The 142,675-nt window shown below is 37.8% G+C and overlaps 1 protein-coding gene across 5 annotated transcripts; it reads left to right on the top strand.

Annotated features, from left to right (window-relative positions):
• Positions 1–46,150: 46,150 nt before the first annotated feature.
• Positions 46,151–141,285, top strand: LOC127434685 (cyclin-Y-like). Of its 5 annotated transcripts, XR_007896074.1 has the most exons (12): positions 46,151–46,908; positions 99,076–99,150; positions 102,256–102,276; positions 107,183–107,217; positions 107,920–108,023; positions 112,245–112,280; positions 116,799–116,856; positions 117,951–118,070; positions 124,553–124,719; positions 128,788–128,950; positions 134,281–134,754; positions 141,072–141,285. XR_007896074.1 is itself a non-coding variant. In XM_051687596.1 (11 exons), the coding sequence occupies exons 1-11, from the start codon at positions 46,755–46,757 to the stop codon at positions 134,395–134,397; spliced, it is 1,050 nt and encodes a 349-aa protein (XP_051543556.1). In that variant the 5' UTR covers positions 46,151–46,754; the 3' UTR covers positions 134,398–135,890. The 5 variants fall into 5 exon arrangements, 4 of the variants coding, with proteins under 4 accessions (XP_051543556.1, XP_051543557.1, XP_051543559.1 ...); XM_051687596.1 differs by lacking the exon at positions 141,072–141,285 and having other exon boundaries at positions 134,281–135,890; XM_051687599.1 differs by lacking the exons at positions 46,151–46,908; positions 141,072–141,285 and adding an exon at positions 84,705–84,989 and having other exon boundaries at positions 134,281–135,890.
• The last annotated feature ends 1,390 nt before the right edge of the window (positions 141,286–142,675 follow it).

The following is a 142,675-nucleotide window of genomic DNA, read 5'->3' as shown; positions in this document are numbered from 1 at the left end:
ATCATTTAAACAGATTTCTTTTTTTAAATAATTCATTCAAATCAATTAAACATTTTTAAATAGACTGCAGCAATTAATATTTTGTCAGAACCTCTAGTATATTACATGTTATTTTCTTTAGTTGGCATTCAAAATCGTGGGAGAATCATGATCTTTATTTGAAACAAAAACATTGTGATTCTCAGTTTATCCAGAATCTAGTCAGTGTATTCAGTAGGTTACTTCAGAGGCATAAGGTATTGTAAGTATTACATACAACAATGCAACAATAATAAAACAATGCATTGATATAAAAAGGGAAATTTACTTTGATACTTCAAAACTTTTAAAACCAAGTACTTCTGTACTTTTACTTAAGTAAAAATCTGTCTTTACAACTTTCACTTGTAATGGAGTAATATTTGACCAGTAGTATCTGTTCTTTCACTCAAGTAATGGAGTTGTGTACTTTGTCCACCTCTGAGCATCATGTTACATTTGCAACATATTACACATTATATTATAATCAAACACACTCTCTCTCATGTAGCACTTTTCAGTTAATCAGTTATTTCAAACAGTTTGAACTGGCTACAATAAACAAGTTACTTCTATTTAGCATTGTGAACTCCAATTCACTCTAGTGAATCTGTCCGTTTGGATGCTTGAAGTAAATTAATTCATGATTCAAATGATTCACTGATTCACTTGAGCACTGAGCAGCCTTAAAGGAATATTCCGGGTTCAGTATAAGTTAAGCTCAGTTGACAGCATTAGCAGCACAATGTTGATTTCCACAAAATAAATGGACTCATCCCTCCTTTTCTTATAAAAAAAATAAATAAAATAATAAATAAATAAATAAAAAACTAAAATCTGGGTTATAGTGGGGCACTTACAATGAAAATGAATGTGGCCAATTTCTGGAGGGTTTAAAGGCAGAAATGTGAAGCTTATAATTTTATAAAAGCACTTACATTAATTCTTCTGTTAAAACTTGTGTATAATTTGAGCTGTAAAGGTGTTTAAATTGTCATTTTTACAATCATTTTAGGGTTTAAGGGCTTGTTGACATTACATCATCATGGCAACAAAGTTGTAAAATTGGAAATAACTTTACACAGAAAATCATGTTTACATGCATATTGTTTATGTCTTGTGGCTATACTTTTGAAACAGTGAATAGCTTAACGTTTATGGACTGCCTCCATTGAATATATATATATACAGTGCATCTGGAAAGTATTCACAGCGCTTCACTTTTTCCACATTTTGTTATGTTACAGCCTTATTCCAAAATGGATTAAATTCATTATTTTCCTCAAAATTCTACAAACAATACACCATAATGACAACATGAAAGAGGTTTGTTTGAAATCTTTGCAAATCTATTAAAAATAAAAAATGAAAAAAAAAAAAAAAATCACATGTACATAAGTATTCACAGCCTTTGCCATGACACTCAAAATTGAGCTCAGGTGCATCCTGTTTCCATTGATCATCCTTGAGATGTTTCTACAACTTGATTGGAGTCCACCTGTGGTAAATTCAGTTGATTGAACATGATTTGGAAAGGCACACACCTGTCTATATAAGGTCCCACAGTTAACAGTGCATGTCAGAGCACAAATCAAGCCATGAAGTCCAAGGAATTGTCTGTAGACCTCCGAGACAGGATTGTATCGAGGCACAGATCTGGGGAAGGGTACAGAAAAATTTCTGCAGCATTGAAGGTCCCAATGAGCACAGCGGCCTCCATCATCCGTAAATGGAAGAAGTTTGGAACCACCAGGACTCTTCCTAGAGCTGGCCGCCCGGCCAAACTGAGCGATCGGGGGAGAAGGGCCTTAGTCAGGGAGGTGACCAAGAACCCGATGGTCACTCTGACAGAGCTCCAGCGTTTCTTTGTGGAGAGAGGAGAACCTTCCAAAAGAACAACCATCTCTGCAGCACTCCATAAATCAGGCCTGTATGGTAGAGTGGCCAGACGGAAGCCACTCCTCAGTAAAAGGCACATGACAGCCCGCCTGGAGTTTGCCAAAAGGCACCTGAAGGACTCTCAGTCCATGAGAAACAAGGATTGAACTCTTTGGCCTGAATGGCAAGCATCATGTCTGGAGGAAACCAGGCACTGCTGATCACCTGGCCAAAACCATCCCTACAGTGAAGCATGGTGGTGGCAGCATCATGCTGTGGGGATGTATTTCAGTGGCTGGAACTGCGAGACTAGTCAGGACCGAGGGAAAGATGAATGCAGCAATGTACAGAGACATCCTTGATGAAAACCTGCTCCAGAGCGCTCTGGACCTCAGACTGGGGTGAAGGTTCATCTTTCAGCAGGACAACGACCCTAAGCACACAGCCAGTAAAACAAAGGAGTGACTCCGGGACAACTCTGTGAATGTCCTTGAGTGGCCCAGTCAGAGCCCAGACTTTAACCCGATTGAACATTTCTGGAGAGATCTGAAAATGGCTGTGCACCGACGCTCCCCATCCAACCTGATGGAGCTTGAGAGGTCCTGCAAAGAAGAATGGAAGAAACTGCCCAAAAATAGGTGTGCCAAGCTTGTAGCATCATACTCAAAAAGACTTGGGGCTGTAATTGGTGCCAAAGGTGCTTCATCAAAGTATTGAGCAAAGGCTGTGAATACTTATGTACTTTTTTTTTTATTTATAATTTTTTTAATTTTATAAATATGCAAAGATTTCAAACAAACTTCTTTCACATTGTCATTATGGAGTATTGTTTGTAGAATTTTGAGGAAAATAATTTAATCCATTTTGGAATAAGGCTGTAACATAACAAAATGTGGAAAAAGTGAAGCGCTGTGAATACTTTCCGGATGCACTGTATGTATATATATATATATATATATATATATATATATATATATATATATATATATATATATATATTATCAAGGGCGTAGACTTTGGCTTGGGGGGGGGGTGTTACAGTGTGAAGAATTTACATGTTTCCATTGATCATTGTATAAATATTGGGAGGGGGGGTTGTACTTGCTTGTTTTGATTATTGGGGGGGTTACCCCCCCCCCCCCATCCCCACTGGAATCTATGCCCCTATATATTATGAATAGCTTATATTTAGTATGAATTTATATGCTTAATTTAATGTTGTCAACCTAATTGTTTATTGTCACCCTTATTAAATAATATCATCACATTGTTATTTATACACTGTATATTAACTAACTGAACAATAGTTTAAAGTTTTATTCCTTTGTATAGAATATCCTCACTGCACTTTTCCATATAATGACAGTGAATGGGGACTGGGTCAGTCAAGCTCCAAAATGACAAAAAGTCCATATGACTCATACACTGCATATTCTTCTGAAACAATGTAATAGCTTTGTGTGAGGAACAGTGGATATTTAAGTCTTGCACAATTTCTCAAATGGACTACAAAATTGTCGTGTCATTGCCAATCATTGCCAAACAGCACAAATGCCATGTCTCATTGAAGCTGAGAGCTACAGCAGAGGGAAAGGTTTTCAGCTTAAATTTCGGAAGACTTGGAGTAGAGTGTCAGTTTGGTGCTTGTCAGACTCAGTCCCAGCTCACTTTCATTATATGGAAAAGAGTGACTAGGATATTTTTAAAAACAAATCTATCTGTGCTCCTTGGGGGAAAAAGAGAGCCATACAGGTTTGGACATGAGGGTAAATAAATGACAGAATTTTCATTTTTGAGTGAACTATTTCTCTAATATGCAAGACCGAAACAACATGGTAAGAGTGAGCTGCGTGTGTGAGAGAGAAAATGAGGAAACGCAGGAGCGAGGAATGGCATGCATGCGTGGGAAGTTGTTTTGGCTTGGGCAGTAATGATCTCAGCATGCAAAGGACTGAAGGACCCTCGCAGTGCAAAGAGCAGACAAAAACGGCATCTGCCACAAACGTGAAGAAGCAGGGCTCTGTCAGTCCAACCGAAGCCCAAAGGTGCAAAAAAGAAGAAAAAAAGACCCTTCAAGGTATAGTTCACCCAAAAATGATCATTCTATTGTCAAAATAATTTACTCATCTTGTCTCAAACCAGCATGACTTTCTCTCTCCAGTGCAACACAAAAGGAGATGTCAGTCCCCGTTCATTTTCATTGAATGGAAGTCAAATGTCCTTTTCCCATTTGTAAAATTTGAATGATGTGAGGGAAAGTATTTTCATTTTTGAGTGAACTAACCCTTTAATTTTAATGTCATGTTTAATGTCTCAAACTCATGAAGGATTGATATTTATGCAATTTCTACCCAAAAAAATAAAAAAATAAAGTGCTCGCAAATAAAAGCAATCAGCAATCAGTCACTCACTAAGTTTCCTCCAATATTCCTCAAATCAGTGTGTGCATTAGAAGCAGGAAGGAAGCAGGAGAGCATGCTTTTTTGACACCTGGAAATGACATGCACTTGCATTCTGGCATATGAGGTGTTTCATACAGATGCATATTTCATGTAAATTGAAAATGCTTGAGGACACTTTGGTTCAAAGTGCATGACCGCAGCATGTGTGTGAGTGGCCATTTAAACCGCTGTTACCCTGATGTATAGTGAGAGGTGAAAGCGCAGCGCTGTGCTCCTGCGAGCAGCTTGCCAAATGAGAGAATTATGAGGATGAAATTCCACAGGACTATATAAGGATTTAAGTAGTAACTGATGTAACTCTGAGGAAGGGCAGGGCAGGGTGACATACCAGTGCTGTTGGTGTGTGGGTAAGCTGAACCAGCTTTCCAAACTTGCCCTGGTTATGTCTGTGTTTGGGGTTTGGGAGTAAATTATTCCTGTTGTATGTTTTAGAATGCTATAGAACTCAGACAACGAATTTCAATGATCCTCTTAGAAAGCTTAATAGAGAGATTGCACAATACAGTGATTTAACCATGGTTAAGGGATGCTGTCACACTATGTCAATGGCGAATCCTCCGAGTAGGCAAGGGAGGCAGTGTCTCCTCAAAAATTCGGGTGAGCAAAAGAAATGACCGTACATAAATAAAATAGGTAAAAATATTACGAAATGTGAACTCAATGTGTTTAGCAGTCATCTTTCTGCAGTCACTCTGTCAAACAGCGACACCAGTGAATAAAGTTTCAAAGGGAGGCTGCATCTCTCACGCCTCCCTTCAGCTCATTGCAATATCACTGCTCATAAAGCGTGTGGTGAATGGGATGTGGGGTAACTGCTGAAAATAGGCGAAAAGTCACATGAGAGGAGACACTGGCTCCAATTAGCTGTAATCCATTCAGTATGCTGTCAATCAATCAATGTGATAGTGCCCGCCTCTCATGCCCTCGTCCTCACAGCGTGTCTCTGCAGATCGCTATGAATGGGACGAACTGATGTAAGTGGAGAAAATATTTGTACAGTAACTAACTGACAAAGACAACCCCACTTTTGGTCACATCAAATTTAAATTCCTTGAAATCTGAAATGGTATGTGAGTGATACGCTTTTTAGTTAGCATTCGCTCTTAAAGGTACAGATATGTGCCATCACGAACCCTGTGTTGTTTACCAAGGAGTAAGTTAAAGGTATTTCATATGCTTTCCCGTACAGAAATCTGAAATATGGCAATTAACATATATAATGTTCATTTTGTTTGGGCATATATGTACATAGCCTATACAAATCTGATGATGATAATAAACCGATTTAAGGAAAATATGTTACATACAGAACAACACCCATTTTTTGTGTTTTATTATTATGTTGTTGCATTTATAAGCAAAATATGTGACACTTTCTATTATATATTTTTATGCAGGCCTACTTTTTCATATCACATGTTGTGATAAATCAGATTTCAGGTTTGTTTGGGTTTAACCTGAAAGTTATTTAAACATAAACTGAACTGAAATAGGAATTTATCTTGGACTTGGCACTCTTATGTTGGAGATGGCACTCTGCCTCCTCATTTCAAAAGTCAACCACATGCCACTGCACTATGTATATGGCATAATGTAACACAAAACCCTCTTAATTTGTGCCATGCTGTTTGTGCTTAAGACACGCATGACACCTCAAATCATGTTGTTTATTGAGGACAGGTGTGCTATTACTTTTCTTAGTGATTCAATACATGGTTTTCACCAGTGGCGTAACTTGGATCTTGCAGGCCCCATTGCAAAGAAACTGTTGGGGCTCCTTCTTGGGGGGCCTCAGTCATTTTTCATCACCCCTCAGGCCCGCGGTCATTTTTATGGTTTCTTTTGGTCGACCGTTGCGGGCCCCTCTCACCCTGGGCCCTAGGGCAGCAGCCCACCCTGGCCTCCCTCTAGTTACGCCCTTGGTTTTCAACCTGCAGATGAAAAATACTGGCAAAAAAATCCCATAGACTTACATTGAATAGGAGTCTGAGCCATTTAAGGACCAGAATATCATAGAGACTTGGACGTGGGCTCTTTTATATTTAAAAGCTATAATTTTTACATTCAGGCCTAGACTGCAAATTAAATCTATTTCTGATTATCATTTAATAACAACAGAACATTTTCAATCTTTTAACAATCTTTAATTGAAATAAATTTATAACAAATGAACATTGTGACTTAGAGCTGTCTGTGTCTTTTAGCATTTCTGCACGTTCAGATGAGCGGAAGGAGAAACAGATCCAATCATACGCAACTATTTGCTTATAGAGTTCATTTTTGTCACTTTAAATCTTATGACACAGAATAATTTTCATGGTAAATAAATAATAAAATCACTAGTTTATTAAAAAAAAAAAAAAAAAAAAAAAAAAAACGTTAGTACTGATATTTTTATGACCATAAACATCAGTATCGGAAATCAGTCCCACCACTTTCACGGGCACTTTTTCTTGATTATTGCTGCCTAAAATTACTTAATTTGCTGTGGCTTTCTCAGAAAATGGTGGTGCTATTTGCAGCATGTTTTGTGTTGTTTTGCAAGGAATAATCACAGTGTAGTTATGTAATTTGTGTCAATGACTGTATAAGTGTAATTGCCTGTAAATATGTTAATACATAAAAACTAAATATGTAGCAAGCAAGCAAAAAATTATAATTACACACAAAAATACCATTTATTTAAGAGGTGAAACCCTTGATATGGCGAGTTCAATGGAAGACCCTTTATTATTTTTTTATTAATTTTATTCTTTTTGCCTCAGACAACGCAAGTACACTTTAGTAAGGTTAAAATAGTAGACATAAACTAAAACTATAAACTATAAAACAAACCAGGATTCAGTAATTAGGCCTGTCATGATGAGACAACCACCCTCGGGCATCTCAGCTCTAAAATACAGGACAATAGGCATCTCATACAGGACCCCTTCATTTCAATCTAAATTTAGGATGTCTCCACTAATACGGGACCCTATGTGGAGATGAATGCCGGCAGTGCAGTTGGATGTGTCTCGATTGCAGCAAGCTTTTTGAGCATTTTTTTTTTACTGCTGTCAAACATGGAAAAAAGCGATCAGATTGCAGGAATTCTTCAAAATTGCAAGATCACAAAATCCAGAATCCTTTAGGTTCGATGTGCCCATCCGTAGCAAGCACCACTCACATTTTCTTTAGAATCTAGTTAGACAATAATCAAAATTATTTAATTTGGTAATATAGTTGATTAGCCGAACTGGAGGCCCTTTATGTTGCAAAGCAACATCAAAATCAAAGATCATTTGGTGCATAGTGCATTAATATAGAACTGGATATGGCGTCACAGGTGTGCATGTATTTTCTTCACACATGGCACATCCAATCAGATTTTGTTAGTACTATCCACTACAACTACAAAACTACATTTATACAGTGCATTTAAGTTATACATTTCATCAGCAGTTGAACTGGGTGAACTTGAGAATCAAACCCACGATCTTAGTATACCAGCACCATGCTCTACCAGTTGAGCTACTGTACCGGAACTCCACAGAATGTCAGCTTTGTGCATTGCCTTCATCTAGATGCACTACACTGTATTGCAGTAATTGAACTGCATAGAGGTCTGAGAGCGAGAGAGAGATCACTTAAATAGAGGCAGAATGAGCGATAAGCTACTGTCAGACTCCTCAGTGCGAGGCCAACATTGTCATCTCTCCCATCCCAGCCTCATGTGCGCTGATGTGCATGTCGGAATGACAAGATCTTGCTGTCTCTCCCTCCCTCTAGAGTCAGTCTGTATCCGGGAGGCATCAGTCTTGGATCACTACGCTCAATCAAAACCTGGTCAAGGAAGAGCCGCATAATGTGACAGACAGGGCCGTATTAAGGTGCTCCGGGCCCCAGGGCTTAACGTTTCGCTGGGCCTCTGTCAGCCGTCAGAACGGGGGGGGGTGTTGTTCGCACTCAATCACCATGCACTACATGAATGAATTTAACCATTGCGTACCTTCTCTGTGTTTACATCTGCGTCTCCCGCTGAACTTGTTCTCATGCGCGCCCTCCCGAGAACAGGGCCCCCCTAGGAGTTCGGGGCCCCCCCGCTGCCGCGGGCCCCAGGGCTTAAGCCACAGTAAGCCCATGTGTTATTACAGCCCTGGTGACAGAGACAATGTCTTTTTGATGCCGACTCGTCAGCCTTGTGCCAAAAGATCCAGACACTCCCAGTCTAAAGTGATGATTAGAAAGAGAGAGAGAGGTAGATAGACATGCTCTTAACTCAGCTGTATTAAATATAATCCCCGCTTTGACCTGCAGGTTGCCTCTGTTTGATTAATTAACCATTGTTTTAATTAGTGGCCCTTGAAGACCTCCTGAATTGAATAAAGACACTGAACATATTGTAATGAAATAAAACCCTGAAATGGAGGTATTGGAGTCTCTACTGATTTTATCATATCATTTCATTTTGATTGTTTTACCTACAATCCTATCTCATTGGCTCATTGCCCCCCATTATAAAGCAATTGAGGGGAAATCAAAGTGGAGACAAACAGATAAAAAAAAAAAATAATTGTGGTTATGTAATGTCATTTAAAGGCTAATGCAATTTATGATAAACCTGATCATGTCGTAAATTCGCAGATGTGCTCTGGAGATAGTGTCTTAATTTTCCAAGTCTCCATGTTGTATACACAGTGCCCTCTAGTGTGCCTGATAGTAAAGTCGTTGTTGGTCTAGACTTGGCAGCCTAAAGTCTCCCTTTTTTTGTATCAAGGAAGTATCATGTCATACGGGCTCTGAACAACATCATATACATGATGACAGAATTTGCATTTTTTGAAGTCACTTGAAAAAAATCAATACTGTTGTTGGACTCACCAAGTAGCCCATATATTCTGTCATCCACACACATTTCTAAAGATTTCACACATTATTCACTCTATTATATTTCTTTAAAAAGAAACCAAGAAAAAAAAAACATGAGATTTATCACGGTTATTTTAATGTCTTATTTGTCCGCTATGTACAGTATGTTTAACAATGCATCTTTCCATGTACCCTCTGGGGTACACATATATATTCCTGTTTGGGAATCACTGGTGTAGAGCTGTCAGAGTGACATGCATGCCAATGCATCTCCTGAGGATTTGACAGTTAGGGCCGTTTTGTACGTGTCAAATTAAGAACAACATGGAGAAACCACAAACTGCTTTTAGAAATCTTGTTGACACCACAATTACTTGCCTGTACTTTGTGGCCCTTTTAGGATAACAGAGGTCTGATCAATATAGAAGTCAAAATGCTGTAATCATAATCTCTAGACCGGTTTTAGCTGAGAGCCGTTTTGAGGGGACAAGGACTCTGGTAGATAGCTTGTTAATGTTTAACATTTAACATTTGATTTAGACTTATTACTAATTACATAAACAATGTTGATACAGTGGGACCAAAAGTCTGAGACAAGATCCAAATAAGGTTATTAATATTACATTATGATGGTAGTTTTATAGCATATTCAGTAAATACACAAGCAATGTAAATATGTTTTTTTTTTTTTACTATTTTATAATTAGGCTAGATATCAGGAATTATAAAAGATTAATATATTTTATGCTGATAAAAGTATTAGAGTGTCATGGTTATGTAACAGTCTATTAAAAAATATCCAGATTTCTTTGCAGTAATGGTAACAAACCATCTGTGTCCTGTGTGGTCAACTCATTTTACCCAATGAAACCATTGACATTTTGTTTGGAGAAAAGCATATTGTGTCATTTATAAAATTATGTATAGCCTATACAGTAGGCTCTTAAAACCACTTGAAAAATAATCATAATACAAAAAGGAAAGTAGCAATAAATGTAACTCAAGAGCAACGTATTTTCATTTTTCCAAAAAGCAACAAAAAGGTCATACGAGGATACAGTGCATCGGGAAACTCGAAACCACATTTACGTCACAGTAAGTCTTACTTTCCTCTAATGGCTGCAAGTGTGTTCTTTCACTCAAGGAGAAAAAAAAAAGACCACTATTATGTCACAGTCCACTTAGCAACTTTTCCTAACTACAATCACCATGCAAGATTAACAATACAATGCTGCAAAAACATGTTGTTTCAATTGCCAAAACATCTAGAAGTAAAATTTAAACTGTGTTTCAGTTTCAGAGAAGCTATATTATAACTCAGCATAACTCTCTCTTTTTGAAGATTTCAACATTTTCCCTCTGGGTTTGCTGGTTTAATATGTGGCAGACATCCTCTGGCTCAAATTTCATCTTTCTTTAACTCGTGTTTGGCTTCAAACTGAACAGCACAAACACCACAACAGAACTCTGTAACCTCACCGATTTTCACACCTTGGTTTGATTCTCATTAGCAAGTACATGTTATATAACTTGTTATTTATATTAAGTGAAACCGATTGGGTTCAACCAGTTCAGTGAGGTCAAATGCTTACATCTGTGATTTTCTATTCAGTTCCTTGCTGAAAAAAAGGAGACTAAGGAGGTAACCTGGTCTGTTTTGCTGGTTTTAGGGGGTTTTGGGCACTTGTCAGCTGGCCAGGCTGGAAGACCAGCTGAAGACAAGCTTGGCCAGCCTGTGAGATCAGCTAGACCAGCTGAAGACCAGCTTGAGCACCCTGGTAGACCAGCTAGAGCACCCTGGTAGACCAGATGAAGACCAGCTTGAGCAGCCTGGTAGACCAGCTAGACCATTTGTAGACCAGCTAGAGCACCCTGGTAGACCAGATGAAGACCAGCTTGAGCAGCCTGGTAGACCAGCTAGACCATTTGTAGACCAGCTTGAGCTCCCTGGTAGACCAGCTAGACCAGCTGAAGACCAGTTTGGCTTGGCTGGGAGACTAGAAAGACCAGTTAAAGACCAGCATGGCCAGGCTGGGAAATGAGCTAGACCAGCTAAAGACCAGCTTGTCCAGCCTGGGAGACCAACTACACCAGCTGAAGATAAGTTTGAGCACCCTAGTAGACCAGCTAGATCACCCTGGTAGACCAGCTGAAGACCAGCTTGTGCAGCCTTGTAGACCAGCTAGACCAGTTGTAGACCAGCTTGAGCTCCCTGGTAGACCAGCTAGACCAACTGAAGACCAGTTTGGCTTGGCTGGGAGACTAGCAAGACCCGTTAAAGACCAGCATGGCCAGGCTGGGAAATGAGCTAGACCAGCTAAAGACCAGCTTGTCCAGCCTGGGAGACCAACTACACCAGCTGAAGATAAGTTTGAGCACGCTGGTAGACCAGCTAGAGCAGCTAAAGACCCATTTGGCCTTGCTGGTAGACCAGCTAAACCAGCTGTATACCAGCTTGAGCACCCTGCATAACCAACTTGAACAGCTGAAGACCAGTTTGGCCAGCCAGAGAAACCAGTTGGTCTAGTTAGGCTACTTAAAGTCTGCTCTTCTATTTGTTTTGCCCTTCATAAAAGAGTATCAAATGAATTCTCTAAAATGAGGTCAACAACATTAGCATTATCTTACTTTTTGCCCCCAAAAGCAGCTATGTTGCCAACTCACAAAAATTATTGGCCGTTTGTTACATGGTTCAGCCCATTTGAGAGCTCAACCAACAATCATATAGAGAAGCCGGACTTCCAGGTGGGATAAAAATACATTGATTGAAAGCTCACTGTCCATTCAACAATCAGATAATTTCCCTCATGCAAATAGCACTCGTGAAGCTCCCATAGACTCCCAGAAACGCGCGGCATCCGGTTGGAACCCAAAGTGATGTGTTCAGAGCCTCTTGTCCAATGATCATCAATCTTTTGCTCCACTGAACTCAATGGGACTCGCATCTGCCTTAAAACGTATCTGCATAAATGGGGTTCTATATGGGTTGTGCATCCGCTAACTCCGACAGACATAGTCATGTAGATAACATCCACGGAATGAACATCGCTAAGGTGTTGTATGCTATTGCACCATTTTTGTTACCTAAAATATTGAACTGGGACAATAATTATCTGAATTATAGATAGATTACATATTTAATATAATATATATTATATTCGATTAATATGTCATTGCGCAATTTTAATCAAGTTTTATGATAAGATGTGCTTCCTGTGTATTCTTAAAGCAATCACCACTGGAGTTAAAGCTAAAAGCCAGCTTGGCCAGCCTGGTAGACCTACTAGTCCAGCTTGAGAATCCTGGTAGACCAGCTAGACCAGCTGTAGACCAGCTTGAGAACCCAGGCAAACCAACTAGATCAGCTGAAGACCAGTTTGGTCTGGCTGGTAGACCAGCTAGATCAGCTGTAGACCAGCTTGAGAACCCTGGCAAACCAACTAGACCAGCTGAGACCAGTTTGGTCTGGTTGGGAGACCAGCTAGGCCAGCTATAGACCAGATTAAGAACCCTGTGAGCCCAACTAGAACACCAGAAGACCAGTTTGGCCTGGCTGGGTGACCAGCTAGACAAGCTGAATACCAGTTTGACCACCCTGGAAAACCAACTAGACCAGCTGTAGACCAGCTTGAGCACCCTGGGAAACCAACAAGACCAGCTGAAGACCAGTTTGGTCTGGCTGTGAGACCAGTTTGACCAGCTGTAGATCAGCTTGAGCTCCCTGAGAAACCAACTAGACCAGCTGAAGACCTGTTTGGCCTGGCTGGGAGACCAACTAAACCAACTAAGACCAGCAGATCACTTAAGGCTAGTTTAATCTGTTTATTTTATTTTATTTATTTTTTATTTTTTTCAACTGAATGATCTTAGGAAAAAGTAAAATATATGAACATGAGATTCCTCTGAAGGTCATTGCTAACATAATTTTATCTCTGTAAATCCATCTGTATGATCCACTTGGCGTTTTACCATTTGTTTTCTACAACTGATTGATTTTAATTTAGAAATAGAGGGTTACTACATTTAGCTCCATCTGTAAAACAAAAAGGTCACTCGAGTATACTGTGACATGAGGTAAAACCTGAAACGTTTGCCGTTCATTACTGCCACTTTTTTTGTTCCAAAATGGAAAAGACTGTATGAACCACATTTTTTGCATAATCAAGACATAGAATGTTCCAGGCTCCTGTGTTATTGGTTTAAACATAGTTATAAACATGGTTAAACATGGTTATAATCCCCAACTGCCACTATGTTCTTTCTTTTTCTTTATATTGACAAGGAAAACATTAGCAGAACTTGCCACTGGAGTGTAAATGAGATCAAGATGGATTTTGATATAAGCTCTCTTTATGCAGCCTTCAGACCACAAGATTTCCAAGGCAGTGAAAGCCAAGTCCAAGACATGAGGGGCAACGTTAAATGAGATTTCCTGTAGCAAAGCACTGGTTGTGGCTAAAGGCATTAAAGCAGATCAAATCTTATAAACCTCTGCTAGCAGGATTTGATGTGCATTACTGACAGTGAGAAATGGCCTGTTTGAAATATAATATAGCACTTTAGCCATAGAAGAGAGCTGGGTGGTTACTTACAAACTTCATGGTCTTTTCAAGAAGTTGACAGCATTTTAATAGCCAATTGTTGGTGTCGTGAGCTTGTTATTGGCTTTGAGTTCTCAAAAATGGAAGACAAAAGAGTTTGGCTTAAAATCAATTTAGCTTTTCTACAAATGTTGTCTTGAGGGATATTGTGTAATATTGGATCTTGTTGAGAACAAATTTGGTGAGTCGTGTTAAAAAGTGTAGGGGCTGTGGAGCCATTTTCAAGCTCTAGACGGAAGAGGCCTGTACATTTTTGTAATAAAGTCCCAAAATGTTATGTGAAAGCTTTAAGCCTTATCATGTCCCCTTCCAATAGTGTTTTCAAGTGCAAAGTCAGTTCTCTACATCTTTAAACACATTTATAATAAGTCTCTTAAGTAAAAAGTTGAAATTAGCTGCAAGGTCAACTTATACAAAATATTACATTCTTACATGATAAGGATGGCCCTGTGCTTGCCCCTTGCACATTTTCATGATATTGAGTAAAGTAAGGTAATAAAAGGGATAGAAGCCCAGAACCCCTTTTATAATTAACATTTCAGTGGTTTCTATTCATTTGAGGTAACTTTGCTTATCTTCATTCATAATAAAAGAATAATTTATAGTCTTTGAGTGGGTAAATTCTAGGTCCACAGGAATACTCATGTACAGTAAAGATTAAAGGATGAGAAGACGTAGAAGAAAATGGTGTGGTGTAAAATAACATCATTCCAGCTCTTTAAGTCACAATATTTTACTAATAGCATGACTTAGCATGAATTACTTAGCATGAAAGAGTCAGTGGCATAGATCCAACATAAACATAATTATTATTTAAAGCCAAAAGACATGTTACTGATTGATATGGGTTTGTAAACAATATGAAAGTCAACACTTGTGCTCTAATGTGTTGAAACCTTGACAACAAAATTTACCTTATTACACTCATTAACATAAATTAGCCTATTACTTTTCCAATTACATTCTCAGTAGCCTCCACAGTATTTTTGATTGTATTACAGTAGAAAAGTTTCTGTATTACAGTGATCTTTAATTTTTGAATGCGCATAAATTAAAAGCATCACAACAAATACTAGCTACCATGTTGTATAAATATTTAATTCAAATAACAACATTTGTTGAACAATTTGAATTGAGTTGAACAATAAAACAAAAGTTCTGCTTTTTGCTCACAAAAAGTTGAATCACTGCCCCTAGTGGCCAAAGCAGGAAGTGTTGTTGAACATAAGGGAACGTGTGAGCTCCAGTTTGCGGGTGAAATGTCCACAGAGTGGCGCAAAGGCGAGTTGTATTTTTTGTCGTAAATGCTAAATACAGTCAAAAGTAACCCTTACCTCTAACCCAAACCCTAACCCTAAACCAAACTCTCATTAGATTGAAAATTTATTTGTTTAGTGAAAATGCTACCTCCGAATCATGCTCACCATTATTTATGTGAACGCAATTACTTCCTGGTTCCCATGGGTACAGACCCCGTGTCTCGAAGGTTGCTCTCACAACAGACTCTTAGTAGCGCCATTCAAAAGCAGCATCTTGATTTCCTGTGTGACCATGTTGTTCATTATTTTTTTATTTATCATAATGGCAATGGGGATTGGTAGGAAAAACGTCCTTAATTGTCATGATTGCACATCTTAATCTTACGCTGCATTCTTTTTAAAGTTGGATGTGGGATATTCATACTTGATATCTCCGATCTCAGAACATAAAGGCATTCCATTGCCAGATGCTCAGAAGATAGCTAAGCAGGTGTTGGACTGTCACTAGAGATGTCTCCTAGCAACCCAATTGATAAACAATGTTGCAGCGCTAGCACTGGTTCTACAGGTGTACAATTATCAAAGACAGTATAATTTACCATGTTTTGTACACCTGTCTAGCATGCAGTGTATGACTTTGACTCATTGATTGATATTATTAAATAAAAGTGAATTTTTATCACTTACTTTGTACATCTCCTTGGGTGCTGACATTTTGTTTGTTTGACGTCACACACCTGCATCTCTGCAAAATTGGAGTTGAAGATTTCCACACAAGTTTCCAAGTTGGAAGTCAGACTTCAAGTGTTGTTCCATTGCACTTTTCCTAGTAGAAAGATGGAAATTCAGATTTTCAGAGATGAATGGAATGTAGCATTAATGGTCCTAAAAATAGACTTCATTTTCTTTTTTGTGGCGAAATTTGACCCTAATAAGTAGGGATGCACCAATATTACTCAGTAGTACTCATATCGGGCTGATACTGGGGGGTAAATACTCATAATCGATACCGGTGTCATCATTTCTGTTCCGAGTACATTAATATAATGATGTGGTTGCACATGTGTGCATAGTGCTTCTAAGACCAGTTTGAAAACATGAGAAACATTTTAATGTGTTTAAACCATTTAAATCTAGAACATCAGTTTTTTTTTAAATTTTTTTAATCCATCTTTACCTGATATATGGGGATTCTCTCAGGTGCATGCACCTTCTCTCTCCCTCCTGTGTGTGTGGCTTGAGAGCTCGCATTCCCAAGCGCTTGCCATCCAGGATTTTTTAATGGATAATTCCAAATGTCATTTTGACAGACAAAAGACAGCAAAAAAAGAAAGAAATCATTTGAAACTAATGTGTGAGTTTTCATTTCATCCGCCTTCTCTCTCTCTGCACATTTGTGTTTGAGGGAGGAAAAAAAGAGCGCTACGATCAGACTCTTGCCAGAGATCTTCTGTTATATAGATAACAACCTTTGCAGTTCTATCACTGAACAGAACGTAATGGCTAATAATGTTCAAATAGTGTGTTAGGACAGTAAGTCACCATTTACGTATACCGTAAAAATGAATGGGGAGAGCCCTAATCTGACCTTTCATAAAATCTTTGTGACTTCTCTTTATAAATTGCAATTTTATCATAGTAAACTCATAGTTCATACTAAACAGACTATTTAGTGTAAATCATGTTGAAGATTAGCAGACAGGCGGTCAATTCATTAAGTGATGAACTGTTTCCTCACAAAAGCAGTTCATTCAATGTCGTGAAGCATCTTCTCCGTAGATCTCCATTCAAAAAGAATGCCCTCTTGTCTCCTCACCAGTGTACGCCCATAGACCACCGCCTTACGCTGTTCTATGCTAACCTTGTAGGCTCTCCTTTCAGAAGGGCTCTGCTCGCACCAGAGGGCCATTGTTGCCATAAACACAGCAACTCCAAAAATAATTTGTTATGTGTAAAGATGAAGCTGGAAAATTTGATGGGAGTTACTGTCTGTCACTTCAGCCCAATAAAAACACAATGTAAAGCAATCGAACTCAATCAGGCTCAATGCAACAAAACCAGAATCAATCTGTACAAAAGCTGCACTGTCCTCTCTGTGAATGTACAGAACAATATGGAAATAATAACAACGATAAAGCATGAATAACGTGTACGTGTTAGTTGGGATTTTATTAAAGGTAAGCTACACCCTATTAATACCATCCTGAACTGTCATTTTTAATTACTGAAAATGCTAATATTGGCAATATCAAGATATCAAATGCATATAGAGTGGCATACATTTACAAACACAAAACTACTCGTATCGGTACTTGGTGTTGGCCGATACCCAAATCTAGGTACTTGGTACTTGAATCGGCCTTCAAAAATTTGTATCAGTGCACCTCTACTAATATGTTCTGGACAGGTTTTGTGCGATTCATTAGAGTGATTTCAAGGGTTTGTCTATGAGGTTAGTGAGGGACATGACAAATGGGGACAATGTTGCATTTTCATCTTTATGGAGGCCTTAGTTGGCAGGGGGAGTGTAAATGTTACCCATTTACCCTGCCCTTCACAGATGGCTAGTGGACCATGAAGGGAGATTCCCATTACAACCAACACCTTGGTCAAGATCCAACAACCGTTTCAGGAGATGAATGAAGAAAGAGAACCACATGTGGACAGCTGGCCAGTCATATTAGGATATCTGTGGGAAGCAAAAGGTTGAGTCATGTTGATATGATGGATATTCATCTCTATATTCAGAATCTGTGTTTACATACACAGTTTACATGCTGTCAGACATGGATTAGCAATATGGATACTGGAGATAGTCCTGGCAGGTTGGTCATTGGGGGATATCACATACTTCATAATAATTGTTGCTATAGTGATACGTATAAGACTGCAAGAACATTCCAGCTTGACGACCCAAGGCAAAACTATCGCAGGTTATCACATGTTCTTTCTATGAAAATTCACCATTTACATACGTATTCTCCTTCCTTTCCTTTCCCTGACAGCACCAAACAAATGTCATTCACGCGTCGTGCAGGAAATGCACACATAGATATGTGCCACACTTCTCCTATGACCCGAGACATGTAATAAAGAACTATCTGGTAGCAGAAGATAATACCACATGTCCTCATCACTATTTCTGAATAAAAACCCTTAATATTGTTTAACTTTGAGGATAAACCCTGCTAAAATACATCTTAGGCCAGCCTTATGTGGTTTGCTTGTCTTAGCTGGTTTGGTTTGGCTTACCTGGACTCCCTCTGTTGGGAAAAAAAACCTTCTAAACTGGCTGGTTGGAGCTGGTTTAAGCTGGCCACAGCTGGTTTAAGCTGGTCTCCTAGCCTGACCACTTTAAGGGGCCCAAAACCCTTCTAAAAGCACCCAAAGGACCAAATGGGTAACCAGCTAAATCCAGCCAACCATCTTTGTCTGGTTTTAGCAGTTTTTTCACCAGGGAGTCTGGCCAAGATGATCTTCAGCTGGTCTAGCTGGTCTACCAGCTTGCCAATCTGGTATTTAGCTGTTCAGCCCAAAGCCTAATGCCCAAAACCCCTCTAAAACCAGCCTGATCTAGCGAATAACTACCAGCTTTAGGCTGGTTTGAGCTGTTTTTGTCAGCAGGGAAGTGAGATGTGGCTCTGGTGAATTGTTTATTCCAAAAGGCATTTATACCATATAATTTAATTTACATTATATGTACTGTCCTCCAGTCTCGTACATGGATTCAAATTGGATTTTAAAAAAGCTACCTTATCAAACTGACAAACTGAAGACATTAATGGCTTCTGGTGGCGGCTGCATTATTAATGACATGTGGTTAAATTTATCCTGTCTCCTGCTAAATCTTCTGCATATGCCTGAGATAATGACCAGCAGGAACTGCTGAGCCACCCACCGGCTTTCTCTTTCTCACTCTCCCTGTTGGGCCAGGGGTTAATGACATAATTTCCATTCAGTCAGGCTGCCGTAGTCTTCCTGGTAGTCAGGTGATGAGAGGGAAAGCATGAGCATGCCCGTATAACCATAAGCTGAATCAGAAAGAGCTGGCAGCAGTTTTCTGATACTGGAAGAGTCACCAGATACACAGAGAGTGACTCACCAGAGGAGAGAGCAGGATAAAACGATTGGGAGAGGGGCGGGGGCGAGCAGGACGTGTTACTCAAGGGAATAATATGCAAACCTTTGCTTCTGGGAATGTATCCATTTAAGAGCTTATTTGGAGATTCTTTAAGGGGTCACGACCATGGGAACAGGCCATTTAAATACCAATTATGCTCACATGGTTAGTGTGATTCGGAGGTTGCTTTTTCACTCTAAAATTAAATTTTTACTCCACTGATGGTTAGTTTTAGGGTTGGGGAGTAGGGTTAATGAAAATTCATTTACAACTAAAAATAGAACTCGCTTTTGGCGCCACCCTGTGGATATTTCACTTTTGGTCGGTCGATCTGTCCAGGTCAGAGGTGCCCAAACTTTTACCAACAAAGGGCCAAAAATCAAACTTGATTAAGGGCCATGGGCCAAAAGTAAACATTGCATTGTATCAAACTCAGTGGGGAATTCCCCCTTACACAGCTCATATGCTTTACCTTTACAAAGATAATTTTTTTCTAACCTTTTAAAATGACTGTCATTAATTTGTCAGATACATTAATTTAAACTATTAATTCAATTTTAAAATTGCATGTTTTAATAACTACAAAATTGCATGATCTCTACATTGCATATTGTGCATTGTAAGCTACTGAAACAAAACTTTTTTTTCTCATTCACATATTTCAAAATATTTTGGCTATTAAATTAACATAGCATATACTTAGCAACTCCTTCAGGCCAATTGAATAAAACAATGCAAAAATAAATATTTAACAATCAAAAGTAGTCAGAGATACTAAAAGTGGTTAATGTTTTGTAAAATGATATTGTATCGTTAATAACATTTTATTTAACATCAAGGTTATTTAACACATCCAGATATTGTTTTTGTTAGGATTATTATTATCTACATTGTAGCAATTGGTAATTTTGCACGTGAGCACAACACCGAACTGATGCGGACCACGAGAAACAGAATGCCCGTCTGTGAGAAGTTTATGGAGCGAGCATCCGCCACAGACTCTGCAATATCTGCACAATGGATGGCACGAAACAAATCATAATCAGCAAAAATTCAAATAAACATCGAAGCACCACCTTTTATGTTTTATTGAAGAAAGTCATACAGGTTTGTTATCACATGACAGTATAAATGACGATAAAATTAACATTTTGAGGTGAACTATTTCTTTAACAGAAGAGGTTCACCTCCAGCAGACTGATCTCACAGTAAAATCAGAAACAGTAGACTGACTTTTCTTTAGCTAATATCGGTCTGTGTTTACCGAAATGCAAAACACTTCCCCCAATGGTCAAAGCGGTAAGTGTAGTTGGGTGTGTGAGCACGTGTGAGCTCCATTTTCCTGATGTAATGTCCACAGAAGGGTGCCAAAAGCAAGTAGTTTTTTTTTTTTTTTTTTTTTTCAGCTGGACAGGCTGTGAAGAGGAATGTATGTTCTATAAACTGTACCCCCAACCCAAACCCCAAACCTAAACCTAACCATCAGTGGAGTAAAAATACAACTTTCAAATCACACTCATCACTGATTGTGTGAAAGCGATTACTTCCTGGTATCAATGCAAGCTCTGAATCCGGGTCTCTCACGCTGCTGACGCAACACAAAAAGGGAATGTATACATGCTTGAGCTGATGCAAAAATGTCTGATAGGACATGCCGCTTGTTATTGAGTCTGCATAATGTGACCAATCTTAGGGTACCGGAACTCTCGGAAAGAACATGCCAACTTCCTGTGTAATCAAGTTACCTCCAGAGACCCAAAGCAGTGGAAAGGACTGTGTATGATAGGCAAGATGAGGCAGGACTGGCTAGGCATTTGGTGGAGGATTTGCCCATGTGAGACAGTGTGGTTGATTGTGTAAGTTAAGTGACTCACTAGGAGTGTCCTAGTAGGATAAAAATGTTGTAACAGAACCAAGTCCACACCCTGCCGTTTCTCTCACTGGTCACACCTGACAGACATAATGACTCTGAGATCCTAGCACAGTAAATAACTTTTTTGATCTTGGCCAAACCAATTTTAATGACAGGAAATGCTTGCCTTGATGGAAAACTCAAGTAGAAGTTGCTGGCCTCTATAATTTATGTAATTTATTGTATTTGTTCCATTTGCGCTCTGGCTGGAGAGGTTATGTAACTATACTCAGCAACTCTTTAAGAGCTTTCCTCAGGGGCGGTGTTCCATCTGATTGATTTTTATTTAAATTATATGAACCAGGGGACAAACACACGCTGAATGCTGAGGAAATTTACATATCCTGTAAACGTGTGTGTTTTGCAAACTGCTTTTAAATGATTGTTGTTGCCAATATTTATATTGTCCAGTCTGTCTAGATTAGTAGACTATTACACTAGAGTTCCCAGCTTCAGCAAAGGAAAATAAGGGACAAGTAAAAACTAAAAACTAAATAAAAAATATCTCTCGCGCGCAATTTTTTTCCTTTTAATTCTGACATTTTTAACAATGACATTTGAAATCGAAAATGATTCAAATTCAAATACTGAAAGTCTTCTCAGCTGTTTGGGTATAATATGTTAAATTACAGGACAAAATGTGTACCGTATGGATTAAATACAAAACAAAAATCTGTTCTCTTTAATTACAGGACAATTCAATATTTTACAGGACAGTTGGCAACCCTACACACACCTCGGAATTATGATTAATCTAGAAATTTCTAGCATGAATGCACACAATTCCAAAAGTTAAAGAGGACAAAGAGGCCTACATTTACATAATCAATAAATAGGCTGCATGAATAAGCATCTTTCTGGGGTTTATCCTCTATTTGCCATACAAGCAAACGCGTGCATACACACACCGGCTCTGTTCTAAAACCCACTGAGCCTGAGTGCGTAGCACCTGTGGTGCCCTAAAATGCTGCCAAAGTAGGTCTTGTCCCAGACCCAGACTTTCAATATTAAACTATGCAAATCTGTTATAAAAATACAAATAATTATGTTTTAAACTATGATAATCTAAATAAACATAAACTATTTGTATTGTGTGAAAATGATTTCTATACATTTCTGACTGTCCCACAGAACAATTTTTAACACCAAACAATTTTGCCCCTAATTAAGTTTTTTCAAAAGCTAGTACTTGTTAACCAAGTTGTAAAAAAAAAAGTTCCAGTGAAGAGCATTCAAGTGATGTGTGACAAGATTCTTGTACTCTCTCAAGAGGAAGCGGGGGCCAGGTGAACAGTTCTCGTAACCCTTTATTTTTACAATGCTTTTCATCGTAAGTCAAACGGTTTGCTGTTTAGCCCACACAAAAATGCACACACACACAAGTTCAGGCTCGGCTCTCTCTCCCTCCGGCGGTCTGGATTGCCCTTTAAATCCCTCTCCGCTCTCACTGCAAACACAAAACAGCTGTTAGAAGTGATTTCTCAAAGGTGTCAATCCTTACCGTACTCACTCTTTTGGCCTAGCTCTCCACAGATGTCGCTCGGCCATGCCCCCATCACCACATTATGTTTGTGGAAACTGCAAGGTATACTCACTGAGCACTTTATTAGGAACACTATGGTCCTAATAAAGATATATAAATAAAAATATATCAGCAGTTACAGAAATACTCAAACCAGCCCGTCTGGCACCAACAGTCATCCCACGGTCCAAATCACAGAGATCACATTTTTTCCTCATTCTGATGGTTGATGTGAACATTAACTGAAGCTCCTGACCCATATCTGTATGATTTTATATATTACATTGCTGCCACATGATTGACTGATAAGATAATTGCATGAATAAGAAGGTGTACAAGTGTACTTAATAAAGTACTCTGTGAGTGTAAATATCACTTGTGAGCATAGTATTTTTATTGGCCAACATTTACAATCAAGCTGTAATTTTGCAAATTATGCAAAAAGCGTGAAAATATTTAATTGTGTGTATTTAGGATCCATAAAATGTTAGCTATGAAATTAGCCTTAGCAAGACAAAGAGGTGGTAATTGTATTTAAAATGTAAAAAATGTAATTTCCATCATAGATCATAGATTTTTATAGCATTTTATTTTAATATAAACGGCACACTGCATATACTACCAAAAATTGCTGTTAGAAATAAGAATAAACATTTTTAATTCCATGATTTAACAATTTAATCTTGAATATTATTATTTGTTGAGATAACAAAAAGTTACAATCAGGACACTGAGCTTCTGCTGCAGGCCCGGTTCTACGGGGGTGCTTGAGGGTGCAAAGGAACATTAGAGCACCCTCAATTGCAGACCAGGGCAAAATACTGCCCGTGGATCGATTTATCATGAAAGTTTTTTATTAGATCTTTCATTTATCTGGCTTTGGGACCTGTCGTGCATCCACAAGCTTTTAATATGCTCAGGGTTGCCAGATAATACACTATATGGCCAAAAGTTTGTGGACACCCCCTTCTAATAAACAAATTTGGTTACTCCATTAAATCCAGTAAAGAACATTTTTAATGTTTCTTTATGTAATGGCTTGGGCTTTGTGTACTTCCAAATGTGTGGCAACTGTTTGGGGATAGCCCTTTTCTGTTCCAGCATGACAATGCCCCTGTGAACAAAGTGAGGTCCAAAAAGAAATGGTTTACTGTGTCTGGCATGGAAGAAATTGACTGGCCTGCACAAAGCCCAGACCTGAACTCCACTGATCACTTTTGGGGTGAACTGAAACACCAACTGTAAGTCAGGCCTCATCGACCAACATCAGTTCCTGATAGCCTTGTGTCTGAATGAGAGCAAATCCCTGCGGCCATGTTGCTACATACTGTATAGTGGAAAGCCTTCCCAAAAGTGGAAGCTGTTATTACAGCAAAGGGGGAAATTTATGCCTAAGGTTTTGAAATCAAATGTTCATCAAGCATATATGGTGTCCACAAACTTTTGGCCATATAGTGTAGATGCAACACCCCAATCAGAGATTTATCCTTGCACAAATTGGAAATATTTTGCCTTATGTCATACTTAATTTATGCAATCTGGCAACCATGTATGCGAGTGCGCGCTTTCTCTCTCCTCTTCGAACAATATACAATAAAATACTTAGCGCTTAATAGTGCAATATTCTGCTCAAAGAAAAGTGTGATGTAACCACTCCGTGTCCATTCGTGAGGCTGCGTGTGCTGTTAGTGGCAAGTCTGTGAGCAAACCTTTTCAGTGATGAAATTTAGTTAAATCCCAATAGATCTTAGCATCATTCGCACACGGAGGGGACATGCGATCAAAACCAAGTGAGAGAGGAAAAGGACTGTTCTTTGTGTTATTTGTGAAATGCTGAAGTCCCTCACACCTGTATGTTGATGTTACTCTGGCAGTAATCATTTATCAGTGTCATGCAGCCTGTTTTATTCAGTTGTGTGCTAAATTGGATGCCAAACAAACCATTGACAAGACTCACATCATGACCCATGAGCGTGTAAACATGTTGATAATGTTTTCAGAATAAAACAAGTAAATGGTCCACTTTGCGGCCAACATTAAAATAAGCTTTTAGAATCTCTTTCCGGGCCTGTTCTGCTGTCTGACACACAACACTTCTGTTGCTGACTAATTTTGTGACACGAGATTTAGGATCTTCTAGAGACCACATAAGGGCTTCATCTCGCACTTCAGTTAGTGTTGACTGTGGCTTGTCTCTCACAAGCTTACGATGCTCCCTTCTAAAGCCTGCGTCCCCAATCCCCTCAATGAATTGATCTCGGATTGCCAAATTCACATTTGATATTGCATTTGATGACTGCTTCAGGACAGAACTCAGAATTTGAGACAAAGCATGAGAGTAAGCACGAACATCCTCACCTTCCATTGTTTCTGCTCTAGAATGTTTGTAATAACTGACACACACTGTGCTTTTCTCAAAAAGCTTCTCTCAGGTACACAAAGAGGTCACATGGTCACTTTGGTTCATTATCCATCCATAATCTGACCTCTTCTAGGACTGCACCCTTTAAGAGGGAGAGTATGAGGTGTAACTGGTCTTCTGTGATTTCTAGCATGTAGTACCCTGTCTACTTCGTCAATGAACTTATCAATATGTCTCCCATCTTTGCTGAAATCACCACTCAATGGTTGGATTTGACGTTCTTTTTGCACATACATAAGACCTGGTAGGCTCTCAAATTGCTGATAGCTGCCATGGCCTCGTCATGCTTTATGCTGAGTTTTTGAATTTGACCCTGAACATCATGCATACTATTACCTGCGTCATGTTCATCATCAGTGTTTTGGAATACTGCACTATCATTGTCAGATTGTGACATTTTGAAATGTTAAAAGTATCTCAGTTTGACTCAGTAAAAAACTGTGTCAGTTCACTTGTGGGCAAAGAAAAGTCTCTTTATCAGTCCGTAATGTTTTTTTTTTTTTTGTTTGTTTTTTGTTTTTCTTGAGCCAAAGGATATAATGCAGAATGTCTATATAATACTTCTATTTTCTCTTGTAGACAGTCACTGGATAGGTGTCTCATCAAACAGTAACCCCGTGGAATCAGCTGAAACCAGGTGCTCTCTCTCTCTCGTCCAGCAGTCTCGTCACCTCGCCATGTCACCTCTGGCTGATGTCTGTTCACTGGACCACTGCACCACAACAGTAAGACACCCCACTGACTGGTGGGACCAATTGGCTCCCAACAGTCAGATACCCCATAATGCATTTAACACATGCTTAAATCACTCAAAGCATTTTATGCATTTTTAATCAGGCTTTAAGGGCATGTATAATAATTGAAACAATAAAATTATCATTACACATATTTTCACATATAACCCGTATTACACTTATTTACTAAACTGGAAAATACTATTGGCTATAAATCACTAAATAAGATTTTTAAGAAAGAAATTTAAGATCAAATTTTACATACCCAGTCCTCACATGTGCAGCAAATGTGGTCAAACTCCACACATGCAATCCATGTGCATCCTTCAAAAATGAACCATAACAAACACATCTTGAACCTAGATTTTTCAAATTTTCTGACAAACGAATTTTGAGCTGTATTGACTTTTGTGTAGTCTTAAGACTTACTAAATGCCATTTTGCTTCTCTTGTGAATTTATCTTGTTCTAAGAATATATAGATATTTTACTGACAAAACAAGAGAGTGATACTAATTAAGAATTGGATGTTTTGCCGTGTAATGTGTGTTCTTTGCTGATATTTGTGTATGATTAGATATGTAAGTAGTCTGATATGCATGACTGGCCAAGCCGCCAAGGTGTATGGTTTGCCAAAGTCATTTTAGTGGTGACATCCTGAGAAATACCAAAAGGTAAAGTTCAGTGTTAAGGTAGACAGCAAACTTGAATCCACAATGATTGTCTCAACTGGTAAATTAGCAGGACATTTGTACTTCAAATGCCATAAGTGGGTGTCTTCACTGTTGAGGGTATGACAAGAGATCATGCTCTAAAAGTTTCCTCCTGGCAATTTAAATGGTTTGTTCAACTGAAAATAAAAATTCTGTCTATGTTGGTCTCACTCACCATACACTTCCATTGCATCTTTTTTCCCATACAATAAAATTGAATGCAGAAAGGAAGTCATATGGGTTTAAAACATCATGAGGGTGAGTAAATGATCTTCCACGTTATTCTGAATGCGTGCTAAAACTGGAAGTAATATTCCAGCACCACTGTAAGTGACCCATGTGACCCGTCCCCCTTACTGCTGTTGCAGTCATCTGAATACTAAACCTTCCTAATCAAGTTTAAATTATGAACCTTGTGTGTCTGTCAAAACATTAATCGTGGTTTAAAATTCCCAGCCAAGGCCAAGTTAAAATCTTATAGTTATCCTTTAAACAGAAGGTGGTTCTAAATACAGCTGCATAAACGATTCCTTTAATAGGCCGCAGTCACTCAACAAGCGAAGACGTGCTATGAGAACAATGCCTGCTAGACAGTGGCATATGTGCGCTGGAGATTTATGCAGTGATGGCGGAACTTGGCTCACTGCCTCCGGGTTGTCAACTCATTGCCTATGGCCAATGATATAGCGTATGGGAATTGGGAAGCCATTCAGTGAGAATGGAGCAATTTGCATGGGATAGATGTGCTGCCCTGAACAACAAAGTAATACAACACTCTCTCTAAATGCATATCTGTAATGCCTCTGCATTGGCTCTACTAGAGGAAATAAATACATTAAGTTGATGCTGCTTTAATTCAGATATGGTATCAGTGAATGGGAGTGATTTTTTAATTTCAGTTTCAGATTGTGGAACTATGGTTTATTTTTTAGTGTAAACCAAGATGATGCAGCCACTCAAAAACTATTTGGATACTTTGGTCATACTTAAAAATGTATTAATGTCATTGTATAGGCAATTTGAAAACAAATGATGCTAGAGATTTTTTTTAGAATTAATATTTTTTGTGATGTCTTTTAATCAACTGGTGTAAAGGGGATTTTTAGTGGATGTATGGAGTCAGTTTACCCCTCAAGTTTACACAGATGTCTGTGGAAAGTAACCACAGGTGGAGTTCAGCACATTAACTATGGACATGTTCTACTAACGTTAATATTTGTATTGCATAAATAAATATGGAATGAGTAACCAAATTTGTTCACAGATGTTGCCTTTCTTAAAATAAATTGCTGGATAGGAGGCTAACAAAAATGTTATGCCTGTATTGTATTGATTTAAAATTGTTTGTTGATTGGTAGGCCTCTAAGGGAATAAAAGTCCTTCCCTTTACTAAGAGCCAATTAGTCATACCATATATTACGATTTCGCAATCATGTTTGAATTATAAAGAGTTTTCGTGAGACTATGAACTTAGTGCTGCATTCTAAGTGTTCTGAAACTGTGTAATAGCTTTGTGTGAGGAACAGACCAACATTTGCAACTTAGTCTTATAGAATGAACGTTATTAAAACTACATTTTTGCAAACTGAGTTTTACGTGCAGCTTTTTACATTTCACTGATGTTTCCTGTTTAAACTAGAAGTGCTACAACAACTGTGCGTTTTATTCACTTTCACACAAATCACGAGTACAATGGCTGATTATGACTTTATAAACACATTTTTTGCTCTATTACTCACTCACTGCTATGATAAGATATCAAATCAGTTTTCTCTAACACATCATTTGAAAAATGACACATTTTCACACATGTATTGCAGACCCACCAACATTTACACATTTATTCCAACATGGTTAGCTTCTTAGTTAGCTTATCCGATGGACTGGTGTTGGACTTTGGACTTGGAAGACTGCGATTTGAGCCCATTTAAGCACACAAGCTGACACGTGAGACAAAAGCATCATAGAAGTGACAAAATGAGGTTGCTTCAGAAAATTTGCTTTTCACATTTGCTATGAGGAAACTATCGGTTAGGTTTAGGTGTTGGTTAAGGGTAAGGATGTCTGTTTTGTTAACCTCTCATTTGCTTTTAGCGACACTATCGGTTAGGTTTAGGTGTTGGTTTAGGGTAAGGATGTCTGTTTTGTTAACCTCTCATTTGCTTTAAAGACACTATCGGTTAGGTTCAGGTGTTGATTAAGGGTAAGGATGTCTGTTTTGTTCACATCTCTTTTGCTTTTAGGACTCTATCAGTTAGGTTTAGGTGTTGGTTAAGGGTAAGGATGTCTGTTTTGTTCACCTCTCATGTGCTTTTAGTACACTATCGGTTAGGTTTAGGAGTTGGTTTAGGGTAAGGATGTCTGTTTTGTTCACCTCTCATGTGCTTTGAGGACATTATCGGTTAGGTTTAGGGGTTGGTTTAGGGTAAGGATGTCTGTTTTGTTCACCTCTCATTTGCTTTAACAACACTATCGGTTAGGTTTAGGTGTTGGTTTAGGATAAGGATGTCTGTTTTGTTCAACTCTCATTACTTTTTGGACACTGTCAGTTAGGTTAAGTTGTTAGTTTAGGGTAAGGATGTCTGTCTTGTTCACCTCTCATTTGCTTTAACAACACTGTCGGTTAGGTTTAGGTGTTGGTTTAGGATAAGGATGTCTGTTTTGTTCAACTCTCATTACTTTTTGGACACTGTCAGTTAGGTTAAGTTGTTAGTTTAGGGTAAGGATGTCTGTTTTGTTCACCTCTCATTTGCTTTAACAACACTGTCGGTTAGGTTTAGGATAAGGATGTCTGTTTTGTTCAACTCTCATTCCTTTTTGGACACTGTCGGTTAGGTTAAGTTGTTAGTTTAGGGTAAGGATGTCTGTTTTGTTCACCTCTCATGTGCTTTTATGACACTATCAGTTAGGCTTAGGTGTTGGTTTAGGGTAAGGATGTCTGTTTTGTTCACCTCTCATTTGCTTTTAGAAAACTATCGGTTAGGTTTAGGTTAAAGTTTTAGGTTAGGGTGCTATGTTTTACTCACTAAAACCCCCATATAATATTCACGTTAAAAATATTGACTCATACCGACACCATTTCACTCGCTTTTTGGTGCCCCCACTGGACATTTCACTGGGAAACTGTAGCGAAATTATAAATGGAGCACATAATTTCACTTTGAGAAAAGTTTGCAGCGGTCACATAATTTACATGAGATCAGGCTGCAAAATATTTCTCTCTGTCATTGCTTTCAAATGTTTTCAAATGATTTTGAGGGCTAAGCCAAACAGGAAAAGATTTTTGGTTAAAAATGATGAGTTTCTTCTGTTCTGGTCAGACTGTTTCTGTGTGGTACTTTTATTGAACTATTTGTCCTTTTTGGAGATTGACAGCCCCTTCTCACTGGATACTTCTGTTTAATGAAAAAGAGCAGCGTAAACATTCTTCAAAAGATCTCCTTTTGTTTTTACAGAAAAAAGAAAGTTATATGGGTTTGGATTCACATGAGGGTGAGTAAATGCTTTCTTTTTTGGGTGAAAATAAAGGGCATGTACTCTTGCTGCTTCTACAGTGTCCTCTGCTGTGTGTCACAAGATACACGCAGAAAGCAAAGCATTATAATTAGATTAGAATACTGTGTGAAAACACTGGATCAGCCTATTGCTGCATATTGACATTGACAGCTGCCAATACAATGAGAAATGTTACAATCATCTCTGAAATGGGAATATACAGCGCTGTCACATTCTCACTGTGGTAAACTCCTCAAGGCCAGACAGAAATCTTGGGTTTTCATAAACCCACAAATACATACAGACACTCTATGATATTCATGAGACCGCTGTCTCGTGCATTCACGGGTGACATGCAATTAGCATATATAGACCAGTGATTCTCAACTGGTTTCGCATCAGGACCCAGAATTTATATTGGACATCATGTGGTGACCGTGCACTCATTTGACCAACTCATTTGATTTTATTTTTAATTATTTTATAGTACAAAAGAAAAAGAAAATAAGTCTTTTAACAGTTCACCCAAAAATGAAAATTCTGTTATCAATTTTGCCCGCTGTCTGCGACCCCATCACCCATATTTGGGAACCACTGATGTATACTTGTTTTTCCTGAAGATAATGTCATTTTATTGACTGCGCTTTGACCTACAAGAAGGAGCAAAGGCTTGAATTCTGCAGTTTTTCCCCAGAGAAATAGATCAGGGGGCTAGTTTCACATCCCACACCTGTCCATCTGATTGGCTATTAAGCTTTCAGGAGCTGGGTACAGAAAGAGGGCTTAGCCGAATCTCCCAATGGTAGGACCTGAGTGATAGCACGATGGCTTTTTCCAGGTAATGTGTTGAGATTTTCTCTCCCTGGTGAATAACGGGGCTTAAACTTCTGTTTAAAATTCACCGGGGTGCTCAGAGGAGGACAATCAGTGCTTCTTGCTGGCTGATTATATAGAGGTGAGGAGCATTCATATTCATTTATGCAGGCAGGAACGCAAGCTCCTAGTTCTCTTCCCAGCAGCCCTCCTTCAGAGAGAAGACAGCAGTGCTGGAAATCTCATATCTTAAAGTCTATCCATCTTATTTTTCAGTGTAACTAGGGTGCAGCCATTATCAACCTTGAATGTGGTCAGTGGACCTCTTCCGGTATAATCCACCTCCAGCTATTTCAGCGATACAAAATAAGGCCTTCTACATTATGCTGCTTTATATTAGAGGCTGGCAATACATGTTGTCATATTGTTATCATTAATTATTATTTTCATAAACACATTGGTTTGGAGTGCATATAGTTTTACCATTTATCACTTTTTGCTATCGTTTCATCACACACTGTTGACAGTCCCCAGTTGCTCCTTCTGTCACGGCTACCTCAAACTTTACTCAACTAGGAGAGAGAAGGAGAAAGAGAGCAGAAAGCCACTGGGAAAATGCTGCTTCAACTTTTTTAGCACCAAAACTGCATTTTGTTTCATCTTAGCAAAATATTAGACACATTATTCTCTCCGTTCTTGTCTAAAATCATTCTCTCTTTCTTAGCCGTGTATAGTAAACAGACATGCAGATCTCGCATTTAGCTTGGCTTCTGAAATATCATCTTTGGAATTAAATAATAAATAAAGGCTACATTGGAGGTTTCGCAGATAAATATGAATGGAGGTTTGCATGGAGACATGAAAATACTGCATCGTCACACTTTTAATAAAGAAGCAAATTTTATTATATTCTCTTCAATACAACACACAGCAACAAGTGAATGATCTGCTTACTCATTTACTATGAATGCTGATGTTAGAAAATTATCAGACATTGGCATATTATATATATAACAAATTTAAATTTCATACATTTATGTTTTACATTTTAAAGATTATTTTAAATGACAGAAAAAACAATAAAGTTTACTCTTTATCTTAATTATTTATATATATATATATATATATATATATATATATATATATATATATAGATAGATAGATAGATAGATAGATAGATAGATAATATAATATAATATAATATAATATAATATAATATAATAGTGCTTTAAAGTTTTGTCTGAAAATTCCAAGTATTTGGCGTTACCTATCAGTTGATGTTGAAAAAATAGGTTTTGATTTTTTATTTGATCATATAAATTAGATTTTCATATTTTAAAAGTAATAAAAAAAAAAAAAAAAAAAAAAAACAATTATATTAATTTGACATAACATAAAACATACTGACAGTGTGGTTAACTCATTACATTGAATATTTAAATATAAAATAATATAACATAATATAATATTTATTAAATTTTATCCAAAAATCTGTGTGTGGGGTGGATTAAAATAATTAAACTCTGACATTTATGGAAGAATAATGTTATGAAATGCTGACAAATGTTTAAAAGTAAAGTTCACTCAAATCTGAAAGCCATTTTCTCACCCATGTGTATTGACAAGTATAAAGTATGTAAACATTTTTACAGGATAGTGATTTCAGTACAAAATGTAATTTAAAAGACCACACACTTCACATGTTTCTTGGGGAAATGGATGCCTGATTAAAATTACAATAACTCCAATGCAATTTGGAGTAAGACAAACCGAAAATTCAAAGAAGACAATATAATATGTGCTTTGGAGGTCAAAAGTTAATGAAACAGCCAGTCCAGCGAAGCAGTAATTCACGTAATACTCTGCAGCAATCCAAATTGGCCATTAATCATCCTAATTTAATAAATGTGAGAATAATGATGAGACATTCATTGAGGACGTTTACTTAACAGAGCTCATCACATTTTAATAGTTATTGAGTAAAATAGGAAATGTCAAATCTTGTTTGGCAAGAAAGGCATCACTTGTAAAAAAAAAAAAAAAAAAAGTATAGAGCAACATTATAAGGATTCACATTACACTGATCTGAAATTGGATTACAATCCTGTTGGTATAAACCAACCAGTTCTTCTTGCTGGTTAGTATATTGATTGATAGCTATAACAAAGCTGATAGTCTTTCAAATTATTTGAGTATAAAGAAGGGACAATCTGACAAATGATCAGCACACTTCATCCTGTATACATGAAGAATACATAGAGCTACTGTACATATAAATTACACATCCACTATCCAATTTTATAGCTGTATATATGTAATAGTAACTGTCTAATTTGTTTCTGTTTTTATTTGGGATTTTAGGAGAAACATCTGAGACAAAATCGATACTTCAATGAAACATCTGCGAACTTCACTATGTCTTTATTAAGTCAGGTAGTGTTGCTGTTGACCAAAAGTCTAATGGCAGATCTCACAATCACATACTGCCCCACTGTGACTGAGAAGAAGAACTACACTTGAACATTTTCAGGCGCACTTCAAGGTAGACATCCAGGGGCTTTTCCAGTTCACATTATCAGTGACAGACTTGGTAAAGCACTAACCAATCATTTTATTAAGCTGAAGGGTTCATGACCTCTGTCCTAAAACACAAAGACATAAAATATCAGCCAAAAGCAGCGAACAATGAAGCAAGCCATTAGGACAAGCCAACATGACAGAACAGCCAGTGAACCCGATCAGACTCAACATTTCAAATGCCAAGGCAACAGTAGCCATGACCTATCACAACGTGTAACTCTTTATGACATGTCCATGCTATTCAGTGCAATTCACTTAGATATGGAAATGTAAGCCTGTTAATCTGATTTCAATAAATGTCATTCAAGATTGAAATGGGAAGAGAAAAGAGGTATTATGTCCTTTCCATGTAAACTCAAGGAGGACGGATCTGTGTTGCTGATGAGAGAGAGAGATTGGATGGTTGTTGGGAAAGGCCAACATATCACAATGACATGCCACTGTGCTGACATTTTGATGCTGATTGTTAACAAACACTGTTTCTGGGTTTGTTACACCTTCTGTTTTTAACAGCTGATTTGGTGTAATGCAACAGTCCATTTAGATAAACAGATGATTTTGACATTTAAAAAAAAGGAACAGTTCACACTAAAACAAGGCATTCCAAACCTGTGTTCTGTTATATTTTCTGTGAAACAAAAAGGTAGAAAATGCAAAGAATCTATCTATCTGTCTGTCCGTCCATCCGCCCGCCCGTCAGTCGGTCCGTCAACAGACTCAGAACCCATTGATGTAGACAAGTGGTATCTATCTCAATGGGACTTCCCAATACAACTTTAGGAATTAGTGTATTTACAGTTAACCAGGTTTTAAAAGTAATGTGTTGGTATTGCAACCAGATGTAATTTTCTCTTCTCCCACCCCTACAGAACATGACCTGGAAGATTTGAAAGATCCAGAAATTCTGCAGGAAACTCCAGGAGTTAAAAGGGTTCCAGAGGGTGTTGGCCTACTGGGGGATCAAAGGGGAGAGAATATGATTACCGGGGACTTAAAGAACAATAACCCCATCCTGAATCTCCCCCAAAGTTTGGGTATCTACCACCCCATGAGTTGGAAGTATTTTACATTTGTCTAAGTGTTTTATTCTTTCTGAAGACCAAAAACAACTTTTGGAGAAGGGTCTTACATTTGTTTCTACACCCAAAAGGGTTGACTATGCGGAACTCAGAGGAAACTTATACCAATTTAAAAGAAAATTAAAACTTTGTTTTAATAATTAATTTTCTTCCATCCCTTTTATTGAAAAATCTATGTGAGAACCACCAGAGAAAATGTGTCTCCTTTTATTAAGAAAATTATTCAAAGAGATAGAAACTTTATTTTTACACATTTCAGGATTCTATGGATAACTTAACAATGGAGCAACATAGGGCTTTACATATTTTATATCAAACTGGAATATTGTTATAAAACCAGCAGATAAAGGTTCAGCCGTAGTAATTATGCATATCTTTTAGAAGTGAATCGTCAGTTAAGAAATGATAAACATTATATGCCTCTTTCAAATTCATTACATGAAGAGACTCAAAAATGCATGTGCCATGTGCATGTCAAGTCTGTCTTTTACCAAAAATACATAATTATATATATATGTATATTAACACACACACACACACACACACACACATGTGTATATATATATATATATATATATATATATATATATATATATATATTATTATTGAATATTGATGAAGCAACACAATTTATCTGAAAAGAAATAACAACATAAGGTTGTTTTGCATAAAATTAGTTAAAAAAAAGGTGGCGAGGGGGCCTTTTACCCCATACCTGGCCGCTTAGGGCCCCCAAGCCACCAAAGAGCCCCGCAATGCAAGGTTTTTTAAGTAAAACCTGTGAGTAAGACTCAGGCATCTGTTATGGCTCATTTAGATGGTTATAGGCTGCCCCCTTGTGGCTTGAGAGGGAAGGGAGAATATAACTGCAAGGAGATAGTTGGAGCTAGATGTGACAGGCATGTGCATGCTCAAAGGGTTTTTTGTCATCATAAAGTGCACCTACAACAAGAATGTGATTCTTCTGGATTAATCCAGTAATCAAGTAAGGGTTTCGCTTAGGGCCCCTATATGCTCAGAAATGGCTCTGAGTAAAAGGCTCCCTCACTTGGGGTAAAAAGCCCCCGGGGGGGGGGGGGTGGGGGGGGGGCAATAGTGTACATACTGGGACAATAGTTATAGGGCACAGTTTGTCAATTTATGCAAATAATTTTGAGAGAGCAAGATGCTTTTTTGAAAAACAAATTAAGATAATGCTTGTTCAAAATAACCACTTCAGAAAAGGGTGCATAATTTCAATCACATTTTACATTTCATAACATCTCAAGTATTTTATAAACAAATGAATCTCCATTGTGATTGGATCATTCAACGTGTGCCCACTTTGAACACTTTTCATTGCAAATATATTCCCCCCACTTAGTTTTTCTCAATCGCTTTGGCTCAATTCTCGAATGAGAATTATTTTTTTCAAAACAATAAGTTCAAATCTCTGAATAAATATTTTCTTGTTCACACCAGATTTGAATTTCTTATTCATTTAAGCAAATTGCACATGTTTTTGCACATGTGTGTATAAGAGTAAATACAATTGTCTACAGTTTGCACGATAACTAAATGAAATCAATAAGTGTGACACACAATAGCATTCAGCTAGACAAAACTGACATTCTTGTATAGTACAGTAAACAGTCAGTGTCAACAAAACAGTAGAACAAAAATGAAATTTGTACATAACAAACATTTCCAGGGTTGACTGCCATGATGAAAAAACATCTAAACATTTTGACCAGTACGGCACACACGATGAAAAAAAATAAAAATAAATAAATAAATAATCATTTTGGTGGCAGTGGCCAATTTACTGACACAATAACTAGGTTTTAAAGCATGAATTAAATGTTTTGGGTGAGTTACTACATTTTGCAGACATGCAATAGAGTTATGATGTCTCATAAAACAGTTGTGACAATAGCACTTACAGTTTAGAGAATGTTAAGACTGTTTCAAAAAATGAGCCAAAGTGATTGAGAAAACTACAAGAAAAACAATGTTTATGGGGTGCTTTAGCCCCTGCAACAGGGGGGCTTTTTACCCCATATACTATAATTTCACTTATTTCCTTGTTAAAAATGTTATGAAATAATCAACTTGAACAAAATTCAAACTGGCAAATTAGTATTTTGTGATAATGTCCAGAATATTCATTAGCTGCATAAATTTCCATTTTTTTTTTTTACAATTATTACATTGTAGATCAAATTGCCTCAAAATCAAACTTTACACATTACACAAGCTTTAAACAGAATACCAACAAAGTTCTTAAAATTTTAAATAGAATGCCAATAAAGTTTTTGACATGCTTTCATCCATGTTTTCTATTTGATTTCAGACAAAGATAATGTGTTTGGATGTGTGTCAAGATCCAAAAATTTGCACGCACACACACACACACACACACACACACACACACACACACAATATATATATATATATATAATGATAATAATGATATAATGATAATAATGATAATATAATACAAATGTTACCCTAATAGGACAAAGTCAGTTAAGTGATGGCAAACCCCATCATTTTTTTGTGTTGGTACAACAATAGATTTGTATAACTGAAGCAGATAAAATGTTATTTTTGTGGAAGATATGATTTCTGCAAGAACACAACTCAACGGTTCTTCAAATAGCCCCATCCTAAGTTTTTGAAGCACTTAAGTACACATTCTACACAACAAAATATTTGAGACATCTTCCTTTTTTTATAGAAACCACTAATCATATATCCAAATTGTATTTAAACAACTTTCATTCGAGAACTTTTATGACAGTGAATAAAACATCCAACAAATGCAGTGAATTTAATAAATTGCTTGTTAGTATATCATGCAATTTGTAAATTAAAATAAATAAATAAATAAATAAATACATATTAAAATATTAATTTGGCGTGATAATTTATGGTGATACCAGTGGTGTAGTAGTGTCTAATACCGTGGGCATACTGTGAATTTATGAAACACCAAACCCCCTACTTAGAAATATAAATTACAATTATTTGATATCATGAGAAAAAGACACCACCAACAGCAGTCAAAGGCAAGAAAAAAAAAAAAAAGATAATCAAAGACTAGGAGGGGTGCAATAACATGCAGCATTTTCACAAAGTTTAATTGCATAAGTTAAATTTTATTTACAGTGCAAATTATAGTTTTTGGTATTGTGGTGCATGGTATTTACTCCAGGGATGTTTGTGCATCAGCATTAGACACTGGAAATGTCCTGACTCTTACTGAAACAGAAAATATGATTGGTTAGCAAATATCCAGTCGTGTCTGAAATTAACATTCTGATTGCTGGATCAGCTTAGTCGGACTGTCTGTCTTGCCTGTGCCATCAGTTGCGCTCCCGCAGTTCTTTGCGCATTTAAAGAGAATCTCTGTACACTTAAAAAAATAAAAATAAATATATATATATATATATATATATATATATATATATATATATATATATATATATATATATATACAAACACAATTCACTCAACGGTGATGCGGCATCGCGTTAGTAGATTGAAAAAGTTCTGGGTCAAAAGACTACTCGTTGTTCTGGCGGCTATACGTATCGTCACTTATTTCAGGTAGTCATACGCAAAATCCTGAGAAAGATAGGTGGGCATACGGCGTATGCCTGTGTGTGCCCTAGACTACACTACTGGGTGATACTGTAGTGGGGATTCCCTTTCGTAGGAACTCGAGCTGCATAATCGCATTGGGAAATGCACTGAGTGTCACGTGTTCTGAAGCTCTTGTACAATCACGCCAATTTACTGGCTGGTGGCGTTGAAGCAATGCCCCTAGGGAGCTACGTCACAGGCTCCATAAAAGCGCTCGCTTTGGTGACATCAAGTCAGATTTTCTGTTCTTCAGTGCACAATCTCACCTGGCCTGTGTTGTAACAATGACTCATGATGAAGTGATGATCATTATTATTCTCCCTTTTGATTGGCAACACAGAACGGAATTTAAGAAATGCTTACCTCCGTGCACGCGGTTCATCATCGGTGAAGATTCCCACGACATGCGTGTTGCTCTCTGGGGCTTCGCCATACGGAGGCTGTGTTGGAGGGTTCGGATTGACCACAGTGTGATTTAATGGACATCAGGACACTCCGTGAAAGGCTTGCCTCCTTCGAAAATTCGGTCAAGCCGCGTGCTGGTGCAGGCTGTGCATCTGCCAGCGCCATGCAGCCATTTGACTTGTGGAAGGCCAGTGCGGACGCCAAGCAGATGGGAGCAGAGCAGCAGGCTGACGTTTGGTTTTCTCTGTCACTCTCCCCAGATTCGGCTAGACATTCTTCCATGGAGTTTAAATGTAGGCAATTGCATCCTAGCCCTGAGGTCAGCACAGCGGTTTCCTACGGTGCTGAGGATGAGGACATCATGTCTATGGCCGCGTCAGATTCCGAGGATCTCGCCAGCGGCCAGGCCAAAGCCTTGCCTCTTAGCAGTCGGATTTCCAAACCTTAGGTAGCTTATATGGAGTTGCTGGAGGTTATTACACGTGCAGTGGAAAAATAGCACCTGGATCGGCCGGATGAAGTGCAGTTGGAGGATCTTAAATCGATTTTGGACAACTGTTTTTTAGCGGGCCAATGCACAGCTATGCCTCGTAGGCCGCTCCCTTTTACCCCCGAACTCCATCATGAGATTTCAAAGTCCTGGGATCAATCTTACTCAGCCAGGATCACAAATCAATCGGCCTCTGAATTTTCTAATGTGTGTCGAGCTTCCGACTACGGATATACTTCGGTCCTGGTGATGGAAGAGACGCTGGTTGCCCATCTCTCTCCTTCTTCGGCGACCACATGGAAATTGAGGCCTACTGTTCCTTTGAAGCTGTGCAGAGTTACATCATCCTTGTTGAGCAAGGCCTACCAGGATTCGAGCCAGGTGGTTTCGGCTTTGCACACGCTGGCAGTTTTGCAAGCCTACCATGCCCATTTTATGAGGGATTTAGATGAGGGAGCTGGACTGGATGCTGAGGCCATCATGGAATTGCGCCGAGTTTCTGATTTGGCACTAAGATCTACCACACATATTGCTCATGCTGTTGGTCGGAATATGGCGGGCCTTGTGGCGGCGTAACGCCATCTGTGGCTTACGCTCACAGATATTTGTGACAAGGTCAAGGCCTATCTATTTTCTAGTCCCAAAAAAAGATGGTGGCTTGCATCCCATTCAGTATTTGAGACGTTTGAATTCCACTCTGATGAAATGTCAACTCAGAATGCTAACGCAGAAGCAAATAATGTCACAAGTGCAGCCGGGGGACTGGTTTGTGACAATAGATTTGAAGGATACTTATTTCCATATTTAGATTCTGTTTCTAGGGGTGGAGCTGGATTTGTAGGCGATGCAGGTGCGTCTGTCTCCAGTTCGCGTTCTGTCATTCCGACGGTGTCTAGTGATGTTCAGAGTGGGACCTGCGAGAACATTTCACAGGCTTTTGGGGCTCATTATCATGGCTTCCGCTGTCATACCCCTGAACATGTTGCATGCAAGACCTTTTCAGTGCTGGATGAACTCCACAAAGGGACTTCAACCACTGATGCATGCATTCTGCCTCCTCAAAGTGACACGTGGGTGCTACTGAACTCTGTTACCATGGAAATGGAGCTGCCTTTTGATGTTGGGCATTCCGTTGGGACAGGTATACGAGGGTCGTCCAGCCTACGGGGTTTGGATGGGCCAGCGGCAATATTGGCACGTAAACTGCCTGGAGATGTTCACGGTGCTGCTGACATTAAAGATTTTCCTCCCGGAGATTCAGGGCAGCCATGACCTCATCCGGTCAGACAACAGGACGGTGGTCTGTCCAGACAGGGCTTGATGCCTGGAGAGTGGCCATTACATCTTCAGATTATGTAACAAATCTGGAGAAGGTTCGGCAGAGCGGAAGTAGACCTGTTCGCTTCGAGCGAGATGTCACACTGTCCCCTCTGGTTTTCCTTCTCATCCCCGGCACTGCTGGGCATCGATGCATTGGCGAATCAGTGGCCGACAACACATCTTTACGTATTTCCATTGATCAGTCTGCTGCACACAGTTCTGCAGAGAGTTCGGGAGGATCGGGTTCGGCTTCTGTTAGTGCCGCTGTTTTGGCCATCTTAAGTATGGTTTTTGACTCTGGTCTCTCTCCTGGAGGAAATTACTTGGGAGATTCCAGTCAGAACAGACATGTCGTCTCAGGCTTGGGGCAGCATTTGGCACCCCCGGCCAGACTTGAGGAATTTATGGGTATGGCCCCTCAGTGGGGTGGTCTTTTGAACAATGGGTAATCCCCTGCTGTGATTAATACCATTCTGAATGCTAGAGCTCCATCAACTAGGAAGCTTTATACATTCAAGTGGCATATTTGTACTTCTTGGTGTACAGCGCGAGGTGAAAATCCAGTTCACTGCCCTGTCGGTGCAGTGCTGGATTTTTTGCAAGAGCGTTTTGGGGCTGGGGTTGCCCTGGCAATGCTTAAAGTATATGTTGCCGCTATAGTCTCACTCAATAGACATTCTCTTGTCTCATGTTTTATGCGCGGGGTACGCAGGCTTAGATCTATTCGTCCCATCTGAATTCCCTTATGGGATTTAATTGTTGTTTTAGAGGCACTCTCGGGTGCTCCGTTTGAGCCCTTGGCAACAGTCGCTGATAAGTTTCTGACTCTTAAAACAGTCCTGTTAGTAGCATTGGCATTGTTTAACCTTACCAACCGGAGTGTTCAAATTTGGGAACAATTATTCCCATGGTTCCTGTCTCAATATCTTCGCCGTCCAATCACCGATTTTATTTCTGAAAACTGCCAGATACTCATGACAATATAAGCTAAAAGCACATATGATTGGTTAAGGGGTTACTGGCCGTGGATAATAAATGTATCGTCATCCGCGTCATCATCCATTTGCCTGAGCAGAGCCAGAGAGGATATGCCGGGAGATTACCTCAAGTGTTGGACTCACTGCTTCAAATTGAAAACTGAGTTGATCTTTCGAGGTAAGATGAAAGAACACATATTTAACATGTGTTGTCAATATTGTCTATTCAAAGTCAAAACGTTTTAGTTACGAAGCATTTATTTGTAGGAGTAATGCTAGTTATTTCTGGAAAAAATTACATGACAGTCGGTGTTCATCGGACAGGCAGCTAGCCTCTATTTTTAAGCAAATTTCTATGAAACTTGCTAAATAAACATAGCTAGCAATACTATGTAAATTTTTTTAGCTAAATATCAATAACTTTTTTGGCCAATTTTGTCGCTTGTGAAAAATCCGCCTGAAGTAATGTGAGGCAGAGAGCAGATGCTGTTCAGACCTGCCTGGAAACTGGCCTAGCATATAGCCTTACCCATCCATCACACAGACATGATTTTAGGTTGTGTGTAGCTTCCTGTTCACAAGGAAAGTGTGAGAGTGCTGTCTGCTGTTGGACATTCTGGTTAGTCTGCAAGCCTTTGGTGACTATTCAGTGTATGGATTTGTGAAGAACACACTGCTGGCTACCAGGAGGCAGCTGACTGCTGATGAGCTTAGGTTCATAGCAGAGGAGGACATGGCTCATGAGGGCATGAGCACACATGAGGAAGATCTACTGGACCAGGAACTACTGCAAGAAGACCCGGACCATGAGGAGATGAGGATGAGATGGAACCTGATCCCCAGCCATGTTTACTGGTGATGTTGTCCTCCCCCTCCCCTCTTTTCTCCCTCTCTTCTCTCCACAGGTATTGCAGTTGTTGAGTATTTATGAATGTATATATATTCTGTTCCTGCACTCTTTATTAAAAATGTATTTACTGTAGATAGTTCGAAAGTTTGATTTTGTATGTTTTGCTGTGCAATTTGTGTGTAATTCTAATGTTCAAATTAAATAAAGTGTGTGTTTTATTGAACACATAAAATGTATATTTCAGTGTTTGTGTCCTTCAATTTCAGATGCAATCTCAATTTATTATTACTGGTGCTCAAAAGGTATTTGAGGAGCGGTCATGTGAAATATATCTTAACATTCTAAATGTTTGTTTTATTCAATTTTCCCACTAATCACTAGAATGGTCATAACTTTTAAACAATAGATTATATTTCTAATCTGTCTGCTATTCTACATTGCCCACAAAATTATGTATATTTCATGCACTCTAAGTTTCCCTCTAGATTGTAATTCAAATGGTTGAAAATGCAGTTGTCTGATGAAGTATGGTGGCAGGAGAAGATTTTTGTAAAAATTGCTGTGTGAAAGTACTAGCCAGTGGCGTAATTCTGAGCAATTGATTGTGTGCTTTGGTGGCTGCAACGGGGTGTTTCGGTATCCAAGCAAAGACTGTCTTATTGGCTTACTGATGCAATTTCAAGTGCTTATGAAGCGTGCGGTTCACCTTTGCCTTCAGGTATTCGAGCCCATGCTATGAAGAGCATGACATCCTCATTGGCTTATGCTAGAGGTGAGTCCTTGAAGGACATTTGTATGGCGGCAGGGTGGTCCTCTCCGGATACATTTGTTCGATTTTATAATCTGGATGAGGGTTTGACTCCTGCTTCCCAGGTTCTCTCTGTTGGAACAGGAGTAAACTCATAATTTTCTCTGTTTTATTCAGACGCTTTAGCTTGCTAGGGCGTAGACAGTTGCCAGCTACTGTTCGCATGGCACGAATGTACACTACAGTTCCAAAGTTTGGGGTCACCTGCCTGAAAGGTTTCTCATGATTTTAAAAACCTTTTGATCTGAATGCTTAAATGTTTGAAATGAGTTTTGTAGACAAAAATATAATTGTGCCAACATATTAATTTATTTAATTACAAAACTAACATTTTATATATGTATATATATATATATATATATATATATATATATATATAAAACGTTTTCGAAATGGATGACTTGGACCAAATAATTAAGAAAAGCAGCCACTAAGTGCCCAGCATATAGATGGGAACTCCTTCAATACTGTTTAAAAAGCATCCCAGGGTGATACCTCAAGAAGTTGTTTGAGAAAATGTCAAGAGTACATGTCTGCAAATTCTAGGCAAAGGGTGACTACTATGAAGATGCTAAAATATAACAGTTTTGTTTTATTTTGGATTTTGTTTAGTCACAACATAATTCCCATAGTTCCATTTATGTTATTCCATAGTTTTGATGACTTTACTATTATTCTAAAATGTGAAAAAAAGAAAGAAAGAAAGTGACCCTAAACTTTTGAATGGTAGTGTATATCGTTCCCAAAGCGATTATGCAGCTCGAGTTCCTACGAAAGGGAACGTCTCGGTTACGTGAAACGTAACCCTGGTTCCCTGGGTGGGAAAGAGACGTTGCATAAGCTGGCTACACTCTCTAGCAGCTGCATAAACTCATGCCATCCTGCAGGAAATCTGACTCGATGGCGCCAAAGCAAGCGCTTTTATGGAGCCCGTGACGTAGCTCCCTAGGGGTGTTGTTTAAGTGCTACCAGCCAATAAATTGCCGTGATTGTACAAGGGCCACATGAAACTCATGGTGTGTCCCAATGCGATTACACAACATCTCGTTCCCACTAAGGAAACCAGGGTTATGTTTCACGGAACCGAGATGTTTTTGCAACTCAAATGCATTAATGTTCAATAGCGCCTCCCATCATAGAAAACAAGACATTTTGATAAACAAAGTATAGTTTCTCAGTCCAATGCTGCTTTGCATTACATTTTGAGATTGGAGAAGGTTCTGCATAATTTGTAGGCCCTATATATGCAACCGGATGTGACTCTCTGACTCTTTTCCTTATTAGTAAAACATCATGTGTTAGATTCCCTTTAGAATCTTCTATTTATTATTTTGTGATATTCTTTTATATGTCAGCATTTTCATTTCCTATAACAAGTTTCAGGGTTGTCAGCAGGTTTATTCAAATGCATTGCAATCACAGTTAAGCCTATTAATTGCTCGATTTATTTGATTTAACAAGTGCAAAAATCCCTTTGTACCACTAGATGGAGACCCTGCATTACAGTAGCTGAAAATGTGCCTCTATAGTCATCGCCTTCCAAATGACTTTGATAAAGCTGTAATAGGAATGTGTTTATCATTGTTTAATTTAGATCATTTCTTCATTTAAAGTCCAACTTTGTAAACCTCAATAACATGGACTCCCTTAAATCTTTAGATACATTTTAACCTGAAATCTTATTGATAAAAAAAAAAAAAAAAAAAAGGTCTATGGATACATTGTCAAATATAAAAAATGTGAAATACACATAAAGGTGTTACTGCTCATAATCTGTATCAATTTTGTATCTGTATAAATTATAATGATACAAATGATAGTTCTAATGATAATCTTTGAACAAAAATTATTCGCTTCTACAGTATGTTGATCTAACTACACAACCTGTCCATGGTTGAAACTTTCAATAATCCTGTTGCTGTGTCAGATCTAATTCACAGTTCTTCTTCTTTTCATTCTTCTCTCGTAGACCATCTGTTGTGTATTTTTACAATAATCGAATCTCATTAAACTAGTATTTGCTGGACTTTTCAGTTGGAACTTACTGATTTGAATTTGTGATTTGATGACGCATCCATGACGTCAGTGACATTAACTCAAGGGCTCTGATAGCAGAAATAAAATGCTGGCAAGCCAACATGAACCTTTTATTAGGGGCGCCTTCTGTATGAAGTCTATATACTGTGAAGCCTTTTTGTTGTACAGCGTAGCTGATAAATGGAGCAAAACTTGAAATCTTAATTATTACATTTTAGATTACCACTGTTTCGTTAATACAGTTATCTTGAGTGTAAGTAACATTCAATAGCTTTTATAGATCTGCAAGTATATATCACACACACACACACACACACACACACACACACACACACACACACACACACACACACACACACACGAGCATATAAATAGGCCTACATACACACATACAAATATATAGCACATATACAAAATCAGTCAAAAGTTTGAACACACATTCTTTATTACTACAATGGGAATTATGCTAAATGTGACCAAAAATGTTTTCAAAACAATTTTAAAAAAATCTAAACTATTTTACATTTTAGATCCTTCAGCCTATCCACCACCATTTCATTTCCATTCAATAAAAAAATCTAAATAAAATAAAATGTGATGAATAAAAGTCACATTTATAAACTAACATTTACATCTTTATATTCAAAGTTGCATTTATTTATTCAGGATTAATAACTATACATTTTGATTGAAACTTTATACTCGGATTTACAATTATATATTTGGATACAAGTATTGAGGATTTCTCTCTCTCTTTCTCTCTCTCTCTTTCTATCATCTCTCTCTCTATCTTTCTATCATCTCTCTCACTCTTTCTGTCTCTCTATCATCTCTCTCTCTCTCTCTCTCTCTCTCTCTCTCTCTCTCTCTCTATATATAAACTGTGATATGAAATCAGTGTAAACATTTGTGACATATTTCTTACATACTGTATTTAACCCCCCAAATACACAAACAATACCAACTATACAGTATTATCATATATTATAGAGTTGTATATTTACCCAGTGTTAAATGTAGGCTAAAAGTTTTTATTGACAAAAGCAGGAAAGTCTTTATTGGGCTTGCGAGGACGAAAATTACTTTTTAATTACTACATTTAATTTGATTAGCATATTACGTAACATGACTGCATTAACAACACACACAAGACAAGGTTTTCTTGGTTTAAATTATACACACACAACAAATAAGAATGCAAATAATGCAATAATAATTATACAAAATTATATCGCATTTACTATTGCAGAAATATTACAGTGTGGCAAACAGACACATCTGTGTCGTTCTGAGTGACGTCAGGCGCTGAACCGGAAGCTGTTCAGTTGTAATCGCGGCTGCGTGTGAATGTGATAGTGGGTTCGGGCGATGCACTGACAGCTGAACGACACAGGTTACCAGCGACGGGCGGAAATGGAATAATCTATTGATGCATGCACATACACACTTGTACAAACATGATCTAGTTCGGTTTGCGTGGATTATGTGTTGATTTAATGTATCAGACGGGGAGTCGTGATACAAACAGCGCTGATCGGTGGATTTAAATAGGGGTTTATTGCATTTAAATGGCTTTACATGAGCATATCAGTCTGCTCCGCTCACGGGAATGATCTTCTAGCGGATCGCGAAGTCTGTGTTTAATACCGTCATCCGCAGCAGTTACGCCACACCATCATCATCATCATCATCATCATCATCATCATCTGCATCATCTGTCGGTTGGGCTCCGTCGATCAGTGGGTGGATATTTCTCTCCGTTAATATCTCCAGACACCGGGAATCATGGGGAACAGCACCTCATGCTGCGTGTCGTCTAGCCCGAAGCTCCGGAGGAACGCGCACTCGAGGCTGGAGCCATACCGGCCCGAACCGGAGCTGAGTCGAGAGGACACGGGCTGCAACCTCCAGCACATCAGCGACAGAGAGAACATAGACGGTGGGTGTGCTGCAGACACACACACACACACACACACACACACACACACACACACACACACACACACACTTGAAAGAAGATCAGAGCTATTGATTGAGTTCACTGCATTAATGCATTAATAGTGGAAAAGGCACATGATCATACTGAAGGTGGCAAAAGTGCTGTTTTTGGACATGACACACTATTTTTTGAAGCATATTGGAGTACCATGTAAAATACCATGGTACACATTTATCAATATGGTAATCAATCAGTGGTATGTATCAAAAAAATGTATCTTTTTTTTTTTTTTTTTTTTAAATACACATATCCTGTGATAGAACAATTACATTCTTTAAAGTACATTTTAAAATATCATGACACTAGAATATGACCATGGTAATCTTTCAGTACCAAGTGTATATCAAAGCACCATGGAAATGGAAGGTTTTTTTTTTTTTTTTTTTTTTTTGGACATATACCATGGTAATCTTTAAAGAAACTTGAAATTATCATGTAAATATTATGCTACGTGAATATGAATATGGAAGTCATTCAGTGCCATGATGTACTGTATATCAATGCATCATGGTAATACCAAAGTATTTTTTTTTTTTTATTTATTTATTTTTTTTAAGTATCTTGTAACATCTAATTATGCATTAATCAGGACTATGGTGTCAATTGTATGGTTTTATCAATGAAACCACGACTTTTCCATGGTACCACCACAGCACTTTGTAAAATTATCTCATCATTTACTCCTCTCATGCCATCCCAGATGTGTATGACTTTCTTTCTTCTGCAGAACACAAATAAAGATTTTTAGAAGAATATTTCAGCTCTGTAGGTCCATACAATGCAAGTGAATGGTGATTGGAACTTTGTAACCTCAAAAATGACATAAAGACAGCATAAAAGTAATCCATATGACTCCAGTGGTTAAATCAATATCTTCTGAAGCAATATGATAGGTGTGGGTGAGAAACAGATCAATATTTAAGTAATTGTTTACAATAAATCTCCACTTTCACTTCCACATTCTACTTCTTTTGTTTTTGGCGATATTAATTCTTTGTGCATATCGCCACCTACTGGGTAGGGAGGATAATTTAAAGTAAAAAAGGACTTAAATGTTAATCTTTTTTCTCAAACACACCTATCATATCGCTTCTGAAGACATTGATTTAACCACTGGAGATATATGGATAATTTTTATGCTGCCTTTATGTGCATTTTGAAGCTGCAAAGTTCTGGTCACCATTCACTTGCATTGTATGGACATACAGAGCTGAGCAATTCTTCTAAAAAGCTTTGTTTGTGTTTAGCAGAAGAAAGAAAGTCATTCAGATTTGGGATGGCATAGCCCTCCACATACAACATAATTTGCAGAGATTTACTTACTCATCTCACTATGATGGCAATCTTTGATTCCTAGTGTGGATCTAAAGTGTGTGGTTAAATGTGTGAAGTTTAAAGTTTACCGTGTCTGGTTTGGCAGTAGATCTGATCGCTGGTGTGCAGATAATGCAGCCTTTGCATTGGGCATCTGTTAAAGTGAAGCGTAAAACCAGCTATGTGTTGTAAAGGAATTTAACATTGAGAGAGAGAGAGAGAGAGTAGATTTCACTGATTTCTTATCATATACTGTATATATCAACATATTTTTGAAAGTTATTTATTTATTTTTCATATTTAATTTTAACCCATTGAGCCACACAACCACTACAATTTTTGAGTAATTGCCAGTGTGTTGCTGTGCATTTACAAGGTGTTCTGGGTGATTTTTAACATACTGCTATGCATTTGCTGTAGTGTTCTGGGTGCTTGCTAGCACATTGCTCAGTAGTTGCTAGGGTGTTCTAGGTGGTTGCTTACTGACCAAGTCAAAAAAGCCCACCCTCAAGTCTCTGATACTCTATGTCCCTAAATATGGCCCAGATTCTTAATTCATGTAAGTCTATGGCAAAAAGTACATGCATACATATTTGGGCTTAGGTGTTTGCTCATATCCTTAACCCACACTAAATATAAGCAATAATAATAATAATAATAAAGCTTGTCTTAGAAAGCACTACTAATAAAGATATCTTGAGACAGGAAATATTTCATTTAGACTAGAGCTGTGTCCCAAATGATGCTCTATCTTTACACTGTGCACTTACTAAACACTATGCACTTGGCCATCTAGTATATGAATTTTCAGAGTGTAGTATCGTGTCAGATGGAACACTAGCAATTTTTTACACGGAAGCATTCGGCATTTTTTAGCTGTTGGAAATGACGTTTCAATTACGATGTGTCACCGGTAGCTTTAGAATATTAGCCAACTTCAGTCTGACACTTACACTCAACAACCACTTTATTAGGTATACCTATACAACAACTTATTTATGCGATAAGCTTATCAGCCAATCGTGTGACAGCAGTGCAGTGCATAAAATCATGCAGATATGGTTCAGGATCTTCAGTTAATGTTCACATTAGCCATCAGTATGTGGAAAAATGGAATCTCAGTGATTTCGACCGTGGCATGATTGGGGTGGGTGATATGACCAAAATCTTATATCACAATTTCACTAATTTTATTTCACGATAACGATATAAACTTTTCAGCAAACTTAACATGTGTAAATATTTGTATGAACATAAAAAAATTCAACAACTAAGACATAAACTGAACAAGTTTCACAGAAGTTTCATGTGACTAACAGAAATGGAATAATGTGTCCCTGAACAAAGGGGGGGTCAAAATCAAAAGTAACAGTCAGTATCTGGTGTGGCCACTAGCTGCATTAAGTACTGCAGTGCATCTCCTCCTCATGGACTGCACCAGATTTGCCAGTTCTCGCTGTGAGATGTTACCCCACTCCTCCACCAAGGCACTTGCAAGTTCCCGGACATTTCTGGGGGGAATGGCCCTAGTCCTCACCCTCCAATCCAACAGGTCCCAGACGTGCTCAATGGGATTGAGATCCGGGCTCTTCGCTGGCCATGGCAGAACACTGACATTCCTGTCTTGCTGGAAATCATGCACAGAACGAGCAGTATGGCTGGTGGCATTGTCATGCTGGAGGGTCATAACAGGATGAGCCTGTAGGAAGGGTATCACATGAGGGAGGAGGATGTCTTCCCTGTAATGCACAGCATTGAGATTGCCTGCAATGACAACAAGCTCAGTCTGATGATGCTGTGACACACCGCCCCAGACCATGACGGACCCTCCACCTCCAAATCGATCCCGCTCCAGAGTACAGGCCTCGGTGTAACACTCATTCCTTCGACAATAAACGCGAGTCCGACCATCGCCCCTGGTGAGACAAAACTGCGACTCGTCAGTGAAGAGCACTTTTTGCCAGTCCTGTCTGGTGCAGCGAAGGTGGGTTTGTGCGAATAGGCGACATTGTTGCCGGTGATGTCTGGTAAGGACCTGCCTTACAACAGGCCTACAAGCCCTCAGTCCAGCCTATCTCAGCCTATTGCGGACAGTCTGAGCACTGATGGAGGGATCGTGCGTTCCTGGTGTAACTCGGGCAGTTGTTGTTGCCATCCTGTACCTGTCCCGCAGGTGTGATGTTCGGATGTACCGATCCTGTGCTGGTGTTGTTACACGTGGTCTGCCACTGCGACAACGATCAGCTGTCCTTCCTGTCTCCCTGTAGCGCTGTCTTAGGCATCTCACAGTACAGACATTGCAATTTATTGCCCTGGCCACATCTGCAGTCCTCATGCCTCCATGCAGCATGCCTAAGGCACGTTCACGCAGATGAGCAGGGACCCTGGGCATCTTTCTTTTGGTGTTTTTCAGAGTCAGTAGAAAAGTCTCTTTAGTGTCCTAAGTTTTTATAACTGTGACCTTAATTGCCTACTGTCTGTAAGCTGTTAGTGTCTTAACGACCGTTCCACAGGTGCATGTTCATTAATATTTTATGGTTCATTGAACAAGCATGGAAAACATTGTTTAAACCCTTTACAATAAAGATCTCTAAAGTTATTTATATTTTTACAAAATTATCTTTAAAATACAGTTTCCTGAAAAAGGGACATTTCTTTTTTTGCTGAGTTTATATCATGATACATAGTTATATTTTTCAAAAAAAAAATTTTTTTTTTTTTTACTAAAAATTAGATTATAAATGAAATAAATATATTGTAATGCCTATTTTTGAAACATCCAGTCATTTAATTAAATACTTGTAAATGAAAACTACTTGCTCTTATATCGTTTTCTCTTTATTTGGAACTTTACAAATATAGAGAGAAAAAAAAATGTGGTAATCAACTCTACCACAATGCTAAATTTCAAATTTCAGTCTTTTCTCAGTCTCACGTGAAGCCACCCCACCTTCCTTCTCCATTTTTCCAACAGAATGTGTACTGCGTACGTGTTACATGAATACAATGAGGTGCACATTTCTTACCACGCGGTGGCGATTTTGCAATCCAAAATGTATACCGGTTGGCAAATTTCTACCGGTTTATAATGTCTAACGGTATATCGCCCACCCCTAGGCATGATTGTTGGTGCCAGACGGGCTGGTTTGAGTATTTCTGTAACTGCTGATCTGGGATTTTCAGGCACAACGGTCTCTAGAGTTTACTTAGAATGGTGCCAGAAAAAGAAAAAAACATCCAGCGAGCGGCAGTTCTGTGGACAGAAATGGCTTGTTAAAAACAGAGGTCAGAGGAGAATGGCCAGACTGGTCCAAGCTGACAGGAACGTGATTAACCAAAATAAACACACATTACAACAGTGTTATGCAGAAAAGCATTTCTGAATGTACAACACTTCGAACATTGAGGCGGATGGGCTATAGCAGCAGATGACCCCTCTGGGTACCACTACTGTCAGCTAAGAACAGGAAACTGAGGCTGCAGTGGGCAAAGGCTCACCAGAACTGGACAGAAGACAATTGGAAAAACATCGTCTGGTCTGACGAATCTTGATTTTTGTTGTCTCATGTAGATGGTAGGGTCAGAATTTGGCATAAACAACATTAATCCATGGATCCATCCTGCCTTGTGTCAACGGTTCAGGCTGGAAGTGGTGGTGTAATGATGTGGGGAATGTTTTCTTGGCACACATTAGGCACCTTAATACCAATTGAGCATTGTTTAAAAAATACCACAGCCTACCTGGACATTGTTGCTGACCATGTGCATCCCTTTATGACCACGGTCTACCCATCTTCCAATGGCTACTTCCAGCAGGATAACGCGCCATGCCACAAAGCACTCGTCATCTCAGACTGGTTCCAGGAACATGAAAATTTGTTCAGTGTACTCCAGTGGCCTCCACAGTCACCAGATTTCAATCCAACTGAGCACCTTTGGGGTGTGGTGGAACGGGACATATGCTACATGAATGTGCAGCCAACAAATCTGCAGCAACTGCGTGATACTGTCAGGTCAGGGTGGAGCAGAATCTCTAAGGAATGTTTCCAGCACCTTGTTGAATCCATGCCATGGAGAATTCAGGCCTATTCTTGGGGCAAAAGGGGTCCTACCCAGTATTAGAGTGGTGTACCTGATAAAGTTGTCACTGATTGTATTTCTCAAATAGTTCTCCATGATATTCACATACTATACCTTTTAAGAAATGGTACAGCGCTCAACTCATATTTGTAAGGTGCTGTCTTCACAGAAGTTTCGCTAGTTGACACATTCACCATTAATGACAATTGTTTTGTGAGGCCAGCATCGCTACCCAAGGCCACCCATTCCGCTATGTAGGGTAAGCACTGAAGTGCATGAAGTTTCCAACTTTCCACACACCGTTTTTGTTGTTGTTGTTGTTGTTGTTGAAGAAGTACATCATCCAGGTACTTGTAGTGCTCTTTATTTCATTGCATTTTCGATGTGAACACTACTCCGACTACTTGCACAATAGAATGGTGCAGAAGTATGGAATTTTGGATGCAGCTTACCATTTATTTAGTAATAAATATATAAAGTAATACCCTTATCACCGCAAATTAGGGATGTTAATGATTAATCAAAAATCGATTAATTGCCATTAATAGTTTGATCGATTAAGCTTATCGATCATCGATTAATTAATTTCAGGACAGATGCACAGTAATCTTGACTGCAGACGTTGATAAGGCTGTCTATACAGTCACTCGCCGCTAGAGGGCGCTTGCCGGCTGCACGTCATTTTCCTATTCACAGAAGAAGAGCCAATGCACAGATCAGAGAGATGAACCGGGCTTAATGTAAACAATGTTGGAGCGTTTCTCTATAAATTAACATTAATCTTTTCTGCACATGCCATGATTGTGTGTTAAAATACAACATGAAAACAAGCACTGTTGATCTCTTCATTTCATCCCAACCAGCAATTACTTCAGCGATTGCCGGGAAAGCATGAAGGTATATTCAGCTGACATCACATTATCACCAGAGAAGCAGTAGCTTATGTTATGTATTGTTTACGCAGCGTGTGATGATTTGATTTAATTTCTAATAAAAAAAAAATAAGTCCAAAGATCCGAAATATCCCACGATCGATAATGAAAATGTCTGAAAATTGACTTCCCTACCGTAAACTGATCATCTTCATTATCTTACTAAACCTGTGATCTAAATTTGTCTCAAGTACTCTTCAGAGGATGCCTGACCCCTTTAAATGTACTTACAGAAACACACCCATCCCTAAGTCCAAACACATTTCTTGTACACACTTATGACACTACACATTGAGGAAGTCCAGCATTTCATCATATCTAGCCCACCCATCACAGTTCAACTTTTCTGCCATGAGATGAGAGGGGTGTGTAGGGTAAAGATCATCTCCTGATCGCAGGATCACTGTGTGCCATTCTCCTTAAATAGGAAAGAGCTGTACTGTGATTAACACAGCCCATTGTAATTTAGACTGCTGCGTGAATCAGCTTTATCCCACAGACTAAATCTGTGTCAGACTTTTAGTTTCACATTATTTCATGAATGAAAAGCTGCTTCATGGTTATTGTAAGGCAATAAAATGTAATGATTTTTCCCTGTTGTTATGAGATAATTTAATATTCAATACTCTTTGTATGGAATATATTGTATTAATATAGGAAAATTATGTAATGCTGTATGATAAAACATTACTTGCACTTAACCTACAGTAACCTATGATAATGCCTCTTCATCTCACTCAGTGCCTTTTCCAACAATATTTAAAATTGGGGAGGTGAGCTAGGTGAGGAACAGTCTTAGTCTCAGGTCCACAGACTGCCCACAGTCTGTTCACAGACAGTCTGATGCACATTGTCCTCACAACTGGAAAGCACTGGTTGAAATTCCAGTCTGATTTGCCAGCATTACTCAACTTCCATTTCCCTGGTTAGTGGCATCGCATCATTGAATCACTGAATTGGTATTCAGAGTTTTGTTTGAGGCACTTAGCAGCAAGAGAACTAGATATCCACAAGCTTTGGCATGTGCCGCTCATGGCGGTCTATTATTTTGGTGTAATCAATATCAGATAAACCCATCCCTAAATGGCATGCAAAAACAAAACAAACTGTGGTTGGCCACATAAAGTCTGGTCCATGTTGCAGCTTATACTGGCTCGATTTCTCGCCGCAGTGAAGATTTTGAACAGAAACATTGGATTCTTATGGAGCCTTTCACACCACAAGTGAGCATTTGCGTGTCGACAACTGAGGTTTTGTTCTACTGTGAGTGTCGTGTTTTTTCTTTGCCTCACGATGAAACTCACCAACCAATAACATTGTAGGAGCAGCTTGTAGAGAAATCTGTTTTCTTTGATTTTTCTTTTTTGACAGGCTCGCAAGAAAGCTTCCAGTCTTTCGTACTGATTCCATAGTTGTTTTGCAGATATACGTAATTCTTTTTCTCATTCGTGATTGTCGGACCAGCTGAAAGGTGCCCACTTACTGTACCAGTGAAAAATTGATTGTTGGTTTAGCACCTAATGTAAAGGTGTGAATGTGCTAGCGGTGAGTATAAATGTGCTAGCGGTGAGTATAAAGTCTGGTCCATGTTTTTGTTGTGAAGAGGCAATTTTTTGGCAATTCGCCTCACTTTTTCATGTTGTACTCTGTGTGAATTGGGCCTTTAAACGATTGCATTGTGTTGTATGAATTTTGTATGCCATTATCGGATTATGCAGTCTTTAGTATTGGACAGTTATGATATACAAAAAAATTTGAATTGAAATCATGTATTATAGCGTTCTGGAACACATGCAGTGGTGTTTTATACTGAACAAAAGGAAGAGAAAAGAGTTTGAAGTACACGTCTCAAGAGTTAACATGATTATATTATTATATACTGTAGTTTGAGTTTTGAAGAAAACTATAAAATCCTTGAAACCTTCCTACACTTGTCCTCAACTGTGAGATTAGTTTACCATTTACACCTTTCTACATGCTTTCCACAGCATGTCATCGGACCATTCGTTCAACTAATTCTTCACCACTTTTACTGTGTTGAGACACCAGCCCAGTGCAATGTGACTGCAGCATGATTGAGAGTGCAGTACAGTAGGGTATTTGTTTGTGTGTGTGCGCATGCACATGTGCATTGCCTCAGGGTTGTGCTTAAAACTGTGACTCCCTCATACAAATGTGTGACTTGTGTGAAGTCAACCATCAGGTCAGCTGACTGTAGGCCCTGAAACATCCAGAAAACCTCACATTTCATTTTACCAAGTCAATCTTGACTCCTGTCGCCTTCTCTACCTTCTCCACTACTTTACTCCAATTCCCCTCCCATCAATGTATTATATGACATTTAAACTCCTGCCATTCAGCTCCTGTTGTAATCTCAATAAGCTTGGAGTTCTCATCCTATAAGGATCTCCATACTTCTGAAGTTCTCCTCCTGTCTTTGGCCCTGTTTACACCTGCTATTAAGATGCATTTTGGCTGAACCTATAAAAATTGGACAGGCGTAACATCACAGTTTACACCTGGTCACAATATGCGTCTCTTTTGACCACTTGTGTTCAGATTTCAAAGGGAGGGTCTCTGATTTCATAGTCCAGGTGTAAACAGGACCATTATCTCCTCCTGTCAGTATCTCCATATCTTGTAGTTCTCCTCCTCCTAGGATCTCCATACTACTTGAGTTCTCCTGTGAGCATTTCCTTATTCTTGGAGTTCTCCTCCTGTCATAATCTCATTATTCCTGGGGTTCTCTTTCCGTCGGTGTCTCCATACCCCAGAGTTCTCCTCCTGTAAGTGTCTCCATACTACTTGAGTTCTCCCATGAGTGTCTCCTTATTCTTGGAGTTCTCCTACCATCAATATCTTCTTATTCCTGGAATTCTCCTCCCGTCAGTATCTCCTTATTCCTGGAGTTCTCCTCCTGTCTGTATCTCCTTATTCCTGGAGTTTTCTTTTCTTTAGTATCTACATACTCCTGGAGTTCTCCTCTGCACACTTTCTCCATAGCACTGGGTTCCAAAGGCTCTTTTTACTTGTTTCAACATTAGCACTAGATATGAAAATATCTGAAAAGAATTCAACAGAAAAATAAAAATGGATGTTTCAAATAGAAAAGTGACTAGCTGTAAACATTTCCTTTTTTAATTCAAAACTTTCTCATGTCACATGAAGGGGAGTAAGCTCAAAACAAGGCTAATTTTAGCCAATATTCAGGGCTCATTTGTGCTAGGGCAGAAATGATAGGAAGATTTACTTTAATCAAAATCAAATCACTTTTATTGTCACACAACCATATGCATAAGTGCAACAGTGGGTGAAAATCTTGGGTGCAGTTCCGAGCAACATATACCAGTTTACAATAAACATCAGATTTACACAACAAAATTTACATATCTAATATATACATAATTACACAACACAATAATAATATACAATGTACAGTATACAATACACACAATATAGAATACACATAATATAGAATACACATACAATAAAAATAGTATATAAAGTGTATATAAAATATACAGTAGGTTGTATTGTACTGTATTGACATTCAGGCTATCGGTTGATAGTCAGTTGCTAGTGTGTTGTTAAGAGAGAATATAATTTATGACAGTCCAGTGTGAGATAATAAGATTAATAAAGTGCAGTGCTGATGTATTTTGATCGTGGGAGATCAAGAGTTCAAAAGTCTGATTGCTTGGGGGAAGAAGCTGTCATGGAGTCGGCTGGTGCAGGTCCTGATGCTGCGATACCGCCTGCCTGATGGTAGCAGTGAGAGCAGCCCATGGCTCGGGTGGCTGGAGTCTGATGATCCTCCGAGCTTTTTTCACGCACCGCCTGGTATAGATGTCCTGGAGGGAGGGAAGCTCACCTCCGATGATGTGTCTGGCAGTTCGCACCACCCTTTGCAGGGCTTTGCGGTTGTGGGCGGTGCTATTGCCATACCAGGCAGTGATGCAGCCAGTCAGGATGCTCTCTACAATGCTGGTGTAGAACCGTGTGAGGATGTGGTGGTTCATTCCAAACTTCCTCAGCCATCTCAGGAAGAAGAGGCGCTGATGAGACTTCTTCACAATGGCCTCAGTGTGGACAGACCATGTGAGTTCCTCTGTGATGTGGACACCATGGAACTTTAAGCTGCTGACACTCTCCACCGGTGCTCCATTGATGGTGATGGGGCTGTGTACTCTGTCTTTTCTCCTGAAGTCCACCACAAGCTCCTTGGTTTTCTGACATTGAGGGAGAGATTGTGCTCCTGACACCAGTGTGTCAGAGTGTGCACCTCCTCTCTGTAGGCTGTTTCATCATTGTCAGTGGTGATCAGACCTACCACCGTCGTATCGTCAGCAAACTTAATGAAGGCATTGGAGCTGTGTGTTGCCACACAGTCGTGTGTGTACAAGGAATACAAGAGTGGGCTGAGAACACAGCCCTGCGGGGCTCGTGTTGAGGGTCAGTGGTGAGGAGATGTTGCTGCCCATTCTAACCACCTGGCGTCTGCTTGACAGGAAGTCCAGGATCCAGCTGCACAGTCGAGCAGTTTAAGCCCAGAGCCTGGAGTTTCACATCAAGCTTGGAGGGCATTATGGTGTTGAATGCTGAGCTGTAGTCTACAAACAGCATTCTCACATAAGTATTCCTTTTTTCCAGGTGGGAGAGAGCAGTGTGTAGTGTAGATGCAATGGCATCATTAGTGGAGCGGTTGTTGCGGTATGCAAACTGCAGTGAGTCCGGTGAGGCAGGCAGCACAGAGCAGATGTAATCTTTGATTAGCCTCTTAAAGCATTTGCTGATGATGGGGGTCAGAGCAACAGGACGCCAGTCATTTAAGCAAGTGATTTTGGATTGCTTTGGAACAGGCACAATGGTGGACATTTTGAAGCATGTGGGGACTACAGACAAAGAGAGGGAAAGGTTGAAAATGTCTGTAAAAACACCAGCCAGTTGGTTCACACGCGCTCTGATGACGCAGCCCGGAATGCCGTCTGGACCCGCGGCTTTACGGATATTCACCCTTCAGAAGGATTGGGTTACATCCGCTACAGAGACAGAGAGTGAACTAACCTCTGTAGCTTTGGCCGCGAGAGCTCTTTCCGCGAGGGCGGTGTTATTTCCCTCGAAACGAGCATAAAAACTGAGTACAGGTCTGGAGATTAAAAGTATTTTAACCCCCCCCCCCACAGATTAGCAAAGAGGATGTACCATACAAGACGTGACACTGAAGTGTGGAATTAAATAGGGATGTCCCGATACCATTTTTTTGAGAACGAGTACCGATACTTCATTTTTGGTACTTGCCGATACCGAGTCCGATACCTTTTATTTTTTTTATTATTTTAAATTTTTTTCCTAAACTCCATATCAGCAGTTTATTTCAATGTTAATCATCAAAATGGTGTTTAAATAAAGGAATTAATTAAAACTTTAATCAAATGAAATGATATCAATTAATTTTCAACATAATATTGTATTATTTTTTATCAAATGAAGTGCTTATATACAGAACCTCGCAGCACAATCCAAAATACAACATTGGAGTTATATTTTGTCAAATAAAGTGCTGCATCACAGATGTAAGATACTGCTTACAGTAATTATAATACAATTACTACTGGTTTATTATTATTATTAGTAGTAGTAGTAGTAGTAGTAGTACAGTGAATATTACATAACTTTACAGTAGTGATATATTTCTGTCATACATTTTTTCCTCAAAATTTTAGCGATGCACCGATACCACTTTTTCTCTTCCGATCTGATTCTGATATCGGTAATGTCAGTATCGGCCAATACCGATCCCAAGCCGATACCAGTGTTGTTTTTTTGCATAATCAGTTTAGAATATCTTTATAGTATTGTGTGGAACTAATTGGGAGTACTCTTTAATATGTAAAGAAACACAAACCTCTAACTACACATTATTTCAATATAAATGTATAGCTTATTAAGAAACACTTTATTATTAACTAGTATACTGGATAATGTAGCAGCAAAATTAACAGTAATTCCAGTCTTCAAGTCTTCAGTAGAAAAGAAACCAGTGTTTGTATTTATTTATTTATTTATTTATTTATTTATTTATTTTTTTTAATGTTTCAACTTGTATCTGGATTTTAAAGGATTCATTAGTCCACTTTTCATTCACACTCACTCATTCATCATTCTGATGAAGTATCATGATTTTCCATGATACACTTTGACTAAGACATCCACAATTTGCCTATAAATCATTCAGGCAGTTTACAAATATATACAGTACGCCACTTCTTTATGCATGTATATTCAAAGTACAATATGCAAACATATAAAAAATAAACAAACAGACAAAAGAGATTTTGCTTGCCCAGTAGGGATGGGTGAAATGCTGTTGCTAAAAAAATATAAATATAGTGGTTTTGTTTTTCACCTTGTTACTGTATATCTAAATATTAAAAAAATTAGAGGAACCGTCATTTTAATCAACATGTTTTCAGTTTTTCACTAAATGAACACAAGAAAGAGTGGCATTTAATCTTTTTTATATTTATATACAACAATTTAACAATACATTCACTAAAATAGTTTGCTCTAAAAGACCGTGAAGCATGTATAGGCTCTTCCGTGAATATTTTGTATCAATTTTGCTACTGAGATATAAATGGATGCTATTATAATATCTCTCTTTTCGCTCTCATACACACACTAGCACAATTTTGAGAAAAATAAAACAATACATCTTTACAATATTCACAATAAAAAAAAATATTATAGAATACAGTTCATCCGGAAAGTATTCACAGCGCTTCACTTTTTCCACATTTTGTTATGTTACAGCCTTATTCCAAAATGGATTAAATTCATTATTTTCCTCAAAATTCTACAAACAATACCCCATAATGACAACGTGAAAGAAGTTTGTTTGAAATCTTTGGAAGTGTATTAAAAATAAAAAATGAAAATAAAAATCACATTTACATAAGTATTCACAGCCTTTGCTCAATACTTTGTTGAAGCACCTTTGGTACCAATTACAGCCTCAAGTCTTTTTGAGTATGATGCTACAAGCTTGGCACGCTTATTTTTGGTCAGTTTCTCCCATTCTTCTTTGCAGGACCTCTCAAGCTCCATCAGGTTGGATGGGGAGCGGCGGTGCACAGCCATTTTCAGATCTCTCCAGAGATATTCAATCGGGTTCAAGTCTGGGCTCTGGCTGGGCCACTCAAGGACATTCACAGAGTTGTCCCGTAGCCACTCCTTTGTTATCTTGGCTGTGTGCTTAGGGTCATTGTCCTGTTGGAAGATGAACCTGTGCCCCAGTCTGAGGTCCAGAGCGCTCTGTAGCAGGTTTTCATCAAGGATGTCTCTGTACATTGCTGCATTCATCTTTCCCTCGATCCTGACTAGTCTCCCAGTTCCTGCCGCTGAAAAACATCCCCACAGCATGATGCTGTCACCACCATGCTTCACTCTAGGGATGGTATTGGCCAGGTGATGAGCGGTGCCTGGTTTCCTCCAGACATGACACTTGCCATTCAGGCCAAAGAGTTCAATATTTGTTTCTCATGGTCTGAGAGTCCTTCAGGTGCCTTTTGGCAAACTCTTACTGAGAAGTGGCTTCCGTCTGGCCACTCTACCATACAGGCCTGATTGGTGGAGTGCTGCAGAGATGGTTGTTCTTCTGGAAGGTTCTCCTCTCTCCACAGAGAAACGCTGGAGCTCTGTCGGAGTGACCATCGGGTTCTTGGTCACCTCCCTGACTAAGGCCCTTCTTCCCCGATTGCTCAGTTTGGCCGGGCGGCCAACTCTAGGAAGAGTCCTGGTGGTTCCAAACTTCTTCCATTTACAGATGATGGAGGCCACTGTGCTCATTGGGACCTTCAATGCTGCAGAAATTTTTCTGTACCCTTCCCCAGATCTGTGCCTCGATACAATCCTGTCTCGGACAGACAATTCCTTGGACTTCATGGCTTGGTTTGTGCTCTGACATGCACTGTGAATACTTTCCGGATGCACTGTATAAAAGGCCATCATATATATTGGATATATCCCCATAGTCTTGTCTCAGATTTTGTTGCACAGTTCCCTTAAATGTTTGCAAATCTAAAGCAATGGTGTTATTGTCTGCCATTAGTAAGGATTAGATGTTTATTGATGGAAAATCTGATCATATCACAGTAAAATGAGTCAGCTGTGAAAACGGTCTAATCTTCCTTAATCACTTTCAGTCTTAGTCATGAATGAACTGGCTGCCATTTGGCATTGACTCGGCCTTTAGCTGATTTTCTCATTCTGATTTTTTTTTTTCTCCTCTGGAGGAAATGACATACAGGAAGTGCATTGTGCTTTCACTCCCTCTCCTGTGTCTGTGTGTTGTGTAGCAGAGTGCTTCATGTAGATTGTGGGATCTTCAGAAATGTGTGGATTTGTTGAGATTTTGTAGTGAAATAGTTCATTTGGAGTTGTTTTAAAAGCACATACACATTTCTACTAGGGGTGTAACGATTCATCGATCTGGATTGATGCATCGATCCAGTAACCAACAATCCACTGTTATCGATATAATGCGCAAATAGCGATATGGACTTTTTAGGACTTTTTACTTTTATTTTAATACTCTCATGTCAGCCACGTCCATACGCATTTCCGTCAGGCGATGAAGCAACCTTATTACATTCATTTCACTTTATGAGTTGCTAAATACGCTTTTCATGTGGGACAAGAATGTGCACGGGGTCTTTGAAGCCAAATTGTGCTCTGCTATCCGTGCGCACATGTCAACTGGGCTTCCCGCAAAACGCAAGCTCCAGTGACAGGATCCATGCAAGCGCATCAACCGGGCGCTCCTTAAAATGCGAGCTCTCGTGACAAATGCAGAGCGGCTCACATGCGCTATTAATTCGGGCTTCTATTGATATAGTTGCGCATGCGACCCATTTGAATTTTACATGAGAATTTGCTATTTAAAAGTACCATGGAGCAATTCAACCATCATGTGAAACGTCTTGACAACACCGACATTCTGAACAGCACTAATGAGGGAAAGAGAAACATCTGCTCAGTTCCAGCATCAGTTATAAGACTTTACACATCTACACATCAACACCCTTACTAACATTTATCCCAGTTATCTGTAATAGAATTTTTCATTACAACTGTGGAAGTTGTAGCCAAGAAAACCACGGATAGCACGGATAGTTGGAAACAAGTCATGGGTATGTAAGTACTTTGAATAGGATTAAACTGAAAAATAAGCTGTTGTTCACTTGTGTGTGACATTATTTTTTTATATTATTATCTGTATAATTTTTTTCAACATCTGAAGTACCTTATTTTGTTGTGGATGTCCCAATGTGGATACTAAATTTGCACTTTTCAGAGAGCTCAATAAAATATTCAGATTATATTTTGGTTACATTTGAGGGCAAAAATGTTTTTAATTGATTGTGTCAAATAGGTACATAAAATCAGAATATCGATCGCAGGGCCCTGAATTGAATCAAATCGAAATCGTATCATGGCAGACTTTGAAGTATTGGCAAATATCTGATCGCAGGCCAAGAGAATTGATATAAGATCGTATCATGATGAAATGTCCGATTTACACCCCTAATTTCTACCCACATCTTTGCATACTTTTCTAAGTACAGTTGAAGTCAGAAGTTTACATTCACTTTGTTAGTATTTGGTAGCATTGCCTTTAAATTGTTTAACTTGGGTCAAACATTTTGGGTAGCTTGCCACAAGCTTCTCACAATAAGTTGCTGGAATTTTGGCCCATTCCTCCAGACAGAACTGGTGTAACTGTGTCAGGTTGTAGGCCTCCTTGCACGCAAACACTTTTTCAGTTCTGCCCACAAATGTTCTATCGGATTGAGGTCAGGGCTTATTGATGGCCACTCCAGTACCTTGACTTTGTTGCCACAACTTTGGAGGTATGCTTGTGGTCATTGTCCCATTACTTGTCATGCACAAAGTAGATGTCCTAAACGACTTGCCAAAACTATAGTTTGCTAATATTAAATCTGTGGAGTGGTTAAAAAATACTTTTTAATGACTTCAACCTAAGTGTATGTTCAGCTTCTGACTTCAACTGTTGGTCTGTAGACAGTCTGGGCTGAACGGATCTGAATCACTTGGGCAGCTGACCTCTTCGTAAACCAAAAGAGATTTACTCCTGAAGGTCAACAGATGCCCCTCTCTCTATACCTCCCACTCTTCTACATTTCCACATTTCCTTTGCCCTCAATATCACATTTCCTCTGTTGTTATATCATTCTTTGGCTATGATTACACTTTGCTGCAGGAAAGCGTACAAAAACTAATTTACCTACCCCTTGGAAGACATCAAAGATGAGCTTGACTGTTTCCTCCGTGGAAACGTCTGATGTGGCCGACTTAGATTGCTGTTATATGAATATATTTAGTGGCTAACTATTGTAGCCCTGGAAATCACTGATAATGCCAGCAAGGTGCTCTGAAAGCTTTAATGAAGTGGGGAATATATATTAGCTTGTCAGCGTAATCTGTCCCCACTGATGCTGATTTGTGTAATGTCCTTAATATGAGTGGAAAACGCATAAACATTTTAATATATGACTACGAGGAGCTCGGTGGGATTATTATTAGTTTTACGTGCAACACAGTCTCATTTAAACCGTCCGCATATCAGAGCCGCGGCAGATGCGTTTGAGCTTATAATGTTAAAGTGCTTGCCTGTTTCATTCTCCCTCTCTCTCCTCAACAGTTCCCTGTTTCTCCTAACTGTCTTGTCTAATTATTAAAAAGGCAAATATCAATAAAACTTATATCATATACCGTCTGCAAATATTTAAACGGATGTAATTCACAAACCTCATCCAGAATCAAAACTTCTGGATCAGGATCTTATGTTTGTTATTTACCATATTATATTGTGTGATATATTGGCATTGTATCGATCTATTGGCCACCCTGCTTTCTGGATATCTGGAACCCATATCGGTCGATCACTAATTATTATATCATTTACATTCATAGATGTTAATCCGACACATGTCTTTGAACTCTTCTTATGCCAGTTATTTAGTAATACTAGCTGATATGCTGCTTTAATTTTATTTGGTTGGAGTATACATACTTGTAAACGACCAATCAAGTGAGTATTTAAACCCTTTGAACTGCATTCAGCTGCTTCTCCTGCAAGGCCACTGGGCACATGTCTTTGATATACAGTATACACACAAACTTATATGATATATTACAATTTGGTGGTGGTAAATCAAATTAAATATAATTTTTAATTAAATAATAATTTCTTTTTTTTATATATATATATATATATATATATATGTGCTCCAGTAAAAAAATAAATAAAATAATAAAATATATATATATATATAAATGTGCGTCATCCACTGGCTAAGTGGTTCTCAACGGGGGCGGTACTGCCCCTCCAGGGGGCATTCAAAGGATGCCAGGGGGCACTGAGAGCAAATTATTAGAGAGGGGGTGGTAATGTTACAAGCGGTGGCCGTTTATCAGTCATATTAATCAAATGTATCGTCAAGTTCCTCTTTGCATTAAAACGTTTATTAGACTTGGAGTGTATCAGTTGGTTCTCAATTATACGTGTTGGTACGCATTTGTACTGCGGTTCATCTGGTTTTGAAGTCTAGCGACATATCCGAAGGATCTGGTTTAGCAGCGTAAAATACACAGGCGGAGGCACAACTTCGGCTAATGCACCTGTATGGCTCTGTAGATGGATACGGCTCAATGGACAGAGCAGTGCGAGCACAAAGCAGGTGAATTTTTATTCGCAGACCGGTCTCGAGCTCTTAAACGCGCAGCTCTGCGAGAATCAGTGAGAAGCAAGGTGCGAGAAGCGGAAACCATTTGAATTCGGCACAGAATTCTACATCACCACCCTTGAATTTACTCTGGTAACACTAATTGTACTTTAGGCTGAAATAGATTGATAATAAAAATGACCATATCACTACTTCAGCTCTATTAAATGTGTCATTGGCTACAGTAGGGGATTAAGGGAAAATAACACATTTTTGTTACAACTTCTAAATATTTATATTTATTGTTTTTACATGTGTTTAGAGAAGGTGTACTGTTTATAATTACAAAAATTACATACTTGTTTTATAGAAATCATGTTACATCTAACCACGGTAGTGAAGAAGATCCATGCTTCCATTGCTTACTATGGTCTTGTTACAAATACCACTGTTAAAACTATAAAAAATAAATAATTCATTATTAAATAAAAATGTTCAAAAAGGCAAATGTAAAATATATTAACAATATCACTTTTATTATTAGTTTCTGTCTTCGCATTTTCATTTTGTAGGCCCCAGATATAGCCCTCCATCTGCTTGAATTCAAGAAACGCAAGGTTTGGTCTCACATTCATGACGCATAAGCCTGCTGAATTTAATAACAAAAGTTTAAAATTATGCAATGCATTGAAGTTGCATCGAGCAAATTATGTAAATAACACAAACATTGAGTTTTATGGGTTAGGTTTTTTTTTTTTTTTTTGGAACAACAAAGTCTCCACTTTCAAATTATGCCACATAACTGGGGGTGGGGGCTGGGGTAAGGGAGTGAAGTGGGGGGCGTTCATCAAAAAAAGGTTGAGAACCACTGGACTAACTGATCCACTAGCCAATCGTGCATGATTATCATCTTGTGCCGATACTTTTAAAATATCAGCCAAATAATTGAACTTTCTAACATATGTATTACATCACAATCTGCTCTGCAAGGACCACACAGCTACTAATGGCATTAACTTACAAAGAGCATTTATATTACTGTTATGACATGTATTTGTTGTGCATGAGGGTATATGAGGGTAAATCTCACGAAACGTGTCCAGGTTGTCAAGGTCATGTTTCACCCAAAAATGAAAGGGAAAAAAATTTGAAATTTTATTTTGCATAAAAACTATTTTTAGGACATTTCCGATACATTTTTATTAATGATGATTGTCATTAGATTCTCATTACTGTAATGTAACACATCATTCGTTTTTTACAGTCACATACAATGTTATTTATTTCAGTAAAATTAAAATCAGCGTTAATGTATTTTTATTGTTATAGTAATTAAGAGATTTTTTTTAATAAGACAGTTGTTATTCAAAAAGTTAAACAAACAAACAAATAAAACATTAAATCAGTGTCTGTGAATCGATGAAAACATTTGTTACTAATTAAACACACAGTTTTCTGTGATTAATCATTGCAAATTAAAACAAACTTAAATGTATTGAGAAATGTATTTACTTTACACTTTGTCTCAAACTTGCAAGTCATCAGTTATTTTACTTATTTAAATATGTACATGTTAAAATGTTCCATTTTTTTTTGGCTGACACATTTTTAATCTTTTAAAATGATGTATTAATCTTTGATACAAGTATATGTTTACACGCCATTAAATCAGTGGACGTGCTGCAATCAGAAGTTGAGCAAAATCTTCTGCCGTTTTCCAGTGGACTTTTTTTATTTATTTTTTATAATATGATCAAATGGTCAGATTCAATTCATATCAAGCTTTATTGGCAAGAGAAACTAAAGTGTACATTATCAGTGCATTATTAGACATATTGAATGCTGAAGTTAATTTGCTGAAGTTTAATTCTCAAAACTATTATTTTCTCTGGCTGCTGTTCAGTCTCTATGGCGCACAAGCTGGGTCTCTCTTGCGTGGTTACACTTTTGACAGTGGTTCAATGAGTGAGTGAAGAGATACAGTATGGCAGCTTGTCTGTATCTCTGCCACACTTGGCTCACTGCTTGCGGGTGAAGTCTTCCCTGAACATGCGTAATGATGAATAATCGTGCACCACTTCACATAATCAGTTTCTGTGCTAGTATGTGCAGTCAAGTCGAGCGTGTAGCTCCTGAAAATGTATATATGCTAATTTTAGTGACAGGAAATGGGGAAAAACATTAGTGAAGTTTGAGGAAGTGGGAAAAAAACAAATAAACGAACAAACTGCATTAATTGCGTTATTTATTTATTTAATTAATTTTAATCACACATAACAAGGATGCAGTAAAGAAACTGTGTGACTGCTCCCTCGTGCACTCAACCATAACACTCCAGTGAGATGCTCACTGAAATGCTGCTATTCTTAAAGATATATATATATATTAGTGTTATCAAAAGTACCGGTACTTCGGTACCAAGTCGGTACTAAAAAAAAAAAAAAAAGATGCACCGGTGTTTCTGCAGTACCGGTAGAACCAAGCACTGGCTCTATCCGGAACCAGAGCAAAAATAACTGACACACAACAGCTTTAAAATGCTCACAGGCTTATTTTGAACACGTGCTCTGTTACTCTTTGTACACTGAAATAGACAAGTAATCAAATTAAAATTGTGACATGTCCTAGTGTGATTTATTTAACCGCTAAAGGCTGCAATCTTACTGTGGAAGAGCTGCGTACTTTAAATAAATCTGACACCTCAAACACTGGAAACTCCACAGACATTGAGAAACATTCACGTTGTATGAGATGACAGAACAGAGCACTAATCTACTGTGAACCACGCAGCACATGTAAAATATATATTTATATAATTAAATCAAAGCATGTGTGCTTTAATCTCAGCTCAGCTTTGTTTATATAGCATTTAAAACAACAGAGTTGACCAAAGTGCTTCACAGTAATACAATGTAAAACATGATATTTCAAAATTACCACATACACAAACACCAGTAATCTAAAATACAAACACTTCAAAACTGTGTCCTACATTTCATTTGTTAGACTCAAAGGCCAGTGTAAACAGATGAGATTTCAGACATGACTTAAAAGTCTTCAGTGATCACACTGGGCCATGACACAAACTGCTGATCCGGAAAAGTGAAGCTTCCGGCAAAAAACTCAGGTCATACTAAAAGCACGATTCAAAATAAAATCTAGATGCCTAAAATTGAAGAAATTGAATAAAAATATATTACAACTGTATAGTAAAATGTAATATTCACTGTAATAATAATAATAATAATAATAATAATAATAATTAATCAAAATATCACAAGCAAGACTGCTGTTGAATAAAAGTTTGGCAAACAAATGCAATGACATGTTGAAAAGTTCTATTTTCACTTGTTAAAAGTTTTAAGAAATTATTGATTAGACGCCATTTTGATGATGAAATTAAATTAAACTTTAAAAAATGTTCTAGAAAATAATAATTATTAAAATAATTATTAAAATAATTTTTAAATAATTTAAAATAACTAAACTGGTGTGTTCAATATAATATTAGCATATTTTTGCTGTGCTATCGAAATTGGTATCGAGAAACGTGAAATCACTGATATCGGTATCGACTACTGCAATTTTGGTACCGTGACAACACTAATAAATATATATATATATATATATATATATATATATATATATATATATATATATATATATATATATATACACTATATTGCCAAAAGTATTCGCTCATCTGCCTTTAGATGCATATGAACTTAAGTGACATCCCATTCTTAATGCATAGGGTTTAATATGACGTCGGCCCACCCTTTGCAGCTATAACAGCTTCAACTCTTCTGGGAAGGCTTTCCACAAGGTTTAGGAGTGTGTTTATGGGAATTTTTGACCATTCTTCCAGAAGCGCATTTGTGAGGTCAGACACTGATGTTGGACGAGAAGGCCTGGCTCGCAGTCTTCGCTCTAATTCATCCCAAAGGTGCTCTATCGGGTTGAGGTCAGGACTCTGTGCAGGCCAGTCAAGTTCTTCCACACCAAACTCGCTCATCCATGTCTTTATGGACCTTGCTTTGTGCACTGGTGCGCAGTCATGTTGGAACAGGAAGGGGCCATCCCCAAACTGTTCCCACAAAGTTGGGAGCATGGAATTGTCCAAAATCTCTTGGTATGCTGAAGCATTCAGAGTTCCTTTCACTGGAACTAAGGGGCCAAGCCCAGCTCCTGAAAAACAACCCTACACCATAATCCCCCTCCACCAAACTTCACAGTTGGCACAATGCAGTCAGACAAGTACCGTTCTCCTGGCAACCGCCAAACCCAGACTCGTCCATCAGATTGCCAGATGGAGAAGCGTGATTCGTCACTCCAGAGAACGCGTCTCCACTGCTCTAGAGTCCAGTGGCGGCGTGCTTTACACCACTGCATCTGACGCTTTGCATTGCACTTGGTGATGTATGGCTTGGATGCAGCTGCTCGGCCATGGAAACCCATTCCATGAAGCTCTCTACACACTGTTCTTGAGCTAATCTGAAGGCCACATGAACTTTGGAGGTCTGTAGCGATTGACTCTGCAGAAAGTTGGCGACCTCTGCGCACTATGCGCCTCAGCATCCGCTGACCTCACTCTGTCATTTTACGTGGCCTACCACTTCGTGGCTGAGTTGCTGTCATTCCCTATCGCTTCCACTTTGTTATAGTACCACTGACAGTTGACTGTGGAATATTTAGTAGCGAGGAAATTTCACGACTGGACTTGTTGCACAGGTGGCATCCTATCACAGTACCACGCTGGAATTCACTGAGCTCCTGAGAGCGGCCCATTCTTTCACAAATGTTTGTAGAAGCAGTCTGCATGCCTAGGTGCTTCATTTTATACACCTGTGGCCATGGAAGTGATTGGAACACCTGAATTCAATTATTTGGATGGGTGAGTGAATACTTTTGGCAATATAGTGTATATACAGGTGCATCTCAATAAATTAGAATGTCATGGAAAAGTTCATTTATTTCAGTAATTCAACTCAAATTGTGAAACTCGTGTATTAAATAAATTCAATGCGCACAGACTGAAGTAGTTTAAGTCTTTGGTTCTTTTAATTGTGATGATTTTGGCTCACATTTAACAAAAACCCACCAATTCACTATCTCAAAAAATTCGAATACATCATAAGACCAATAAAAAAAACATTTTTACTGAATGGTTGGCCTTCTGGAAAGTATGTTCATTTACTGTATATGTTCTCAATACTTGGTAGGGGCTCCTTTTGCTTTAATTACTGCCTCAGTTCGGCGTGGCATGGAGGTGATCAGTTTGTGGCACTGCTGAGGTGGTATGGAAGCCCAGGTTTCTTTGACAGTGGCCTTCAGCTCATCTGCATTTTTTGGTCTCTTGTTTCTCATTTTCCTCTTGACAATACCCCATAGATTCTCTATGGGGTTCAGGTCTGGTGAGTTTGCTGGCCAGTCAAGCACACCAACACCATGGTCATTTAACCAACTTTTGGTGCTTTTGGCAGTGTGGGCAGGTGCCAAATCCTGCTGGAAAATGAAATCAGCATCTTTAAAAAGCTGGTCAGCAGAAGGAAGCATGAAGTGCTCCAAAATTTCTTGGTAAACGGGTGTAGTGACTTTGGTTTTCAAAAAACAAAATGGACCAACACCAGCAGATGACATTGCACCCCAAATCATCACAGACTGTGGAAACTTAACACTGGACTTCAAGCAACTTGGGCTATGATCTTCTCCACCCTTCCTCCAGACTCTAGGACCTTGGTTTCCAAATGAAATACAAAACTTGCTCTCATCTGAAAAGAGGACTTTGGACCACTGGGCAACAGTCCAGTTCTTCTTCTCCTTAGCCCAGGTAAGATGCCTCTGACGTTGTCTGTGGTTCAGGAGTGGCTTGACAAGAGGAATACGACAACTGTAGCCAAATTCCTTGACACGTCTGTGTGTGGTGGCTCTTGATGCCTTGACCCCAGCCTCAGTCCATTCCTTGTGAAGTTCACCCAAATTCTTGAATTGATTTTGCTTGACAATCCTCATAAGGCTCATAAATTCTCTTGGTTGGTTGTGCATCTCTTTCTTCCACACTTTTTCCTTCCACTCAACTTTCTGTTAACATGCTTGGATACAGCACTCTGTGAACAGCCAGCTTCTTTGGCAATGAATCTTTGTGGCTTACCCTCCTTGTGAAGGGTGTCAATGATTGTCTTCTGGACAACTGTCAGATCAGCAGTCTTCCCCATGATTGTGTAGCCTAGTGAACCAAACTGAGAGACCATTTTGAAGGCTCAGGAAACCTTTGCAGGTGTTTTGAGTTGATTAGCTGATTGGCATGTCACCATATTCTAATTTTTTATAGATAGTGAGATAGTGAATTGGTGGGTTTTTGTTAAATGTGAGCCAAAATCATCACAATTAAAAGAACCAAAGACTTAAACTACTTCAGTCTGTGTGCATTGAATTTATTTAATACACGAGTTTCACAATTTGAGTTGAATTACTGAAATAAATGAACTTTTCCACGACATTCTAATTTATTGAGATGCACCTGTATATATATATATATATATATATATATATATATATATATATATATATATATATATATATATATATATATATATACATACAGGTCTGGAAAAAAAAAAAAGAGAGACCACTGCAAAATTCTCAGTTTCTCTGGATTTACTATTTATAGGTATGTGTTTTGAGTAAAATGAACATTTTTGTTTTATTCTATAAAGTACTGACAACATTTCTCCCAAATTCCAAATAAAAAATACTGAATATAGAGCATTTATTTAAAGAAAATGACAACTGGTCAAAATAACAAAAAAGATGCAGGGTTTTCAGACCTCGAATAATGAAAACAAGTTCATATTCATTTATAAACAACACAATACTAATGTTTTAACTTAGGAAGAGTTCAGAAATCAATATTTGGTGGAATAACCCTGATTTGCAATCACAGCTTTCATGCGTCTTGGCATGCTCTCTACCAATCTTTCACATTGCTGTTGGGTGACTTTATGCCACTCCTGGTGCAAAAATTCAAGCAGCTCAGCTTTTGTTTGATGGTTTGTTGCCATCCATCTTCCTCTTGATCACATTCCAGAGGTTTTCAATGGGGTTCAGGTCTGGAGATTGGGCTGGCCATATCAGGGTCTTGATCCGGTGCTCCTCCATCCAGACCTTGATTGACCTGGCTGTGTGGCATGGATCCATTGTCCTGCTGGATAAACCAATCCTCAGAGTTGGGGAACATTGTCAGAGCAGAAGGAAGCAAGTTTTCTTCCAGGATAACCTTGTACGTGGCTTGATTCATGCGTCCTTCACAAAGACGAATCTTCACGATTCCAGCCTTGCTGAAGCACCCCCAGATCATCACCGATCCTCAGGTTATCTTTTGTTTGAAATATGACCCAGACCAGTGTTTCCCACAGGATTTTGTGAGACTGTGGTGGGTGGACCTTGGACCCTCTAGGGGGGTCTGAGGGCATGCTCCCCTGTAAGAAAATTTTGTACATTTTAAAGTTAAATGCATCAATCTGGTGCACTTTGAGAGCAAAATTAAGAGGTTAGATCTATGAAGAAATTTTCTTGTAAACAGTTTTGTGCTCTAGTAGTAATTTAATCAAGATGGTAAAAAACCTTTTCGAAAGAGTTAAAGACTTGTCCGATATTTCAAACGTGATCTTTTGTGTCAAACACTGTGGTAAGACTCAGAACAGAAGAACATAGATATCAATTGTCAGATGCTATAACATGTGAGTGTTTCTTTGTAGTAAAGAGTGCTGTGCTACTGATAAACCATTTCATTGGGGCAAAAACACACAAAAGCATTACATTGCTATTACCATGGTTAAACAAGTTGCTACATTTAGACTACCACTGCCACAATGATGTGAGTTTACTCTTCAAACTTATGTTTGAGGTACAACTGATTTCTACGTACTAAGATTTTATTTTAGTGTGTCAGTCAGGCAATAACTTCCTCTGTCATCTTGTATTCTTCTTTCTAGAGAGAGACTCATTCAGATTTATGCTGAAGGGCCAAATGAATCGTATTTAAATCAGTATCAAGCTGCTTGTATGCATAGTCATTATGCTAATGCACCCACTTCAAAAAACAATGAAACATGCCTCTCTCTTAGTTTTATGTAGCCAAATGACTACTGTAATGAACCCAGTAGAGGGAGGATGTGTTTAGTAAATGTTCTCACAGTCTGAATAAAAATAAATGTTCGATTTAGAGGTGCGTTGATGTTATTCTGGTTTGAAGTGAGTCATGGGCTGCTCTGCGAAATGCTTTTGAAATTAACACTCTCTATTAACAGTCTCTAACTGCATATTGTTCAGGCACATATTTTTTTTGTCATATGCTGAAGGTCTATGAGAGTGAGACAGGCTAAGGCTTTGAATCATGAATCATTTTTGAATCATTATTGCATATAAGTTTACATGACGACATTCAATCACACAGTCCAAGATAGTGTAGTCAGATGGTAAACAAATTTAAGTGTCATAGATTGGCAGTGCAGATAAGCCTATATCCAGATTCCAGACATGTTGTGGTTTGCCATGATTAGTGTTTTAAATAGCTTAAAAAGAAGTTTACCCACAAGCCTCGGTAGCTCAGTGAGTATTGACGCTGACTACCACCCCTGGAGTCACGAGTTCGAATCCAGGGTGTGCTGAGTGACTCCAGCCAGGTCTCCTAAGGAACCAAATTGGCCCGGTTGCTAGGGATGGTAGAGTCATATGTGGTAACCTCCTCATGGTCGTGATCAGTGGTTCTCACCCTCAGTGGGGTGTGTGGTAAGTTGTGCGTGGATCGCGGAGATTAGCATGAGCCTCCACATGCTGTGAGTCTCCGGTGTTGTGCACAGTGAGCCATGTGATAAGATGCGCGGATTGACTGTCTCAGAAGCGGAGGCAACTGAGACTTGTCCTCCGCCACCCGGATTGAGGTAACCGCACCACCATGAGGACCTACTAAGTAGTGGGAGTTGGGCATTCCAAATTGGGAGAAAAAGGGGATAAAAAAAATAAAAATAAAAGAAGTTTACCCAAAAATTGAATTGTTATCATTTACTCACCTTCATGTTGTTCCAAACCTGAAAATTACTCACTGTGGAACTTAAAAGAAGTCTGTCCCACATACAGTGAAAATATACTGTAACCAGTGCCTATTTAGCTCCAAAAAGGACAAAGAGGCACAATGACGGTACCATTGTAGAAGTCCGTATGACTCGTACAGTATATTCCAAGTCTTCTGAAGCAATACGATTGTGATTTTGTGAGCAACAAAACTAAATGTAAGTCATTATTTACTGAAAATCTTGCTCTCCCTCACACTCAGATGTCATTGGCGCTTGTGCATTGTGATCAGTTATGACACGTGAAGTAGGACCCTAATAATACTGTTTTATTTTTTCCTAAATTCATTTTTATCTTTTTTCTAATTCAGAGTTTTCCTTTATAGTTTTATTTGTTTTTGTTTTTTAAATAAAGTCTTATCAAATGAATTCATAAAACGTTTATTACCTGAAAGTATAATAATTAATATTCAACAAAACATCGCAGTTTTTTTGTTTTTATTTTAATATTTTTTTTATTTTGTTTTGGGGGGGGGGGGTCAAATGAAGTGCCACACAACAGAGCTTACCAGTATTAATAAAAACAATGATGAAAAAAATCTGTGACTACCTGTGGCACAAGGCTGCTACATCTGAATCACAGCGTGTTTGTGGTATATTGCTTAAATATAATAATAATAAAAAAAAAATATATTATTATTTTAAAATAATGTTAATTTTTAAATAAATAAAACTATTATTGTATTTTTTTTATAAATAATGTTGAAGAATCTTTAATAAACTGTAAAAAAAATTGTTAAATTATCATTATTAGTAGTAGTATTACTACATCAAATATGAAATGTTTCTGTACAGTCATGATATTTCTGTCGTAATGTCTTCAATTTCATGCCTCCTGTTGAATCAAGCTTTTATTTTGGTGGAAAACTAAGTGAAGACCTTTGGGTTCCTGTGCATATTCAACTTGATAACCCGGGAAGTCGGCATATTTTTTCCGAAGCTTCCCCTCATTATGCCAACTCACAGACAAGCGTCATTTCCTGTCAAACATCTTTGTGTCGGATCCTGATTGTTTACCTTCCCCTGTTGTGCGTCCGAAAGCATGTTGCGGCAGCAGTGTGGGAGACCCGGGTTTAAATCCTGCATTGAAACCAGGAAGAATTCACATTCACATAATAAGTGAAGACGAGCGCGATTTGGAGGTTGCATTTTCCCCTCTAACATTACATTTTTACTCCACTGATGGTTAGGTTTAGGTTTGAATATTAAAATATTCATTCCTCTTAACTGTATTACATCCTGTTCAGCTGAAAACAACTTGCTTTTGGCACCCTTTGTGGACATTATACTTGGAAAATGGAGCTCACATGTGCACATACACCTAACAACACTTACTGCTTTGGCCACTGGAGGCAGTGATTCTCATTTCGGTAAGTACAGTCTCCGCAGTGTATTTTAGCTGAAGTCAACGTACTGTTTCTGATTTCACTGTGAGAACAGTCTGGTGTCTCGTTGACATAAAACTTGCCATCATGTGTCTTCTGTACAAAGTTTTCAGTGAATAACGACTTAAATTTCAGTCTGTTCCTCAAACAGTTCTATCAGATGGCTTCAGAATACTTGGAATATAGTGGACAAGGCATATGTAACGCTTTTCTGATGCTTTTTGTCATTGTGTACTTTCAACATATGGAAAAGCAGCTGCAAAATGTCTTTAATATTCTACAGCATAAAAAAAATAAGTTTTACTGTTTAGAACGACATGAGGGTGTGTAAATAATGACCAGATTTTCATGTTGGTGTCAACTATTCCTGATAAAAGTTTGTGTGTCTGTATGCATGTTTTGATTAGGGGATGAAAAGCTTGTGGCTGGATCAAACGCTCAGCAGGCAAGTCCACCCGGACCATTGTTTGGCGGTGCATAAATATCACACAGCCCTTCCATTAAACCTCACAGACAAGAGCCAGCTGGTGAAATCCCTCCTTTTCGTACTGTCTAGCATCTCTTCCCTTGAGTATAATCTTTGTCTCTCTCTCTCTCTCTCTCTCTCTCTCTCTCTCTCTCGGTTGAGAAACACTGCAGTAAGGCCTCCCCTCATCCATTAACGGCATTATGGAAACACATCCATGGAGGCGGAGCCAGCATTCTAGTAATTATACATGCCACTTTAGGCTGACGTGCCCAGATTTCTCTCCCCCAGAGCAGTTTTGCATCAATATTTGTTTTAAGTGTTTCAATATATTAGGCTGACTCTAAACTCCAAGCCTTTTTGGCCGGAAACTAATATTCTCATGTGACGTGCGCACAATGAAAGTCACTCAAATACTAAGTGTGAAGAAGAAAAGAGTAAGGTTTTGTAAGAGTGGTTTCTGTGGTGGTTTCAAATTAATTGCATGTATTTGGGTCCAAGCCACATGGGAAAATACTGTATTATGGATGATTAGTGTGTTAGGAGGTCGAGATTCCCAGGAAGCTATTCCCATGACATCACTGCAGCTGTTCAGTGTCGTGGGGTGGGGGGATGCCACATGAAAAAGACCTTTTGAATATGCAATGAGAGAGAGAGGGGGGCTACTGAACATGTCTGGACCACCTCTGATGAATTGAATCTTGGACAAAAGGTGTAAATGTAGCAAAATCAATGCATTTTCAAATAAAAATAGTATGGATGTGGCCTAAAATTCTATAGAATAAAGTAAAACTGATGATGCAAGGTGCGGTTGCTAGGGTGTTCTGAGTGGTTGTTAGTGCTTTACCATGAAGTAGAAGCTAGGGCGTTTTGGTGGTTGTTTGGATGTTGCTTGATGGTTGCAAGGGTGTTTTGGGTGAAGCCCACCCCAAATGTCTGTAAAATTCTGGTTTCTAGATAGATAAGTCTTTAGGATATTTTTTCAACCATTTTATCATCTGCTAGGCAAATATTTGTAAGTTCTACCGCTATCTAAGGCAAGCCACATGATTTGAGGTATCCATTACATTCATAGAGTGAACCGTGTGGGTTTAGATGTGCCAGCGTTTAATCTGTCCCACCAGGATTTCGCAGCACTTTTTCTTGATTATTGCGGCCCAAAAGGACTGAATAGCTGCAGCTTTTTTGATATGCCAATATGATGCCAATTGCACTGTGCAAATTTGGGTTGTTTTGCAGAAGGGACTAAAAAAGAAATGTTTTTCATTTTTCTGCATTCTGAGCAGAAACAGTAGTTATTCGTTCTGGCTCCATAGCCTGCTTTTCAAAAGGTAACCGATTAGAACACGTTCTTTTTAAAATGACAGTAGCCTACTTTGTGCTAAGGGTGAGTGATATAACAGTTGCAGTGTTTTCAGATCTTACCAGAGAAACAAGGCCCCTGTTTTGGAAAAACAAGCTCAAAATTAGGGACTTGCCCCAAAATAAAAGCAAAAATAAGCGATGACATTTTTTTCCCATGTGGGGTAATTTTCAGGACTGAAAACATAAGCATAGTATACAGTAGCCTATATAATGTGTTTACAACAAGTGTATTTTTAATATTAAATATATCCCACAATTTATTATTTTATTTTTTTCAATTTTTTCAAATACTCATTTGGCCCCCTAAAATCTAAACATCACCTTATACGGGCCAAATTAGTTTTATATTTTTATCATGTTAAACTGCCGGTGTCCTTCAGAATGAAAGTGCATGCTTATGTTCTACTAAAAGAGTAAAGCCTAATTTTTTTTCCGGGCAACATGGAGTGGTGTAATTCCAAAAAACTATGTTTATAAACCCTTTGGCCTTTAGTTTCATAAAAAAAAAAAAAAAAAAACAGTTACCAGCATTTAAAAATAAAGTTTTTACTCCAGAACAATTGAAAATCACTTTGTTCCTGTTTTCGATTACGTTCTGCTAAAAAGTTTGTTCGTTTTTGGTTTTCATTTTCATTCCTTGAACCGTTTTTAGTCCCTGGTTTGCAGTGAAAACTCACTAATAATTCCAATATGGGTCATTCCGTGTCAATTTAACCAGAGGTTCCCACTCCAAATTTTGTTTTTGATATTTATTTTTATTTTTTATTTTTTTACTTGTGAAAGATAAACATAAAAGATAATGAAACATGCAAGCCAATATATTAAATGCCATGGATCAATATTTACTGAGTAATCCATTATTTTGTAGTGGGTGTTAAAAATTTAAAAAATTCGCTTGTAATTTAATAGAAAAACTACAGGTCAAAAAATAACCTTAGAAAGGTGGCAATATCATTATTTAATTTTTCAACAGAGATGAACTCATTGGTGCATTATATGCCAAAGGTGAGAGTCCAAAAATGGGGAAAAAACCTACTTTTTGTTGTTGTTATTTTTCCAAAGTTGAAGTGGCTGTAATTCCAGAAGTATTAAAGATTTATTAATATCTTTTTAGATTCTAGTTCCTTTTTGTATCTTTATTTGTAAAGCCCTATATGGTTAAATCCCAGAGATATAGGGCTCAATGTGGCTCTGCAACGCCATAACCAAAAGTATGATTAATACAGGAAAGGTAGATGTTTGCCTTGGCAAGCACTACTACTAATAATTGTATAACTTAGAATTATATAATTAGCCTATACTTTAGAATTTGGAGTCTTGGGTAAAAACAAAGTCCTTCTAGCAAGACAGTCCACTCTCGGCCATCTTTGGAACACTCTCAGGAGGCTATTTCCAGTCATGCCAGTGCAGCTCCTATCCACTTGAATGGGGAAAGACCGAAATCTCAAAAATGGTTGGTCAAGATTACAATCAAAGAACATATTTTAAATCAGCATTAAAATTTGACAACACTGGAGCCATACATTGTGCTTCTTTACCTCAGATTACGCTAAAAACGCAAATTTCCCGCTTGTATGGCCAGTGCGCATGCACTTTATCGAGATGATTGACAGGTGATATCTGTATCAAAAAGTTGACTGTATCTAAGGTGGGACTTCCTTTCTACATCCACTGACCGTTGGGCACTAGAGCCTCTTGGTTGGGCGTTCCAACTTCTCCCATTCGTTTAAACAGAAGTGGCCCATCTCTGCTAGATAGTCTCAAGAACCCACTTAGAAATGCTTAAAACTTGTTGTAGTTTTCAGAATCTGTGTTTTAAAATGTGTGGTTTAACCGCATGTAATTTTGCATAAACATATGCAGTTGTAAGATAGGATATGCTAGTTATTCTTTAGAGTGTGTGTGTGTAATGCTTATGGGAGCAGCATTGTTTTTAGGGCTGCAACTAATGATTATATTGATAATCGATTAATCTAATGATTATTAGAATGATTATTCGACTATTCGGTCGATTATTACAATTAATCATTAGCTCTTAACCAACTATTCAGCTTGTGCCTTCACTTAAAAGGTTGTAATAAACGTGCTTACTAACAATAAACAGGACAAAATCATCTTTTAAAAATATCTCTAAATGACACTATCTCTGAAAATATGACTTTTTAATTCAGTAAAAAAAAATTAAAAAATCACTGCAAAAAATCCTATTGTTATCAAGTGTTTTTGTCTTGTTTTCCATTTTAAAATATCTGTAAATCCTTAAAACAAGATACATTTACCTGATAAACAACATATAAGATATTTAGACTTTCTTTAAGAGGATGTGTTTTAAACATTTTTGTCAACAATTCTTTATTGTCAATGTTGTCGATAACGTCGACTAATCATTTCAGCCCTAATTGTGTTGCTGAGTTTGAATGTCAGGAAGGCAGTGTGACGCTGGCACAGATGGCATCACAGTCAGACCTGCTTCCTTCACAGCGTGACACACACACACACACACACACACACATTCTCACGCACTCCAGTGGTAAAGCGATTCTTCAAGTCACTTGAAAAACTATCTGAAAATAAAAGATCCACTGAAAGATAAGATGCATGGTAACTTTTAGCTACTACTACAAGAACACATTGTAACTTTTGTAGTACTAAGTTTGTAAGATGCTTCACATGGTCACATCTAAGATATTGCTAGATAAAAATGAGCAGGGACTAATACTGAAATGTTTTTCATTTTGGTTTGTTTTGAGAAACAGTATTTTTTTTTCTTTAGTCAAAATTAGTTGCATGATAACTAATACAATTTGAATCAGAAAAAAAAACTGACTCAAGTTGTCCAGCACACGAGAGCACTTTATAAACACTTCAAAGAAGATCATAGTAAGCATACAGTTTAATGTGGAGCAGTTGATGCATCAGGTGCATTGAAAGAGGATGTGTGCTGTTTGATGCGCTTAAGAGTTTTTTCTCTCCAGCGCACAACTTAACATTTTACTGCTATATTCTATGTTTTATAATGTATACAGGTTATGAATTCAAAATCAGGCGCATATTTCCATTTTGCAAAACTGTTTGTCTTTACCACAAGCGAGTCTCCGTTAAACATGACTGAGTAAACGAGCGCGTGCACGTCAATCAAACCGATGGCAATGGAGAAAGGGAGCGCAATCATTTTGATTAAACTGTGCTTTGTGATTTAGTAATCGTACAACATCATACCTCCATTTCAGTTTCATTGTAATCAGTTGTGCAGCTTTCATGTATGTCACATTGATGTCTCTTTGGTCAAAGTGTGCCGGATTTTGAAGTGTTTTAGATGGTTTCTCCTCATCATGTAAGTGCATGTAATACAATGAGCACCAATGCAACTTTTCAGAGTGAGAGTGAATCTGCACTGCGTTTACAGATGATTGTACTGTATTAAACTGTATATAATGCTAATAATGCTAAGGGTCCTGATATTTGGTAGTTCTGATAATGCCAAATGGTAATGTCTGATTTATACAATTGGCAAACATTATTTTACTGGATAAGAATGCACTACCGCTAAAAATGCATTTTTTGAAAAGAATAGTTTAGAAACATGTAATCACAATAGTGACAATACTATTTAAAACTTATAATATTACATTTAAAATACTTAAAATGTATGCAATCAGTGACAGTGTACAAGCATATGTTTGAGTGCCTTAATGCTTAAATATAACTGTAAAAAAAAAAAATGGTTTCCTCTGAACCAGTTACCCAGAAAATGTGTTACTGGACTAAATGTAAGTTGTAGAACAACAGTGTTGCACTTTCTGCCCTTTAAATGCTCTCATTACAGTTGACGTCTCTTTTATATTTACATTCACTCACTCACACACACACACGCACACACACACATACGCACACCCTCAGCATATGTTGTGATCAGACACCTGTTAACACCTCGCCTCAGCAGCACAGATTCAGATGTGAGCTCTAATACTCTCAGCAGGTGCTGCTGGCCTATTTTATACCCACACATTAACACAACCCACAGCTGCCACACTGCACTGGCACACGCAGTATTTGGACAGCTCTCTTACCATCATACGCTCCTCAAACACCAAACACTCACGGGACGTGCTCCGATATAAGCTGTGCAGATTGAGGTCTGAGTTTTTTCATTGAAAGTGGAAGTTTGTGATATTGTATCGATTTTTGTTCTTAGATGGCTAAGTAACCTTGATCAGTTTTAGAGCTAAATTTAGCTAAGAACAATCTGCATGCTGAACAGCTATCGTAGGTTTGCAGAATCTGTTTAGAGTGTGTCAGAATTCTTCGAGAAAATGAGTCGTATTACATCCAAAAGAGAGGTGTTGACATTAAGCATCGTCATGTGCTTGTCCTCCGGACAAGTAAATTGGTCATTCATTGTCCGAGTAAAAAAGTTACTTGTCCCGAGAGAAAAAAGGACATTTAAGTTACATGCTCAAGTAACATCAAAGTTTATGTTGTATATTTTTCAAAAAGAATGCCAAACCTAATAGTATACCTATGCAATCAACTCAATTCTCTGTGACTGAAATGTAAACTGCACTGGGTAGGGGAGGAGACTATTGTCATATGATAATTATTTTATTTTACGTATGGTAGTCAAATAAAGAAAAGCCTCCATCGTCATCATTTACAGCAGGGGTGCTCACACTTCTATGGAATGAGATCTATTTTTCCATCATGTTTTTGCAGAAAGATCTACCATGTACTATAAAGTCTATACATTATCACAATACCAAAATTTCTGTAGTCTGTAGTGAAATTTGACAGTTCTCAATACCAGCTTTAATACCACAACAAATAATAACAGTAACTAACATGTTAATTATGGAAGATTGGTTTCAAGTTCTTAAGTAATTATTCAAGACTAGTAAACAGTCAGTAATAAAATAAATATAATAATATATATAGAAATACATTAAAAATAATAGAATAAAAATACAAATTAAGAACATTCTGTGCTCTTTTTAACAGCTTTAAAAGTGTTTAACAGCAGTAGGCTATCAAGTATTCAAGTAAACATTCAGAATGAAATACAACATAAAACTACTACTGGTCTTCACTGTATGATTATAATACATTAATACTTTTTAAAGCTACTAAAGTTACTCAGTCAAGAGCAGTGAGTGTTTTCTCGTTTTCTTGTTCTGGTTGTTTGATTATTATAATGACACACTAGACAGCAGCAGGTCTATTAACTTACATTTATACTTACAAGTCTGACATTTTAATACAAATCCACTTTTTTTATATATTTTATGTTTTTTTTATATATATATATATACATACACACACTGCCCCTCACTGGATGTTTTTTGTTTTTGGCACCATTCAGAGTAAACTCTAAAGATTGTTGTGTGTGAAAATCCCAGGAGATCAGCAGTTACAGAAATACTCAAACCAGCCCGTCTGGCACCAACAATCATGCCACAGTCCAAATCACTAAGATCACATTTTTTCCCAATTCTGATGGTTGATGTGAACATTAACTGAAGCTCCTGACCCGTATCTGCATGATTTTATGCACTGCACTGCTGCCACACGATTGGCTGATTAGATAATCGCATGGATGATTGTTGATGCCAGATGGGCTGGTTTGAGTATTTCTGTAACTGCTGATCTCATGGGATTTTCACACACAACAGTCTCTAGAATGTACTCAGAATGGTGCCTAAAAACCAAAAACATCCAGTGAGTTGCAGTTCTGCAGATGGAAATGCCTTGTTGATGAAAGAGGTCAATAGAAAATGGCCAGACTGGTTCAAGCTCACAGAAAGGCTACGATAACTCAGATAACAGCTCTGGTATAATTGTAGTGAGCAGAATAGCATCTCAGAATGCACAACATGTCGAACCTTGAGGTGAATGGGCTGCAACAGCAAAAGACTGTACTTTATTTCATAATAAAGTGCTTAATGAGTGTACACTGAACTTAGTGAATGAATTTTCAAAATGTAGTATCGTCCCAAATGAAACAGTTATCTTTGAAACAGCTGACGGAAGTGACGTTTCAAACACATGCAATGTGTTGCCGCTAGCTTTAGCACATTAGCCAACCTCAGTTCAACTCTTGAATATCAAACAACATACATGTGTTAACATACTACTCGCACTAACACTACAATATGATGTAGAATAGTGCAGAAGTGTGCAGTTTGGTACGCATGTGGTGTTTTGCATAATAGTTAGCCTATTATGTAATTTAGCCTGGCTAAAAGATTTATGTTGTCCTAATCCTGAAAATTAGTTATCAATTAATGTTGTGTAAGCTATATACTATGACATATCACATGAAATAACTGAAGCAACAAATGGTGAAATTAAACGTTTCTCTTTTGTGTTTTCCTTTAGCACTTTAACCGGTTAGCATGCTAAGCTAACATTCCATAATCCATTCTCTATGGTTCAATATCCTTCCAAGCTAACAAATCCTGTACTTCACATAATTATATCAACACATTAAATTTTGTGCTATATGGTAAATTTATATGGTAATACTGCCTGTATTACATGATCAGCTACAACAGGAATTAGTAACAGACAGTTCTGATCAGACATTACCAACAGCTACACAATATGGACAGGGTTTGATAAGGGGACAGAATACTTCATGACACAGAAACTCTTTGGATTTTAAAGCACATCATAGCTCATGGATGTCTCAATTTACTGTCGTTTAGGCTTGAATGTTTCAAGGGAGTATTCTGTTGGGGTTTATGAGAAAATGACCCTCAGCTGTTTAAATGAAGCATAATCTGTTTCCTTCTCATTCGGTCAGGCTGGTGGTGCTGGAAACACAATTGACTTTACTTCCTCATTAATGGCTGCAGTGCATCAACACCATCACAATACAAGCCTTTGATTTATTTAACCCGTTTTTTGAAAAGCACTGCAGGGTATGAGGAGGGTGTCAGACATTCTGCAGGGAAACTGAGAACAAATAACCATCTGCTTATGAATGTGTGTGTGTAATCGCACCCAAAAAAAAAAAAAAATTATGTCATCATGTACTCATGTTGATTGAAACCCGTGTGACTTTCTATAGCTGAAACTTTTGGCCCAGTTCTTTGCGTTGCTTTCCATGGTCACTTTTTAAGACTTTCTAAATTCCCAAATCAATTTGACATAGACATGTTCTCTTTTCATGCATACTAACATTGTTTACACAACAACATTCAGGGACTGCCGGATTGTTACGTCCAGAGAGAGGATATGATATAGTTTCCTCACAGGAAGTGGAACTGGGGCTTAGAGGCATGTGATGGGTCACAGATGGCTCATTTGCACCAGTTAATGACTCACACTTAAAAACCAACTGTCTGACCCAGTTAACTTGGAGGACACAAGGGTTGATTCAGTATGCAGACACAACCTTATTCGGTTTCATATTTGATTTATTGATTTATGCAATCCTTGCAGAGAGACTGACATTGAACATTGGCTGGATTATTTGAGCAGTGTAAATGTTCAGTACTGGATTACAGTGAGGAAACAGCATTCAGTCTCAACTTGTATGTCACTTACTGTTGCCTGAGGATGTTGTTCGCTGTGCTGTGTCAACATAATCACACGGGAGGACGGTATGTTGTTTCCGATACTTCTGGAACCCTAGGATCAACCACATTATGCAGACTCTCTGACAAGCACCATCCCTTATCAGACATTTTTGCGTCGGCTCCAGCATGATTACCTTCCCTTGTGGTGTGACCACAAGTGTGTTGTGTCAGCAGCGTGGGAGACCCAGGTTCGGATACTGCATTGAAACCAGAAAGTAATAACTTTCGCAATATCAGTGACGAGTTCGATTCAGAGGTTACATTTTTCCCTCTAACATTACATTTTTACTCCACTGATGGTTAGGTTTGGGGTTTGGGTTGGGGGTTTCAGTTTATAAAATATGCATTCCTCTTTATGGTATTACAGCCTGTACAGCTGAAAACAATTCACTTCACAACTAGCTTTGGTCACACTTTGTGGACACTTCACCTGGAAAATGGAGCTCACATGTGCCCATACACCCAACTACACTTACGACTTTGGCCACTGGGGGCAGTGTTTCAATAAGCACAGACTGATTTAAGCTAAAGAAAGGCAACCTACTGTGAGATCTAGTGTTGTCACGATACCAACATTTCAGTTGTTGGTACCGATACCAGTGAAATTTCATGGTTCTTGATATCAGTCTCGATACCACAGCAAAAAAAAAGGCTAATATGGTAGTACTATTGAACACACTCCTTTAGCCTATTTAAAGTTACATTTCAATGTAAATAATAAATGAAAAGAAATGCATGTTTCCTTCAAGTGTTTCTCAATTAAGTATGCATTGCTTAAGTGTTTTAAGCAGGGCCCAACTTAAATATGTTTTATTTTTTCCACAAATCCTTTTTTCCATATGTAAAATTATTTTTCCAAAATTCCATGTTTTAAAGTTTAATTTAATTTTGTCATCACAGTTGTGTCTAATCAAATTAATTATTTAAGCTTTTAAAAACTTTTAACAAGTAAAACATTTAACAATTAATTTTGAACATACCATTGCCTTTTTTTATCAAACTTTGATTCAGTATGACATCACTCTTGCTTGTGATTATATTGCTTAATATTTATTATTATTATTTATTAATCATTATTTATTAAAATTATTAATACTACTACAGTGGTGGGCCTGGGTAGCTCAGCGAGTAAAGACGCTGACTACCACCCCTGGAGTTTGTGAGTTCGAATCCCAGGGCATAGTGAGTGACTCCAGCCAGGTCTCCTAAGCAACCAAATTGGCCCGGTTGCTAGGGAGGGTAGAGTCACATGGGGTAACCTCCTCGTGGTTGCTATAATGTGGTTCGCTCTCGGTGGGGCACGTGGTGAGTTGTGCGTGGATGCCGCGGAGAGTAGCGTGAAGCCTCCACAGGCGCTATGTCTCCGTGGTAATGCACTCCACAAGCCATGTGATAAGATGCGTGGCTTGACGGTCTCAGATATGAAGTCAATTGAGATTCGTCCTCCGCCGCCCGGATTGAGGCGAGTCACTACGCCACCACAAGGACTTAGAGCCCATTGGGAATTAGGCATTCCAAATTGGGGAGAAAAATAAATAAATAAATAAATACTACTACAGTGAATATTTCCTTTTAGTATAGAGTTGTAATATATTTCTGTTGCAATTTCTTCCATTTCAGGCATCGTGTTTTTATTTTGAATCGTGCTTTTATTTTGACGCAAGCTTTTATTTTGACGTTTGGTTTCGACGGAAGCTTCACTTCTCCTGATGGATAAACAGTTCGCTACACAGCCCAGTGTGATCGTTAAAATGCAAATGCTGTGATTTAATTATATAAATATATAGTCTAAATGTGCTCTGCTCTGTCATCTCATACAACGTGAATGATTCTCAATGTCCATGGAGTTTCCAGTGTATGAGCGGTCTGATTCACACATTCATTGGGCTGGGAAGCAAATCCTGAGAAATCAAATCTCTTCTCTTAGTGGCAGACAGGAGGACAATGGAGCACAAAACAACAAAATACGGCAGTTCCAGGGCTCTACAGTGCGAATTTATACTGAAAATTTAACCCATTTGCACATGAGCGAAAAAGCGTAATTTCCATCTTGGTTTCCAGAGGAGGAGTTTAAACAGTATGCTTTAAAAAGTGCTTATGACATTGGATTCAGCATGTTTCTGAGATAGAGTGAAACAATGCACTCCCCTAATAGGCTGTCCTGAAGAGTGAATATGGGTCTTCCAGACAGTGGTCTATTCCTAGACCATTGCAAACAGTATGCTAACAAAATGATAAAACAAATCGAATTATTATTGTTTTAAATTACATAGCAGGGAATAAGGAACTATATATTATGTGGTGGTGGGGCTAATGGCCAGTCAGGGAAATTACAAGGGTGTTGCAGCACAATGATTCATCTTTGATGAATCATCATGTTAATTACAAAATACCATTATAATCAAATAAGTCAGTAAAAATATGACATTGTATCAAAATTGTGGTAGCAGTAGTACATTTTTGCATCAGAATTGTAGTAGTATTTATTTTATTTATTTATTTTGTCATACACGCCTGCTGCTGTTACTCTGCCGGTGCACTCTCTGGGACACATCATCAGTGATGTAAAATAGTAATAAAATTAAATAAATAAAAATCGTCGATCATATTCTTTAGTATGCTAACAACAATGTAAGCCTAATTTGTGCTAATGATTTTTTTTAATTCACTAGCACCAGTGCTAACTCCTAAAAACGGCTTTACTTTCGATTAGTGTGTATTTTAATGTTTAGCCTGGTGCTGTGCCCCATAGACTTCCATTTTAAATGCATTCATGTACACAAAATGTTTGCATGTATTACAAACTGAGTCTAAGTTATTTTCTGTGGTAATCAATGAAAGCTTAACTTTTATTGAAGCAGGAACACTTATTGTTCAGAGATTTATTTTTGATTTGACTGGAACTGAATTTGATAATAGGTGTTTGTTAATGAAATAGGCCTCTAAACCTGTAACAGACAGTGGAAAAGAGGGATGTCAATGAAGAAGGCCAGTTATGTCTTCATAAAAGGAAGTATACATATACAGTTGTGCTCAAAAGTTTGCGTACCCTGGCAGAAATTGTGAAATTTTTGGCATTGATTTTGAAAATATGACTGATCATGCAAAAAAAACTGTCTTTTATTTAAGGACAGTGATCATATGAAGCCATTTATTATCACATAGTTGTTTGGGCCCTTTTTAAATCGTAATAACAGAAATCACCCAAATGGCCCTGATCAAAAGTTTACATACCCTTGAATGTTTGGCCTTGTTACAGACACACAGTGACATACACAGGTCTAAATGGCAATTAAATGTTAATTTCCCACACCTGTGCCTTTTTAAATTGCAATTAGTGTCTGTGTATAAATAGTCAATGAGTTTGTTAGCTCTCACGTGGATGCACTGAGCAGGCTAGATACTGAGCCATGGGGAGCAGAAAAGAACTGTCAAAAGACCTGCGTAACAAGGTAATGGAACTTTATAAAGATGGAAAAGGATATAAAAAGATATCCAAAGCCTTGAAAATGCCAGTCAGTACTGTTCAATCACTTATTAAGAAGTGGAAAATTCGGGGATCTCTGATACCAAGCCAAGGTCAGGTAGACCAAGAAAGATTTCAGCCACAACTGTCAGAAGAATTGTTCAGGAAACAAAGCAAAATCCACAGGCAACCTGAGGAGAAATACAGGCTGCTCTGGAAAAAGACGGTGTGGTTGTTTCAAGGAGCACAATACGATGATACTTGAACAAAAATGAGCTGCATGGTGGAGTTGGCAGAAAGAAGCCTTTACTGCACCAATGCCACAAAAAAGCCTGGTTACAATATTCCCGACAACACCTTGACACGCCTTTGGAGTGACGAGACCAAAATAGAGCTTTATGGTCACAACCATAAGCGCTGTGTTTGGAGAGGGGTCAACAAGGCCTATAGTGAAAAGAATACCATCCCCACTGTGAAGCATGGTGGTGGCTCACTGATGTTTTGGGGGTGTGCGAGCTCTAAAGGCACGGGGAATCTTGTAAAAATTGATGGCAAGATGAATGCAGCGTGTTATCAGAAAATACTGGCAGACAATTTGCATTCTTCTTCAAAAAAGCTGCACATGGGACACTCTTGGACTTTCCAGCACGACAATGACCCTAAGCACAAGGCCAAGTTGATCCTCCAGTGGTTACAGCAGAAAAAGGTGAAGGTTCTGGAGTGGCCATCACAGTCTCCTGACCTTAATATCATCGAGCCACTCTGGGGAGATCTCAAACGTGCGGTTCATGCAAGACGACCAAAGACTTTGCATGACCTGGAGGCATTTTGCCAAGACAAATGGGCAGCTATACCACCTGCAAGTTCTCCAAGGGTATGCACATTTTTGAGCACAACTGTATATATATTTCAAAATGTCTTTGAGTAACTCATGTGATGAGGAGTCTTAGCTCCAAGTGTTTTGTTTTGTTTTTTTTGTTTGTTTTTTGTTTTTTCTTGTCATGTAGCTCTGTGTCAGTGTTTGGTAATCACGAATGATGGCCATGTGGCTTTTTCCACAAAAGGGTTTGTGTTTCTATATGTTTGTGTATGAGTTTTGTGGGCATGATGCCCAGAAACTGTCCCATTACCTTGCTTTTCCACACATACCACAGATTTGTGGAAGTGAGTTGTCTTGCATTGTACTATAGCCTACGTCAGATTAAAAGGTTTACATAGCAGTTATTCAAGATCTGTAGCATCTCTTTCAATGAGATAGAAATTTCATTCAGACCAAGCTTAATTGGATCATTTTATCTGGATTTATGTGTTTACATGAAGGCTTTTCGTTCTGTTTGTGCTATCAGATTGTTAACAAATTATTAAGCTCCGTTTGAAAGAAAATTACTTTATCTTCTTATTTGTGTTCAGTTGTGGTCAAATATGACCTTGATGCCTCAATTGCTACCTCACATTTGACAGGGAAAATACTCAAACGTACAGTATGAACTTCATGAACAAGTTCACTCGTATTGTTCCATGTCGTTTTCATTCAGAGAGAGAAAGGACAGTCAGTCAGTTGACTTGCACACATCAGATGGGATTTGTAGCGGTTCTTTAGTTTTATAGTGATTTAATGCACTGTATACTAAGTCTGGCTTAACTCTGTGTCATTCGTGCATTTGCATGGATTCCTCACAATGTACAAGACCAGGAGCAGGTTCTGATATACAGTAAATCCTTTATTTGAAGTTGTTGAATGTGAGAAATAATGCTGTTTTTGGATCAACTTTGTACTTTCATTGAGTGAGATGGGGGAAAAATTTATATGTTGAAGGATTGCAATATTTTTATTTATTTGTTACAATTTTTTACAATATTATTTCCATTTTTCATTTTTCCCTTGGATGCTGCAGTTATTATGTTTTACCGCAGAGACAGAACGGACTCCTTTGACGTCACCCACAACACGCAAAAGTTGTTGACAACATGGACACGTTGGAGACTATTCAAAATCCGCCTTCCTTTTTCAAATCCAGAGTTTGGCAACATTTTGGTTCATCGTGTTTATGTCCAGATAAGTCTCAAAAATCCAGTAAAAGCGTTGCTTATGTTTAACATTAAGGTTCACATCCCCAGAAGTAAAGTGATCGCACTTTTGGTCATTAGCACATTTTCCAGTGCCCTGGTATTGTGTGTTATTGTGTCTTGGTCATAACAGTCAAACTCCAAAATGACATTAAAGTAGCATAAAAGCACCATTAAAGTAGTCCATATGACTTGTGCATTATATTCAAAGTTTCTTGAAGCCAAACAATAGTTTTGTGAATCACAAAAGGATGCATTTATAAGGTTAATACAGTCTGCATGCACAGCACGCTTCAGCGAATGAGCGCCACACTGTTGACACACACAGCACGCATACACAGCTCGTGATTCACAATATGTGAGTGCCCCACTGAACTCCAGATATAGATGCTTGATAGTTTGGTTCATTTAAAACATGCAATTGAGACCAACACCGGAGGAGCATTTCACCAGTTGAGAAGCATAATAAAACTAATGTGAACTAGCATACAGACAGTAACTCAAAAGTTCTTCCTGCAGTGTTCCGCAAAAATAAAAGCCAGTGTAATATAACTATATTGTTATTATTATTATTAACAATAAGTATGTATGACAAATTACAATCATATTTAAATCACACCTAAAGTGAACACATAAGAGATCCACTAAAGTATCCATTCCACATTCTATTCTGTAAAATATTGCAATATATCACGGTTTTGAATCATGATACATTACACCAAAAAAAAAAAAAAAAAAAATCACGATTATATTGTATCGTGACCTAGATATTGATATAATATTTTATTGCCAATTACCTTGTGATTCCCAGCCCTAGTTTTAATACACACCAGTATGCTGATAACTACCAAATATCAGCGTATTAAAAAAAAATAAAACAATCCAACAATGAGATTTGAATTCATCAGGTTAATCTCTGCTTTTGACATCAGAATGTAATCACGCATGTGCTCAACACTGCAACGCTGGTAAAGGTGCTTACATGCAAAGCAAAATTGTGGTAATGGGCACATATCTGCCTGTGTCGATCGTTTTTCTGCTTAAACCGTTTATGAAAACCGTTCAAGGCATTTAAATTACCACACACGTTGTTGGCTTATTAAGCGTAATTGGCGTAAGATCGTGCATTTAAACATGTTCATTGTCAGTCTAAGAACATTGTAGAGGACTGTCTTTATTTCTTCTTTGCATTAGACAAAGATGTCTAGACTTCAAAACCTAAAATCTGTTTTAAAGTGGTCATATATAATACATTTGTATCACCTTATTTATTTGGTGCAAGGTTGTAATTTCAGCACCACTAGTATCACCTAAGGTAATTGCCAAAAGGTAACTGCAGTGCAGTAAGGGCTCCAATGTCTTCAAAAAATCAGAATTTGCTAATGTGGGCAAAGTTCGGTAAAGAAGCTGCCTCAGTACCCCACAGTAAAAGTAATCAATACGACTTGTGCACTACATTCTGACAGCATGATCACAGGGCGGGTCAGTTTATAAAATATGCTTTCCTCTTTACTGTATTAATGCCTGTACAGCTGAAAACAACTCTCTTCATAACTCTCTTTTGGTGCACCTCTGTGGACATTTCACCCGGAAAATAGAGCTCACACGTGCCCATACGGCCAAGAACACTTACCGCTCTGGCTACAGACCAAATTTAGCTAAAGAAAAGTCAGCCTACTGTTTCTGATTTCATTGTGAGATCAGTCTGATTCTGATGAACAGTTCTAGTTACCATGACCAAACTTATCATGACCAAACTTCATGATGTAAAACCTGTGCCATAGTCGCCATATATTTGGGTGAGAAAAATAATTGAGTCTTTGTAGAATATCTGCTGCCATTGGTGGGACACTTTTGTGTGGGCTGAGAATTGTAGTCTAGGGTCGATGGTCAGTAAGTAGGGTAAACCTTCTACCCCTAAGTTTTCTGAATTCCAAAAATTATACTCAGGGCGCTCGATCCAAGCATAATTTTGTTCCGCTGGACGCGAAAGCAATGGGCTTTTCCTCGCCACTGTGTAAAATGTGATATCTCAGCACCTACCCCACACAGGGATGCATCACAGGCAACACAAATGGGCAATTCTGGGTCATAATGTGTAAGTACTAGTGGCTTCTTGGCTTCCTTGAATTCCTTTTCACAGGTCGCACTCCAATTTCAATGGTTATTCTTGCATTGCAGAACATTGAGTGGTTTCAACATGGATGCAAGATTAGGGATAAAACAGCCGTGATAATTTATCATGCCAAGGAAAGAGTGTAACTGGCTTATATTGGTTGGTGCAGGTGCTTCAATGATTGCGCTAGCCTTTTCTGGAGACTTGTGTCTTTTTTTCACTGGAACCACTGGTGTGACCCACTCACTATGCTGTCTTGGTGAAATCACTCCCAATACTGTTAAGCATGTCAACTCAGCCTCTACCTTTGGTCATATGGCATAAGCTACCACACGTAGCTGACAGAATTCAGGAGCCTGGTCTGGCTTGAGTGTAATTTTCTCCTCAATTCCCTTCATGGTGCCCATTTTATTTCCAAAAACATTGCAATGCCTTTTTAATTCTCAAAAGTGTCTGCTCATCTGTTTTTGACTTTTAATTTCTTGCTAGTTGAGTTTTATTGATCTCAGACATTCTCTACCAAATAATGGTGGTGCATCACCATTGACAACATACAGTGGTAATTGTGCTGACTGATTGCTCTTTGATGACCCCAATTGGCGCAAGTGCTTCTCCAGTGTATTTTTTGAGGATTATGTCATTAGGTTGCAGTGGGATATGCTTCCAGTTACTTTCATATTTTTCCTTTGAAATTAAAGAGACTGCAGCCCCTGTATCCAGTTCCATTTAAATAATTTTCCCTTCAATTTCTGGAGTAACTCTTTTTCTGTTATCATATATAATAACATTTCCTTTTCAGTGTCTGTACTCGTCTTACCACTTAGTTTTTCACATGCATCCAGATGATGCACTCGTCTCTTTTTGTCTTTACCCCGTCGTTTAAATGGCTTTCCCTTTTTCCCGTGCTTTGTTTCTCTCTAAAAGTTATGTTTATTTCTGCAAATGTATCTGATGTGGCCTTTCCTTCCATGCAGTTGGTAGGCTTGGTCTTTCTACCAGAAGTCCTCATCTGTGTGGTTAATTTTTCCACATCTCTTACAATTGATTTGCTGCTTATGCGTGCGTGCAGCTGTCTCCGTGCAACTGTCTTCTCTCTTTCTGTAACGAGGCTAACGTAAATAAAACCACCTTGTCATCAGTTTGAGTCTCTGTAGAATGTGAATATATTCTAAAAGTAAAGGAGAGCAACACAATAACGTGGGTCGAGGCCATGATGCACTTTTTCTGAACTGAACTTTTACTGAGGTTGTTCAATGGTTAAAAAAAAACAAACAAACAAAAAAAAAAAAAACAATTTCAGCGCCACCTAGTGTTTCAGAATAATTGCAGAGTACGTTTCTGACAATGAATACATAATAATGACAATTACAAAAAAATTTATGAACTATTCTCTTACAATAGTGTGCCCATAATAAATAAAAACTGTCATGTAGCGAGTGGCCATTGACTGGTCATCTGATCCATTCCTGAACATCCTTGTTATGTGGTTTTGCTCTTCTCTGCTGTTCTACTTATGTATGTGCATATGCGCACGTTTGTCACTTAGGGGGGGATGCTGACAGCTGTGGGCATTGGTGCCAGGCAGACAACAGGGCATCATGCCAGCCTGTGCTGGGGACTGGCTGGCAAATGAGGTGTGCCTATGTCAGGCCACATCTGGTGCTGCTAACTGGGATAGAGCTGTAATTCAGGTCACAAACATTTATTGACCTAATCGATTAATATTTTATAGTGTGAACTAAGAATGTCATTAACGGTAGACTTTCAAATATGTCATATCTGACATATAGTTTTTACTAAAACATTTTAAGCAATGAAAAAAAAAAGAATTGCCACACAGGGGGACATTCATGGAGACTTTTGAATGACGATACCAAACTAATTGTTGAAACGCTGTTTTCAACTGAATAATTGAAAAAGTGCACTAATGAATCGTGCATTTTTTTTAATGAACTTAAATAGGGTCGATATGGATTGATGTATGCTTTGAATGTGTTGGAAGCAGCTCTTTCCTGAGTATGAGGAAGTTGTGTGGTGTTTCAACCCCCTTCAAACCCTCCAGCCCCTCTCACAATATACAGAGGGTGGGTCACAGGAAAAGAGGAAATGATTCAATGTCATAGAAAACTGTTCCTATATTGCACAATCAGCCACCGTTATATGGCTCAGTTTTTTCATTAAAACACGTCATTAGTGTAGGAGTCGTGACCAACAAACAGAGCCACACTCCGCGACTTGATCAATTTCAACAGTTTCTATATTATCCGAAATAACTTTTAATGTGTGCAACTTTTAAAGTTTCAGTGTATTTCACCCTAATCAGCCTCCCAAAGCTATAATGAAAAGCACCATCATGCTATATATATATATATACACACTTACCGGCCACTTTATTAGGTACACCTGTACATCTACTTATTCATGCAATTATCTAATCAGCCTATCGTGTGGAAGCAGAGCAATGTATAAAATCATGCATATATGGGTCAGGAGCTTCAAATAATGTTCATATCAATCATCAGAATGGAAAAAAATTGATCTCAGTGATTTGGACTGTGGCATGATTGTTGGTGCCAGATGGGCTGGTTTGAGTATTTCTGTAACTGCTGATCTCCTGGGATTTTCAAGCACAACAGTCTTTATAGTGTAAAAAGAATGGTGCCGAAAACATCCAGCGAGCGGCAGTTCTGTGGGCGAAAACAGTTCTGTGGGCTTGTTAATAACAGAGGTCGGAGGAGAATGGCCAGACTGGTCCAAGCTTGACAGGAAGGTGACGGTGTACAGGTGTATCTAATAGTGGCTGGTGAGTGTATATACTGTATATATTCTGTGCATATACATTTAGAATATTATACTGTAGTTCTAATTAATATAATATGTATAATATATATATATATTATCTACTAAATATATATATATCAATTTAAGTTTTTTTATTTATCAATAAATACAATCATATTCATTTAGTTTTTTTTTTATTTTGTCTTTCTTTTTTTCTTAGACTCAAACCTGCACCACACATATGAGTGATCACCACCACTTTGACAACTTTTCTCTTTTATGGCACACACGGTGGATCAAATTAATATTATATTGAGTACAGGGTCATCCTTTACTCAGTTCTCAATGAAAACATTTTGGAAATTAAAGAATAATTTAAACATTAACACATTGGCCCACCATCAGTTCTAATCATCTCCAATACAGCATAAAACTGAAACTTGAGCCTTCCTTTTTGTTCATTCCTTTCAGATTCCCACCCTGACCTACAAACACACACACACACATACACACTCTCTGACCTCATGCTGGTCAACAGTGACTAACTCACACAAACACACACAATGTAATGAGAGGAAAGACTATGGTACACCCCAGGAAACAGGGAACTCAAGAGCTCAAACCCTCTAAAAACAGTACTGACTTCATCCCCGGTTGTCTATATTTCCACAGTAGCATTTGGCTGGCAGTTACAGCACTTGTCCTGAGATTTACAAAATTTGTTAGCAAAACCATAAACAAGAAATAACCATCTCTCGGTTCATAGACGCCGCCACGTGAGTGGGCTGTATTGTGTTTTGAGTCTTTTGAAGCATCGTCTTTTGTGTGTGAGGGCCACTCAAATCTCAAAAGACTCTCTGCTGTGAGACATATGGAGCACTCTGAGGTGCGCAGGGAAAGACTGGTAAATAAAAGATGGAGTTTAGTGTCGTGTGGGAGAGAGAGGTAGAAAATGGAGGAGAAAAAAAGACTAGGAGAGTGGAAAACGATAAAGACAAATACAGAGCAACTGAAATGTATTTCCTGAAAGATGTACATATAGTCACATACTCTCATATACATACCGTGTGTTTGTGTGTATATATATATATATATATATATATCACAGTGCTGTGAAAAAGTATTTGCACCCATCCTGATTTCTTCTGTTTTTGTGTGTACCATACTAAATTGTTTAAAAAATATCAAACAAAATCTAACCTAAACATAAAACAAAGGCAATCTGAGTAAATGCAAAATACAGTTTTTCTTTAAATGATAATATTATTTATTAAACAAAAAAGTTATACAATAACAACTGGTCCTGTGTGAAAAAGTAATTGCCCCCCTAGGTACTAAATCCCCAAATCTTTGAAACTGCATTCATAATGGGGTTCAGCTGGACTAGACACACCCAGGCCTGATTATTGCCAGCCCTGTTCAATCAAATAAACACCTAAATATAACTTTTTCAGCAGCATGAAGTGGGCTAAAATGTCTCCCCCAGTAGCACACTATGTCAAGGTCGAAAGAAATTCCAGAAATGATGAGAAAGGAGATTGAAATACATCAGTCTGGGAAGGGTTACAAAGCTATTTCAAAGGCTCTGGGACTCCAAAGAACCACAGTGAGAGCCATTATCTCCAAATGGAGAAAACTTGACACAGTAGTGAACCTTCCCAGAAATGGCCGACCTTCCAAAATTCCTCCAAGAGCACAGGGACGACTCCAGAAAGCCAAGGACAACATCCAAAGAACTGCAGGCCTCTCTCGCATCAATAAAGGTCACTGTTCATGACTCCACTATCAGAAAGACACTGGCCAAAAATGCCATCCATGGAAGAGTGGCGAGGTGAAAACCACTGCTAACCCAGAAGAACATTAAGGCTTGTCTGAATTTTGCCAAAACACACCTTGATGATCCTCAAAGCTTTTGGGAGAATGTTCTGTGGACTGATGAGTCGAAAGTGGAACTGTTTTGAAGACAGGGGCCCCGTTACATCAGGCGTAACTCAAACACAGAATTCCACAAAAAGAACATCACACCTATGGTCAAGCATGGTGGAGGTGGTGTGATGGTGTGGGGATGCTTTGCTGCTTCAGGGCCAGGGCGACTTGCAATAATTGAGGCAAACATGAATTCTGCTCTCTACCAGAAAATCTTAAAGGAGAACATCCAGGCATCTGTCCATGAGTTGAAGCTCAAGTGCAACTGGATTATACAGCAAGATAATGATCCAAAGCATAGGAGTAAGTCCACCTCTAAATGGCTCAAAAGAATCAAAATTAAAGGTTTGCCGTGGCTTAGTCAAAGTCCTGACTTGAACCCGACTGAGATGCTGTGGCAGGACCTTAAACAGGCAGTTCATGCTCAAAAACCCTCCATTGTGGCTGAACTAAACCAGTTCTGCAAAGAAGAGGGGGCCAAATTTCCACCACAGCATTGTGAAAGACTGATCTCCAGTTTTCTGAAGCGTTTGGTTGCAGTTGTTGCTGCTAAAGGTGGCATAGCCAGCTATTAAGTTTAAGGGGTCAGTTGGTTTTTCACATGGGTGACATAGGTGTTGGGTACGTTTTTCGCTTCAATAAAAAAAAAAATATATATAATATTTGAAAATTGTATTTTGTGTTTACTCAGGTTGCCTTTGTTTTATGTTATATCTCGTTTTAAGATCTAAAACAATTTAGTATGTATAATGTAAAATGATACAATGGTTATGTTCGGAATTGCAAACTAGCGCTAATGATACTGTTTTTGCAGTTGGTATATTGTGTATGCTACAATATGGAAATTTACTCATGGAATGGATGAGCTACTACATTTGTCAAAATATGCAGTTTACAATCAGAACACAATGTATGGAATATTATATCTTACAATGCAGTGGAGCTGTTGCAGTTGTAGTCCAAAAACCCGAAAGAGAGCATTTTCGAGCCATGAGAAAAGGAAGGTCTGTGGTAAACATTACTTTAAGATACTGGGACGATTCATTTTTTCAGCATAAATTACACTCAGTCACACCTCAAATGTGAATTTTAAAGCATGTGTGTGTGTGTGTGTTTTGAGTATGTTGCTAACAAGTTGCTAGATAAGCACTACAACCGTTTTCCGTTTCGCCAAGCATGTTCACTTACATGCTTGTGGTAGTTGTAGTCCTTATTTGGCAACTTGTTAGCAACATAAAATAGTTTTGCTTCAGTATTCATCTTTGAGGCATGACTGTGTGTAGTTTATGTTGTAGAACAATATAATTGTCTAATTGTAGCCATAACTAAATATTAAAGTGCTATTCATTTTAGCCATGCACATTCATACTGTGATACCGTAATACTGTGGTAGTTTTTGTGATGTATTCATACTGTGAAAATCTCATACCGGTACACCCCTTCTAATGACTAAAACATTTTTCATTGCATACTGATTCACATACTATTTTTTTAAATTAGGTATGCAGTATATAGTATATACTGCACAGTACGCTAGTATTCCATTCCAGACAGATGAAATAAACCACTATTTTGGCTACATCGTGATTCATCAAGTCTCCTTATCTCAAGGCTGTGTGTACGATACATATACTCAATTTTGGGCTTCCCTTGACTGAATTTTACCATCCTCTCATCAGAAACAATGTTTTTGTCATTCTAGTATTACAAAACAAGCCTTTTGAAAAATAAATGATCTTTCTTTCCCCCCTCAGAACTCAACATGGAGTATAACCCCTCGGAACACCCACGGGCCAGCACCATCTTCCTCAGCAAGTCTCAAACAGACGGTGAGATACAGTCCATGTCTACTGACTCACAGGATGAGCACAATAGTATCGTGTAATACATGCTAGAGCAAACATTACTTAAAATGAAAGAGACAGTCAGAGTTGCTTAAATTTGATTCAACCGAATGTGGCAAAGGCTCAGTTGGCCCTGACTTAATCAGACAATAACATTTTCACCTTCTAGAAGACTCCGTATTCTCTGTCAGTGTTAGTTTAAAATAGATAACATTGAATGATTAAGCTTTGTTTACTGTCTACTCTTCTCAGCGTGATATTCTAGTAGGGATGTGCAAGAAAACTACACATTTTCAAAATTAACTAGTTGGTTGATTGTCTGAAGGACTAGCTTACTAGCAGTGTCTGGGGAAACTACTTTAAAACTGTACAGTAGTTTATCGAGCTGCAAGCTACTTATAATTTCATCGCGTTAAACTACAGTCAGTCTGCTCTTTTGTAAAAGTAGTTACAAACTAATAAAAAGGAGCTAACTACATTGAAGCTACTTCAAAACAGTGAGGGTTTTGAAAGAATAAACAATTTTAATGAATTGATTCCAAATTGCAGTCACATATTTAAGATGGATATAAACTAAATACAATTAATAAAACTAGAAAAAAAAACAAAAAAAAAAAACTCATTTTACTCAGTCAATTTTTTTAACTACCCTAAATTCTGCGCAGGTATACTTGAAAGGTTCATTTATATAGATGATAATAAATAAATAGATAAATTAAATTAATATGAGTTATATAATTGTCCCAACAATCCAATTTCTTAAAATGAATTGGACTTTTCAACACTACATATGGGAAACAGGACAGTCTAGTTAGCATGCTAGCTTAACTGTGCACACAACAACATGTTATGAAAACAGTAATGAAGGATTTTGTCACAATAAACAGATACTTGTTGAACAAAGTAGCTTGTTACTTGAAAAGCTAAATTATTTTGAAAACAGTGAAACTGTTGGCACGGTACTGAAAAAGGAAGTTTTGTTAGCAACATTGCTACTTTTAGTTAGCTACTACCCAACATTGTTTACTGGGAAATGTCCTCAGACAATTTGAGCCTTCATGTAGGACACATTCTTGCATTCAAAAACATCTGGGTGGAGCACAACAGAAACACAGTCATCAAAAATTTGTTTTTAAGAGTCAAACTATTTTTATCTTGACGTATTGTTTCAAAAACACAGCGCTCATGGCGTAAGATGCTGACAAACAGCGAGACATGACACGATGACCAAAGAGTCCAAAAGTTATTGACATGCAATTTATTGTTGGATCAACTAAGTATTGATGAAGGTGGTGGATTTATTTCAAAAGCTTTGCTTTGATGGCTGTAGCGGCGGTGCTTTAAAGGGGATGAATTTAAAGACGCAGCTTCTCAGGGAGAGTTTTAGCATGCTGACAGTCTCAGTTACTGTTAGCATTAGGGCTGGGCGATGTCAAAAAAATTAAAATTATTATTCTTTTTTTTTTTTTCAAACTCAAGGACGATTTACGATTCTCTATTTGATTTTCCTATAGTTAAAGGTATTTTTCAAAAAAGTAACTCCAACATGATTCAAATAACATGTTCCTTATTAGAATGCAAGGCAACCTGGTTAGAAAAAAAAAAAAATCATTATAGAAAACAAGTCTGTAACAGAAATGCACAAAAAAAAAAAAGTGCAACACACAGAAAGTGTCAACAGCGTAAAAGTAAAATAAATTAAAATCCAATTAATTTAAAATAACACTGATGTTCAAAAATAATAGTATACAATAAGAAAACTACAAAATACCTCAAAGCCAATTTAGGTATTATTTTTATCTAAATCAAGTCCATCTAGAAAGTTGTCTAGAAGTCAATATCTAGAAATGGTCATGTTTATCTAGACAGTATTTTTAGTATATCAATCAATGTGTATGTATAACCATAAACACCTGCAGATAGAGTCCAGATATCAGAAACAATTCAGTGTAGTTGAAAACACAAAAAAGCAAAAAGCTCAGTTTAAAATAATGACATCAATCAGTGCTGTGAGCACGTGGCGCCCTCTAGCGGTACACGCTAATCAGAGCAGGAAAATGAAATTATATCGCTGTTTGTCAAAATGATTGCTTCGCTTCCTAAATGTTGGATGTAAATGCAGTACATCTGAAACACATCACAGAACAAAGAAACAATGAGCGATCTATCTGAATCATCATGGTAAAAGGCGATGTGGATGATTCTCCCATTTATAGTCTATCCATTCTATGATTTGATATGAAGCGTCCATAACTGTCACATATGTTCTAACACTTTATTATAAACACATACATTTCTGTTGACATCACAGAAAATATAGCTTAGTGCTTCATGGCTTGCACAACTTAACAGAACATAGTTATTGTTTGATTAAGCCGGTGTAAACATGCATGATGTACGAAGTCTACCTACAATCACACTGTACAATCACACTGGAAATATTACCAGCTTTCATATCGGTCTTCATGTTGTCAACCTATGTTACATTGGAGCACGCATGTTCAGCTTATCAGATTGAGGGTGGCATCAAGCCAAGTGCTGTGTACATTTGATTTTCTCTTTTATATTCAGCCGTTGGTGGATTGACAGTGTATCTAACTACAGTGTCTGCTAATATTTTATACAAAACCTCAATTCCACGATTTAAAAAAAAAAAAAAATGTTGTGAAAAACGTACATTTGAATGAATCGAAAAAAATCGCCCAGCTCAAGTTAGCATGCTTAATCACAGAACAGTTTTAACACGCTAAAACGCTCTATACAAAGTCGTTTACAATTATTTCCCTTCCAAGCATTGCTGCTTAAAATGTTAAAGCTAAAAAACAAGGATAATAACATAGATTATGGTTACAATGCTAGTCTACAATGCTAAATAGTCTAGACAGTCCCTAATTACTAGCTAGGCTAAACGTTACGATAATTGCCACATTTCTCTGAAAATTGTTGGTGTTGTGGTGTTGTGATGTTGCTTTGGTTTCACTATTCTGTGAATTCAAACACAGTAAGTGGCTCCACACTGGCATGTGAAATGTAAAGTGAAGGCCTTACCGGGAAGTTTAATTTAGAAATCACTGCCCTTTTGTTTTTCAGTTCCTTTACCCAACAAGAAAGGTACGTTTGGCCTCAGTGTGTCTGTTAGTCTGCTGCTATGTGTTGTGTTGACGCTTTAAAGATTCAGAGTGTCTATAGTTTTATCATATGTCTCAAATTGTCACTACTCGTAATTCTTTATCTAAAGACTTTAGAAAGAGTAAACAGTATTCAATTTCACGGCAACAAAAAGCAGGCTGTCTTAAGGTTGTACATTTACCCTGAAATTGCGTCCATAGAACTCTGCAGAAAGTGCAACAGATTTCTGCAGAAAACCACTGTCATTCTCAAATTCTCATTTTTATTAAATATTTTTAGTTATTTTATATTTTTAATTATTTAATTATGCTCTCAGCTGCCAATAAGAGTGTTGTACTCTTATTTAAATGTAACACATTTTACCATGTTAAAAATCGATTCCACAGATTTCCCCGCAATCACTGCAAAAGAAAATTAATTAATTAATTAATTAATTAAAAAAAAAACACCTGGGCCTGGTCGTGTCCAGCTTTCCCAACTCATGCTTTCTGGAGTTTTTGTCACCTTAGTTTGAGACATATTTTCAATCTGTCATTGGCTAAACATTCACCGCTGAGGTACACAACAGTTTGACATATTAGTGGTTGCTAATTACTTCCCTATAAATTTGCCAATTATGCAAGTTGAGCTCTACTAACAGCATGTTGAAAATAATTTCAACTCATAAGCAAAGCAAAAATCACAGTAATTCACTTCATGTGTAGGGCAAAGTTTATTTACAGTGTACTCATTACAGTTTACTGTACCTTTGTTTTGAGAACTATATTTCAAATGGCAATTCAATAAATAAGCAATATTTCATTTTTATTGGACTATGCATGTTAGCAGTGTCCGTGTACTTGAGCTTTATCAAACTGCCTGTTTGTCTGGCTGCAAAGCTGTTGTGTAGATTTCTGTGCACTCTGTGATGTCATCTGTAGGTGCTGTAATTGAATGCAATTAAGGAGCCCGTGTGTAATTTGTGTGTGTTATTTGTACATAGTCGAACTGCTAATATCTGAGCTTAGATTTGTAGCTAGTGTGATGTGAATTCTTCATTTCCACCTGCATTTTCATCCCTAAAAATAGCTTTAAATACATCACCTGTCAATCAAGGTAACCTGTTTCGCCCACACATATGCCAGTGGACATTGTCAATGCCATAACTATTTCTGTATAAACTGTTTTTGTTGCTTAGTTCCATAAATGGTCTGAATTGACCAGGGATGAAGCTTTGCAGTGTGAATGTTAGAGTGTGTCTACATAGTACATTGAACTCTGTTTCTAAAGAGTAAGAAAAATCATGTTTTCCAATAACAAAACACTAACACTGGAGTGACACATACTGGGCCTTACAAAGACCTGGCAAATAAATGAAGAGGTTTTAAATCTTTGCGGCTTATTGTGTGTGCAAACAGCAGTTCACTGACTAAACCCTCTGCAAACGGCCCCAGCACAATAACTGTTTAATAGATTGCATTATACCTTCATATTGAGTTATACAAAACTACTTGGCTTGTGCCAACAACATGGCCATCAAATATGTAAAGGATTTGGTTGGGGAACCGAGAATGGTTCTTATTCAGAACTAAATACCGAAACCGTATGATTTTCTTGACTTTCAGTTCCATTAACGGTTCCTGCTCGTGCAATTTTCTTCCGGTGCAGATGGAACACCATACTAAAAAATTCTGGTAGTGTTTCTTTAAAAAAAAAATAATAATAATAAAAAAAGAAGTAATTAATAAAATATGTTGTCACATTTCTTGTTTAGAATTAGTATTTAATGTATTGTTCGAATCAATTATTGGATTGCATTTATGCCTTGAAAAAATCTGCAAGCTTGCCTATTATAAGAATTGTTTTCAGATTTGTTATATCTGCTTTGTAGAAATCTGAAATAATCTCATCATTTAGCAACAAGCTGATGAGGGCGCTAAATGCAAAAAGTATTGCATTTTTTATTTCCAAATAATTCTTCCTCTAAAGTACTAAAATAACCGTTACTCAAACCATCAAGAAACCAGAATCAATTTACGATTCCCATGCCTTATTATAATTATCATTGCTGGCACACACACACTTTAATGGGTACACGTAACTGAGTGGCAAGCAGTTTGTGCTTATAAAAACTAACTTCAATTTCCGTTTCTTTGATTAAGTTCTCTCAGCTAGATGTTGCTCCACCAGATTCCAAGTAGGGATGCACTGATACAACTTTTTCTCTTCTGATATCTGAAATCTCAGTATCGGCGAAATACAGATTTGATGCCTGCCGGGTTTTGACTGAGAAGCAGATCTGTAATTAAAATTATACTTAACTGTTAATTAACTGCTTGTTATGATTTCTATGCCGATAAATTCAACACACACACACACACACACACACACACACACAAAATAGCTTATTTTAGCTAATTTTGGTGAGGCAAGTGGCTTATTTTGGGCTGTTTTTCCAGACCAGGTTGCTTGTTTCTCTTGTGAGATCTGGTGACACTGTAATTGGTATTTCACCCACCCTTAGCGCAGAGTACTGTCATTTTAAAAGAACATTATTAACCATTCTTTTATTTTGTCCTAACTGGTAACCTTTTGGAAAGGAGGCTGCGGAACTTCTGCACCGGAACGTCAAAATACTGTTTTTGCTCACAACGAACCGAAATGAAAAACATTTCGTATTTAGTCCCTGCTAACTGCACATTATTTCAATATAAATGTATAGCTTATTAAGAAACACTTTATTATTAACTAGTATACTGGATAATGTAGCAGCAAAATTAACAGTAATTCCAGTCTAAGTGTTCAGTAGAAAGAAGGCAGTTTTCTTTGCCAATTTTTTTCAGTTGGACTTTAAAGGATTCAGATCTTTTTTTTTTGTTCAATTTAGTTGCAAGACATCAGTCCACTTTTCATTCACACAGTTATTTTTTAGAACCCATTCAACTTAAATATTGTTATAAATTGTAAACAAATAATAATGATGATAATTATACATTATTATTGTTATTAATATGGTTATTATTATTATAGACTTTTAGAAGACCATTTGCATATAACGCATAGTCGTCTGTCTTCCAAACATAAACTATGCAAGTATCCTGGTACACCGACTCGGCTGTTTTCTTATATATATCTCTATAAACACTCAAAGAAACGTTGTATAGCTCAGGAAATTCAGCAACAGCTAATTTTTTTTTTCTTTCAAATTTGTGCTTTTATCTTGTGCTTGTGCGCAGCAAGCAGTTTTGCACAACAAAACAGCAGAATTCTCATGAACAAGCTTGGAAATTGGCGCCGCTTCGACTGCCGCCTCTGTTTTGCCGCCTGTCGCATCTCTCTCACAGAAAATGAATGGGGAACGTGCGGTGACCGCGTCCCATGTAAAACCGGCCTAATATATTTCAGTTGTGCACCTTTAACTTTAAAAACATTGTGCTTTTATTTTGACGATCCTAACACTCCAGGAAGTCCTGTAAGTGTCTGTTTGTGGGCTACTTCACAGTAGTTTAATTTGCTTTTTATTCAAATTCTGGTAAAATGCACCTCCGGTGCCGTTCTAAATGCATATTATAAGTGAACCGAACTATTGAGCATCGACATCTGAGATGTTGTTTGTGAGTACCGCTCACAATTGAAAATTGGCTTGAGTATTTCTGTAACTGCTGATCTCCTGGGATTTTCACGCACAATAGTCCCTAGAATTTACTCCGAATGGTGCCAAAAACAACAAAAAAAAAACATCCAGTGAGCGACAGTTCTGCAGATGGAAACGTCTTGTTGATGAGAGACGTCAACAAGTCTACGGTAACTCAGAAAACCGCTCTGTACAACTGTGGTGAGAAGAATATCATCTCTGACTGCTATTCTGAGATGCGGTTTGGTGCTGTTTTGGCGGAACGAGGGGGACCTACAATATTAGGCAGGTGGTTTAAATGTTGTGGCTGATTGGTGTATTTAAGAGGCCAATTGTGTCTATCTTCACTGCTGGCATGCTCTCTGAAATGAAACATTTTTCATAGCAATTATAGCATGTGGTTTAGACTTTGGTGTGAATTGTAACAAGTACACTACTGCTGAGCTACTAGATAAAGCAGCACAAATATCAGAAATTCCTAATTAATAAAAATACAGCCTGCTGGAGAAAAAAAAATGTCATTCAGGTGAAACTTAATAAGAGCAATAATAAAATAATGAGTGATGAAGCATTGTTTTATTCAAAAGGCATTGCTATCTTGTGACATCAACTTGTATTCATCATTCACTCCATAACAAAGTAATGCCTTCCCCAAGTTTTGAATTTGCTTAAGTTGAATATCATCCATGGAATTACACTGAAGTTTAAAGAGTTAAACTTGTAAAATGTTTTTGCAAGTTTTACAATGGAAAATATTATATTTTCCATTGTAAAATGGAAAATATAATGGAAATATTTTTTACATATCCCCCAGCCCTAGTCTCTACTTGCAGAGACTGCTGCAATATTGGCCACTTTGTATGTTTTTTCATTTATAATTGGGCAGTTTGTGGCCACAGAAAGCTGCAAAGTGAACTAGACTTTATGTCGTTTGTCAGAAGTCTACTTCTTGCAAGACTAGCAAACCCTTGACCACTTTTTAAAGAGACATTAGAGACAGACCGCCCCCTATCTGCAACAAAGTCTAATTTCAGCACCTCACTATCAGACTGTCCTGCTTCTTTTATTTTATTTAGTTTCTGCTCGCAGTTTCTCTGCCCCCAAACCTGTTGAGGAAAAACCAGAACACCGTTTAAAACCAAAAACTGTGAAGTTTCCCTATTATCCCTGTTATTTTTGATGCCACTTTAATTGTGGCTCTTCTCCTCTGCTCTTGCTCTAATGAACTACACAAGTGTTGTCCTAGTGTTGCTAATTACCCATTTCTCTTTTCAGTTCGGGAAAAAAGGAAAAGTCTGTATGTCAACCATGTAAGTACCACCAGCGATGGAATCCGTAGTTAGGTTTGTTCCCATAGAGTGCCTGAAATGAAAGCATCCCCTTAAGTCACACCTCTCCTACAGAACTAATCAAATTGCTCAACCTCCAGACGAGAATGCACCGACAAATACTGCATGAGTCTTGGAGCTTGTGTTGCAAAATTAACAGCCTTACTGATCTGTTAAAGTCTTTCGTTCTATAAAAGATTTAATATGCATGGCTTGATATTCTTTATTTCATAACTGCATGCTATTCATATACTAAATTTGCAATGAATAGCTTACGTTTTGTCCCTATTTTAATGTCTTGTATTATTTTGCAAGTTAACACACATTGCGGAGTCAAAGGTAAAGTATTTCAGCTCATTTTGCTCTATTTGTTTTCCTTTGATATTGTATTTGTTTTGGTTTTGTAATGTTTAGTGTTGCTTATTATATCTTGCTATAAAATTCTTAGCAAGTTACATTTGTAATTATATTGTGGCGTGTATTTAGTTGGACAGAAATGGGATGCTTACACTCACACAGACACACACAAGCACATTAAGCAAGAATCGTTCAGGTAGAAATGAGAAGATAATGGTTTGTTTAGGGCTGCAGGTGGCCTAATTTTCAGCCTGTTTGCAGGTTGCGTGTATTTGTGCATGCGTGCAAATAATTGATGTTTTAATGTGCATTTTGCTTGTCTTTCAGCAACATCCATCTGGACCAATGAGGCGCAAGTACAGCTCCTGTTCTACGATCTTTCTGGACGACAGCACTGTCAGTCAACCCAACCTCAAGTATACTATTAAATGGTACTCGAAACCTCTACAAAACACTTATAGAGCTTTAATTAAGCACATATAAATGGTATATGTTACATATCTAAAATATAATAATATTGACTGCTATGCCATGACTTACAAAATAATGATGCTCTGTATAATTGCCAAAGGTTTCAAGATCTTATTACTGTAAATGGTGTTATTTTTTTGTCATTGCACTCAAGAACATGTCTGGGTCATATTTCACCCCAAAATCAAAATAAAGAATTTAGAAATTATATTTTGCTTGAAGAACAATAAGTCTATTTTTTTATATTTTTACCTTATTATTTTCCTTGAGGTTCACATAGTGTTAGCAAAGGTTTTTGCACAATGAACTATCATAATATAGGATTAACTGACCTTTTCCCACCCTGTCTCTGCCCCTCTGTCTGAAATGCTCAGTTGTCTGTGCTGTCCCCTTTAAGACTGTGTGCCCCGGTGGCCTGGGTAGCTCAGCGAGTATTGACGCTGACTACCACCCCCACGATTTCACGATTTCGAATCCAGGGTGTGCTCAGTGACTCCAGCAAGGTCTCCTAAGCAACCAAATTGGGCGCAGCGCAATGCCATAAGTCATAAGCGCAAAGTCAGTGGGCAATGCCATGAGGTTTTGGGGTTTTCGTGCAAGCATGTGCTAAGTCTAGGCGCAAGTGTGTTTGGCAAAATCGCACGCACAAAGTGCTTATGGGCTGGGTCAAGTGCAATTTAATTCTGAGATTTTTTTCCGGTTATTGCAGCGTCTGTGTCCTATTATATAGTCAATTCCCTGTCAAACACAAGCGATATAAACAAAGATAGCACATTCATAGCAAGTCGGTAGTGTAAATTGACTATATGCAATGAATTAGAAGAATAAAAATATACGTTTTTTTTTGTGCATTAACTGCGTCCTTGTTAAATGTCCGGCATATTTCTAGTTAGACACTCCTTTTATACGCATGGAAAATGTAGTTCAGGATTTGGATGTACACCGTTAAATTATTGAGAATGTAAGTATTATTAATAATTTTCATTTACATGCACACAAATCATGGCTAGTATTAACAGTGATTGTATCGGCACGCACTTCACATCTACCAGTCGATTTTGATTTGGAACAATTCAATTCATTTACTGAAACATGAAAAAATGTAACCAAAAATATTTCTAAATTCAAATTACACTAAACGAAATGAAAACATAATCAAAATAACAAGTGGTCATATGCACTTCATTAACATAAAAAACATCCACAGTTTGCACGCATACACCCACAGATAGCACAAACACTCCCACTTACACCCACTTGTGCTTGCGCTGGCACGAAAATTGCACTTGGAATTAGCTCTCTGATTATAAATCGATAAGACGTAGCTCACAAAAATAGAGCCCCATAATATACACAAAATGCAAACACCCGGCGCCAACACTCATGGAGCTGTTTTTTTCCCCCAAAATAAAAGAATGAAAACATGCAAGTGATTTACAAAATCCCCTAAAAGCACTCAGTCCAGACAATCATTGATAGATATACTTTTTGTTGTAATTAATGTGAAGTACGCCATCACACTATAACAGTTGTTTTGGCTGAAATAACAATCAGAACTAAACAAAGTCAGCACATTATTGCACCCGAATACTTGTATTATTTGACATTCAAGATTTGGTGATCCAATAATGCTATATAAAGCTGAGAGCAGTGAAAATAGTGCAGACTAGCAAAAGCTGTGAATGGGAAGGGTTAATAAATCTGTATCCTGCTGTAATGGACGGTCGACCCGGATGTTCGCCTCCTGTAGTGTGGCTGCTTCAATACGCATCCCGTGTAATGGGAAATATGGCACGGTCGACCGGCGAAATGATTGGGGATCTCCGTCGGCTGTTTGCTGCTTAAAGATGGCATAAGGGCTTCCCAATGCATTAATTTCGGCCAAGATACGGGACATCCTGGCTAATATGAGACGGATGAGATGGCAGCCACTAGTGTTTACTACATCATTGTCTGTCTTTGCACTCTGTGCTACGTGTTCTTACATAAAATCATTTCATCTCGCATCAATATTTTGTGAGCAATTATGTTTTTTTTTTGTGGTTTTTTTTGGAGTCATGATCATGATCTTTCAAACTGAAAACTACAGTTACAAAAGTACCACTTTGAATGTTGAAGTACCTCATTCGCCTCATTTCACCGCGATGATAATGTATGTTGTGGAGACGGGCTATTCAAATGAGCCCCATTCCTACTTTACAATGGGCCAGATTTCAAAATGAGTCATTTTTGCAGGCTGTGAACAATAAGGGTGCTTTCACACTTGGTTCGAACCCGAGTTTGTTTCCTCCCCCCTCCCCCTGCCCCCTGCTGGTCTCTGTTCACATCATATTTTTTGGGTCTTAACCACGGTCCGATTACGTCATCAACGTGAGTACAAGCGGCAGTTGTTTACTACTGTAACTAGGCAACAACTCAAGAAGACATGGGCTTCGCTGTGTTATTGAAATATTCTTCTCTTTGGATTTACCACCAAAACTTTACATGCACAAAACAACAATCATGTTTGTTTGCCACGGATGCATTGCATGTGCAATAATGTGATGAATATTAGCATTTGTCTCCCGCGTTGCAAGAGATGTGAAGAGTGTGAGCTGCTTTCTGAAGATGATTTAATTGAAGACAAGCAGGTATGAGAAATGCATTATAATAATTGCGATCGGGAGCCTGCAAAGATGCAAATTATACGCCATCAATAGCAGTTCGCTTCCGCGATTTGGTATGTTTGCGTTCATACTAGCAGCGAACCGCACTGGAGTTCACATGAACCGTACCTCAGCACCCGAGTTCGGAAAATAGCGTTCACACCACCCAAACGAATCGAACTTTGACGTCCAATAGTACAATGTCCTCTTTATGACAAAAAAAAAAAAGATTTCTCATGACATGACCGCTTTAAGAATGTATTTATATATATATATATTCACAGTCCCCAATACAAACAAAAAAACCATGGTTTTACCACAGTAACCAAAGTTGAACTACGGACTTCTAGTAAAACCATAACCAGGAAATGAACCATGGTTTTACCACAGTCAGCTCATGATTAGACAGATGAGATAACCATGATTCAAAGTAAAACCATAGTGTTAATACAGGAAAATAAAAACTATGGTAATAAAAATATAATTCTGGTTACTAAACATGGTTACTACAGTTTTACTATAGTAACACCGTGGCTAATTTGTGGTACATGTTTTAAACCATGGTTTCCACTAAAAAAATGTCCTTTCAGGAAAATTTTGTAAAACTAATCATGTTTTATTATTATGATTATTATTATTTTTTTATTATTATTACTATGGTTTTACCACAAATATCATGGTTAAAATATGCTTACTTTTGAAAAACAACGGTAGATTTTTTTTGGTTATGGTTTTACTACGAATGCCACAGTTGAACTATGGTTACTATAGTAAAACTATAGTTAACCCTTAGGACATTAACCATTGTTTTACTACAGTAACCATAGTTTAACCATGGTATTTGTAGTGAAACTATAGTAACCACAAAATTTACCATGGCTACTACAGTCATGGTCACTTCAATATTACTATAGTAAATCCATGTTTCGTTTATTGCGAGGAAACACAATATGTAGTGCGAGGGAATGCAAACTATTTCAGAAGATAAATTCCCGCCATGTTCTCTAAGGGGTTCTGTACAACACTGGAATGCAAACAAATCATTCTAATTGCTGTAATGTGAAAAATAATCATATATTTTTTGAATTGTCAAGTTTTTAGACATCGGGATAGTATTTGTTGTCCTGTCTTTAATTAAAAAAATGTATTTAATATAGTATTATTATTGCAGTCATTTCATAAAAAGCAGAAAAATTATTGTGTTAGAATAATGAGAATTTAATTAGAATTATTATTGAGAAGAAAAAAAAGTAAAACATCCGGATGCATGATAGTGAGCCTCATTTTCTTTATGCAAAGTATACAGTAATTTCATGTTGTTGTGGGGGGGGGGGTGTATACAGTATATGACCCTGTCATGTTTTTGTGGGATTCACCCATGCACTGAATCTGTTACATAAAATATGAAGTAGGTTTAGTGAAATATCAGTATCTACTCTGGATAAATGCCCCTGGACCCCTTTAGCTTGAATTAATGTTATATCATCATATTGATTATTACATCATATCAATTACCCCTATTTCTTCTGTTCACAGTGTCTCCCTCGCAATATACTACCACATAAAGAACAGGTAAGATTTCTATGTGTGTTTGAGTATTTAAAGCAATATGAATGACACAGCAGGAAAACTCTTTTTCTTCTGGTCCTGCTAAATGGAGTTGTGGAGTCCAGCAGAGTGCAGTTTCATTGTGTCACACTTCAAACCGACAGGCTGGAGTTTCTTAAATGGTCTGGATTTTGGGGTTGAAATAGCACTCTCTGTAGAACTGAAGCACATGTGCTGCGCTGCTCTGTGTGTGAGAGCAAGATAGAGTGTCCTCCTGTCTGGAGGTTCAAAGACGTGATGTGTGTATATGAGTAGCTCCCAGGTTTATTTCAAAGTGGCACCAGCAAAGTCATGCAGTGCCATTTCCAGTGGGAGAGTTTATTGCAGATGTACTCAACTTCAGAAGCCAAGAGGGCCACATGTGACGGATGCAATTATACATGCTATTATATAGGGATGCGGTTTTATATATATATACACTATATTGCCAAAAGTATTCGCTCATCTGCCTTTAGACGCATATGAACTTAAGTGACATCCCATTCTTAATCCATAGGGTTTAATATGACGTCGGCCCACCCTTTGCAGCTATAACAGCTTCAACTCTTCTGGGAAGGCTTTCCACAAGGTTTAGGAGTGTGTTTATGGGAATTTATGACCATTCTTCCAGAAGCGCATTTGTGAGGTCAGACACTGATGTTGGACGAGAAGGCCTGGCTCGCAGTCTTCGCTCTAATTCATCCCAAAGGTGCTCTATCGGGTTGAGGTCAGGACTCTGTGCAGGCCAGTCAAGTTCTTCCACACCAAACTCGCTCATCCATGTCTTTATGGACCTTGTTTTGTGCACTGGTGCGCAGTCATGTTGGAACAGGAAGGGGCCATCCCCAAACTGTTCCCACAAAGTTGGGAGCATGGAATTGTCCAAAATCTCTTGGTATGCTGAAGCATTCAGAGTTACTTTCACTGGAACTAAGGGGCCAAGCCCAGCTCCTGAAAAACAACCCCACACCATAATCCCCCCTCCACCAAACTTCACAGTTGGCACAATGCAGTCAGACAAGTACCGTTCTCCTGGCAACCACCAAACCCAGACTCGTCCATCAGATTGCCAGATGGAGAAGCGTGATTCGTCACTCCAGGGAACGCGTCTCCACTGCTCTAGAGTCCACTGCATCCGACGCTTTGCATTGCACTTGGTGATGTATGGCTTGGATACAGCTGCTCGGCCATGGAAACCCATTCCATGAAGCTCTCTACGCACTGTTCTTGAGCTAATCTGAAGGCCACATGAACTTTGGAGGTCTGTAGCGATTGACTCTGCAGAAAGTTGGCGACCTCTGCGCACTATGCGCCTCAGCATCCGCTGACCCCGCTCTGTCATTTTACGTGGCCTACCACTTCATGGCTGAGTTGCTGTCATTCCCAATCGCTTCCACTTTGTTATAATACCACTGACAGTTGACTGTGGAATATTTAGTAGTGAGGAAATTTCACGACTGGACTTTTTGCACAGGTGGCATCCTATCACAGTACCACGCTGGAATTCACTGAGCTCCTGAGAGCGGCCCATTCTTTCACAAATGTTTGTAGAAGCAGTCTGCATGCCTAGGTGCTTCATTTTATACACCTGTGGCCATGGAAGTGATTGGAACACCTGAATTCAATTATTTGGATGGGTGAGCGAATACTTTTGGCAATATAGTGTATATGCACACTGCCAGCCAAAAGATTGGAATAATGTACAGATTTTGCTGTTTCGGAAGGAAATTGGTACTTCATTCAACTGATCACAAAGTATAGTCAGGACATTACTGATGTAAAAAACAGCACCATCACTATTTGAAAAAAGTAATTTTTGATCAAATCTAGACAGGCCCCATTTCCAGCAGCCATCACTCCAACACCTTATCCTTGAGTAATCATGCTAAATTGATCATTTGGTACTAGAAAATCACTTGCCATTATATCAAACAGATGAAAGCTATTTGGTTCGATAAATAAAGCTTAACATCGTCTTTGTGTTTGTTTTTGAGTTGCTACAGTATGCAATAGACTGGCATGTCTTTAAGTCAATATTAGGTCAAAAATGCAAAAAAGAAAAAGCTTTCTCTAGAAACTCATCAGTCAATCATTGTTTTGAGGAATGAAGGCTATACTATGCTTGAAATTGCCAGAAAACTGAAGATTTCATACAAAGGTGTACACCACAGTCTTCAAAGACAAAGGACAATTGGCTCTAATAAGGACAGAAAGAGATGTGGAAGCCCAGATGTACAACTAAACAAGAGGATAAGTACATCAGAGTCTCTAGTTTGAGAAATAGACACCTCACATGTCCTCAGCTGACAGCTTCATTGAATTCTACTGCTCAACACCAGTTTCATGTACAACAGTAAAGAGAAGACTCAGGGGTGCAGGCCTTATGGGAAGAATTGCAAAGAAAAAGCCACTTTTGAAACAGAAAAACAAAAAGAAAAGGTTAGAGTGGGCAAAGAAACACAGACATTGGACAACAGATAACTGGAAAAGAGTGTTATGGCTCTTAACCCCATTGAGCTTTTGTGGGATCAGCTAGACTGTAAGGTGCGTGAGAAGTGCCCGACAAGACAGCCACATCTATGGCAAGTGCTACAGGAAGCGTGGGGTGAAATGTCACCTGAGTATCTGAACAAACTGACAGCTAGAATGCCAAGGATCGGCAAAGCTGTCATTGCTGCACATGGAGGATTTTTTGATGAGAACTGTTTGAAGTAGTTTAAGAAGTTCTGAAAAAAAAAAATTCAAATGGTAATAGTAATTTTTCACGTTATTAATGTCCTGACTATACATTGTGATCAGTTGAATGCCACTTTGGTGAATAAAAGTACCAGTTTCTTTCCATAAGAGCAAAATCTGTACATTATTCCAAACTTTTGGCCGCCAGTAAGTGTACAGTTGAAGTCAGAAGTTTACATACTGTACACCTTAGCCAAATACATTTAAACTCAAATACATTTTTAACAATTCCTGACATTTAATCGTAGAAAACATTCCCTGTCTTAGAACAGTTAGGATCACTACTTTATTTTAAGAATGTGAAAGGTCATAATAATAGTAGAGAGAATTATTTATTTCAGCTTTTGTTTCTCAGGTCAGGGCTTTGTGATGGCCACTCCAATACCTTGACTTTGTTGTCCTTAAGCCATTTTGCCACAACTTTGAAGGTATGCTTGGGGTCATTGTCCATTTGGAAGACCCATTTGCGACCAAGATTTAACTTCCTGGCTAATGTCTTGAGAGGTTGATAATGTCCATATAATTTTCCTTCCTCATGATGCCAAGTGCAATTAGTGAAGTGCACCAGACTCTCCTGCAAGAAAGCACCCTCACAACATGATGCTGCCACCCCATGCTTCACGGATGGGATGGGGTTCTTTGGTTTGCAAGCCTCACCCTTTTTACTCCAAACATAATGATGGTCATTATGGCCAAACAGTTTAGTTTTTGTTTCATCAGACCAGAGGACATTTCTGCAAAAATTAAGATCTTTGCACTTGCAAACTGTAGTCTGGCTTTTTTATGGTGGTTTTTGAGCATTGGCTTCTTCTTTGCTGAGCGGCCTTTCAGGTTATGTCGACATAGGACTCGTTTTACTGTGGATATAGATACTTGTCTACCCGTTTCCTCCAGCATCGTCACAAGGTCCTTTGCGGTTGTTCTGGGATTGATTTGCACTTTTCGCACCAAACTACGTTCATCTCAAGGAGACAGAATGCATCTCCTTCCTGAGCGGTATGATGGCTGCGTGGTCCCATGGTGTTTATACTTGCGTACTATTGTTTGTACATATGAACGATGAGCATTTGGAAATTGTTCCCAAGGATGAACCAGACTTGTGGAGGTCCACAATGTTTTTTTTTGTTTTGTTTTTTTTTTGTTGTTTTTGTTTTTTGGCTTATTTCTTTTTATTTTCCCATAATGTCAAGCAAAGAGGCACTGAGTTTGAAGGTAGGCCTTAAAATATATCCAGTTACACCTCCACTTGACTCCAATTAGCCAATTAGCGTATCGGGGCCATTTGGGTGATTTCTGTTATCATTACTATTTAAAAAGGACCCAAACAACTATGTGATAATAAATGGCTTCATATGATCACTATCCTTAAATAAAAGACAGTTTTTTTTGCATGATCAGTCATATTTTCAAAATCAATGCCAAAATTTCACAATTTCTGCCAGGGTATGCAAACTTTTGAGCACAACTGTGTATATATATATATATATATATATATATATATATATATATAGTTCTGTTGTTGTTTTTTTTTAACATGAAGCAACATGAAGGTGAGTAAATGATGACAGAATTTTCATTTGTCCCTTTTGGAACTATCCCTTTAATATGTAAAGACTTTTTAAAGCTATTTTGTGCTTTCAGACAAGGTTTTTTTTAAGCCAACATTCAAAGAACATCATTTATCAATGCATTATATAAATACAGCTTAGACAGTCAATAATTACCAGTTCTTGGTAATCTAATATCTGTCAACTGTTTTTCTTTCAGAAATGTGGACGGGCGAATGTTGTTAGACATTTTTGATGAAAAACTTCATCCACTTTCGGTAGGTGTTTTACTGCAGCTCATTTATGAGATAGAAAGGGGTTTCATCAACTATGGGCTCTTTTTTTTTTTTTTTTTTTTTTTTTTTAAACTTCCTTAAAACGCATTTTTCATACTCCCCCTAGTTTATTAAATTTGTCTATTAAAAATGTCCAACAGTGAACATGCATGCTTGACAGAAGTGTTCTGTCATTTTTTGACAGTTTTTCTGAAACTTGAAAATTCCCACCACATGCTATTTCCACCAGATCTCAAATTATGTATTGTTTTAAATGGCATTCTGTTGCGGAAATATCATTTGAAATAGTTTTGGAATTAAATGGCTGACTCGTTTCTTGCTAGGGTTAATTTCTTAGATAGCATTTTATGTATCCTTAATACAAACAATTACATTATATTTGCACACTTTTTGGATAATTTGACAAAATTACAACTTGATTGGAAATAATAAAAACTTTCTGTTCACAAATTGTTATATCCTTGTTAAACAGTTACTGTATTACTGTAGATTAGGTTGAAGCAACAACTGTAATTTGGGTAAACAAAATCAATAATGTTTAATCAATAAATATTGGAAATGGATTATTTGTTCAGAACAAAGTTGACTCTTTTTTTTTCTTAGGTTATCATAGCTTTTTTAAATGTGATATTACATATATAAAGAATTTTTTTTTTTTTTCAATTTGTGCGTTTTTTTTATTTTTTATTTATTTATTTATTTTTATTTTTATTTTTTATTTTATTGTCACACTATTCATAAGAGAAAGACTGAGGAGTGCTGAAGAGGTGGGTGCAGAACTCCATAAAGGGATGAGGTAAAGGGGACTAATGAAGTCCTGGGTAAATAAGGACCTGAGATATGCATTTAAGGTTTAAAATTCAAAGTCTGGATCTGGGACAAGTGTAAAACAATTAAATCTATATGTTATTGTCATTTGAAAGTAGAAAAAAAGCATGGCCAAAGAAAAGAAAATAATAATAATAATGTGCCCTTCATATAACAAAAAACAAAAGATGAAATCTGTTAGTTTTACCCTGTAGTTGAAGAATTACCCTTAAATGTTCTCAAACTGCCCGACTCAATTTTTCCTGCAGAAATCAGATGTGCCGTCGGATTATGACAAACACGACCCGGAACAGAAACAGATCTACCGATTCGTCCGGATGCTCTTCAGTGCCGCCCAGCTCACAGCAGAGTGTGCCATAGTTACACTGGTGAGTGACAGGTCATGTGACTTGATGGTCATCAAATGAAATCATACTCAGCTGTGTCGTTTTCGATTGGCTGGTGGAACATTTAGAAATGCTGTGGACTCGGTAGTACAAGTTAAAATAGGGTTTACCAACACTGAAGTGGATTTACCATCACAGAGTTAAAAATGGTTGTCATATTTACCGCTTTATTAGCAGGCGCTAAGCCCAGCAGCTCTCTGGGTGGTAACTGTACCTACAATGCTGTGAAAAAGTATTTGCCCCATCCTGATTTCTTCTGTTTTTGTGTATATCTCATACTACATTTTCAAAAATTCAAACCAAATCTAACATAAAACAAAGGCAATCTGAGTAAACACAAAATACAGTTTTTAAATAATAATGTTATTTATTGAAACAAAAAAGTTATCCAATATCAACTGGGCCTGTGTGGAAAAAGTATTTGCCCCCTTAGTTACTAAATCCCCAAATCTATGAAACTGCATTCATAATGGATTTCAGCTGGACTAGACACACGCAGGCCTGATTACTTCCAGTGCTGTTCAATCAAATCAACACCTAAATAGAACCTTTTCAGCAGCATGAAGTGGGCTAAAAGGTCTCACTATGCCAAGGTCAAAAGAAATTCCAGAAATGATGAGGAAAAATGTGATTGAAATACATCAAAACTATTTCAAAGTCTCTGGGACACCAAAGAACCACAGTGAGAGTCAGTATCTCCAAATGGAGAAAACTTGGCACAGTAGTGAACCTTCCCAGAAGTGGCTGACCTTCCAAAATTCCTCTAAGAGCACAGCGATGACTCATCCAGGAAGTCACAAAAAAGCCAAGGACAACATCCAAAGAACTGCAGGCCTCTCTCGCATCAATAAAGGTCACTGTTCATGACTCCACTATCAGAAAGACACTGGCCAAAAATGGCATCCATGGAAGAGTGGCGAGGTGAAAACCACTGCTAACCAAGAAGAACATTAAGGCTTGTCTGAATTTTGCCGAAACACACCTTGATGATCCTCAAAGCTTTTGGGAGAATGTTCTGTGGACTGATGAGTCGAAAGTGGAACTGTTTGGAAGACAGGGGTCCCGTTACATCAGGCGTAACTCAAACACAGAATTCCACAAAAAGAACATCACACCTACGGTCAAGCATGGTGGTGGTAGTGTGATGGTGTGGGGATGCTTTGCTGCTTCAGGGCCAGGGCGACTTGCAATAATTGAGGGAAACATGAATTCTGCTCTCTACCTGAAAATCCTAAAGGAGAACATCCAGGCATCTGTCCATGAGTTGAAGCTCAAGCGCAACTGAATTATGCAGCAAGACAATGATCCACAGCATAGGAGTAAGTCCACCTCTGAAATGCTCAAAAGAATCAAAATTAAAGTTTTGGATTGGCCTAATCAAAATCCTGACTTGAACCCGACTGAGATGGCAGGACCTTAAACAGGCAGTTCATGCTCGAAAACCCTCCAATGTGGCTGAACTAAACCAGTTCTACAAAGAAGAGTGGGCCAGAATTCACCACAGCATTGTGAAAGACTGATCTCCAGTTATCGGAAGTGTTTGGTTGCAGTTGTTGCTGCTAAAGGTGGCACAACCAGCTATTAAGTTTAAGGGGTCAGTTAGTTTTTCACATAGGTGATATAGGTGTTGGGTACGTTTTTCGCTTCAATAAAAAAAAAATATATATATATATATATATATATATATATATATATATATATATATATATATATATATATATATATATATACATATATATACATATATATTTGAAAACTGTATTTTGTGTTTACTCAAGTTGCCTTGTTTTATGTTATATTTCGTTTGAAGATCTAAAACAATTTAGTATGAAAAATACACAAAAATAAAAGGAATCTGGAAGGGGGCAAATGCTTTTTAAAGCACTGTATGCTGTAAAGAAATCCTCCTTTTTAAGGCTCATTTCTTCTCATTTCCCCAGTTAAATACCTTTATGAGGTGTCATGAAGCCAGTATTAGACATATCTGTGGGCTGTGAATGCCAGCGAGAGTCTTAAGGGAATGGACGGAGGTACAGCTGTAAAAGTGAACCAGACTTTACACTCATAGTCAAAAAGCTATGTGAAACTAATAGAAGTGCTGCGGATCTGTTGTTTGATATCCCTCTTTCGTTCTCTGGGGATCTCTGGCTTTGACTGCAAAGGATGGACTGTATACCAGTGAAGTAATACTTCTCAGATAGACAGTTTTTGTGTCATTGTGATGTTGCTAAATGTAGATTGAGACAGCTTGAGTCTGTTCCTTGACCTGCAGGGGGCAACAGGTGGAGAGATGCCGGTTTAATCCTGTCACTGGTGCGTTCATTATTGAAGGGAAACTATGAGTCATTGCACATGGTGAAGAGATCTTCATGAGGTGCTTTGGGAATATACTTCACTCAACTAACTTTCCACTCTACCAAATAACCAATTGTTTTTTCTCTGAAATTGTTACAACGTTTTAGTTCAAAAGTTCCAAAGGCAGAGTAAATGTGTTAATGGCAAATTTATTCACCCACATATTTTGTGTGAATTTTTTTTCTTTTGTTTTTTGTTTTGTTGTTGTTTTTGTTTTTTAGACAATTAGTGTTGCTTTGTTGTCCATTGTTTTCATGGTACATTTAGTGAACACTTGTAATACAGTCAGAACTACAATAAGCAGTTTGGAAAAGTGAAGAAAATGACCAAAATTGCCAAATTTGAAAGAACAGATCTATCAGGGCACAGTCATTTCATTACTAAGCACTCTTGTTTTTTTGTTTTTTTATATCCCCTTTTCTCTCAATTTGGAATGCCCAATTCCCACTACTTAGTAGGTCCTCGTGGTGGCACGGTTACGCACCTCAATCCGGGTGGCGGAGGACAAGTCTCAGTTGCCTCCGCTTCTGAGACAGTCAATCCGCGCATCTTATCACGTGGCTCGTTGTGCATGACACCGCGGAGACTCACAGCATGAGGAGGCTCATGCTACTCTCTGCAATCCACGCACAACTTACCACTGAGCGCGAGCACCACTGATTGTGACCATGAGGAGGTTACCCCATGTGACTCTACCCTCCCTAGCAACCGGGCCAATTTGGTTGCTTAGGAGACCTGGCTCATATCACTCAGCATACCCTGGATACGAACTCCCCACTCCAGCGGTGGTAGTCAGCTTCAATACTCGCTGAGCTACCCAGGCCCCCACTAAGTACTCTTGTTAATTTGTATGTGGTGTTTTCATCAAAACAAAAGATTTATCTCCATTTTCATATCTGTCTGTAACATTTTTCTACCATTTTGAGTGTTCTTAACCTCTATACGGTCGGGATTCGTTTTCTAAGCGACTTTTGAGTTACAGTTATTATCACCCTACATCTGTGATTTCATGTACCGATTCAGACGGGACTACAATCTCTGTTTATTACAGAGTTGGGGGTGTCTGTTTTCTAGATGTGGGCATTAAAGAAGGTTGAACACATTGAATTAATTTAGGAGATAACATTAACCTTTTTAACTTTAACTGTAAATTTTAAACAATTAATTATTGAATGTATTGATTTCATTTTAATATATAAATTATATATTATAGATGACTATTTAAAAAAAAAAAAAGCCTATTAAAATAAACTATTAAAATACTACACATGAGTTTATAGAAGTGGCTGCTTATAATAAACCCACTGAAATAAACAGTACTTATTGGTGAATTTAATATTTATAACATTATGTAATTAAGCTGAGAAATGAAGGTGAGTATCTTACCTGATGCTGATATTACAGTGGCCAGTCTTAGCCGTTTCCACGATTTGACTCTGCTTGGTGATTTTATTTCCCAATTTTTTTGTCGGATGAAAAAAATCTACACTGTTGGCCAAAAGTTTGGAATAATGTACAGATTTTGCTCTTATGGAAAGAAATTGGTACTTTTATTCACCAAAGTGGCATTCAACTGATCACAGTGTATAGTCAGGACATTAATAACGTGAAAAATTACTATTACAGCTCAGTGGTAAAGACGCTAGCTACCACCCCTGGAGTTCACTAGTTCGAATCCCAGGGCGTGCTGAGTGACTCCAGCCAGGTCTCCTAAGCAACCAAATTGGCCCTGTTGCTAGGGAGTGTAGAGTCACATGGGGTAACCTCCTAGTGGTCACTATAATGTGGTTCGTTCTCGGTGGGGCACGTGGTGAGTTGGGCATGGTTGCCGCGGTGGATGGCGCGAAGCCGTGGCAACACGCTCAACAAGCCACTTGACAAGATGTGCAGGGATTGGGAACTGGGATTCGTCCTCCGCCACCCAGTCTGAGGCAAATCACTACGCGACAACGAGGACTTAAAAGCACATTGGGAATTGGGCATTCCAAATTGGAAAAAAAAAATAAATAAATGTTCAGAACTTTTCAAACTACTTCAAAGAGTTCTCATCAAAAAATCCTCCATGTGCAGCAATGACAGCTTTGCAGATCCTTGGCATTCTAGCTGTCAGTTTGTTCAGATACTCAGGTGACATTTCACCCCACACTTCCTGTAGCACTTTCCATAGATGTGGCTGTCTTGTCGGGCACTTCTCACACACCTTACAGTCTAACTGATCCCACTAAATCTCAATGGGGTTAAGATCCATAACACTCTTTTCCAATTATCTGTTGTCCAATGTCTGTGTTTCTTTGCCCACTCTAACCTTTTCTTTTTGTTTTTCTGTTTCAAAAGTGGCTTTTTCTTTGCAATTCTTCCCATAAGGCCTGCATCCCTGAGTCTTCTCTTTACTGTTGTACATGAAACTGGTGTTGAGCGGGTAGAATTCAATGAAGCTGTCAGCTGAGGACATGTGTCTGTTTCTCAAACTAGAGACTATGATGTACTTATCCTCTTGTTTAGTTGTACATCTGGCCTTCCACATCTCTTTCTGTCCTTGTTAGAGCCAGTTGTCCTTTGTCTTTGAAGACTGTAGTGTACATCTTTGTATGAAATCTTCAGTTTTTTGGCAATTTCAAGCATTGTATAGCCTTCATTCCTCAAAACAATGACTGACTGATGAGTTTCTAGAGAAAGCTGTTTCTTTTTTGCCATTTTTGACCTAATATTGACGTTAAGACATGCCAGTCTATTGTATATGGTGGCAACTCAAAAACAAACACAAAGACAATGTTAAGCTTCATTTAATGAACCAAATAGCTTTCAACTGTGTTTGATATAATGGCAAGTGATTTTCTAGTACCAAATTAGCAATTTAGCATGATTACTAAAGGATAAGGTGTTGGAGTGATGGCTGATGGAAATGGGGTCTGTCTAGATTTGATGAAAAATGACTTTTTTCAAATAGTGATGGTGCTGTTTTTTTTACATCAGTAATGTCCTGACTATACTTTGTGACCAGTTGAATGCCACTTTGGTGAATTAAAGTATCAATTTCCTTCCAAAACAGCAAAATCTGTACATTATTCCAAACTTTTAGTCGCCAGTGTATGTCCAAATTCAAAGGCGCGCAGCAGGCAGAAGATTGGTGTGCATAAGTGCGAGCTTAACTGTAGTTCATGTAGGTCAAAATACATGAAGAGAAGCGTTGTGATAATCCAATATCAGCAATCATAGACATTCGCATTCGGACAGGATTATATTTCTCAGAGGAGTTAGCTGAGAAACAGTAGGTAATTTGCTCTGGAATTTTCACACAAGTTGTGTGAGGAAAAACACAGATTTGTCAGATTCGGATGGAATTAAAATCACAAACAATGTCTGTAAAACACAAATTTCCCTTATGTCCTCACGTAAAACTAGTCCTGTCCGAAAAGGGCTTTTATAGGGCTTTAGACTGTTAGTCCAATTTGCACAAAATTGTGCTTGTATGATCTAAAATCCCATAGACTTACATTAAAGGAGGGACCCAAGCAATACCTAGGAATCAGAATATCATGAAAACTTGGGGTGGGCCCTTTTGGGCCAATAATAACCATTTAGCAACTGTGTAGCGACCACTCAGAACACCTTAGCAAGCACCACTCACATTTTTTTAAGAAACCATCACAATCTTGTTAATACTCGAGATTGCACTGTTCATTGTTCAGGTTGACTGTAAGTCAGTGTACTGTATATGTGCATTTGTTTGTCTTTCGGCATGAACGCCCCCTGACCTGCATGTCAGACTTGCAGCAATCGCATATTTGCAGTGTCACTGCAAAAACCTCACCCCAAAAACAGAAACTCGTGGTTCAGACACCAGAATCGGAAAACAAACATTGATCTCTTTACAGCTGACTTGTTCTGAACTTTTATCATCTGATAAAAAGCCTCCTTTGTGATCTAATATTCAACTTTAAAATGATATGTTATAGATTGATAAAAAAAGTTCCAGCACTTTGTTACATTACTGTATTTATGTTAAATCACACACTACAAAACAAATCTCATTTATGTTGTACTCACGATAATGTCTGTGGTATTCCATTTAAAGTTTTTAAAGTACTCTCTCTTTATGTCTCTCTCAGGTGTATCTGGAGAGATTATTAACATATGCAGAGATTGACATCTCTCCTGCTAACTGGAAGAGGATTGTGTTGGGTGCCATCCTGTTGGCGTCAAAGGTGTGGGATGACCAGGCTGTGTGGAATGTCGACTATTGCCAGATCCTTAAAGACATCACCGTCGAAGACATGTGAGTGTGTGTGTGTGTACAGTTCGGATACTTGGATTTATTAATCCTACCAAACTTTCAGTGCTAGAATAATCAAAATTGAAAAAAAATAATCATATTAATGAAAATAGTATGGGTGTAAATCGCAAGTTTCATCACGATACAATATTCTATCGATTCTCTTAGGGCGGGCGTAGACAGTGCTATTTTTGTTGTGCAAGCTCCCGACCAATTTTTGCCAGTCAGGAGAGATCACGTGGAAATCGTTGGTGCTTGTGTGGTCACTTCACATCATGTGAGAGGAATTATGAGCGGAGCCGAGCGGCTTACGAGCAACATACGACCTCCTGATAATTTTTTTTAAATGTCTAAAACTCGGGCGCTGTCAGCTTGAATTCGTGAGGTGTGTGCAGTTGAACGTGCCGATTTGGCGATCTGCCTGAAGATGACCAATCAGGAGAAGGTGTTACAACTCACACAATCATTGAAAACTGAGTGTTCATGACGCTTTTACACATTTGGAGAAAATGGTTGTATTAAAACTGTGTTTTTCCCATATTATTCATGACCACATCACTGGGAATGATGCTACAGAAATGCTATGCTGTTCTCTGCTCTTCAAACAAATCAGAAAACAATCTTTATCACTCTGATTGACAGATTTTTTAAATTTCCGTCATGGTCTATTTGTATTCGTCATACATCTACATCTACATCTAAAGCTGAATAATACAGGTAGCCTACTCCACAAAAATAATTCTGCACTAAATGTCATGTTTGCGCTTAGATTAAATCCAGTTATAACCGGTAGAAACTGTGTGCAAATTTTCTTTTTAATCATGTTCATTTTGTGCACTTTATTGTCATGCAGTAACTGTCGGTATTATTGATGTATGCAGTCATAAAATCACAAAGCCTTCCTTCGAAATCTGAATCTGTCAAATATCGGACAGCATTTGTAATAATTATCCGTGTATATATATATATATATATATATATATATATATATATATATATATATATATACACACAGTACTGTGCAAAAGTCTTAGGCACATAAGATGTTTCACAAAAGCATTTGTCTTAAGATGGTTATTTATATCTTCAGCTTTAGTGTGTCAATATGAAATATAAATGTTAGACTCCCAAACATTACTTTTACAAATAGAATAGAATAGAAGAACAGGGAGCCCTGCAACAGATGTCATGGCCCCCACAAAGCCCCCCACTGAACGTCGTGACTGTCTGAGATTACATAAAGGGACAGAAGCAATTGAGACAGACTAAATAGATAGAAGAACTGTGGTGAATTCTTCAAGAAGCTTGGAACATCCTATCTGCCAACAACCAAGAAAAACTGTGTCCAGGTGTACCTAGGAGAACTGGTGCTGTTTTAAAGGCAAAGGTGGTCACATCGAATATTGATTTAGCTTTTTTATGTTTACTGGACTTTGTATGATATTAATTGATAAATGAAAACTATTTATGTCATTATTTTTGAAGACATCCTCACTATGCAACAAGTGCCTAAAACTTTTGCACAGTACTGTATATGTGTATATATATATATATATATATATATATATTATTTTTTATTTTTTATTTTTTAATTGGCAGATGAGTTTTCAGCTAATGCAGTCCCTGGCCATGCCAGTCGTCTTTTTCATTTCTAAATCGCAAGTTACAAGGAATTAAAGTAATAAATTGGCTTTATGTCTTACAATGCCAAATAGCGTGAAAATTCATGCGATTGCTTCGGAATCCGACGGGTCGTAAAGTCGTGTCGCTTACCACTGCAGCTGTAAGATTATCCGATAAACTGACTTGTAACGTGTGCAGGTGCTCACGACCTCCCGAGTGTCAGAACTCACACCGTGTATGCCCGCCCTTAGCCAGCGATCCGATGTTTGCCAATACCTCAACGTCTGCCGCAAATACAATTTAGATTTGATTCAGTTCAGGGGCCTGCGATCGATATTACGATATTATGTGGCTGTTTTACACAATCAATCTTTCTTTTTTTTTTTAAACCACAAATGCAACTAAAATATCATTTGAATATTTTATTGAGCTCTCTGAATAGTGCAAATTCAGTATCCACATTGGGACATCCAAAATAAGGTATTTTAGTTGTTGAAAAAAATAACTACACTACAGTGATAATTTGTCATCTCAACAACAGTCATGCAAGTCTTTCAATGCAGAATACCCACGACAGGAGAGTATGTGCTATCTGTGTAGTTTCTTGGCTACATCTTCCACAGTTGTATTGAAAAATTCTGTTTCAGTTTACTGTGAGTTTACTGTGATAAATGTTAGTACGGGTGTTGATGTGAAAAGTCTTGTAACTGATTTTCTCTTTCACTCGTCAGCGCTGTTCAGAATATCAGGGCTCTTTAGCCATTTGAAATGGTTGAATTGCTCCTTAGTGCTTTAAAAGATACATTTTTCATGTAGAATTCAAATGTGTAGAACGGCTCTGTGCTATTCTGTCACCGGAGCTCGCAGCCACGTTGTCGCATGCGCACGGATAGAGCAGAGTGCAACTTCAGTCTTCAATCACTCCGCGCACATCCGTGTCCCACTTGAGAAGCATATTTAGTGCTTATAAAACGAGATGAATATCATAAGGTTGATGCATCACCTGACAGAAATGCATACGGACATGGCTGACATTAGAGTGTCCAAACAAATGTGCATCTTAAAAAAAATATACATCGATGTTAAGAATAATTTTCATACAGAAAACTACGATTTTTAGGACTGTTAACAAGTTTTGTATCTTGTACATTATTTTTCATACAAATTAACAAATTTTTCACCAACATTCCCATTTATAATATGTATCTGTATGTTTTAGTTTGAGTTTATTTGTCATTCTAATTAAAACAATAAGAAAAAATTTAATTATGCATTTATTTATTTTTTATTTACTGTAATATTTCAGTTGTTTTTTTTATCCGCATACTTAATACAGCACAAAATAATTCTGTCATGATGTATAAATACTTCAATTTAAAGAAGATATCTATTTGTGCATTACAGTTACGGAATGTATTTTATTTATTTATTTATTTTTATTTTTTATTTTTTTGCATGTCTGGGTCATGCATATTTTAACGTATGCAAGTTAAAAGAAACAAATAAGTAATTATGTTTTGCTTGAAAAAAAAAAAAAAAAGATGTCATGAAAATAATATCACAATTCAAAAATATCAATGGATTCACCCAGTCTGTGCCCTCCATATAATTTAAAGTTTACTACACTAAACAGTGTTGGCTTTTCTAAGGTGCTTACTCAGCATCTATAGGATGAATATTTATGATGCTTTCCCAACATTCAGCGGAATCTATAACCTAAAGAACATGATGTTGCATTTATCAAATCACCATGTCATGGAAACAAGACCTGTGAAATTGGCCAGAGAAATGTTAAGGGGGATAACATGTTGTCTTGTGTGCCCTCTCGACCCCTGCTGCATACACAGTTACTTTAAAGGCTCCAGTGACAGCCAAATTGTCCTTTGAGTGTACCACAGAAGAGAGGAGGACCAGAGAGAGTGTTTTGGTGTAGTTTGTTGTTATTTTGTTGTCAGAGAATGCATTTGTCTAGTTGGTTTCTGCATGAGTGGGAATAATTATGTGGTTGGTGTGACAATAGATTGTCTATTTATTTTGAACTGTGAGGACTTTAATACTTGGTGAGAGATTTGGGGGCGTAGGAAAGAAGATTTTTAAGAAGAATGGATGATCAAGACTAGTCATTTGTTTCTGGTCAGGATCATGGCTTAAAATTAAAACACATTGCCTTGTCATATTCTTTGTTTCTTTGTTCATTTATCGTCAGCATTTAAAGGGATAGTTCATTCAAAAATGAAAATGATGTCATCATTTACTCACCCTCGTTTTTTTCCAAATTATTTTTTTAAATTCATTCTGGATGAACTGTTCCTTTAAGCATGCTGAATATGAATGCTCTCAATGATCAAAACTGTCAAGATTTTCTTTTCGCTTATTGCCGCCCACTGACAAATGTCAAAAGGAACATATGCAAATCTAATGACCTTTTCTCTGTTTCTCTACTATCAGGAACGAGTTGGAGAGGCAGTTTCTAGAGCTTCTACAATTCAATATCAACGTTCCATCCAGCGTCTACGCCAAGTATTACTTCGACTTGCGTTCACTCTCGGAGGCGAACAACATCAACTTCCCCCTGGAGCCTCTCAGCAGAGACAAGGCCCAGAAACTGGAGGTGAGGGGTCGATACCACTCCAGATAAACTCACGTTTTATAGCTCAGTATATTTATCTCATATTTTCACTCAAGATATCATTGACATCCCAGTGGCCTATGTTTTCAAGATTTTAAAGAAAGTTCAATATATCGGCTAGAAGTTGACCGATGGTGGATTTTGCCGATACCGATAACTAAGGTGGTAGAAAAGGTCGATAACCGATTAATCAGCTGATAATTTAAAAAATCGATTTATAGAATGTAAAAAAAAAAAGTCTTAGTCTTTACTTACTATGACGGGCACGGGCATAGATGCTACAAGAGTCAAAAATGAATAAAATCCCAGATGCAGTTTATTGTGCAACCATAATCCCAATAATAACCAGAGAAAAATAATGATTAGGTGCATAATGAGGGACTTTTAACTATTAACAAGCCCGAAACGCTCAAGGGACTCTTATTTTGAAGTAATGGAGACCTGGCTCCATTACAGTGCACTTTATTAAAGCATTTACAAAGTTACGGTTTATTATTATATTATTCACAAGATATGCAGTTGGAGACAAAATATAAGAAAAAAAAAGCATAGATGCATAGATTTTTGCCGATAACCAATAGTTCCAAAAAACAACTACTGGCACCAATTAATCGGTAAAACCGATATATCGGTCTACCTATATTGGCAGCCTACTAGGGATGTGCAAAACTACATATTTTCCAAATCCATTAGTGGGTTGCCTGAACCAGTAGTCAACTAATCTGTCTTAAGGAAGCAACAGGGGATGCATTAGCCAAAAACGATTTTTATATTTTTTAACATTGACAGATAATTCCAAAGAAACAAGAAAACCATTTTAACATAGTGCATCAGTTTTTACTTCACTCTCCTGCCGTCAAACTCACTAATGAACTAGTTGGTTGTTGAATGACTAGTCGACCATCGTGACCCATACCTAACTAGTATTGTTCCGGTAAATTGTGGAGAACACACACACACACACACACACACACACACGCACACACACACAGGTAATATCGTGGCATGTTATGTTGGACTACTGGTTCAGAAGCAGCAGGGCTGAATAATACCTTGTCTGATTTCCCATGTGTCTCTTTTGCCAACATTCATCCTTGATGCTGGACAATTATAGTCCTGACAAGACCAGGCCTATAATGATGTTTGTTCAGTTGTTTGTGTGTGTGCACTGGTGGTGTAACAGTGGTCTGTGGGAGGGGGGCTCTGTCTCCCTGTGGTTTCTGATCCATTTATTTAATGCTGCAACCACAACAGGGGACCAAAATTGCTGTTCCTCTTTATACACTCCTACACAATTAGCTGTCATCTCAAAATAATGGCCACAATGGCCTGTAGCCTTAACATCGAAGTTTCCTTTTTGAGTTTTGAGTACATATGGTTTAAAATATGACTGGATTCGTTTGGATTCCGAATTTATATGTACGTCTCATTTGTCATCATTAAAGGAATATTCCGGGTTCAAGACAAGTTAAGCTCAATCGACAGCATTTGTGGCATAATGTTGATTACCTCGAAAAATTTATTTCGACTCGTCCCTCCTTTTCCTTAAAAAAAGCACAAATAGAGCTTACAGTGAGGCACTTACAATGAAAGTGAATGTGGCCAATTTTTGGAGGGTTTAAAGTCAGAACTTTTAAGCTTATAATTTTATAAAAGCACTTGCATTAATTCTTCTGTTAAAACTCATGTATTATTTGAGCTGTAAAGTTGTTTAAATTGTAATTTTTACTGTCATTTTAGGGGTTTTAGGGTTTGTTGACATTACATCGTCATGGCAACGAAGTTGTAAAATTGGCTATAACTTTACACAGAAAAGATTAGTAAGTGATTTTATCACTCTAAAATCTTGTTTACATGCTCATTATGTCTTGTGTCTATACTTTTGAAAAAGTGAGTATTTTAATGATCAAAAATTGGCCCCCATTCACTTTCATTGTAAGTGCCTCACTGGAACCTAGAGTTTTTAATTTTTTAAAGAAAAGGAGGTACGAGTCAAAATAAATGTTTGTGGTGATCAGTAGTATGCCACAAATGCTGTCGATTGACCTTAACTTGTATTGAACCCGGAATATTCCTTAAAGTTATGTATTATTATGTAAAGGCATTATATCGGCATTCAACCACCCTGTTCTCTATGACCAATTTACATTTAAGCATTTGGCAGACACTTTTATCCAAAGTGACTTGCAGTGCATTCAAGGAACACATTTTATCAGTTGATGCATTTCATGGGAGTCATGAACTTGGCATTGCTATTGGCCAAAAATAATAATGTAGATTTATGAAAAGCAAAGGACTGAGGACCGAACCTTGGGGGACACCGTGAGTAAAGGGAGCATTGAGTGACGTGTACTTTTGAATAGAAATAGATAGTGGTCAACCGATATATCGCCGAGGCTGATAAATCGGACGATATTCAGAGTTATCGACATCGACCAATACATTTTCCACTTTGACCGATTTATTTCTTGAGGGCACCGAGAATCACCTGCTTACATGTGAAGCGACCGAGACATATAAACGACCAGTCACGGTTCGTTTAGTTGTTATGTGCCATTGTGTTACTACAATAATAGACCGGTGTGCAACACTGTCATTTAAACGGTCCACATATCAGAGCCACGGAAAAACTTCAGGATCAAAAGTTCCTCTGATTCATAAATCATGACGATCAGTCCGTGACAATCCACGCAGGCGATCCAGGCCGTTTAAACTGTCAGGTGATTGCTACTCGCGCCGGATCCGCACGAGTGCAACTTCAAAGTGCTTCACGTGTGCTTAAAGTAAATGTCTTATTTAATATGTACTGTACGTACAATTGGTTTGATTCAGTATTTTTGGAGAAAATGCGATTGCTAAAGTGGACATGCCATCTATGGTTGCTGGACTACTGTGTGTACTGTTATTTCCTTCTTCCTATATTAACAATTTCTTTATGTGCAAACAAATGACAAACATTTGATGACTAAACAGAAATCAGAAGAAACTACTATCTACCACTTAAAATACAATATTCATTTTTTTATAAAGTTGAAGTTTTGTGTGAAATTGAGTAAATATAGTGTTAAATAAGAGTTTATTCATTTTTTAGCAATTTTATGTGTGTTATTTATTATATTAAATCATGTGATATATCAGCATTGTATCGGCCTATCAGCCATCCTGCTCTCTGGATATCGGCATTGGCCATTAAAAAAACCCATATCGGTTGATCACTAGAAATAGAATATTGTATAGAAATATAATGTATAGTTTGCTTTTTAAAAGTGTTTACTCTCATCAACTTTCTAAATGCAGGTTGATGAAGGAAGAAACAATTTTAAAATTTTCCTACCACTAATTCTGGTACTTTTGCCAATTTTCTGCCAAGCTAGTTGGTTCTTGCTTTAGAAAATACAGCATTGCCCCACATTCTTTGTGTGATATGTCCAGCTGTAACAAATGTGAATCTAGCTAGTTCTGTGTCTACTACTAAAGACATTATTAACCCTCAGCAGATAATAACAGTTAGAGCAATATCTCGACCAGGCCGATTAATGGTATAACAGAAGTGTTTGTTCCAGTTCGAGAGAGAGGGAGACGCACGTGGCCGCGTTGCATGTGTGTCTGTGTTTGTTTATGTTTGTTTTATTTTGAGTTTTATCATTAAACTTTACGTTGACTATTTAGCCGGTTCCCGCCTCCTTGCCCACCTTACTCATTACTAGGGCTGCTCGATTATGGCAAAAATCATAATCACGATTATTTTGGTCAATATTTAGATCACGATTATTTAACACGATTACTCACTGACTTTGGAAACATCATGCATTTATCCAATTTTCTTCATGATAAGATACACACAGTGAACATGACACATATATTATGATTCACTACGTTATAATCTAGCTGCAGCAAACACGTGTGAGTGACGAGCGTCCCCGCGCCAGTGCGTGCATCAGCCGAGAGTAGATTCAATCTCTTCTTCGGTCACTTCACTCAACTCATAGACGCAGCACTGACCGCACAGAGAAATGTCAGTTTTGGAGTTTATTTTCATAACCCACTTCCTTATTATTTGAACTTTAATTAAGGATGCTTTAAAGATATAACACCGGGGTGTTTCACTGCGAAACGGAATGTCCACAATAATCGTTTTATCTCGATTATCTTGTTTTTATAATCGTTGGAAGCCAAAATCCTTATTGAAAATAACATTTGATTAATCGCCCAGCCCTACTCGTTACATATAATTATCAAAATATTTATGCATGTAATTACCTATGCATTTAATATATATACAGAATAATGTATAAAATATTGTTCTACAGCCCACAGTAATCCATTTTGCAATGGAGTTCGTAAATCAATCCGAGTTAATTTTTTAATGTGTTCATTTTATAGAGTTAATCACACTGAATTAACACATTAAATCGACAGCCTTAGAAAAATTTGATTGTTCGTTTAGATTAAGAAATTGCGTGCACGTCACATTTGTCATCAAGTTGTATTATGTAAATTACGAAATGATGTCGCCCTTCAACCACCAAACTCTCTAAGTTCATTAACATATAAGCATTTGACACTTTTATCTAAAGGAATTTGCCTTGCTTTCAAGGTACACATTTTATTAGTCCATGAGTTTTTCTGGGAATCCCAGACCCGAGACTTGCAGTTGCTAGCGACCACTAACAACAATGTAGATTATGAAAAGAAGAGGACCGAGGACAGATCCTTGCAGGACACCTTGAGTTAGGGGAGAATTGGCTGATTTTCATTTCTGGATAGAAATAGAATAGTGTACATAATTTTTAATTAAAATAAAATGGATAGTTTGATGTTTAAAACTGTTCACTTACACGACAAGATTATCAGTGAATAGCAACTTTCTGACTTTCGAGGCTTAGGTCGCCCACAAATTAGAGTTTATGTTGTGTCAGAGAATGTTGCAAACACATTGATTTTGATGGGAATGGTGTGTTACTAGGACATAACACAAGGAAAAACATAAGGGTTGAGAACATTTAAGAACTTTTCAACTTTTGCTGCAGTGCAGTCTGACATAGGTATTCATTAACCCATGAGAATTTCAAAGAGGCAGATTCGGTTGTGCTCTCAAAAGTCCAATTTGCTATATTCTTTGCTTGAGTTCAAACTGACCCGGTTCTTTCCATACCCTCAAAATTAATCTTGTGCATTCCTATCCATCAAACACTACATCAAAGTGTTCTCTAATGTGTGGGCACCCTTACACATTCACTAAAACACTCAAGGGAACAAAGGGGTTTGTATCGAAATAAATATTTATCCGCCCCTTCTCATGTTTCTCCCAGGCGATCTCCAGGCTTTGCGACGACAAATATAAAGACTTGAGAAAAGCAGCCAAGAAGCGCTCAGTGAGTGCAGATAACCTGACTGTGGTCAGATGGTCCCCCGCCATCATATCCTAATAACAGTGGACATCGGGGACTCTTGCAAGAGACAGAGGAGAAGAGACTGTCGGAAGAAGCGTTCTCTAAGAGGACACATGTGCTTTAGTACCTCCACAACACTCTTGAGCCAGAGGCTTTTGTTCAGAAGAGTGTCCTTGCTGGTCGAAAGGCTGCTGTATATACAAGACAAGACCCACACAAAGATAACTTTCAAAGCTTTGGCTTAGAGGACAAAGAGGAGGACACTGCTGCTGCAGTTCAGAATAACTGGAGGACATGGATGAAAGGATAGAAATGATGGAGAAACTCCAAGTGATGCCCAATGACAGGAACAGCATTCCAACAGCTTTGTGTCATATGTGTTTGCCATTATAGGTGAGGAAGTTTCTTAGAACATTTCATGTGCGCACATAAATGTATCCTAACAGCCAAAAATCTCAAGATGTTTCCTAGACACAGTGGCCCCAAAAAGTAGTTGGACTCTTAAGTCACACTTAAAACATCAAAATGTTTTGCATTTATATAACAAACTATCAAACAAAGTGGCATTTATTTTACTGAAGCTTATTTTAGCTTTATTTTATTTTAAAATTAAGTCAAAAGTTTTTGGACTTTTTTGGTTGTCAAAGATTGAACATGTCCACACAGGAGTTAATGTGCTGAGCTTCAACTGTGGTTACTCTGCTAGGACACCTGTGTGAAATTTAGGGAAATCGACTTCATACGTGCACTAAAATAAACTTGACAGCAATTGGTTAAAAGTAATCGCTAAAATGGCTTAGAGACTGTTCTGAGAAAAGCTCTAGCATCATTTGTTTACAGATGCCACACATTATTTACATACATACTTTGTATTTAATTCATTGACATTCAGTCATTTATAAGTGTGACTTCAGTGTCCAAATACTTTGTGGGACCACTGTAGTATTCCTTGAAGTATTTCTGTCCAAACCAAATGACTGTGATGTGATCAAACAACAGAATTACCACTGTAGTTATATATACTGTTATTTAATGTTTTGTGATCTCATTTAAGAATTATTATAAATTAAAAACAACCTTAATGATGGTTTATTATTGTAAAATTAGTTTTTAACAATGCTTGTTCATGGGGAAACAGTCACAGGACAAATTCTTTATTTTTATTTTTGTTATTTTTTTACTCTATTTTTTTTCCACTTTGTAATACATTATTAAGACCTTGCTGTTTAGTGTTATTAGCTAAGAGTAACGGAAGTTACTTTGCAGTTGAAGATTTACTAAAGCAAATACAAGCGGTGGTCCAGGGGTCTCCACGTGAACTTCCTTGAGTGATTTCCTATTAAAACAGAAGTTTTGATAACTGATCAGTGCCATGAAAACCCGGAAAGAGACATAATCTTGAAAAGTTAAATGCTGAATTTTCCATTGAAATTTTATGAGAGAATGGAGAAGTTTTAAGACTGAACTCCATTTTATTTCTACAGAGCCAATAATTACATTCAGGGGCGTAAATAGAGGGAGGGCAGGGAGGGCAGGGAGGGCAGGGTGGGCAGCCACCCTAGGGCCCAGGGTGAGAGGGGTGATTAAAAACGACCAAGGCCCCCCAAGGAGAGGGCCCGAGAGTTTCTTTGCACTGGGGCCCGCGAGATCCAAGTTACACCACTGATTCCATTCTCAATGACCATGAATGTGTATAACCTGCGCACTCTGCTATACAGATTGGAGCAGATGCTTTACATTATTTACATTGATCTGAAACATTCTTTCAGATTGACAACATTTCATGAGTCAGAGTTTCAGATTTGTTTAGTCACAATAAGTGTGTAGAAGTCTTCTGATGTTCCCACTCTGTTAATAAAGGTGAAGCTAATGGGTGAATCTCAGGAAACCTGCAAAAAACATGTCTTGGTCAAATGTCACCTTATGTAATCAAAAGAAACAAATAAGAAATTATATTTTGCATGAAAAAAAAATTTTTTTTTTGCACTGTGACTTTATTTTCTTTTTGACTTTTCCCCCACTATTCTCATTTCCGCAATGCGTTCAAACTGTTATGTTTTGTTGTTTATTTGGTTTTGTTTTGGTTATTATTCTAAATTACTCTAATGCAGTATTTTCTTTACTGTATTACAGTTACACAATAATTACCCACCCTTTTCCTGGGGGTCTTACTGGGGAAATGATTGTGGGTGGCACTTCCGCCGTATTCGTTCTACAGCATTCTCTAGCTCTGGCTGCAGTCATTTTAAGACCCTTTTTACAGCTGGTAATAAGACGAGTTTCGGATTATCCGATCGCAAAGGTCAGCGCTAACTATAGTTGTAAAAGGGGTGCAAAATGTTTTGTGATTGGATCACAAAAACACATACAGAGGTAGTCTTTATGACTTTTTTGCAGTTTATTATCGTTCAGCAACACACTGATATAGTGATTGATGTATGTCCATATGAAATTATACATGCTCTCCTCAAAATCCCAACAGCACAACGAAAGAATGAATAGACGTACACCGCAACAACAGCTTTGTTTACTTGACAACGGAAGTAACGCCCATTTTTCGTACTAAGCATCACGTGACGTAGGAAAAAGGTGGATAATACAATGATTTTGTTTTCATTCTTAATTCTAAATGATTCTAATTAGGTTATCATTACTGTAATGCCTAAACTCACTTTACAGTAAATAAAATTGTGGAGGAAAATGTGCTTCATTTTTTATTTTATTTTATTTTTTTTCATTATTCTAAATTATTCTAATTAGGTTCTGATTACAGTATTGCTTATTTTCTTTACTGTATCAAAGGAATACAATTTATATAATGCAATGTATATTTTTATATAAACTATCAGCCATTAAATTAAAAGCAGTAAAAATACTAGCATAATATATAAATACTTTATAATTTATATATATATATATATATATATATAAATCGCATTTAGGAAATGAAACATTTTGGGGGAAAAGTGCTTGTGTCATTAAATGTATTTAATAATAATAATAATAAAAACCTATTGGATTTTTTTATTTCTGGGTGAAATGTGATCTGGACATATTTTTGATGGGTTTTGTGAGATTCATCCTAATCGTGCCGCTGGTATTAATGGTTGGACAGATTGCTGTATTTTGCTTGTCAATTATGATGTGTCAAACTGTAGAGACTGAATTGACTTTGAGTGGGAGAGGAAATCCTGCTGTATCCACTGCCATGTACTTCTCCTGCGGTACCTGCATTAAGCAGGAATATGGCCTTAGATATACTGTAGACTATGAAAATGAACCGTTTTATCTTCCATTCTCTTGATCAAATTTTTTTTCACCCCCAATTCTGAAATCGGTTCTTCCCAATTCAAAAGATCAGCAAGTGTCGAAATGATTTCTGATATATATGTTAGAAATATGTTGGAAACTTTGCTCAGAAACGCATTTAGAATAAAGAATTAGAACTTTATTTTTTGTATATTGTACATAAACCTACTGAAACAATTTTGATCTTGAGATATTTTTATGTGACCAATATTTACTTTTGTTAAATCCTAAATTCTTTAGACAAAGATGGTTTAAAATATGAAGAAAAAAAATATATATACACATTTGGTTAGGAAGAAAGCCTTGTTTGATCAGGATTAAGTAAATGTTCTGAAATCTAACACTTGTTTTTAAGCACTGTCATGATAAAGTGTTTTTCTTTTGTCATCAATTGAATTTCCAGTTGAGTTCAATCTTTTTTTTTTCCTCACCACAAATGTGACATAAAGCAATTTCACAAGGTTATGTTGACATGAATGTAACTGCAATAGTTTAGCTTTTATTGTTACTTTTTAGCACTAATGTAAAAAGCCATTTTTCACTTTTTGCAATAGATGACATCAAAATGCCCATTAATGTCAAACAGTTTGTATGTGTTAACTCCTCTATTGATTATAATCGGAAAGTTGTTTTATATATATACAGGTGCATCTCAATAAATTAGAATGTTGTGGAAAAGTTCATTTATTTCAGTAATTCAACTCAAATTGTGAAACTCGTGTATTAAATAAATTCAATGCACACAGACTGAAGTAGTTTAAGTCTTTGGTTCTTTTAATTGTGATGATTTTGGCTCACATTTAACAAAAACCCACCAATTCACTATCTCAAAAAATTAGAATATGGTGACATGCCAATCAGCTAATCAACTCAAAACACCTTCAAAGGTTTCCTGAGCCTTCAAAATGGTCTCTCAGTTTGGTTCACTAGGCTACACAATCATGGGGAAGACTGCTGATCTGAAAGTTGTCCAGAAGACAATCATTGACACCCTTCACAAGGAGGGTAAGCCACAAACATTCATTGCCAAAGAAGCTGGCTGTTCACAGAGTGCTGTATCCAAGCATGTTAACAGAAAGTTGAGTGGAAGGAAAAAGTGTGGAAGAAAAAGATGCACAACCAACCGAGAGAACCGCAGCCTTATGATTGTCAAGCAAAATCGATTCAAGAATTTGGGTGAACTTCACAAGGAATGGACTGAGGCTGGGGTCAAGGCATCAAGAGCCACCACACACAGACGTGTCAAGGAATTTGGCTACAGTTGTCGTATTCCTCTTGTTATGCCACTCCTGGCGTCTTACCTGGGCTAAGGAGAAGAAGAACTGGACTGTTGCCCAGTGGTCCAAAGTCCTCTTTTCAGATGAGAGCAAGTTTTGTATTTCATTTGGAAACCAAGGTCCTAGAGTCTGGAGGAAGGGTGGAGAAGCTCATAGCCCAAGTTGCTTGAAGTCCAGTGTTAAGTTTCCACAGTCTGTGATGATTTGGGGTGCAGTGTCATCTGCTGGTGTTGGTCCATTGTGTATTTTGAAAACCAAAGTCACTGCACCCGTTTACCAAGAAATTTTGGAGCACTTCATGCTTCCTTCTGCTGACCAGCTTTTTAAAGATGCTGATTTCATTTTCCAGCAGGATTTGGCACTTGCCCACACTGCCAAAAGCACCAAAAGTTGATTAAATGACCATGGTGTTGGTGTGCTTGACTGGCCAGCAAACTCACCAGACCTGAACCCCATAGAGAATCTATGGGGTATTGTCAAGAGGAAACTGAGAAACAAGAGACCAAAAAATGCAGATGAGCTGAAGGCCACTGTCAAAGAAACCTGGGCTTCCATACCACCTCAGCAGTGCCACAAACTGATCACCTCCATGCCACGCCGAATTGAGGCAGTAATTAAAGCAAAAGGAGCCCCTACCAAGTATTGAGTACATATACAGTAAATGAACATAATTTCCAGAAGGCCAACAATTCACTAAAAATGTTTTTTTTATTGGTCTTATGATGTATTCTAATTTTTTGAGATAGTGAATTGGTGGGTTTTTGTTAAATGTGAGCCAAAATCATCACAATTAAAAGAACCAAAGACTTAAACTACTTCAGTCTGTGTGCATTGAATTTATTTAATACACAAGTTTCACAATTTGAGTTGAATTACTGAAATAAATGAACTTTTCCACGACATTCTAATTTATTGAGATGCACCTGTATATATATATAAATTATTTTATCTCCAATGCCCCAAAAATGTCTTAACATGTGAACTCCAGTGACAGTTTAATCTAAATGTAGTGCACACTTTTTATAAACACATAAAAAGTTTATACATTTCATACAAAGGTCATCCCAAAATCAAAAGCTTTTTTTTTTTTTTTTTTTTTTTTTTTTTTTGCATTGTATGATTTCATGACAATTAAGCACATTTCTGCCCAAATTCGCATTAATGTAATGTGTCTGTATATTTTATCTTTTTTTTCTTTTTTTTTCTTTTTTTCTTTTTATTATTATTCTCTACTGTAATGCATTATTTTGTTACTTTAATATTTTTTTATTAAAATCAGCATAAATTAATACTATCATGATGCATAAATGTGTTACAATTTAAATCAGATATTGTTTTTTTTCTGCATTACAGTAGTGAGAATTGGAAGAGTGCTTGCTCAGTTGTCATGTTAGAATGCTAAAAATCTTAATGGTCCTAAAAAATGGGTTTAATCTTCATGCTAAATGTCATTTCTAAGCACTGATGTCCAAGTTACTTGAGCGCAACTTGATTATGATGACAGACATGATACCGGGCAATGTGTTTGGTTTTGGTTTCCTTCCTAGATAAAGGAAGTTTGACCAAATTTCAATAAAGAACTGGCCTTTGGAAATGGCGGTGCATTAAACTCCCTTTGCACATTGAAATAGTGTGTTGTAAACTGTTTGAAATCTTAAAAGTTCAAAAGAAAAGTGTTTTTTTTGGAAGGAAATGGGATACAGAAATGAAGACTTACAAAAGGCATTTGAAGATTGTACAATTCGACTTATTTATTGTGAGCGTGTGAGGATACAGCCCAGTGTTGGATCCGAACAAGGTGTTGTAAACTCAAGTCTTACAGTGATAGGCGGCAGTAGGCGTGTTTTAGCCGTGTGCACTGAACTCTACCTCTGCACAGTGTTATGTTTCTTATTTAATACCTTTCTTGCTCTTTGTCTCTATCTGTAATCTTTCTCATTTTGATTGCGATTTCTAGGAAATTACAAATTCAACTTTCAAAACATTTATACTATAAGTGGTTTCCTGTAAGAAAAAAAAAGAGAAAACTGCTGTCGTTTTCACTGGTTGTATGCCTGTTATTATGAATAATACGTTGTTGTTAAAGTCATTTGTTTCAAACCCTTCCTCTGTATCTGTTTTCAGCGTTCCAGAGACTGAATTTTATCTTCTCCGTATATTAGTTTCATTATACTTCCTGTTAAACTAAGTGAACCCAGTCGCCTGCGGTCTTCACCCCAGGACCCGGAGGCTACAATGGTCGCATGCAGTCTTTGTTCTCAAACTATGATTTCTATCGATGCTCCCAATTCAGAAACAATGTTTAGAAACCACCACAAGAATAAACGTAAATTTGCTATAAAAATTGTGATTTGAATTGTTTTTTTGTTTGTTTTTTATTAATGTTATACCACAGATTCATGTAAGATTAGGAATTAAAAAAATATTCCGGGTTCAGAACAATTTAAGCTTAATTAACAGCATTTGTGGCTTAATGTTGATTTTCACAACGTGTATATATATATATATACACACACACACACACACACTCACTCACCGGCCACTTTATTAGGTACACCTGTATTCTTATTCATGCAATTATCTAATCAGCCGATCGTGTGGCAGTAGTGTAATGTATAATATCATGCAGATACGGGTCAGGAGCTTCAGTTAATGTTTACATCAACCATCAGAATGGGGAAAATTGTGATCTCAGTGATTTGGACCATGGCATGATAGTTGGTGCCAGATGGGCTGGTTTGAGTATTTCTGTAGCTGCTGATTTCCTGGGATTTTCAAGCACAACAGTCTCTAGAGTGTAAAGAGAATGGTGCCAAAAACATCCAGTGAGCGGCAGTTCTGTGGGCCAAAACGGCTTGTTAATAACAGAGGTCAGAGTAGAATGGCCAGACTGGTTCAAACTGACAGGAACGTGATTAACCCAAATAACCACACTTTACAACAGTTCTATGCATAAAAGCTTTTCTGAACATGCAACACGTCAAAAATTGAGGCCGATGGGCTACAGCAGCAGAAGACCCCTCCCGGTACCACTACTGTCAGCTTAGAACAGGAAACTGAGGCTGCGGTGGGCACAGGCTCACCAAAACTGGACAGTGGACGATTGGAAAAACATCATTGCGGTCAGACAAATCTGGATTTCTGCTGAGGTACACAAATGGTCGGCCCACTGCAGCCTCAGTTTTCTGTTCTTGGCTGACAGAAGTGGAACCCGACTTGGTCTTCTGCTGTTGTAGCTCATCCGCCTCAAGGTTCAACATGTTGTGCATTCTGAGATGCTATCCTGCTCACTACAATCATACAGAGGGGTTATCGGCGTTACCGTAGCCTTTCTGTCAGCTCGAACCAGTCTGGCCATTCTCTGTTGACCTCTCTTATCAACAAGGCATTTTCATCCACAGAACTGCCGCTTCCTGGATGTGTTTTGTTTTTCACACCATTTTCTATACACCCTAGAGAGTGTTGCGCGTGAAAATCCCAGGAGATCAGCAGTTACAGAAATGCTCAAACCAGCTCGTCTGGCACTAACAATCATGTCACAGTCCAAATCATTTAGATCACATTTTTTCCCCATTCTGATTGTTGATGTGAACATTAACTGAAGCTTCTGACCTGTATCTGCATGATTATATACATTACACTGCTGCCACATGATTGGCATGAATAAGTAGATGTACAGGTGTTCCTACTAAAGTGGCTGGTGAGTGTACACACACACATACATATAT

Source organism: Myxocyprinus asiaticus, chromosome 44 (assembly GCF_019703515.2).
Source record: "Myxocyprinus asiaticus isolate MX2 ecotype Aquarium Trade chromosome 44, UBuf_Myxa_2, whole genome shotgun sequence".
Classification (NCBI taxonomy): domain Eukaryota; kingdom Metazoa; phylum Chordata; class Actinopteri; order Cypriniformes; family Catostomidae; genus Myxocyprinus; species Myxocyprinus asiaticus.
Note: the sequence above shows the minus strand (reverse complement) of the source record. Positions and strands in the feature narration are given on the sequence as shown.

Bases quoted from the DNA above. Each gene is read 5' to 3' on its own strand.
- LOC127434685 (XM_051687596.1), top strand. From the start codon at position 46,755: ATGGGGAACAGCACCTCATGCTGCGTGTCGTCTAGCCCGAAGCTCCGG. The intron at 108,024-112,244 runs GTACTCGAAACC...TTCTGTTCACAG, and splicing joins CTCAAGTATACTATTAAATG to TGTCTCCCTCGCAATATACT. The intron at 128,951-134,280 runs GTGAGGGGTCGA...TGTTTCTCCCAG, and splicing joins ACAAGGCCCAGAAACTGGAG to GCGATCTCCAGGCTTTGCGA.